This window comes from Cryptomeria japonica, chromosome 3 (genome assembly GCF_030272615.1).
Source record: "Cryptomeria japonica chromosome 3, Sugi_1.0, whole genome shotgun sequence".
Classification (NCBI taxonomy): domain Eukaryota; kingdom Viridiplantae; phylum Streptophyta; class Pinopsida; order Cupressales; family Cupressaceae; genus Cryptomeria; species Cryptomeria japonica.
Genome location: NC_081407.1, coordinates 201641673 through 201785851, shown reverse-complemented (window position 1 = coordinate 201785851; position 144179 = coordinate 201641673). Strand labels below are relative to the sequence as shown.

Sequence of the window (144179 nt, the reverse complement as noted above, 5' to 3'; positions counted from 1 at the left end):
ACCACCTTGTAATAATTATGAGGTGCCATTGTATTTTTTGAGGAAAATATATTGTGAGTTTGTCCTTAATGAGAAGCCTAATTATTTTCATAAGAGAGTTCCATGGTAGAGGTGGCAGCTCTACCCAAGATAGACCTGGAGCTTGTAGGGTATTAGACCTGTAGAGTTGTTTCCCCCTAGCACCCAAACCCAAGGTGAATGTTACTGTCCCAGTAGCCCTAAAAGAGTTGATGGAGCTACAAACTCTTCAAGTGGACACAACATTGACTGATGCGATCATCCAGCATGAGACACAGTTAGCACACCCTCTTGTACCAGATGATGATCCATTAGCTGGGGTAGCTGGTGCTGGTGAGCCCATTCAGCATGTGTGTCCCACTTGCTTGGGCATATGCACATGGATGGATGACGAGGCCATTGCAGATGGCTCCATAGCCCATTTGTGCATGATTTGCGGGAGTAGATGTCAAACCAACAGGACTGAGGATATGGAACTGATAGATGAATTGATGGACATGTTGTTTTCTAGTTAGCCACAAACACATGTATGTTGATTTGAATTCATAACATTTTATTTATTAGTCACTTAAAATTTGTAATTGTAAATGAATTTTCATTTATAGATTGATTTAAATTGATACAAATAATATGAATTTCAGGATGCAGCAATGACATCTGATATTCCTCCCGCAATTATTGTAGCTGCAACATTGATGCTTGAGGTATAAATTTTGTAACATGTTAAAATAGAATAGTACACTTTTAATTCAAAAAAATTACAATATATACTAACTCTCTTTAATGCTTGACAATTTTTTGTTTCGTAGACATTGTCAAGGGACCAAATGTCGCAGATTGACGATGTCATGATCTCGATGATTGATTTTGGCCTAGAGAGCTATGCGGTATCATATTTTGTATACCTTATTTTATGTATTCTTTTGATGAAATTTATGCAAGTCATTTAATTTTAGATCTGTTAAATTATGTTTAATATTATCTGTACTAATATCTCTTGTGTTAATTTTGGTTTTTTTCAGGTACCCCTTCCATGTCTTGGCCTGGTCCTTAGCAAAAGAAATCCTCAAGGACGCCTAAATGTAGGAAGAAGGTAATTGAAAACATTTTTAATTGTACAATTGTTTGAAAATCTTGAAATTGTCTTAGTTGGAATTTGTAGATTGATTAGTATTTTTTGTCTATTTTATATACAACGGCCATTGAGCTTTGTAGATATGTTGAATGCACCTGATATGCTCAAAGATCGAGAGAGGGCAAAAGTATGTATCTCTACTTTATTTTCTTGATTTGATGATTGTATGCACGTGTACATGTGAGCTTGTGATGAATTATAATCTTATCATTTTTCATACAGGAAATATCCATAGCTGCTTCATCAATGGTGAGCCCTCCTCCATGTACTGGAGAAGCATCTCAGGCTCCGGTACACTTTTGTTTTAAATATATTACATTAATTGTTTTTAACCTACAATACTTATCATTATGTTAATTGTATTTATTCTTGATCATTTTTAGTACATGTTATAGCGACAATTTCTCCATTGATGGCGATCCCTCCTCACTCTATTGGAGAAGCATCTCAGGCTTTGGTATAATTTTGTTCTCTATATCGTAGAATTTTAGTTTTTTTGATGTATATGTGTAGAGTCATAAAATTGTGACCCTTGCAATTTGCGAACACATTAGGGTCTTCACGTTGGCAATTCAAATCCCTAAGCCTAATCGGAGACCCGAGACTTGCTCAACCCTCATAAACTGCCTTGTTCTTCCCTCCGCACTGCCTGAACCTACTTCTTGTCCTAAGAGAAGGGCAAGACAGGGGCGTGACACCCCTATCGCCCCTATCCTCCTAGGAAAGGGGCATGGCGCCCTTATCCTTGCCCTATTTTGGGACCCCCACTATCCTATCTCTGCATTGGACTTTGCATTAAGTAGGAAAAACCTTCCCTGTGTCGGCCTGTGACGGAAAATCAATCAATGAACCCTAATTGATGAGTATAGAAGTCGCATTCGCTTTCCCATTTGATAGGTTGAAAGTTGGAAGTTTTCATCGATCACGCATTCAAGCATTCCTTTCCAGCATTGAGCATTCTCAAGTCTCCCTTCAAGGCTAGGTGTTGCATTCAGGTCAAGGATTCAACCATTGAAGAGGAGATCTCTTTTAACATTTGATTCAATACAAGAAAATCTATCTACATTCTATCTACAACCTCCCTAGAGGTGAATTACATTTCAGTCTTTCATTTACATTTACTTGCAAGTACTTTCTTTCATCATTTGCTTTATTCCAAAACTAGGGTTTGACCTGAAGGTAAACCCCCAATCCCAACCCCTTTTCCTCTCTTTGATGTATGTAGGTTGTAGGTGCAAAGCCGTGTTTGCATATTTAGACTCCATTTGCAGAGGCGAAAAAACCTTTTTCGTTTTGCAGATTTTTTGGAGGACCGTGGACACTTTCAGCACGGTCCCAACAACTTTTCCTCAAATTTGCAGGGTAGCTTTATCTCGACATATTATAGCCAGATCCAGGTGCACAACTTCATCTCACGCTTCTATTTCGAGTTATAATAAGTTCTTTGCTACTTTTACACTTAAACATAATTCAATCATTTTCCATTTTAAAAGAGGGATTAGCTTATCATTTCTATCCCATTATCAATTCATTTAGTATTCAATCTCTGTCCTAAGAGATTGGATCTACTGAATTCCCCCTCTTTTAAATGTAATGTGAATAAGGCGTTTGAAGAGAAATCCATAGTGAAACTTTCATCTCTCCTCGGAGGGAAGAAAAGCTTTCCTCTTGATCTCTCCATCATTCACCCCCTTTTCACCATTATAATATGTTAGTACAATATAGCTCCCTTCGCGGTTCGACCATAACTTGGAGCCTTTGAAGAAGGTATTCAAGAGAACTCCTAAGGCTGACAAGGAGAAGACAATAGATCCTAGATCAGAAGATGAGGTAATCTACATTTCTATTGCAAAGAAATTATAGTTAAATGCATAGTTATTTTGATGATTGTGAACTATTTTTTAGAAAAGCATTCTAACTTAGCTTTTAAATTGTGGTTTTGCAACCATCTACGAAGTCACATACTGCATCGAAGAGGCTCAATTTTGATGATCCACCACAAACTGTATAGGATAATATAGTGTTAGTTGTGGTCATTGAATGACCAATACATGTAGATATATTCTACATTTTTATTGTGATGAGAAAACATAAGTAAACGAGCTTCTATCAATTTGGACATGGCATATGCCACATTTTTGTAAAACTTGTATTGACTTGGCATACATGCCTTTTTTGATATATATAAATGAACATTATAAAGTTAAATGAATATTTTCCTATGTAATCAACAATATGAATATAAACAACAAAAATCTATGATATAAAGCATTGCAATTGTGGAATATGATTTGATAAACTTTCTAAAATATTGAATTAACCCTACAAAACTCCTTGTCTCAAAGAAAATGAAATTCAATGGTAATGGTCAAATTTGATCCATGTTAATGATCACTGGATGCTTTTGATTCCTTTCGTTTATATTTGTCAATGTGAGTGGTGCAATAGCACCCTCATGCTCGCAATGGTCAGATTTCAGTTTTTGTATTGTTCTCCATTGTTTTATCTAAATAAGGTGATTTGGGACCATTAATGGTCATTTGAAGTCATTTGTCAAAGTTTGGGGTCATTTGGATAAAATATGTAAAAGTTGTTCATTTTTGAAAGTGAGAAGCTAAACGTTACTTTATTGTCTACAAATAATGTGAGTGGTGCGATAGCACCCTCATGCTCGCAATGGTCAAATTTCGGTTTTCATATTGTTCTCCATTGTTTTATCTAAATAAGGTGATTTGGGACCATTAATGGTCATTTGGATAAAAAATGTAAAATTTGTTCATTTGTGAAAGTGAGAAGCTGAACGTTACTTTCTTGTTTGCAAATTAAAAAAAGATGGAGATGAAAATGGCGAAAGACGTTTCTTTTGTTCCCCTCAGACGTATTACCAATGTTAAATTTATCTTAGCCACTTTTGAAGAAATAGTAAGTCTCTTCTCTATTCTTCTGACCTTAATTTACGCTAAGAAAATTGAAAGAAGTCAAAGTTGTTGTCAAAGTTGCAAGGTAGGCTAGAATTGATTCTGTCCATTGTGGGCACAAACCAAAATAACAAGCACCTCTGAGTGGGAAGGTTTATTTTAGGCATGCTCCAATTGTGTCTCCCAAAGCGCCAGAATGTTGAGAGCCATACCCTATTGACGCGATCTCTCAAGTGCACTAAGTCCAAAAAATTGTCAATCTTTGACAGATTGTTTCTCTCAATCCAAGACACATATGATCGATCCATTTAAACTTGTAGGGTCACATGAGGCTCTTCTACAATGGCATATCTCAGTTTCTGAGGACTTGGAGCCATTTTCAAATGGTAGCATTTTTTTGCCTACTGCAAAAATCGTCAGTTGCATGCAATGCAAAGTTGCAAGATAGGCTAGAATTGATTTCGTCCATTGTGGGCACAAACCGACATCACGAGCGCATCTAAGTGGGAAATTTTATACTAGGAATGCTCTTGTTGTGCCTCCCAAAACGTCAGAACGTCGAGAGCCATACCCTATCGATGCGATCTGGAAGTTGCTTGACAACTTTTTTGACAATTTTTTTGACAATAATGATAATTTTTCTCAAATTGTATCAAGACTCAATCTATGACTCTCATGACCCAAATAATTCTCCATGATTATACAATTTACAACACAGATCTCCATGATTATTACTTACATCACATAAACTCAAAACCCTTAAGATATAATCAAGAATGGTTATGATTCACCTTATCACATCACATAAACTCAAAACCCTTAAGATATTCAAAACATAGACACATATATTCATATATATTCAAAAAATAATCACAAAACATAGTCACATATATTCAAAAATTTACCTCTAAATATGGACAAATAAGCTCTTGGCTATTTGAATATACAAAAAAATGTGTTACAAATAATCTCATGTGCTTTTATACAAAATTTGGCATTTAAATATGTGTGAATCAGGTTATCGTCATTTAAATATACAAAAAATGAATATAGAACAATTCGCCGATGATATATACAAAATTCTCAAAATCATTCTACCCTAAACCGTAGAATCAATCAAGTGAGCCTTCTGGATCGACTCTTCATTATATATATATATACAATGTTACTGTATTTGTTAATGAACCTATGTTTATTTAAAAGATTGTGTTTATGGTAGCTCTAAAATAGACTCTCGATTATGGAAAACTCTTCCTTTAAAATATAAATCTATTGGAATGGTTCATTTTATGATAAAATCCTTCTTCAAAAAAGTAGGCAAAAGATAGAACAATTCATTTTTTATTATCATTTAATTCAATAATTTAGGAAACTTTTGTCTGCCTTGCCAATTAGGATAATAACTAGACTTGAAGCCTTAACTTGGGGATTGGACATCCATTCTGAATAGCTATCATTCCTACGGCTGAGGTTCATTTACTTGTCAACCCAAGGAAGTATTACCTGAAATGGGCCAACATTGTTTGTGCACTAAGCTCCAGTAAAAGCCATTCTATCCTACTGCAACAAATGAAGTTATTGAAATAAACATACAAAGATGCAACAACTAAATAGCTACAGAAAATCTGAACACTGAAAGATGATTTAAATGAATAATTGTTATCTACGTTCAAAGCTAGCAAGTAGGAACTACACTGTCTTCTTTGGCTGCAAGAACGGTCATAGGATGTGGTTCCAATGGTTGTAGGAATAGTCAATTGCTAGAACAACTACTACAACAAAATAAAACTTAATTCAACAACTACACAGGATTACTCACTAAGTGGCCCCCCTTGGATGAGCGTACCCAGATTTTAAATGCTTCTATATGCTCAGAATAACATAAATTTATTCATTATCTCCAAAAGTTGTTACAATACATAAAATAGGAAAAACACTACTTAGCTTTGAAAACTCTGTCTAACCTCTGTGAAGAAATTAAGAGCTTTATTTATAAGAAGATTATAACAAAATATTAACTACCTAGACCACGCCCATGAGAATAGGTGGAAAATTTTACTACAACAAGGAAGAAGTCAACCATAAAGATCGTGGGACTTTCATCATGATTACACGACCATGAATATAGCATGATGGTTTTCACTAGATTGTCGCCTACTGAAGACAATCATAAATAAATCTAGTATTGTATTGAACTATTCTTCAGCCGCTCCACTCAAACACCTTTTCCCTTATTGTCTTTAATGCTCTCAATCACCTTGAAATACCTCTAACAACTTGCATGGCACGATCTTCCAAACTGGCATAGCTTGACCGCTTCTGCAACTACTTATTTATTTCTACATCAAGGGTTAGTGCATGCAAACACATACATATCCATTTTCCTGTCAACCATAACATTTATGCATCCATACATGAAATTATCAAAGTAATTTACATAGCTACAAGATTATTGAGCCAAAATAATACAAGGTTCAACAGGTTCAGTTAATATTCAATATACACACAATCAAAACTCCAATATACCCTACGACCTTCACATTGCCTGATTACACAACTTAAATCATGAAAAACATAACACACGTGGACACAAAAAGAAATATTATTTCAACTCATCAACTTCATTGTATTTTAGCAAATATTTTGTAAGACCCTTAAATTCATAGATTATATTTCTTGCTTATGTAGATTACACTTCTTCCCATGTTCTTATAGACCATTCCAAATGCTTTTCAATTAATATCCCTTCTTAGGACAATTTATTTCTATAAAAATAGATACCTAAAATCCTTTTGTAGATAGGCTTGGACATCACCTTGGCCAAAATGATAATTGATTAAATTGTAAGACTTGATGACAACTCATCACAACCCTTGCTTATGATTAATTATTCTTTTTTTATTGGGTTTTATCTCATTGATCAATACTCTCCACATTTTGATTGTTCTCGATTGATAGATTTTGTATTATGGGTCGTAATCACCCCCTTTCCTTATCCTATGTACATTTACATATCAAGGATCCTAATATATTTTTATTTTTTATACACGTTTCCCATTGAGTATCTTCAAGATATTATAGATTTTTTCCACATGGAGGGTGTTTCATGCTCTATGCATGCGTTGCTTTGTAGTTCACCTCATTTTTAATCTTTCGTAGATCTTTGTATAACTTTTCCACCAATTTACAGTATGTTTATTTATTTTTTCACTTAATTCATAATTATTATGCACCTTGTTGAGTTTATATAATGATGAGGTCTTAGCCCCATAGATTTATGATACATATTTGAGGATTTTAATTCATGTGATAATATTGTACCTAGTGAGTACATCCTTTCTACATCTCATGATTGCCCTCCTCTTGGATCTATGGACTTTCCTCCATGTATCTATCTTACTAGATCTTCCTTTGAGGATCTAAGTTTCAAAATTTTTCATTAGGGATTATCTATATATAATGATTATTGTAGTGTTTAGATATATGATGCTTGCATTTCTTCTAATACTAGTGATGTTCCTTTATATAATCATGCATTTTCTTGTCATGATGCAATTGATGACATGTTGATTCATTATGCATATATATTGATATTAATGGTGATAATATAGGTCATGTTTCTAACATACAAATTGTTAGAAATAGGTTAAATGTACACCTTGCAAGTCCTTGTTATATTGAATTAATGTAATGTGTTCCAAAATTGGATCTTCATGGAATGGGACATCACACTTATCTGTAGGAATTTAAATATTCCTTGGAAGACACACTGGCCACTTGGTAAACATATTATGATAGGTGTAAGATAAAATTAATGTGGGGTTTTATGGTTTGGAATAGGAAGATCATGATATATATATATATATATATATATATATATATATATATATATATATATATATATATATATATATATATATATATATATATATATATAATACTATTTATTATGGTAAATGTGTAAGAACTTAAAGATGAGTTACATCTTCCGAACAAATCATGATTAGTTTGACTAGTTGACTAGTCAAATGGTTTGAGTCACACTTATATGCATGAAAGGCGGTTCTTGGGTTAGGAAAAGTGGATGTCTCCTTTAGAAGTTTATAGTTTTGTGTAATATATTAAGTTATTTTGCTAGATAGCTCATATCTTACAAATACAAGCCTTGTTATAATGGTTTGGTATTTTATTAAATGGTATTACATGGATTGCATGTTTAGAGTGTAGTATTGGCTATTGGAATATTGTTGAAGAGTTAAAATTAGTGCTACATCATTTGTGAGGTCTTCTCATTATATTCTAAAACTTTTTCAAAGTAAATTATTATTTTTAACTTGTAGGGGTTTCCACAAGATATATGTTGAGTTAGTCTTCTTCTTGATACCTTCCATTTCTATTTTTAGTTTTTTAAATCTTTACTGTTTGCAATTTGGAGGAATTGATGATGTGTTGCATTGATGTTTTGTCATTGATGGCAACACCACCTGCTCTAGCTGCTTTGGTTGTTTACCGGTATCCAGTTGGTCCCGGTAGGATGATTGGTTTCTGGTTGGTAAGATCATGTTGATCTGGTATACTCCGGTATGCTTTGGCTTATGGAATTGGCTTAGATATGTTATTCATGCTATTCAGATATATGTTCAGTCAGTTGGTATTGATTTGGTGATCGGATTCCATCTTATATGCTGGTAAGCCTAGTTTATTAATCCGGTGAGGGTTTCACCGACAGAGCTTTGTTGAAGATATTTTGATATTATGCATAAGTGGTGTTGGTGCAGCTTCTAAATGGTTATCCGGATGATGATGGTTATCATGTTCATGTTCCACTTGTTCGTGGTGTTTCATTTTTCTTATGGTGACCTATTATAGGTCCGATGGTTATTCAGCTAGTTTATGGACCGGTTAATGTAACGTGTGGGTTGATGCTCCCGATGCATTACCGGTTGGACTCATTGATTGGATTATGTTGTTTCGATCTTAGGCTGACTTGGTTGATCATTAGATTGCGGGTTTAAGTTATGAATTTATTTTATTATCTTTTAGGTGGCCAACCAAATTGTTTAGGTCCCAGGTTGGTATAAATATGATGTAAGATCTCTTTGTAGATCGATGAGACCATGTATGGTATGGGTTATGGGATTATCTATATGCGAACAATGTTGTAATCATATGCAAAGGTTTTGGTTGATCATAGGTGATAAAATTGGGCTTGTGGAAGAGGTTTAAGGCCTTTGGTATTGAGCTTAACCAAAACTATACCTAGGCATGGGAGATGTTATACTTGCAGTTCAATCTTCATTCCAGATTGTTGTCTGATATTTTCTATAGTCAATTAGACTCCTTTTGTGATGAGTGGTGTACTCTAGGATGTTGGCCTTCCTGCATGTGTAGGCCCCTTATTGTAATATTTATTCATCTGATCGGTGGATAGATATTGTGGGTCTCCAATCCCATCGTGGTTTTTCCTCTTTGAGGTTTTCCACGTATAAATCTATGGTGTTATGGTGTTCATCTTTGTGGTTGCATTGTTGCTTATTGTTATATGCTTTTATGTTTACCGGTTGCTGAGTTGTTGTATTAATAAGGTTATATTTCTCCATTTCGGTAGAACACTGATTCACCCCCCCTCTCAGTGTTCTTAGATCCCAACAATTGGTATTAGAGCCTGGTGCCTTAGAGTAAGTCTAACAGCTTGAGGAAGATCCTATATCCGGAATCTATGGAGATGAGTTTAAGGATGGAACTTCAAGTAGCACTTGAAGAATATGATGTTGAAAGATTGAGGAACATGAAGTTGCAAGATGAGTTCAGATCTTTGAAGGAATTCATTTTTACTTTGCAGGATAGGTTGTCATCTACACAAGCTAAAAGAAAGGAACTTTTACAAAATTAGGATGATGAAGAGAAGGATGCCCTTAAGGAACAATGTCAGAAGCTGAGTTAGGAGAATATTTTCATGAAGAATGAAATGCAAGCCCTAACTATGAGGATGTCCAAGGAGATTGAAGACCAAAAGTAGAATGAAGAAAATCTTGTTACATCTCTAAAATACAGATCTGAGGAATGCATTAGTTGGTGCATGCGAATGATGTGTTGAGAACTGAATTGGTGTAATCACAAAACAATGAGCAAAAATTGGAAAGAATAGTAACAGTCCTAAGAGGAGATCTGGATGCTGCAAATGAATACAAAGATAAGTTCAAGGTTAGTTTTTCTAAGCTTGATGAATTATTGAAGGATCAAAGGGACACCAGAGACACTAGAGGTCTTGGATTTGAGCATGGAGAAATCTCTGATACTGCAAATTGGGATAACACATCCATTCAGAAGGTAAACCGAAATTAGAGGTCACCCGTAAGGCAACCCAATGCACATAAATTTAATGGTAGATGCTTTATTTGCAATAAATTTGGTCATACGGCAAGACATTGTAGAAATAGAGCAAATTAGAATAATAATGCAGTTCTTGGTCAGTGTTCAAATTGTAAGATGTATGGTCATAGGACAAAAAATTGTAGAATGAATGTGAAATGTCATGCATGTGGAAAGTTTGGACATATGGCTAATCAATATAGGTCAAGGAATGGTCAAGGTTACAGTAAGGCAATTCAGAAGAATAATGTCACTTGTTATGCATGCAACAAAGTAGGACATCTTGCTAAATTTTGCAGAAGCAAGAACCTACCGGCAGGTTGTGATAATCTAATGAGAAGGGAAAGCATAAGGTTGATGCCATTCAAAAAGAGCATGAGAAGAAGTGGGTTATGAAGTCTGAGGCTCAAACGACTGAATCAATTACCCTAGATGTTCATTTGGCTGAAGGATATACCCGGGTTACTCAACCGACAGAGAAAAATGTTCCTGCATCGGCAGGAAACTCATCTGGTAACTAAGGCATTCACCTTAGGGGGAGGCAAATTGATGAAAAATCTTGCATTTCCCCCGGTAGTGGTCTGAAAGCTTGTTTCAAATATTTGGAGAAGATAGTTTGAAGGTTAACAAACAAATATTTATTGGATCTTGGATCTAGTTTGGTTTATCGGTAATTTACTTTATGAGTTATGGTTTGGTCATACATCTATAGTTAAGTATTTCAGAATCTCTAGTAGTGAATTGGAAGTTTGATCCTAGATGTGATGAAGGGATATTTCTTGGTTATTCTAATGAAAGCAAAGCATATAGATGTTTAAAAAAAAGATTACAGAGAATTGTGGAGAGCTCAAATGTCAAGGTGGATGAGCGGTATAGAGGTAAAATCAGAGCGAGAACTGACAGTGGAGATGGTCATAACTGAACTGGTAACACCTTTATCGAAAAAAAATGCTAAACCAGTTACCCCAGTAGTATCAGAAAAATCAATAGTAACTGAAGATCAGGGAAGAGGAACAGAAAGTCAGAAGATTCCTAGGTATACAAGGTTGAATCATTCAGAAGATCAGATAATTGGACAAGAAGAAGGTTGGTAGCTGATGAGGCATGCTTAATTTCTTTAATTGTACCAGCATTAGTTATTGAAGCTTGTAAGGATGAATGTTGGATGAAAGCTATGGAAGAGGAATTGGATTAGTTAGAAAATGACAACACATGGACTTGGATGTTATTGGAACTAGGCTTGATTGGTTTGCAATGGATATTCTCAGAAGGAAGGAATTGATTATGTTGAATCCTTGCTCCAGTAGCTAGGATTTTCAGATATTTTCAAGGATTTTTTGGTATGGTTTTTGTTTTATGACGACTTTACACCTTGAGCATGTTCAGATGAGGATTGGGCTAGAGATATAGGAAACTGGATAGGCTCATCCAGTGAAGCTTTCTTTCTTGGAAAGAAAATTATTTCATGGATCAACAAGAAGCACTCATGTACTTCTTTATCTATTGTTGAAGTTGAGTATGTTGTTGCTGCTACTAACTGTACACAAGTTCTATGGATGAAGAAAATGTTGAAGGATATAAAGCTGTATTGTAATGTGCCGGTAGTTATTCATTGTAATAATTCTATTGCTATTGAAATATCAAAGAATCTGGTATTTCTATCAAGTATAATTTTCTGAAAGAGTAGGTGGAAGCAAATAGAGTCAAATTGGTTTGAGGAATCATTTGAGCATTTGAGAGACAAGTTGAGGTTTTCTGCCCCTCCGATAGAGACCTGAGTGATGTTGATTGACATCAGTCTGGTATGCATTATCATAGCTACCATTCATTCTAGATTGATGTGTTGGTGCTACTACTCAGAGGGAGTAGTCTGTCATATGGTTCAAAGGATTTATGATTTTTTTGTGATGTTTATGTCAGATTTTTGGCATTGATGTCAAAGGGGGAGAGATATTCATGTGAAAAACTTAAGGAGTTATATACATTAGGGGGAGAGATATTTATGTGAAAAACAAAGCTTAATAGAGATATCAGTCTAAGGGGAGATTATTGGCACAAGGATGAGGAATTGAATACCATATGACCCCTAAGGACACCATATGATCCCTAACAACACCATATAACCCCTAACAATACTATATTGTGTCTTGAGGGATCATACAGTGTCACAAGTGGTCATGTCATGTACTAGGATATTAAAAGGGGTCATATGGTGTCCTAGGGGGTCATAGAACACCATATGACCTCTCATGACACCATATGACCCATTAGGACACCATATGGTGTCGTTAGGGGTTATATGGTATCCTAAGGGGTCATATGGTGTTGTTAAGGGTCATATGGTGTCCTAAGGGGTCATATGGTATTCTATGACCCATTAGGATGCCATATGACCCCTAACGACACCATATGGTGTTGCTAGGGGTCATATGGTGTCCTAAGGGGTTATATGGTGTTCTATGACCCCTTAGGATACCATATGACCCCTAAGACCACCATATAGTGTCCTGAGGGGTCATATGGTGTTGTTAGGGGTCACATGGTGTCATTAGGGGTCATATTGTGTCCTAAGGGGTCATATGGTGTTCTATGACCCCTTAGGACACCATATGACCCCTACGGACACAATATGGTGTCCTAATGGATCATATGGTGTCCTTAGGGGTCATCTGGTGTCGTTAGGGGTCATATGGTGTCCTAAGGGGTCATATGGTATTCTATGACCCATTAGGATACCATATGACCCCTAACGCCACCATATGGTGTAGTTAGGGTTCATATGGTGTCCTAAGGGATCATACAGTGTCCTAAAGCATTATATGGTGTTCTATGACCCCTCAGGACACCATCTGACCCCTTAGGACACCATATGACCCCTAAGTACACTATATGGTGTCCCAAGGGATCATATCATGTTGTTAGGGGTCATATGGTGTTCTAAGGGGTCATATGTTGTTCTTTAACCCCTTAGGACACCATATGACCCCATACAACACCATATGGTGTCCTAATGGGTCATCTGATATCGTTAGGGGTCATATGGTGTCCTAAGGAGTCATATGGTGTTCTATGACCCCTTAGGACACCATATGACCCCTTAGGAGACCATATGGTATTGTGAGGGATCATATGGTGTCATATGGGGTCATATGGTGTCGTCAAGGCTCATATGGTGTCCCAAGGGGTCATAGAACACCATATGACCCCTTAGAACACCATATGTTGTCATTAGGGGTCATATGGTGTCCTAAGGGGTCATAAAACACCATATGACCCCTTAAGATACCATATGGTGTCGTTAGGGATTATATGGTGTTGTATGGGGTCATATGGTGTCCTAAGGGGTCATAGAACACAATATGACCCCTTAGGACACCATATGACCCCTTAGGAAATCATATGACCCCTTAGGACACCATATGGTGATGTTAGGGGTCATATGGTGTCCTAAGGGGTCATAAAATATCATATGACCCCTTAGGACACCATATGACATGTCCTAAGGGGTCATATGGTGTCTCAAGGGGTCATAGAACACCATATGACCCCTAAGGACACCATATGACCCCTATGGACACCATATGACCTCTTAGGACACCATATGGTGTCGTTAGGGGTCATATGGTGTCCAAAGGGGCCATAGAACACCATATGACCCCTTAGGACACAATATGACCCCTAACGACACCATATGACCCCCCAAGACACCATATGGTGGTTTTAGGGGTCATATGGTGTCCTAAGGGGTCATAAACACCATATGACCCCTTATGACACCATATGACCCCTAATGACACCATATGGTGTTGTTATGGGTCATATGGCATCCTAAGGGGTCATATGGCATCCTAATTGGTCAGAGAATACCATATGACCCCTATCGACAACATATGGTGTCCTAAGGGGTGATATGGTGTTCTTAGGGGTGATATGGTGTTCTATGTCACCCTAGGACACCATATGACCCCTTTTAACATCCTAATACATGACATGACCACTTGTGACACCATATGATCCCTCAAGATATAATATGTTGTTTTTAGGGGTCATATGATGTCCTAAGGGGTCATATGGTGTCGTTAGGGATCATATGGTGTCCTAAGGGGTCATATGGTATTCTATGATCCATTAGGGCACCATATGATTCCTTAGGACACCATATTACCCCCAACGACACCATATCACCCCTTAGGAGACCATATGACTCCTAATGACACCATATGGTGTTGTTAAGGGTCATATGGTGTCATAAGGGGTCATAGAACACCTTATGACCCCCTAGGACACTATATGGTGTCATTAGGGGTCATATGGTGTCATTAGGTGTCATATGGTGTCCTAAGGGGTCATATGATGTCCTTAGGGGTCATAAAACACCAAATGACCCCTTAGGACACCATATGGTGTTGTTAGGGCTCATATGGTGTAACTAAGAGATCATATGGTATCCTAAGGGGTCATAGAGCACCATATGACCCATTAGGAGACCATATGACCCCTTAGGACACCATATGACCCGTAACAACACCATATGACCCCTTAGGTCACCATATGACTTGTAAAGACACCATATTTTATCCTAAGAGGTGATAAGGTACCCTAAGATAGATAGTAATGGTTTTCTAAGGGGTCATATGGCCCACCATGCTCCTACACATACACAGATGGGTTATATAGAGATATAAGATACCTAGAGGGGGAGAGAATCGTGCAAGACCTAGATAGGGTGAGAGAGAGAGAGAGGGTTGAGATAGATGGAGGGGGATAGAGAGATGTTGGTAATGAGATATGGAAGGAGATGTAGAGAGGTGGAGAGAGAATGAGGGAGAAACCTAGAGAGGGGTAGAGAGGGTATGATGGAAAGCTGATGATGTAGACGGTAAAGAGAGAGTAAAAATGAGTAGGGAAGGGAGAGAGAGATGGGGATAAGGAGGGATAGGGAGATAGAGAGGGAGAGTGGAAAAAAAGAATGAAGATGCATATAAATGGGAGGGAGGGATAAGAGGAGAGATGAAAGAATAAAGAGAGAGAAGAGTATGAGGGGATTGAGGGAGAGGTAGACATGGAGGGACTACAAGACCTAGGGAAGGAGAAGATAGAGAGGTGGGGGGAAAGAGAGAAGAGGAGGAGCGATTTCAAAAATAAATAGGGGTAAAGGGGGAGGGAGATAGAGGGGAAGAGAGAGGGGATGTATAGATAGGTGAGAGAACTATATTGGGAAAGAGAGATGAGAGACCTAGATGGCAAGAGAGAGGAATGAGATAGATAGAGGGGGGGAGAGAGAGGTGAGTAATGAGACATGATGCATAAGTATATAGGTGGAGAAGAAGAAAGTGATAAACCTAGAGAGGTGAGACAGAGTTGATGACCTAGAATGTAGAGAGAGAGAATAAAAGAGGAAGAGAATAAAAAAGTGGGGGAGTGAGATATATATGGGGGTATGTATGGATGATGAGGTAGAGAGGGAGAGGGGAATAAATGAAGGGAGAGACCTAGAGAGGGGAGGGACGAAGAAGAGAAGAGATAGAAAAAAAAATAGAGGAGTAAGAGGGGATGGATGGAGAGGTAGACATGGAGGGAGTGAGAGACCTATGGAAGGAGGAGATAAAGAGGTTAGGGGAGGAAGAGAAAAAGAGGGAGTTCATAAAGGGATAAGGTTAAGGAGGAGGGAGAGAGAGGTAGAAAGGGATAGAGAGAACTAGAGATGGGGCATATAGATAGGTGAGAGACCTAGATGGCCAGAGAGGAGTGAGATAGATAGAGGGGGATAAAGAGAGGTGGGTAATGATACCTATATGTAGAGGTAGATAGGTGGAGAGGAAGGGAGGGAGAAAGGGGGGAGAGAGGATGGGATGGAGAGGTAATGACCTATACAATGAAGATAGAGAGTAAGAGAGGAAGAGAGAAGACGAGAGAGTGGGAGAGGGAGATAGAGAGGGAGAGAGGAAGAAATGAAGGTAGAGAGCTGTAGAGGGTAGGGAGGGAGAATAGAAGAGATAGAAGAACAAAGAGATGAGTAAGAGGAGATGGATAGAGAGGTAGACATGGAGGGATTGAGAGACATAGAGAATGAGGAGATATATAGGTTTGGAGAGAGAGAGAGAGAAGAGAGGGAGAGAGTTCATAAATAGATAGAGGTAAGGAGAAGGGAGAGAAAGGTGGAGAGGGAGGGAGAGAACTAGAGGGTGTACAATTAGATAAGTGAGAAACCTAGAGGGGGAGAGAAAGATGGGTAATAATATAGGGAGGGGGAGGTAGTGAGGTGAATAGGGAGGGAGGGACAACCCTAGATATGGGGAGAGAGAGGATAAAAGGGATAGGTAGTGACCAAGAGAAAGGAGTGGGAGGGGGGAGAAACAATAAGAGAGTGAGAGAGAAGAGAGAGGGAGAGAGTCAAGGATAGAGAAGTGAGAGAGACAAGAGAGGGAGAGAGATAGGTCTAGAGTTTGGGGAAGATAAAGAGAGTGAGATACATAGATAAAGAGTGCTAATAGGAGCATGCTAATTACTGAAATTTGACATGCTGATTACTGAAATTTGACTGTCTAAAATTTTATATGATCCTCTAAAAACTAGATTCTACATTATAAGTCCTATAGAGCTATACTTAAATGTTATTATTCATGTATATATTCTCCTTCAAGGGTGGATATAAATTGTGCCCAAATTGGAAAATCTTCACACTCACTAAACCGTCTCATTCGACAATGCAGAACATTTGGCGCTTGCCAAATGCAAAAAATTGACTTTTCACATTTAGCGATCGCCAAATGTGAAAATTCAAAATTTTGCATTTGACGAGCACCAAATGTGAAAATTCAAAATGCGCCATATTTGGTGCTGGCCAAATGGCTCGCTTGGGAGAATACCAACCCTTTGGGTTGGATTTGCCTTGGGCATCCAACCCGTAGGTTTGGACGACCTTTTCATGCCAATGACGTATTTTTATGAAAAGATAAAAAGTGGCACCTTTTTGGTACCACAACTTGGTGCACTTACCCATTATGTGTTGCATTGATTTGGTGATCGGATGCTACCTTATATGCTGGTAAGCCTGGTTTATTGATCCGGTGAGGGTTTCACCGGTAGAGCTTTGTTGAAGATCTTTTGATATTATGCATAAGTGGTGTTGGTGCAGCTTCTAGAAGGTTATTTGAATGATGATGGTTATCATATTCATCTTCCAGTTGTTCGTGGTGTTTCATTTGGCTTATGGAGACCTATTATAGGTTTGGTGGTTATTCTGCTGGGTTATGGATTGATTTATGTAACGCGTGGGTTGATGCTCTCGATGTGTTATTGGTTGGACTCATTGATTGGATTACGTTGTTTCGGTCTTAGGCCGACTTGGTTGATCATTAGATTGTAGGTTTAAGTTATGAATTTATTGTATTATCTTTTAGGTGGCTGACCTAATTGTTTAGGTTCGGGGTTGGTATAGATATAATGTAAGAACTCTTTTTAGATCGTTGAGATCATGTATGGTATGGGTTATGGGATTATCTGTATGTGATCAATTTTGTAATAATATGCAGAGGTTTTGGTCGATCATAAGTGATTGAAATGGGTTTGTGGAAGAGGTTTAAGGCCTCTAGTATTGAGCTTAACCAAAACTGTACCTAGGCATGGGAGATGCTATACTTGCAATTCAATCTTCATTCTGGATTGTTATCCGATGTTTTCTGTAGTCAGTGAGACTCCTTTTGTGATGAGAAGTGTGCTCTAGGCTGTTGGCCTTCCTGCATGTGCAAACCCCTTATTGTAATATTTATTCATCTGATCAGTGGATATATATTGTGGGTCTCCAATCCCATCATGGTTTTTCCTCTTTGAGGTTTTCCACATATAAATCTGTGGTGTTATGGTGTTCATCTTTGTGGTTGCATTGTTGCTTATTGTTTATGCTTTTATGTTTACCGGTTGCTAAGTTGTTGTATTAATAAGGTTAAATTTCTCCATTCCGATAGAACACTGATTCACCCCCCCTCTCAGTGTTCTTGGATCCCAAGATTTACTTGTATTTAATATCAACACATAATATTACTTTTAAGCCACGTGTATTTCTCCTAACCAAAGTTATTAACCTATATGTATTAACAAATCTTTCTTTTAATTACATGTCATTTAAATTTGATGATTTAGCTCTAACTTATATAGATGTAACCAATATTTGTAGTTCATTTGATGATATCATTCCACTTATTGATGATGTTGTCTCCTTGTCTCTTGTTGATTTACCTATTTATACTTGAATCTCCATAATGTTTGTGTGCTTAATGATGATATTTTAATTTCATTATTACACAATATAATTAATCTAGTAACAAATACCAATGCTAGTCACATTGAGAATTATTCTCTTACTCATGTTGTTTTGGATCCTTTTATTTATAGTGCATATATTATTAAATATCCTTGAATTAAACAATTTATTTGTTAGAAGAATGGTTTATATATATATATATATATATATATATATATATATATATATATATATATATATATATATATATATATATATATATATATATATATATATATATATATATATATATATATATATATATATATATATATATATATATATATATATATATGTATATAAGTTTTTCAATATCTATTATTCTCATATCAATGATGAAATGTTTCCAATACAAAAATTTAGAGAAACTTTAATTGACGAAGCTCTCTTTGTTGGTATGCTTTGATTATACTTCTTAAAATTCATTCAGGGGCCTTATACATGTTTTCATAGAGAATTTCACCTTTAGTCCTCATAAGTGTTTGTAAGATGATATTAATCTATTGACATCAAGAGAATATCAAGAAATGCTAGTTATCATACTTCATTTAACATCATCGCACTTATAAAGAAGCCCCACCATGTCCAATAATTCAAGTGATACATCTTTTAATTCCATTTAATCTAAATGTATATAATTATAATATTTATATACATTTTTATGTTCCTCTATCCTTTTAACTTTCACCTTATACTTAGGAAAAGGTTCTTGTTTATGTTTTTAGGTTATATGCATGTTCATAATTGACCTAAAAGTACAAACAAAGTTAAGTATAAATGTTTAATCTTCATTTAATTATCTCAAAATCTTTAGGCTCATTTTTCTCATGAATATACTCACTTTATTATTATAATTATATACATAATCATATTATTATGTTAATTATTTATCCAAATTTTCTCTCTCTCGATTTGTATGTACACCTTAATTATTCTCAAAGTTTATGTGCAATTTATATGTAGATTTTGGATCAATTATGTAGCTATTTACTTTTGTTTGTGTTTATTTTTCTATTCTTTCTACTTTTGTATGCTTGACTCATGTAACTACAAATGTATGTCAAAGTGAGGAAAAAAAGTAATAGTGAAAGGCATGTACCTTGCACCTTTACCATTCTTTATATACCACTTTATAATGGTTTCGTAAGTAATTATTCTTAACACATGATTTGGTACTCTCATTGATTCTATTTTCTAGTTGACCATTATAAACAAAAATAAACCTATCATTGGATAATTGTTATCTTTCAAATTACTTACATTACTATTTAAGTTCATTTCTAAACACTTGCAAATTTGGTGCAATTTGATTATGCACCCGTGCATAGAACCAATTCAATTCTACACTTACATATTTGACCCTTTAAATTTTTACCTCTCCTCCTCCCATCCACCTTGAGGACCTGGAGGCCCCTGCCCCACTACTATAGTTATAGTTCTAGTTATAGTCATAGTCATAGTAGGGGCCCCACTAGACCCCCTAGCGGGCAACTTGTTGTCCCTCTTGTCCTGAATCATTCATTCAGTTTGGGAATAGCTGACCTTGTGACTCAGGATCACCCTTAAATTCAACATGGGCCCAAATGAACCCTTTCAAATCAATCATTATGTGCCAAATCGTAAGCATTTAAAAAAAAGTAGGTTTAATTAAACTATAAATCAACATGATCACTCCTATGTCATTTTCCACAATGTATTATCACAAGTCCTTCACACAAATTCACTTCGTATCCTCCAAAATGACATGTTGCTAGTGTCATGCCTCTTATAATTTCTCTTTCCTTTGTCTTTGAAGATGTGATGGTACATTTAAATGTATTACTATTTACATGGGATTCAGAAATGAATATATCAAAGTTTCAAGTACCAAGTTACACACTTTTACAAGCAAATCCTTGTCATATTGTATTGGTGTTTGTTGTCTTCCATATTTTGTTAACAATTATTGAATTGAATGCAAGGCTTGTTATAAGGAGGAAATTCTCACTTAGAAAACTTTCAAATATTTCCTACCATTACCACCTAGTTATTCATTATAGGTTTAGATATATAGATAATTTTTTTAGGTATTTGAAATTTGCATGTCCATTAATAGATGGTTCTAGTTTGCACATGATCTAATGATGTTGTTATTATGCCGAAGGCGTATTATACTCACATATAAATACAAATCTGCCCATCAATCAAAAAAAATAGAAGAATTTAATTTGATGTGTTTGTGGCACTTAAAAGCATGAAAACAAAAAATAGTTTATTATTTTTTTAATTTAATTTAATTTACTTTCTCCTCCCATGCACTCAATTAACTAATTTTCAATTATTTAGTGCTAATTACATCTTCATTTCCACCTCTCAATTGCCACTCACTTTGAGTTTAGCTGACCAATCAATTCGTCTATCTCCACCATGCAATCAATTAACTTCGTATTATCTCAATCTAATATTATGAATTATGTGGGATTGAAATTGTTCCCACATAAAGTCCATTTTTTTTTCAATTATTTATAATAATAATAATTTGGTAATATAAAAAATAATAATATGTGAGAACAGAATAATATAATCATAACAATAATTTAATATTAATTACAATATCATAATATAATAATTTAATTTAATATTGATTTCAATATAATAATATAATAAATTTTTAATTGGAATAATTAACAAATATGATATCTTTTGGCATGCTTTACCTATATTCCTTTAAAGATAGACATGCTAGTTTTATTTAACTTATTTTTGACATTAGATCTCAGATATAGATCATCTTTCAAATTATTATTCATCTATAATTTTAAAATACATATTTATTATTATGCCAAAGGTGTATTACACTCACATAATGGATGCACAAATATATGTTAATAAAAACCAGAATCATTAAATTTGATGTGTTTGTGACACTTAAATGCATGAAAAGTAAAAAAAATAATTAATTTATTTTCTTCTCTCAAGTACCACTCACTCTGAGTATAGCTATTAATTAATTCTATTAATTAATTCTATCTCCATCACACTAATACTTAACTTCGTAATTATTTCAATCTAATATTTATAGTACTATCTTAATAGTAATTTAATATTGATTACAATATAATAATATAACAAGGCTACAACATAGCGAAGTTCTTACAAAATGTTAGCGACTATTTTGTTATAATATTATGGGATACCAAATAATTATAGAGATTTGTATAAGCAATATGCTAAATATTGGTAAAGATGTGGGCAAATTTTACAACATAAATGTCACAAAGTTTGCGTGTGTTGCTCTTCTCCATGCCTTGGTTTTTAAAATGCAAGAGCCAACATAAAGGTAGAATTTTTTTGTTGAATATTATTGTAGAACAAACTACATGTATCCAAAATAAGATTATAAAGGTCAATGATAGGCCTGAAAGAAAAGAAAGAAGACAGTGGAGTTGATTTTTGTCAAAAATTTGGAGGTTTAACACTTTTACACCAAGTTTACTTGCATATCAGTTTCAATTTCTTTATAATATTCTTCCATCAAATTTGACCATTCACTATTGTTTGACCTAGATGATATTTACATTTAACATTTAAAATATATTAAGATATGTAACTTAAACTATTTTAAAATACATCTATACCAAAACCTTTTTGTCTCTATCTCGGTCACATTAATTAATAATAAATAAAAATTAATAGGTATGATGTATAATACATACATATATGTGTGTGTCTATATATATATATAAATTATTTTCTACACATAAAATAATCCCTAAAATAATTTCCTAGACAATAGTTTAAAAATTAAATTGTTCACAATATTAATGATATCTTTAAAAACCTATTTTACCTAATAAAAAACGATATCTAAAAATCCATTAAAAAATAATTTACTATGAAATATTAAAAAAATTAAATATTTAAATATTAAAAATAAGTGGAAAAAAATCAATAATATTTTCCAAACAATTAAAACTCATTATTTTAGTATTCTTTTCAAAAAATCAATTTTCTTGATTATTCAATTTAGCCAACATTTTAAGGGAAGAAAGCATAAAACGATTTTTCTATAAATAAATTTAATAAATCTTTTAAAATTAAACATTATCATATGTAAATTTAGATGCTTGAAATGCCACATAATCCGATTTCAGACCTCATGTATTTAAGGAAATGTTTAAATGATCCTTACTTTTAAAATTCTTTATATCAATTTATAAATATATTTTTAATTTGATATTAATTCAAACTATATTTACATATAAAATATAAATAATTTTTAGTTTCTACCTTAAATCATACACCATCAACTCTAACCTAAAACATTAATCATCAAAGTAATGTTTATTTAATAACAATTTCACTTAAATAAAAGGTAGATTCCAATAAAAGATATATTTGGTGTAATTACATATATTTCTCTAAAAATAGGTAGTACTAATTATATTCTATTTTCAAATCTAATCAAATATATAATTCCAATCCCAATGCATAAAATATTCTAATTTTTAATTATTTTTTATAGAGGTCTAGACCTATTCACCAGTACAACAAAGACCCATTGACAAATATTTTAAAATTTCATTACACATCTTTAGTGAATCAACCCAAATTTTATTTAAAGAGTTATAAAATTATTTATATTCCTTTTAAGATTATAAATTAATCTTCATTTTAAAAAAAAAAAAAGTCATAGCATTGTTTATATTTCTTTAGGGTTAAGAGGACTAAATAAGAGCGAGCCATTATCGATTAAGCAATAGAAATAATAAAAATCCAATAAGACATTGCTCTAAACTACATTAAACTGTTTATCCACGCACGTGAAAGTCATCCATCGAAAACCAATGATTGAAAACAATGTACATAAGAAAAGCGATAAATATATTTCCTCATTATTTCATTGTACAAATACTATTCTATTATAATTTAACATATAAATGGAGATATTATTTGTAGCAAAAATATAATTTATAATAATTTAGCAAGAATTTTTATTTAAAATATAAAATATAAATATAATTTTTTTTTTTAAAGTTAAATATATATTTCACATAAAATTATAATTTTTTATATAAAAATATGATTAAATAAATGAAAAAAAGATTTTAATAAGAGACTAAACAGTCTATGAGAGGACAAAAACATCTTTAATTTATGTTTAAAGTCTCTTCAATGTTCCTGCTATTGATATTGACCCTGTCTGATTTGATTGTTTAAAAGACAATAGAAATTAATTAACAGGCTCCAAACTTCGATGATAATAGTTGGCTGGATAATGTCGTTTTGCTTTGTTGGTAAGACAGGTAGTATTTCGTATATCGTTATCGAAATCCCACCGTACACTTGAATAAATAATTATTTTGGACATACTAAGAAAATACCTCGAGAGAAACAAAACTCACAGGCTTTTCCACGTGGAACTACATAAGCTATAAAACGACGTGAGAGCAGCTAAAAAAATTAAGATGGTATATCATATATTAAGCGCATGGTATATCGTATATTAAGCGCGCTTAAATCGCAATATGAGCGCAGTTGCATGAATCTAGCAAACTGGTTTTCATTTTTTCTTTGTATGTAAGGGTTTAGAGCTCTATGATTAGCGGTGGGCTCCATTTATAGTGGCTTCTGCCCAAATCAGGGGCTAAATTTAGAAAGTGAAGTAGAATATGCTTATCTGAGTCGCCTGTAATCTGAAGTCATTCTCATATTTTATTGCTGGAAGGGTTCTTCTGAGATTCGTCTTGAGCGAGCTTTGAAGGAAAAGAAGAAGATTTGATTTTATCAGAGATAGTTCCATTAAAATTATTTTTGAAATGGAAAATGAGAGGAAGAATGGAGTCGAGCTTGCTCAATGGCGGATGGAGAAAATCAGGGAACATTTACGTGCGTCTTCGTCTTATTCTTCTTCCATGGAGTGCAATTTGGAGAGGCAGTCGACATCAGCGGGAGATTTTTTCATTGGTGTGTTAATTTCTGTTATATTTTTCAGGCTGGTATAAAATTAGTTAAGTTGGTTTTCAAAATATAGAATTCGATCTTGTTGTAACTAAGTGAAAGATGGTGGATGATTCCTGCTCTGCGGCCTGCAAAAAATATTCAGATCTTTATCCTTTCAAGAGAAATAAAAAATATAGAATCACTCTGTCAAAAAACAAACAAACCAATAATAACTTTAATATAAGCAATCAGGAACTGTATTATTGACAGAAGAGTATCCTATTTAAAAACATTTTACGGTAATATATCAAAATAAGTAGATCAAAATATCCTAATTAAAAACATTTTACGGTAATATATCCAGATACATAATGTCTGATCGTGAGAATTCAAAATCTTTAATATCCACTTTCGCTCAGAATGTATATTATTCTCTAGAAAAACTTACAGTGCGAAAGGTCCAGAGGGATTCCAGTATAAAAGAAAAATTATGAATGCGTCCTTGGATTCCAGTTTCAGTAATTAAAATGTCACATGCAGAGGCGGTGAACATCTCCTATTGTAAACCTGCCTTATTTTTCACCTATTTAAGCCCCTTTTTACAAGTGCTTGTTTCTTGCAATTTTTAAGCGTTTTTATAAATTTTCTCAGCGTTTTGGAACATTATTTTAATTGTTTCTCAGCGTTTTCGTTGTGGTTTATAAGTGTTTTTGTGGCTCTCAGAGCTTTTGGAAGTCATATCCAATAAACGGGGCAGAGTTTCAGCTTATTCATTACTTTAAGGAAAACGTTTGTCTAGGATGGTTTTATATGGCAATTTATACAAAATTATAGAAATTGTGACTGAACAATGCCGGTCAAATCAATTTGAAATAGGTTTCAAAATTTTGATACATTCTGGAAGAGTTTTAGAGGATGAATCTTTTAAGTACGAAAAATAATAGGAGTCCAGTGTATATGTCAGAGAGGAATGACATCTTCGATAGATATAGGGCTGAATCCTGAGAGAAATTCTCCAAACAATATATGATTTTGTCTGATGGCTGGTTTGACCGGTAAAGGCAGATTATCACGAGTTGAAAGACCTAGGTTCAAAGCCTGGCTAGCTGAGAGCTCCAAATTGCTTGATAAATATAGTTTGATTTCAGAAATAACAAACCATGAAAAAAAATACTTGGAAATGAAGATATGCATGATCAATGCATGCACTGTGCGCAGTTGTTTTCTTTAGTTTTTGTAATCCAATTAATGCATGATAAATAAATATATGCACAATTAAGCTTTGTTTCAGTTTTCAAGTTTTTTGTTTTTTTCAACAGCAGTTTGCAAGCTGCATGGATAATTATCTCTTTGTTTTTTGTTTTTTTCTTATCCTTATTTGATCGTGTAAAGCAGATCAGTTGTCTTTAAATATAGTTTGCTGCAACCATTTCGTCGTGCATAAAAATATACAGAATTATTTCAGTCTTGTTCGCTCAGCTTTGAACAAATATAATAAAATGTTTTTCTTCTATTTAATCAGTTGTGATTATTTTTCAGTATAATGTTAGTACTATAATTAGAAACTTTCAAGAAAGTACAAACACTTGTCTTGAAATTCTAGACAAGACACATGCATGTGAGAACTATAAACTCTGTTGAAAGGTGTAGGATTGAGGTACCTGTTAGGTACGCTGGGAATATACTCTCTTGAAAGGTGCAGGATTAGGGTCCCTGTTAGATATACCAGGAATAGACTCTCTTGAAGATGCAAGATTAAGCTCCCTATTAGGTATGTAGGGAATGAATTCTGTTGAAAGGTGTAGGATGAAGTTTCTGTCAGGCATAACAGGAAAAATGACATGTAATGGTGGATCAAATACAAAGGTGTGATTGTTCTATCCAAAGATGAATGCTATAAAAATTAAATTAACATGGAATTCCCTTCTGTGATGTCCCCATCTTTGACCTAATATTAAGAAGCAATAACGATTATGTGATCAAGGGTGGCAGCCTTGAAAACACTTTCAATTAACTAGTAGTTAGGAAATAAAAAATTGTACATATTTCAAGTAGGTAGTTGTATATATATAACATGAGACATTATGGGAAAATCGTCTTATTCCATAAGACTTCACGTTTTTCCTATCAAACCTCCGAGCAGAACATAGAGAATAAGATGAAGTGGTGAAGACAAGGAGTTGATATGTACCCATTCCCATAATCAAGGAATGAAGACTTAAGAACATACTGTATACTGAATCAGTGATCATTATACTAATGTCACACAGGTACTCATGAAGGTCTCGTAGGCAAATCCCTACTGGCATAACAATTGAGACAATGACTAACATATTCCACCACTATCATCAATGAAAAGCAGCCCGTAACAACACTCAAATATCAATGCCAAATCAATCATATATAAAATCCATACCGATCATGTTTGAAGACCATTTCCTATCCAACATCCATTCTCTATTATCACTATAATAAGCTAATGGAAAAGTATGATCACTATGTAACCTAAACAGAAGACCATCATATATGGCCATCAGTTATTATTGGTGGAAGGAGACAATCATATCTGAAGGTAATTGATAAGGCATATTGACCTCACGAGGAAGGAATGATTAGCTGGTTGATGAAAAGAGTCTTCATTAACAAATCCAAACGCACCAATTAATCCATTGGCCGATTAATCATCCAGTTCGATCAGCCACTAACCATTTCATTGGTTAGTCATTCAAACTAATTATTAGTTTAATCAAAACAACTTCAATTGCAAATGATCGTAAGGGTGCCATTAGAAATAAATCATCACTTATGAAGAGACACGGTTGAGAAGTATGACTGTTTTACAAATTAAAAGATGCATCCCATTGATCTTGCAAGCAATATAATGGGAATCGGTCACACTCTCATGGAATCATGGAATTTGTCTTTTATCTCTTATTTGTATCCAATATTGGATCTGCTCAAATTGAGCATCTTCCTTTGGCACTAAATTAGGTTGAATACTTCTAGTGAGAAATCAGAAATAGCACCACCATAATTGCATATTCCCAAGGACCAATCAGACACAGCAATATAGAATTCTTGCCATCAGCACATTAGAAGGAGATTCATTTCATAATTTACATTGATCCATCAGGAAGAGCAAAGATCTCTACACATCTGCAGATTGGAACATCTTACCTTGCATAATTTCAAGTTTATATCAGAGATAGCAGTGATATTCCATCAAATCTCTCAAATTATCAAATGCAGATTATATAATACTTGTACTCTCATATATTGATCATATATTTCTGAATTAATATATTGTTGACCATTCCATTAATATTCATTATCAGCATTCTTATAAGGTTTTAGAGTTTCTTATAAGAAGTAGTCTCTTACAATTGAACTTTTATAGGAAGACGTCTCTTGCAATTGATTTGCAAGACAATTGTTCCTAATTTCCTAAAGGAATAACATAAGAGGACATTACACTTTCAATGGTAATGTAGTGAATGTGTGTATCCTGTCGTTATATTGGGTTCTATTTCTATGGAATTTGTAGGATTGCACATTGGGCATATTGACATGACATTGCTCTTGTAAAAAAGATGGGTCACTTGTCTGTGGCTCATGTTTATAGGCCAACAGTATATAATCTATGAAAAATACTCATTTTTGGGGGGGCAAAAAGGACAACATATTATTAATGAGAAACTAAAACAAATTACAATAAAGGGATTTCAAGATAGCTATAGGTATCATTAAAGCCAAAAGGAGGGAAACCCAAGGAGATTTTCAACTATTCCACCAATTCCAAGAAACAAAAGAGTTTGTGACCCAAAAAACTCACAATCCATAATGGCTCCAAGAAGGAGGAGTTAATATTGATCACTATAAATAAGATGATGAAGTTGTCTAGATTTATCTAGAGGCAGAGACCCCCAATCCCAAATCAGTGATATTCTAGTTGCGATCAAATTCAGTTGCCTATTTATCCAATCAATGTACAAAAACATTCCTTTCCCTAGGACTATGGACAAAGGAAATTGAATCAAAATGCATAGTGTAATAGGGAATTTTCTTAGCAAGAGCAGCCAACCACCAGGAAGACTCGTGGAACTTTCCTTTATTGAAAAGGGAACCTAGAATCATACGATCTTTTCACAAATTACCTTCTTCCAACCTAGCTTGCAATATTTCTCAAGTGCCACAAGAATGGCACAAGCCTCTATTTGATTTTTAGCAAAACAACCCATAGTAATAGTGAAGAAGTGAGCCCTGTGCCATGCTGGTTTTAGTCTTCTTTCATGGGCTTGTGTTGCTATTACTCTGGTTCTTATCCCTCTTTCTCCTATTGAGGTGGAGATTTTGTTGGTAGGGATGGTCAGGGTTTAGTTCTCTTTCTTTCCTTCCTACCTCGCTGCTAATCCTATTGAGGTGGATGGTTTTCCTATTGAGGTGGAGAACTGCTTGGTAGGTGGTGATGGAAGGAGTTTTTTGGGGACTCTCGCTGCCCCAGATTTGGTGGGAAGTTGTGTTGATGCTATTAACATCTTTCTCTTGTTCTTTGGTCAACTTTCTCCTATGGAGGTGGAGACATGGATGGAGTTCGAGTTTTTGGTGTCTAACAAGATTGTGTTTTAGTATCAGGTGAAGGTTTTGGGAGCTTTTATAAAATCCAACTCTATAGCAAGTGTTTTATGGTATATCTTCTTGCTTCTTGATATGAAGGTTATGGAGCCTTTTCAAAACCCATTTGTAAGGTTAAGGGAGCCTGGAAAAAACCTTGATTTCATGATTATTTGAGTTAGCTTGGTAGGTTTTTTTTGGTTGTTACAGTCTATACGTTGATGCCTTGTTGCTAATGTTAGGCTATTGGTTGGCTGTTGTATGTCTTTGTTCTATTTTTTGCAGCGTTTTTTTTCAAGGTTCTGGATTCCCGCTAATTCTAGAAGGTTTCGGGTCCCCTCAAAACTTGTTTCATTCTTAATCAAAAACAGTGAAGAAGTGAGCTGAACCATCACTTTCTCGACCAAACCAATTGATCCTAGTAGCACCTAGGTTGCCTCGTGAAAATCCATCAGTATTAATTTTGAAGAAACCAAGAGGGTGAGGAGACCACTTCCCAATTTTTGAAGAAACCAAGAGGGTGAGGAGACCACTTCCCAATTTTGTTTACCTTCTTGGAAATCTTCAACCCAGAGTGAGATTGATTTTGAGAAGTAGGTGAAGGGGAAATATTTTAGGAGACTTGAAAGATGAGAATCAGGAGAGGAAAGAAGTTCTTTAAAGGAGAATTTTGCCTCAATAGTTTCCTTGATTGAATCCTTGATCTTTAGCTAGACTTGCATGATGAGATTATGATGCTCTTGGAAAATTTGACTATTTTTCTCTAACCAAACCTACCAAAGAGTAAATATAGGTCCCAAATCCTAGCAACAACTAGGAGAGAAACCAATGTAGGAGGATGACCCATGATAGGCTAAAAATTAGGTGGAGAAATGATGTGAATGATAGGTTGATTCCACTCATTCTACTATTCTTGCCAAAGGTCCATGGAGAAGGGACATTGAAAGAAAATATGAGCAATACTTTCCTCACTAATACCACACAAGATACATTTTGAAGGACCTTGAAATCCTCTCTTTTTGATATTATCCTAGGGGGTATTTGTTTTGCCACAATAACTAAATAAAGATATTACACTTGGGTGAGCTTAATTTATTCCAAAAATATTTCCACCAGGGAAACTCTCTACTCACACCTTTCTTATTCCATAAAATTTTATAGCCAAGATCAATCAGATAGGTCCCTTTAGGCTCATAACCCGATACAAGAATATTCATCCCCTCCAAGGATCAACAAAGTCAATCAACAAAAATGGAAGTAAGAATAGCTCAGGCTTTAGACATTCCTCTTCTAGGGTTACTTCCAATGATATATCTAGGAACTCCCTAGACAGAGAATTCTTAAAATCTACTACTTTTGACCACCCTATATCCTAAGAAACTCACTAAAGTTTGGAGGTAGGGGAAGGATGAGATGATCAAGGAATGTCTTATCCTAGGAATTTCTCCAAAAAAGAACTCTATCCCCTTTACTTATAACCCAAAACAAACCTTCCTTAACAATGGAAGCCCCCTTCATAGTGTTCCAAACCATAGAATCTTCCCTAACCAGTACTATTTGAGGAATATCCTCATTAGCAACTCCTATATACTTGAAATTTTGGATTATCACCCATGGTTTCTTTAGGTGCTTGCACCATCTCTAGTATAATTTGGTAGTTAAAGCTTGGCAATTAAATTCAATTTTTCTAAGCCTAAGGCCATCATAACAAAAGGATAGTAGACTTGGTTCCAACTAAGTAATTTCCATTTTTGGGACTCCAAATTCCTTGCCGTAAGAATTTCCTAGATAGAGTGTCAAAGTCTTTGAGAAAACTCTTAAGAGCTGATAAAACTAAAAATCTTTAAATAAAGAAAGCCCACAAAACTGATTTTAAAAGTGTGAACCGGTCAACAAAGATAACCATTTGGAAGTCCAATGACTGATTAATTTTAGCAATCAGATTAGCAGTATAGAACAAAAAATCAGAATGCAAAGTAAATCATACGCATAACACACATGTACCCTGGGAAAACCTCCCTCTTGGAGGTGAAAAACCCAGCAACAACTATCTCAGATTGTATTATATTAACCACAAAGCAAATTTACAATATAGCCTTCTAGGGCACAAGCACAACTTATCTGAGATATAACAATTTGAAGAATCAAATCCCTGTAGCTCGATTTGGCAGCCCAGATTTGAGTTTGCTGTCTTTGTATAAGTTTACTCAGCCTTGCAAGATGTTCGCTCAGTCTTGATAGGGTTCGCTGGGTTGTAACTCTACTTCGCTTGCTGAAGATTGCAGATCAGAACACAAGGGCAGATTGCTGACTATTAGTTTGCTCACAGCTGGAAGGATTTCACTGACCTCTAGATTATGTTCGCCGATCAGTGAAGATAAGTCGCTGATTACAGAAGGCAATTCGCTACTTGATGAAGATAGAGGATATTCACTGAAAATGTGTCTTGTGACCTTAAGTCACTTCCTTTATATACATGCCTTTAACCCTTATGCCTAGGTCAGCCTTGTTAATATTCCCGCCAAGAAGAATAGGTCTAGGTTAGATACAAGTTACACAATGAATAGGTCTTGCCCCATAACCATTATAAGTTACATAAGTTGATCGCCCAAATAGGGCCTGCCCTTAACATTCACAAGTTACATTGATATCTATTTGGGCTCAGCCCAATTACAAGCTATCCAAATTGGGGATCAGCCCTAAACATTAATCAATTATATCAATACAATTAATTTTAAGCAAGGGACCACATTAAAATTAATTATACTTGGGATTCGACCTAGCTACATTTCAACAATGACTAACCCTCAAATGAAATCTCTCCTAAATTCTCTTCTATTGATCTCTTTTTTAGATTTCCAATAGATAAGGGGATCCCCAAATAATCAAAAGGGAGAGTTCCTATTCTAAAGTGGAGAATCCTTTCCTAGATAAGCACATGAATATTAAAAAAAAAAATGTTGGATTTATTCTCATTAATCTGCTGATCTGAAATAGACAGATATATATCCAAGGTTTGGTACTCCCTGAAATTCATCACCTAAGGATTGGTACTCCCTCAAATTGTCTACAAAAATTTCACTATCTCCCTGCTGTCCTATATGTCCCCTTGGTTGTGCCTCTAAGAAATCAGGCATTAGAGGTCTAGGAGTTGTTCTACTAGCTGCGTTGGAGTTGTTGACTGTGGAATATTAATGTTACTTGCCTCCCCATGGTTACCATTATTTCTATTAGTACCATTGTTAGCTGCATTGTTTTGGTTGGCATTATTGTTTTGTATCATTGGAGTGAATAGCTGAATCAATTGTTGTTGTCCTCTAGCCAAGTCATTGAAAATTTTCATAATGCTAGGATTTTGTAGATCATGTAATGGTCAACCCGGATCAAATTTTTTCCAATTTCTTATACTTATGAACTCAAGGGAATGTCCATATGCTATTAAATGGAGGTTATTCATTGATTTGAGTTACTTTTGATTGAGGAATTGTAGTACAATGTTATTGAGTTTATACTAAGGTGTGCATCATGATTATTTTCATTGAATCTCATTTTTAACACATATAATTGACATGCATTAACATAGAATAATTGCATACACTTCACTGTCAGAAAACTGAAAAAAAATGCAAAGTACAAACTGATTGTAGGACTGAGATATATGCAGATTCAAATCAATTCTTTCACAATCTTAAAATCACTGAAATTTGTCATTGTAAAGACTTAAAAAATTTCAATATCTTCAATTGTTGAATCCAATTGCAAAATTCTGAAAAATCTCTTTTAGCACCCATGCAAACCCTGCTTGAAATCTGCCTCTGAATCTGCACCAACGAACGGGGATTTTAATCCTTGCTCAAAACCTTATGCATTATATTGGTCCCTATATGGAACCTGATGAAGGCAGAGGGTTTTTGTCCTCAACTTCAAGAAACCATTGGGATTTTCATCTTGCTGGTAAGAGTTTTTGCCATAGGCACAAATCTCCAAATCTCCACAAAGAAATAACAAGCTTCTGAATATACTGTATGCAAGCAATCATCTTCACATCAGAAACAACAACTTTCAGATCTGCATATCTAATTGATTATCTCAGACATATTCTATCGACATATTTGGAAGAGCAATCGAATCTAGTTGCAGATTGGAAGACCATAAGCAGCATATCTCACAAAGACAGATCAGAAACAGCACCTTATCCAATCAACATCCCTTATCAGTATTGGTGAAAGGGAAAGTTTATAGACATCATATTTACTTAGCATTTACATATTCCATCAATTAGGAGCAAGTGATATTGAAAGTGTGAATATATCTATATAATTGTATTTGAGCTATTGATTATACAATTCATAATCTTAATCTGATATTATAATCTACAGTTAGTACAAGGATTTGAAGTAATTGTCTCTTAATACCAAGTTATCTAAAACGGGACATTACAGATAGATGGACAATGTTGTAACAACTTGAAAGAAACCCACTTTGTGGCAATGTTGGCCAAAAATTCACTTCTTCAGTGGGAGCATGCTATGCAAGAACTGCAAGGAAAACACTTGCATGCTTATTCAATGGAGGTGTGAAACTACAGTGAGCACAGAAATTTCACGCTTATTTAGAGGAGTGAAATTACAATGAACAAGCACTTCTCACTTAATCAATAGAATGTAATTACAAACCACAAGCACCACATGCATTCAATAGAGTGCAATTACAAACCACATGAAATAAAAGTATAAGGAAGTAAAATACACTTAAATTTTTATTTCATGCCTCAAAATGCATGTTACCAGATTGATATTCTATATACAGGTCTGATAGACTTATATAACAGCATGCACAATACCCTTTTGAGTCCATTTAATCACAAAACTACTTCTCCCCTTCAAAAAACCAAAAATGAAAAATCTCAATCTCAAATATGACTGTTTATATTTTCCAGGGCTGGGTGCCTGCCAAAGAACCCAAAATTTTGAACAAAATGGTAGTGCTTCATTTCAACTCCTTCACACACCCCTTGTAGGCAAGTACAACTGGTATTAATGAGGTATGAACCTTCAATGATCTCCCTCAATATCTCTATGGACAACAAGCAACAGGACAAAAAGGTAATGAGGGACAGCAAGCAATTGGACAAAAAGGTAATAAACAATAGATTCTACTGTATCAAATCCAAACCAAACAAGAATCTCAAGTAGTATACCCTTTAGGAGAGGTGCAACCAACAAGATTATATAGTACGGTCCCTTCACAACTCCTTGAAACACTTGCCAAAGGCTAAATAACCCACACAATCAACAGTAGTAAAACTTTGCAAACCAAACACATCAAAAACATCAAATACCTCCATATTAAACAAAACTAGAATTAGAACTTCATTTGGAGACGCAGTTGTGACCTCCATTTGAAGCCACCCAAATTAACTAGGGGGGTTTTCATCCCTGAAACCAATATCTTGAAGAGGGTTTTCGTCAAGAAAATTGGACATGAACAAAGTTTCTCTCTGAAGTAGAAACAAATATCATAACATGGCTAACCTCAACAATGATTTCTCAACCTCCTTTTATAACATTTTGGAGGGAAAATAACAATAATAAAATAATAATATCCCTTTTTCCTCCACAAACTCTTTTTTCAAATTAAATAATTCTGATTCACTATATGCGAAAGACCCTTGTGTGTCTAGGCATTCCCTTATAGGCACAACTTAAAACACTTTTAAGTAAATAATTATACCTTAGTTGGCTTTTTAATATTTCCTCCTTAGGACAATTTCAGTTATAATTATTTAATGAATTAAATAAATCACCCGATTTACAAAACTGATCATACCAATATTTCACAAAGGACTTAGAATGATGAATCAAAGCAACTTGATTTTTGTTTAAAAATAGAATGTTTATCCTAGAAGTTTGGGAGGTCTCAAAAGGATGGAATTGCATTTTGAAAGTACCACGAGGCTCAACAAGATCATCTGAACTCTGCCATGAACAACACCATTGCTTAAATAATCCTATTCTCTCCAAGAACTTTGGAGTTCTCCTTTGCTCAGCAATTAGCCTACACGAAAACCTGGAAAATACACTAAACATTCACAAACCAATCATGCTTGAAAAGAGGACATTACAAATTTTGATTTCTATCTTGGCTTCTATTCATGTGAGATATTGTTTGTCCATCTCCAAGGTTCTAAAACTCAATAATTCACCACTTAATTTTTATAATTACTTTCTCTCCAGTTGCACAGATCAGTTCTGTAGTTGATATTACTATCATTGATTTCTCCATCCATGAGAGCAGTCAATAGATTTATCAGAGTTGAAACTTAACAAGAAACATTTGAACAGTCATCACTAGTATTATGACAAAAAATAATTCAATTTTATTATATATTTAAGGGAAAGATTGTTAAATGAATCTATCTTATCTGGAAGGACGATGCAATACTTTGGGCAATTATTTCATATAACTATGGCATTTATTGTTCTCCTTCTCCATGACAGAATACTATTAATAATTAATATGAGTTCATGTTTACAGGTCAACGGTACAGTGTCATTCTTCCTGAGCAATTGCACTTAGGAAAATGGAATGTTTACAGGTAACTCTCTGTTATCCCTTGAGATTGTATTCTTTACTCAAGTTTACATGATTCCAATTTAAAAAATTCTGGTTCTATGGCTATTGCAGGTCAGCAAAATCCCCTTTGAAACTCGTCGATAGATTTCCAGAGCACCCTGAAATAGGAACCCTGCATGAGAACTTTTTGTAAGTGCTGTATCTCATGTTGCAAAAGAATAAATGGCAGCAAAACATTTACTAATATATTATTCTTTACAAATATTTACAATATATAAGTTACCACTCTTTTCTTCCTTCTTAGCCATGAACATAATTGAAGTCTGCTATCCAAATCTAAGTTTCCAGTGGCTGAGATTTTGGAAAGTGTTTAGCAATTCATAGAGTTTGGAGTTTTTCTGCAAATACTTTTCTACTTTTATTCACACTGATTTTTTTGGTCCAGGCATGCTGTGGAATTCTATCAGCATTCGAAGTATCTTGGTACACGAGTACGTGTGGATGGAACAATCGGCGAGTAAGTTGTAGGTTTTCAATTGAGTTTGTATTCAATATTGATTAAAGTTTCCTTGACATGTCCATTTTTTGAAGGTACAAGTGGATGACATATGGAGAGGTGAGCACTGCACGATGTGCATTAGGTTCTGGTCTAATATATCATGGCATTCCAAAAGTAGGTCTACTCCTCCTCTAGTTGGCTTGATAGTAATTATTAAGCTTGTCAAATAGAGTAGGATCCATTTCTTAAGTTTGGTGCAATTTTATGTTTATCAAATGTCCTTTTCAAAACTGTATATATTTACATATATAAATATTTAATATACATATATACATTTATATCCATATATGTATATACGTATATATATGTATATATACATATATACATATTTACATATATGTATATATGTATACATGTATATATGTATATATGTATATATGTATGTATGTATGTATACATATACATATGACATTTATATCATTCAAGTTCCTGCTGTTGTCACATATTCCTGCTCAACATTAAGCCTGTTTTTATATTTGAAATTTTCTACATTGAGTTGTACATTATAGTACCATTTAAAAAAATTATAGGAGACTAATTTATTTCCTGGATTCAGGGAGCTTGCATTGGACTGTACTTTATCAACAGACCTGAGTGGATAGTCACAGACCATGCATGTTCTTCATATTCTTACATCTCAGTCCCTCTATATGATACTCTAGGTAAATCTTAAATTTTATATTCAGTGTATCAGGTTCATCTTCTACCAGAATTTAATTATTTTTCATTTTTTATTTATCTTGAATTTCTTGTAATTGTTTTCCACAGGTCCGGATGCTGTACAGTATATTGTGAATCATGCTGACATAGCAGCTGTCTTTTGTTTACAAGAAAACTTGAAAATGGTAAGTAATCTGATCCTAGAAGTAATTGTATGCATGATAACTGAAATATTAATGTGTCTTGGCTGTTTCCCCTCTTCTTGAGTCACATTTTTTTAATTGAGAGAACTTATATGACACATTCCTACCTTCATAGATTCTCATTGTGAACACTGAAATATAGGTCCAAAACAATAAGAAACAAAATACACAATGAATTGAAGCATATGCTAGCATGAATCTTGGATTAGAGCTAAAGGAGTGCAAACAAAATGATAAAAACAATGAAACCTTATCATTACAAAGCTCTTATGACCATACATGATTGCTGTAAGTGATGCTTGATAGTTGAAGAAGAGTGTGGTGCTCAATCCTGCAGCATAACCTTAGCATCCAATCTTCTTCCTTGGAATGGCTTGGGGATTGATTTGATTTATATATCTGTTACCGGTTTGGGTATGGATAGAAATATAGGTATGGGTATGGCAATTTTTTTTTCCTTGAGTATGGGTACAGGTATGTCCATACACACACACACACACATATATACACACATACATACATACATAGATACATATATATATATATATATATATGTATGTATGTATGTATGTATGTATGTATATATATATATATATATATATATAGACATAGACATACATATATATATATATTAAAATATAATACCTATTATATTATATTATAATAATATTGTAGTATAATATAATATATTATAATTTTATTATATATGTGGAGTTATGAAAACATTAAAATTAATAAATAAATAAACAAGATATTTTACTAAATATTATTAAAGATAAATGAGGGCAATTGAATAAACATATTGAATTAAAAAAAAAAATTTAAAAATCATTTAATAACAAAAGATAAGGATATTAAATTTTATTTAAAATTAAAACAAAAGACTTCAAATAAAAACAAAACATTATCTTATCATGACTGACATGATATTGGAGATGCAGGATTCAAAACTCCTCCTTGGGCTAGCTAGAAAACACCGAATCAACGCATCTGATTTTGCAACAATCAACACGTTGCCCAAAGAATCAAACAAGCTAGCCAAAAAACATTGAAAAATTGTCTTTATATTACCTAAGCCCTAGATGTACGAATTTTTTTGGTGAACGATGATGAATATTTTTGGCAATCTCCAATGATGTACTTGAACGAACGTGCAACAAACCCAAGTCTAGATTGGACCCGTACCCAGACCCAGCTCCAATTTTGGGCCTCTCGAGAAGAACCTAGTAACTTAGATTTATGTATTTAATGAGGATAAACATTAGCTTGATTTTGGATTGAATGTGGTTGGAGATGGGTAGCTAGGTTTTGTTTAGTTGATTTGAGAGCTTAGGATTAAATATTAGTTTGACTTTGGATTTATCTCAATTTTAAATTGTGAATGTACATGATTGTCCCCATAGTTTAACTACTCGCCAAAACCAAAAATTCACCAAGCCCCGAAAAAAACTCAGGAAAAACTCGGCCAATACTGGGGAAAAACTCAGCAAAAAACTTGGGAACTTAAAAAATTGCCCAAATTTAATTAGAAATGCATTTTTTTGCAAAATTCAATGAGAAGATGCATCCCATGAGTCAATAAATGAGAACAAAAAAGAAACAAGCTGAGTCTAGATATATTTAAATGCAAAGTGGGTACAAAATCGCATCCTCATGAGGAATGTTGATGGCTGGAAGAAAAATAGTAAATAGTTTTTGTAGAACTAAAAGTAAATAAATCAATACAATTACATCTTCCTCTTCCCAACTCTAGCAAAAACTAGGGGGGAGGTAGAACTAGAGGGTCTAGTCCTAGAAGTCTGTTGTGGGCGTGATTGTGCCTCCTCGCTTGGTATGACTAGCTTAGGTTGTGGCTCATCCTCCATCCTAGATGTAGCTCTGCCTCTAGCTGCACCTAGCATTGGCAATGACTCCTCATCCTCCTCATCCTCCTCAATGTCATCTAGTGTGAAACCAAATCCACCCCCTCCTCCTCCATAGCCTACCTCTCTAAATCATTAATGTCATCCTCTATAAACAATGGAGACTGCTCCTGCGATGTCCAATCACTGTAAGGATCTCTATCATCCAAATCAATTGGACCAGTTAGTGCTTCCTCTACCTTCCTTATGCACAACCGAAGAATATATTGTACAAAGACAAGGTCATTGAGGTGTTTTTGAGCTAACTTGCTCCTCTTCTTCATGTGAATGGCCTCAAACAAGCTCAAGTTGCTCTCACAATTGGATGAACTACAAGGTTAACATAAGATTCTAAGGGCAAATTCTTTGAGATTTGGGGAATTTCAACCCCAACTTTTGGGGTATTTCAACTCCAACTTTGCCACCAAGAATCTGCAAAATAAAATTAGGTTGAAGATAGTACCCCTCGTGGGGGTCTAAGGGTGAGAAAGAGAGGGGTAGAGAGATAGGTTTAGATCTTGGGGGGAGAGAGGAGAGAGTTAGATGGGGAGTGGTAGAGAGGGGGATAGACGAAGAGTGATACGGAGATAGATAGGTCTAAAATTCAGGTCAGATAAAGTGAGTGAGATCGAGAGAGCGTGAGAATGTTGATAGGAGCATACTGATTACTGAAATTTGATTGTCTGAAAATTTAAAAAATCTTCTAAAACCTAGAATTTGCATTATAACTCCTAGAGATCTGAAACCACTCTCAAACATCCTGCCAATATATACATGAAATATAACTTAAAGTATAAGAAAGGAATTATACTTAAATGTTATATTTCATGTATATATTTTGATGAAGAGAATGAGACTGACTTGAAAAGAAAAAGATAATTTTTTGACATGTTTGGGCCTCTTTTGTTAATGCAGCCAAATTTTTTTATAGAAACTCACCGAGTTTTTGTGAAAAACTCACCAAAAAGTTGGCGAGTTTTTCCTACGAGTAAAAGTCGTAAAAAGTCGCGAGTTTTTAACTACTCGCCGAGTAGTCCATCTATGATTGTCCCATTAGTGGGGGTTTAGACTATGATTAGGGAATTTATGCTAATTAATCAAATAATCAGATAATTTAATCAATTAAGGGGGAGTGGATGTAGGATGTTAGTTTAATTAAATAAATATGATTTATTAAATTAATGTGAATATGGACAAAATGTTAGAGGATAAATCAGTTTAATTAATTAGTGTTGAGATTAAAAGAATGTGGTCACAACTAGGATGTTAACTGTGTTAAAACTGGTGAAAGTGGTGATGTGAGATGTGTCATTAGGATGTGGTCCATTTTAGGTGTCTACATTTTGTCTCTCTTTCAAATGAAATGTGACTAGGAAAAACAATGTCATTTCAAACAAGAATAGAATATTGTAGTTTTTGAAAGGGATCAAATTGGTGGCAGAGTGCTCTGGTCATTTGGATGAATGGGAGTTAGGAAATGGGTTAAGGATTCCCTCTTGAGAGAGTAGGCAAGTTGATAGGACCTAGGTGGTCCCTTGACAAGAGATCCATGGCCAAAGGGATGAGGAAATAGATGGGAGGGAAGATGGTTAGGTGTTGAAGTTTGGAATGGAGATGAGACAAAATGATGTTGGAAAAAGGATACGATGAGGATGGGAATAATGATAGAAGGGATGAGAAGGATGGTGGATTTTAGGATGGAATGATGCAATGAAATTAGATGTGTGTTATGCTTATGATGAGCAACCAAAATTTACTATAGCATTTGATATTAAGCGCCAAGGTACAAGGGCCAACGTGATGATGTGCTAAGTGCATGGTGGACTGATATATAAGGAGGTATATGACCTGATGGATCATGATATGGATGACCATGAGGTGCCCCAAGGATCAACTCGCAATGTGAAATATCCCCCTTAATTTTTTTTAATTTTTAAACACATCAAATACTTGAAGCCCCTGTTAAGGTTAGGAAAGATAATCTCAATGCTGCTAAAAGTAACCCTTTCCACCTTTCGATCACTGAGAGCCCAATTTGGGAGGGTGAGAGCATACAGTGTTGAGGGGATCATTAGATGCTTGAAAACTGAAATTGATTACAAATTTGGGCAACAAGCCAGCCCCTTCCGATTATTTAGCAGGAGATGGAAACTCAAAAACTTTCTGGCGGCAATCTACCAGGAACAAACGAAACACTAAAAATAAAAAATCACTCTATCGCTTATGCAGTGGGAGGACTAGAAATGAAAATTATTATCAACTCCACCGCTTATTCAGTGGGAGGACAACAATACAATTGACTCAACCGCTTATTCAGCGGGAGGACAATTACAAACCAAAATTACAATCACTGAAGGCGGCTAGGCCAGCCTCTTCCACTTGTGCAATCGGAATTACATAGAGGAAAGAAAACTGAAACAACTAATGGTACTACCATTTAGCTTTACAATAAACATCACATAAGATGGAAGAGAATAAGAGACACAAGCTAATACAAATACTAAACTATGAGAGAAGTACAACACAAAATATAAGAAACCACTATACCACTCTGCTGTTACAGAAAACAGCCTACTGGAACTTCACAACAGCCACCACGAACCACAACAAACACATTGAAGAACTCTCCAACGAAGATTCAACAACACCGGAGACTTGCACAATGCCCAAAGAAGCAAGCAAACACTGAACTCACACCACCAATCGCCCACACAAACATACCAAACATGCCCAACAACATGCACACCAAGAAATACGACCAGATAGGAGGGTATGGCCAGCAAGATAGTACAACCTCCTGGAAAGAACACACACTACACCAAAAATCATGCTCTTCTGAGGAAGAAGTTGCTCCCAAATCAGCTTCCAAATAAGACAATGCCCACAAAAATCGAACCAAGCATTCAAGAGATCCAAATCACAGCTAGGAGTGATGTCTCACACTCGAAGTCTACCAAAAGAACTAGGAGGTTTTCACCCTCGAAGAAGTCTGGAGTCAATCTGACAGCATAACGATATAATTTTCTCTGAGATCCCCAAATGAAGCCCCACGCCTTGTATTTATAGAACAAATCTCCCAAATTCACTTCAAATTCATTTCCAAATGAAATGAAACTCCATCACATGAATGGGTGCCAAAAAGCAAAAGACCACTTAATTATTTTTAATAAAACATAAGTCTCTTTACAAAGTGGGTGCTAAGAAGCATAAAGGCGTCATAATATGAGTTAACTTTGTTTTTTAATTCAACCCTTTATCTCTCCATTATGGCGTCAAAAATACTCTAACCATAGGCTAAAGTCCCTGCTAAATATTTGCCAAATGTGATGCCAAAATAACACAATTATTTCAACAATAGAATATGACGCTAGAACAAAATATTAACTTAAGTAATTTAAATGATAAATGACTAAGTCCAATAAATTGCATTCTGAACTCAACTCTGCCTACCAGGAATAGAACTAAGTCACTGAGTCATCCCATAAAAATTGCATTCTGAACTCAACTCTGCCTGCCAGAAATAGAACTAAGTCGCTGAGTCATCCCATAAGATTGCCAAAAATAGCCGATGTTGCCTGACTCACCTAAAACCCTAAAAAATCACACTTACTAAAAATAGTAAGTGACTCACAGCTCCGTTAGGGCACAAACCGAGACCAACTGTTACTTACTATTAATAGTAAGCCCACTAAAGAATAGTTAGATGAAGTTGCATGTCATACTGTTGGAAAACTCTTGAAAAACCCAAAAAAATGTGCTATTCTGACCCTACTTACTAAAAATAGTAAGTTTGCAAACCTCAATTGAACTAGATGCATGTATCACCACTACGAAGCTCTCTAAAAACCCAGAAAAAATCCACAAGTAGAAGTCCCAAACTCCAATTGCTTCCCACTCAAAATCCTCCCAGAAGATGGAAACCCTAATTTTGCCAAAAATAGCCTACGGGCCACCTGAATAGGATATTCTTGACCAGGAGTGATCACTGGCTGGAAGGGGACATTACACAATGCAAGCTATTAGAGAAACACACACAAGAAAGCATGTACAACTGATAAAAGAGAGGAGCAAGAAGATTTGCACAAGTGGAAGAGGCTTGACCCCAAGTATATGGTATACATACGTAGTGGATTTACACATGATACCTACAAACAAGTTTTCATCATGGTTCTTCTTAAAGGAACAATAGGAATGATTTTCACTGATGGATTCTTTTTTCTCTTTTCTAAATATATATATATTTAATTTGGTATTTTGGATTCAAGTGTTTGCTTTCATGGCAAGCTAATGATAGCACATTTTGCATAGTTGTTTTAGGTGGATCATGTTGCATAGTGTTGTTCTTGATGAATATCATTGTGAGCATTAGTGATTGCTAGGGGCTTCTCCTAGGGTGCTACCAAGAAAAATGGAGGATGAGGTAGGTAGGATGGAGTTTATATGATTATGCAAAAGTTGGTATAAAAGGAATGTGGTGTTGAAGGTACATGAGATAATGCATTGGGATAGGTATAAGGGGTGAATAGAAGGATGGAGTCATGAAGGCATGCATGCACAAATAACATGGGATCAATGGGAATTAGAATCAACAATTTCACACACAATATTGTAGTTAAAGATTAATTCTTTGGTTGGATATGATGGTGGTTTTTGGGTTTTTGAATTTAGAGATTTGGTGGCTTGGGGATTGTTGGATTGTGTATTTGTATTGCTAGATTTTGGGACCCGAATAAATTTAGTGTTTCAACTTGTGAGATTTTTGCTCTGATATTTGGATTTCTTCTATTTTGCATTGTTAGATTTTCGGGTCTGGGTGGATTGCCAATTGTGGGACCTTTGGGAACTAGAGTCATTTCCTTCAAGCTTTAGATTCATGGATTTTTTCTTTGGGATCCATGGAATTGGAATGCTATATTTTGGAATGCATATGAACTATAGATTTTGATATTTTTGGATAGCCTTAGGCTTATGGGATTTTTTATCCATGTAGATTTGTTGGTCTTTGGCCTTTGTAATTCTTAGAATTTCAAGTCGTGGGGTGTGAGGATTTTATGCATTTGGATGAATTCCTTAAGATATGTTGACATATTCAAATCTATTTCAAAGCCCATTTTACAATCCCACATGGAAATGTTATCTTGAAATCACATGATAGTGGTGATGGCTTCATCCTTATGGAATAGGTCACATGGTGTGTGATTTTGTTGGTCCAAGGTGATGGGTTTAGGATATGGGTGGTTAAGGTTGGTGATGAGAAGGATGGTGTCAATGAAAGGATTGGTAGTGGGGGTGATAGGGTTGATGAAGGATTGGTGATAGAAAGTTCCTTGGTGGAATTATAAGAGGGACCTATTTTGGTTTTGGGAGAAGTTCTCCTAGCACTTGTGAGAATAACATCCTTATTTTTCTTGTTTAGAGATTTGTATTTGATGCCTTGGAATCCTTGGTTTGCATAAACATGAATGGCTTTAAGGATTCCTTATTCATAAGTTCTAATTCTTTGCCTTGATAGTTCATGATTCAGCAGATGCTATTGTCGATAGGATATTTATTAGTTATTACTATGGAAGAAAGATGTGGCGAATGGGATATTTATTACTATGGAAGCAAGATGTGAATCCATAGTTAGATAGCTAGGAATTATTGGGAATTCAAAATTGCTCATTTGAAAGGAAACCAAACTGAAAAAAGATGGTTGGGCCCAAAGTATAGGATATTGTTTCTTGGATGAGGTTGATGAGTGATTTTTTTTCCTGGTTAGGATTAATGGGATTTAAGAGATTTGATTTTGGAAAATTTTGACCATGTGTTGGACAAAGGATCTTAATGTTCATTTTTTCATGTAAGTGCATTTCCCTTAAGGCTAATGTGGCTTTGATCTATTAACTCGTTGATATTGCTTCTCAACTTCAAGTGTCATTAAGTAGCATGTGTTTAGATTTTTTAAGGCTTATGGATTTGAGATATTATGGGTGGCATGAAATGAGTGGATTTCATTTAGTTATTTGCATAGATTGATTTTGTAATAACTATCCCCCCCCCCAAAATTGAAATTCTTAATTGAATCAAAGCTACAATGCAATGGTTTTTAATCTAAATCTTATCTGATTGCTGAGGATGGCTCTGCGTTTGCATGGGTGTCGTGCCCTAGCCTATGTCCTGTGCTCTACTTGCTTCATTCCAGTGGGGGTGGTGGGGGGGGGGGGGTTTCTTGCTTGCTGGGGGTCGGTTTTTGCTTGCCCATGGTCGGATTTTCTGGGCTGCCATAGGGTTTTTTTTGCAACCCTTTTTTGTTTCTTCTGCTTTGGGTTGCCATTGGGGGTGTGCGGGGTTTTGGGGTTGGGTTTTCCACCCCTCTTCTTTTTCTTTTTTTGGTATTTTCTCTGGGTCCGTGGAGAATAGAGGATTATCCTCTTCTCAGATGGTCTCTGGAGATTTGAATATGGCGGATCCGTCTCATTTGATGCATGCATGTGGAAAGGAACACATTAGTAATTCCCAATCAGAGGCAGACATCTCTTCTTTGAAAGAGCCTCTTCACATGAAAAAGGTGAATGGTTGTTTGGAGAGATCCCAAGATCGTCCAATTTTGGTTACTCAAGCTAAGCAAATTTCAGAGGATGTTGAATATTGGTGTAATCATGCTCTCATATGCAAATTTATCGGTCTTCGCCTCTCTATACCTGTTTTAGAGTCTTGGGCACACCGCGTCTAGAATCTTGAAGGAGATATGGAGCTACTTATGCCAACCAATAACTATTTTTTGGTTATTTTTTCCAACCTAGCAGACAGGAACAAGGCTTTTGAGGGTGGCCCTTATTTTTTCAACCAGGTGGGACTCTTTATCAAACCTTGGCATATTGGTTTTAATTCTGTTGAGGAGCTTCCCTCTCGTGTGCCCATGTGGATTTGATTGCCGAGGCTTCCATTGGAATTCTGGAGAGAAGATATTCTTCACTCAATCTCACTACTTCTTGGTAAACCCGTGGGTTCGGCTTCACAAAATCAAGATCGAAAGGTAATTTCCTACGCTCATATATGTGTAGAAGTTGATTTAAATAATCCTTTGCCAGACTTTATGGAAATCTGTTTGGGGACATCTTCTTGGATCCAACAGCTGGACTATGAAACCCTGCCATTTAGATGCAGAATTTGTCATGAATATGGTCATTTACAGTGGAGATGTCCCAGAAATAAATCTCCTAAATTGGTCATTTCCGACCCCCCTCACTCTGTTCTGGGGGAAGATAAGGGGAAAGCCCTTATGCTTGATGGTCTTGCTGATAAAGATTGGCTTCATTCCTGTCAAACCTCGGAATAAAGGCAAAGGAAAGAAGAGAACCTGGTTGGATAGGCAAAATGATGTCACCCTAACTAGGTTTGATGTTCTAGATGATTTGGTCCAAAAGGAAGGAGTTCCAGTTGAAATGTCCTTGGGTGCCCAATTTTAGCATGAGGTGCTGGATGGGGATTCCAAGAAAGAGGGTCAGGCCCTATCTTTGGAGAATCAACATGATGTTCAAATGGTTATGGATTTGCCTTCCCATGTTCAGTACAACAGAGATCTTAGTGGGTCACAAGTCCCTGGAGGTGCAGTGGTCATGGTGTCTACTCCTCCTTACACTATAGTGGCTTCAGATTCTGTGAAGAGTAAGAAAGCCCCGCCTGTTTTAGGCTTGTAGCAGAAGACCCTCAAAAAGGGTTCTTTAGACAAACCTTTAAGGAGTGGACGAAAAACGGATCAGGAAAAGGTTAAGCTTATTGGTGATACTTTGGTTGAGTCGGGGTCTGTGAAGCCCACTGATTCCCACTTCTCTCAACCACATAAATGATTGTTCTCTCATGGAATGTAAGGGGGTTGAACAACATCCCTAGACAGAAGGTTGTTCACAGATTAATTATCTCTGAGTCTCCTGATGTTGTTTTTATTCAGGAAACCAAGCTTTCAGTGGATGGTTTGGCCAGTTGTGCTTTGAGTGTTTGGCCCCAGGGCCTTTGGCAAGGATTGAGCTCTCATGGCAATTCAAGGGGGGTTGCTTGTTTCTGGAACTTGAGGAAAGTTTCCCCTTTGTGGTGGTTTTCTAGTAGGTCTTCCATTTCTATGGTCGCTTCTAGCTTTGAAACTGGAGAAAGATGCCTCTTCTCTAATATTTATGCTCCTACTGATCTTGTGGGTAAGTCACATCTTTGGGCTCACATCAATCTTGTTCGGGCTCAAGATCCTTTTCTCCCCTAGATTTTGGCTGGAGATTTTAATGCCGTTACTAGTTTGGAGGAAAAGCGAGGTGGGTTATTTAGGCTTGATCCTTCCTCAAATTTACTCAGGGATAATATTGGTCTCTTGAATCTCATTGATGTGAAGCCAATTAATAGTGTATTTACATGGAATAATAGGAGGAGTGGTGTTGAGGCTATCTCTTAAAGGCTTGATAGATTTTTGGTTTCCTGCTATTGGGTGCATGATAGGTGGTCCACCAGTTCAGAAATTCTTGATTGAAGGGGTTTTGATCATTGGCCTATTAAGCTTTCTATTACATCTTTTAGAACCTCCAAAAATCCCTCTTTCAAATTCCAATTGATGTGGCTTCGTGATCAGTCATTGAAGGATCTTATGGTTCATTGGTGGTATGAAGGGGTGCCTACCCATGGGCGGGCTATGTACACCTTTGGGAAGAGATTACAACATGTGAAATACAAGCTGAAGAGGTGGAATAAACAATGTTTTGGGAATCTGCATAGACACAAGATGGCAGCTCAATCCAAGCTGGATGAGGTTACGCGTCAAATTAGGGATCAAGGGATGACTGTGGAGCTTAGTATGGCCGAGTCCCTTGCTCTTAAGGACTTAGAAGAGTGGGAATTGCATGAGGAGATTTTCTGGAAACAAAAGTCTTGTGTGGATTGGCTCCAAGAAGGTGATAGAAACATAGCTTTTTTTCATAATTTTGTTAAGGCTCGGAGGTATGGTAACTCGATTACCTCTCTCATATCTTCAGAAGGGGTTCATCTTTCATCTAAAGAAGAAATTGCTAGGGAAGTTGTTAGTTATTTTTCTAATTTGTTTACCAAAGAGGATCCTGAAGCTATGGTGGAAGAGAGGGCCATCTTGAACTGTATTCCCCCTCTTGTCTTTGTTGAAATGAATGATGCTCTCTTGTGCCCCATTTCGTTGTTTGAACTTGAGGGGGTTGTGGCTCAAATGAAAAAAGGCAAGGCTCTTGGGCCCTGATGGGTTTCCTATTGAGTTTTTCCAAGAATTTTGGGAGGTTATAAAGTATGATCTTCTAGATGTGGTTCAGGAATCTCATAGGAATAAACAAATGCTCAAATCTATGAATTCTACCTGTTGGTGTTGGAAATAAGCCACACCCGGACCGACGATGGACTGGTCCAAGAGGGGCCAGTAGCTCAGTGGTAGAGCACTCCAGCAGCATATGGAAGGTCCTAGGTTCGAGTCCTAGCTGGTCCATGACTCAACATGGTATCAGAGCCAAGTTGATCGAACTTGAGGCTATTCAATTTTGTGAATAATTTAAGAACAAGGTTATATACTACATCACATTTCTCCAATGGCTAGCGCTATCAGATTCGAAGACAGACTCGGAGGTGGCGATGATTTTTTTTCAGCCTGGAAGTTCAGAATCCAGATGATCTTAAAGGAGAACAAAGTGGATTCATTTGTTCAAACTAAAAATGATCAACCTGAAAATGAACCTGAAAAAACCGCATGGATTGAGGGAAATGAAAAGGCCATCAAAATAATAGTTGATGGGGTGAGAAACAACATAATGCCCATCATAAGAAAACATCAGACAACCTATAAAATGTTCAAAGCACTTGAAAGCACATTTGAGATATCAAATGCAAGTCGAAGTCTGGCATTGAAATGAGAAATAAATCATATCACCATGAACAAGGGAGAGACAATCAACGCCTACTTTATGCGGATATCAATTCTAAGAGATGAACTAGCAACTCTGGATTACAAGATCCAAAGCAAAGAGTTAACACTCATTGCTCTAGGTGGGTTGCCTAGTGGATGGAGTACATTCGTCCAAGGCATCAGTGCAAGGTCCAAGTATCCTAAGTTGGAAAGATTAAGGGACGATTGTCTCCAAGAAGAATCAAGATTGAACAAGATGGGAATAAAACAAAAGAACATAGATGAAGACCTTCAAGTCCTAAATACTAACACAAATAAAACAACCAAGAAGAAGCAATTTAGGAAGAGGAAGGGTCATCAAGGCAAGAACACTTCAAAGAGAGACCTATCACATATTCAATGCTATAGGTGCGATAAGTTCGGGCACTTTGTTGCAAAATGTCCAGAGAGAGCCAAACAAGCCACATTTGTCAGAGCAGGAAAATCTAAAAGAGAAGATGACTCCTAGAACTATGTCCTCTACTCAGCACTCACAAGCCATGCATCAAATAAGTCTAACTCCTGGGTGATCGACAGTGGTTCATCCAGACACATTACAGGGTTTAGAGAAGTGCTAGACTCCATGACAGAGGATAATGAAGAAGTAACCATCGGAGATGATTCCTCACATCCAGTTAGAGGAATTGGTTCCTGCACCATCAAATTGAAGACAGGCATATCATTGCAACTCGAAGGAGTACTATATGTTCCTGGCATCAAGAGAAATCTAGTCTCCATGTCAGCCCTAGAAGATAACGGATACAAAGTAACCTTCATGGAGAACAACGTGTTGGCTTGGCCAAGAAATTCTTCCATCAAGAAAGATAGTCATTGGTCAAAGACAAGGCTATTTGTATGAGCTGTGCACAGAGCCCAACCTAGCCCTAATTCATGAAGCAACAAATGCAAATGAGGTCTGGCATAGAAGACTAGGCCACCTGAATTATAGAGCTTTGTCATCTATGGGAAACCTTGTCACAGGTTTACCTAAGTTGCAGCAATCATTCAGAGGCATGCAAGGGATGTGCCCTAGGTAAAATATCAAGGGTGCCTTCCATAATAGTACTAGGAAAACAAGCAAAGTTTTAGAGTTAGTTCATTCTGATGTATGTGGACCCATGTCCGTTCCCTCTCTAGGAGGATGTTTGTATTATGTAATATTTGTTGATGACTACTCTAGGAAAACTTGGATCTACTTTCTGAAGTGTAAAGAATCAGAAGAGATCCTTAGTAGGTTTAAAGAGTTTAAATCACTGACAGAGAACTACTCAGGAAATAAAATTAAATCCTAAGGACTGATAATGGGGGGGAATACACATCAGAATTATTTAGAGATTTTTTTAAAAACTCAGGGATTAAGAGGGAGCTAACAATACCTTATAATCCTCAACAAAATGGGGTAGCTGAGAGGAAAAATAGGACAATTGTAGAAGTTGCCAAAGCCATGATTCTTGATCAGAATCTAAATATCAATCTTTGGGCAGAAGCAACTAACACTGCTGTGTATATACAAAACAGATGTCCTCACTCACATCTTGAAGATAAAACTCCTAAGGAAGTATTTACCAAACTAAAGCCAAATATCAGCCACCTTAGGATATTTGGGTGTCCTGTCTATATACATGTACCTAAAGAGAAAAGACTAAAACTAGAACCTTTTGGAAAAAGGGGAATACTTGTAGGATATAGTGAAACATCCAAAGCCTATAGAATATATATACATGGTCAAAGAAATATTGAACTTAGTAGGGATGTAATCTTTGAAGAAGACTTAGCCTTCAAAAGAGCCCTAAGTACAATAGAGCCTGAAATCTATATCCCCACTCCTAACATAGAAGAAGACCCTACTCCTAAGTTTCAGAGGGAGAATCTTGAGGAAACCATAGGTGAAACTCCAAACCCACCTAGAGAAAACCTCAAGAAAAGACCTCTATGGGCCACCAAGACTGTAGCAGAAGCTCAGAAGTTTGCTTCTCCTTCAGGAACCTTCAGGGAAAGCAAAAGACCTAATAAATTCACTAGCTATGTTGCTCTTATGAATGATCTCTCTAAAGTTAAACCAAACAGTGTATCGGATGCACTTAAACATCAAGTATGGAAGGATGCCATGTCTGAAGAGTATCAGTCCATTATGAAGAATGATGTTTGGGAGATCGTTCCTAGGCCTACTAAGAAATCTGTTGTTTCATCTAAATGGCTTTTTAAAATCAAACATGCTGCAGATGGCAGTATTGAAAAGCACAAGGCCAGATTTGTAGCTAGAGGGTTCTCTCAAAGGGAAAGAATAGATTATGAAGAAACCTTTGCACCTGTAGCCAGATATACCTCAGTAAGAACAGTACTAGCCATTGTAGCAGCAAAAGGGTGGAAGGTGCACCAGATGGATGTTAAGACAACATTTCTTAATGGTGAGATCTCAGAAGAAGTCTACCTAGAGCAACTTGAAGGATTTGAAATTCAAGGTGCAGAGTCTCATGTGTGCAGACTCAAGAAAGCTCTCTATGGGCTTAAACAGGCTCCTAGGGCCTGGTATGAAAGAATTGACACCTATCTCTCTAAACTAGGCTTCTCTAAAAATGATGCAAATCCAAATCTCTACTACAAACAAAATAAAGGTGATATGTTAATATTGATTCTATATGTTGATGACTTACTAATCACAGGAGAAAATCACCTCATAGATCAATGTAAGAAAGATTTATCTAAAGAATTTGATATGAGGGACTTGGGACTCCTCCATTACTTCCTAGGTTTGGAAATATGGCAAAATTCTGAAAACATTATACTAAACCAAGGGAAGTATACCTTGGACATTTTGAAGAGATTTAGAATGCATAACTGCAGACCTATGACCTCTCCCATGGAAACAAATTTACATAAACTTAAGGAAGCAGCAACAGAGTCACAATCCACTGATCCTACACTCTACAAACAGATGATTGGGTCCTTGATGTATCTGGTGAATACAAGGCTAGATATCTGTTATGCTGTCAATGCCTTAAGTCAATTTATGTGTGAGCCTAAGGAAATTCACTTGATTGCAGTGAAACACATTATGAGATACTTACAAGGTACTCTAAACTTTGGTCTCAAATATGAGAAAGTCGATCTAGACCTACACGGATTTACAGACTCAGATTGGGCTGGGAGTGTGACTAACAGGAAAAGCACTTCAGGGTGTTGCTTCAATTTAGGATCAGCCATGATATCTTGGATCAGCAAAAAACAGTCTTCTGTAGCTCAGAGTTCCACCAAGGCCGAGTACATTGCAGCTTCCATGGTTGCTCGAGAGGCAGTATGGCTTAGGAAGTTGCTTGTGGGACTATTTGGTGAACCCATGAAACCCACTGTCATCCATTGTGATAACCAGAGCTGCAAAAATATTTCTATAAATCCAGTATTTCATGACAGATCCAAGCATATTGAGATTCCATACCATTATGTGCGAGACATGGTAGACAAAAATGTGATCAAATTGGAATATGTTAGCACAGGAGATCAGACTGCAGATATTCTGACCAAACCACTTTCCAGAGTGAAGGTTGATCACTTCAAAAAAGGTTTAGGTATGATAGAAAGGTAATCTGCTTTGTAAATAAGATGTTTAATGTGTAAACTTCTTTTGTCATGTTGGGACATTCTAGGTTTCACCCCCTGTGTTCATATCTAAGAGGTGACGATCTCTCAAATTATGAACACTTGTATGCAGACATCATAAGGTGACGATCTTATGATTCTCTAACCAGTTATCATGTTGGATCTCTGGTATGTCATGGATGTGCCATGATGGTGTTGTGATAAAACTTTGTATAAAATGTTTGTGCACATATCACAACCTGGATAACATGAGAATTTAACCATCCTCATATGTTTATCCTTAGTATTGCGTGTTTAGGCAATACTGATATCACGTGTTCAGGTGATATCTTGTCATAATGAAATGATAAATCTTTTATAACACATGGTTAGGTGATACTCTATGTCACATACTTAGAGTGATGTTTTATATTTGTATCTTATGTTTTGATGGTTCTTCATATCAGATGTATAGATGATATATGCTCTTGGAGACTGACATTATGAAAAAGAAATGTGATGCAGGTTACTTTATCTATCTTCCAAAGCTAAGAGGGAGTGTTAATGCATTAGTAGCTTCTGCAAGATAAGACTCTCCTAACCTGTTATTCTCCTTTGTTCTGTTTTGGTTATTCATCTATGCTATTAGATTATCTAATTTCTGTTTTCCGAACTGAATATGTTTGTCATATTATAACATTGATCATGATTGTGATATTGATATTGGATAAAGATGGATTAGATCGACGACTTGCTTAACATAGTTAAGCGTCGATCTAATGCTATCGGGCTAGTAACCCGATAGCATATTAATGTCGATTCATTTATGGATCGACATTAATATGCTATCGGGGTATTAACCCGATAGCATATGTAATGCTATTGTTATCGAGTTTAGTTCATAAACATTTTCGAGCCATTAACAAAGCATCATAACTAAACACCGCTTCAACCGAGTGTTTAAGTATTAATGTTAGTTACCAAACGTAACATAGATCGGGATGTGCAATATGAAAAGGCACCGATCAATAGGTGCCTTGATCGGTCATGTCTAAATGACATGACCGGTCAAGACATCTATTGATCGGTCCTCTAAACATATAAAGCCCGACATGAATCATTTGGAGAAGACATAGAAAACATAAATGATCTCTCTCCTTCAGCCTGCAAACGAAACAATATGAATATTAGACAATATAATCATATAATATTCTCACATATATAATAAGTTCTTTTATTGCGATTGAATATAACTTTACATGGTATCAGAGCTAGGTCCAATCTAGGAGCCCCAAGCACACGAGAGGTGTGGCTTAAGGGGGGGTGTTGGTGTTGGAAATAAGCCACACTCGGACCGACAATGGACTGGTCCAAGAGGGGCTAGTAGCTCAGTGGTAGAGCACTCCAACAGCATAAGGAAGGTCCTAGGTTCGAGTCCTAGCTGGTCCATGTCTCAACACTACCTTCTTGGCTCTCATTCCTAAGGAGGAGGGGGCTAATAGTTTGGATCCGTATAGGCCTATTGCTTTATGTAATGTTGTCTACAAGATAATCACTAAATTGATTGTTGAACGACTCAAACCTCTCCTCTGGACTTTGGTTTCTAAGGAGAAAGGTGGTTTCATTGATGGAAGACAAATCCTTGATGGAGTTGTGACATTCAATCGCTTCCTCTAAGGAGAAGGCTATGTTTATTAAACTTGACATGGCCAAAGCTTATGATAGGGTGAGTTGGGATTTCTTACAGAAGATCCTTTTGGCTTTTGGTTTTGGAGAAGAGTGGGTGAATTGGGTTCTTAGTTGTGTGACTTCCACCTCCTCAGTTCTTAGTAATGGGGAACCCTCAAAATTGTTTAGCGCTTCGCGGGGGCTTCGGCAAGGGGACCCTTTATCTCCCTATTTATTTATTCTCATGGCTGAAGGTCTTGGCAGATTTCTCACTTCCCAAGTGAGAATCTAGGACTAGAGTTGGAGCAATGCTCTACCTCCCTACTCTCATCTTCAGTTTGTGGATGACACAAATTTGATGGGCAGGGCTAGAATCAATGAGGCAGTGAATTTCAAGAGAGCTTTGGATATTTATTGCAAAGCCTCAGGTCAGAAAATTAATGAAGATAAATCATCCATATATTTCTTTAATACTCCTCGGCTTATTCAGAATAGGATTGCCAGGATCCTTAGATTTTAGACGGGGTCCCTTCCTTTGTTGTACCTCGAGATTCCTTTAGGTTTGGGGGTTCAGCGCGGAGATTTTTGGCAAGGAATTTTGGATAAATTTTGTTGCAAGGTTAATCATTGGACTTGCAGGTGGTTATCCTCTGCTGGAAGAGTGATTCTTCTGAAGACTGTGGTGCAAGCGCTTCCCATTTATAGGTGTTTTGTGCAGGCTCCCCCCTCCAGCTTTATGAGAGAGTTCGATGCTCTTTCTCATCAATTTCTTTGGTCTAGTAGTTTTCTTTCTTCTAAGTGGAGTTTAGTTAAATGAGACTCTGTTTGTAGACCGAGACCTGCTGGGGGTCTTGGCCTCAGATCTATTGCTTTGGTTATCAAGGCATTGGTGGCTAAGCTGTATTGGAGGTGGTGTAACAGTCAGGATCAGGACTAGGCCAAGATTTTAACCCACAAGTATCTCCCTAGTGCTAATGATCATTAGGTGCCTCGTCTTTGTTTAGTGGGCAGGGGCTCTTGTATCTAGGATACTCTTAAAAAAGGTGCCCAAATTATTAAAGATGGCCTTTTCTGGATTTGTAATAGAGGCTCTAAAGCTCTTTTTTGGCAGGACTCTTGGGATGGTCACCCTCCTATTCTGTCTAGTTATCCATAGCTTCAGCATCTTTACAACATTTTCACTGATGCTGGATGGGTTAAGGTGGAGAATTTTAAAACGGTTAGGCGCATTGGACAGATTGAGGTGACTTGCTGGAAGGATCCTCTTGAATGGCCCTTGGGTGGCTCGAATGAAGATCGTGTGGTGTTGGTTAATATCTTGGAGGGTAGGCTATGTAGTTCCCTCAAGGAGAGAGATATTTTGGCTTGGGGTCCTAACCCAAAAGGCAAGTTTTCTATTACTGAAGGTTATACTCAGCTTGATAGGCAATTGCATGGCCTGATAGATGTTCCTTGGTAGAAGAAGGTTTGGAATAGCTTCTCTTGGCCGAAATGTAATTTTTTCTTATGGCTGGCTGCTCAAAGGAAATGCCTCACGTGGGAGAATCTTCATAAGAGAGGCTTCTAGGGACCATCTATCTGTTATCTTTGTATGCATAATGAGGGAGATTTGGCACAAGTGGTGGGAGGCTTGGCAAGATGCTTGTTTTCATGCTACCTCCTTAATTGACTTTTGGGATAGCTTGGGCAGACCCCCAGTGAAGACCTCTTTTCTTCAAGTGGCCTGGGCTATTGGGCCAACCCTTATTATCTGGAACCTGTGGCTGGAAAGGAATTGAAGGGTCTTTTGTGATTCACATGTAGGGAGTCCTTAGCTGTGGTAGAAGATAGTTAATAGGCTTCAGGAGAAAATCTCGGCTAAGTGCAATTGTTTGAAAATGTTGATCTGGGTGATTATGATCTTGTAAGGAATCTGCAATTGGAAAACATTAAAATGGACTGTGCTGCTGGAAATAGATCTCGATATGCAAAGCAACGGATAAGTAGAGATGGAAGGTGGATTCCCCTTCCTATGGGAATCTTAAAAATTAATACAGATGGCTCTTCCCATGGGAATCCTGGACATGCAGGTATTGGAGGTATAGGTAGAGCCGTAGAGGTGATAATGGTTGTGTAGTTTTTTTTTTTTCTATTTATATTGGGCAACACTCTAACAATCTTATGGAGACCCTAGCTATTAAGATTGTTCTTGAGCGAGGCTGTTCATTAGGATGGAGGAAGATTATTTGTGAGTCGGATTCTCAGATTGTTGTGGACATGTTGAACAAACAAATTTTGAATGATATGAGTTGGCAATTAGCTTTTGTGGTTAGACAAATTTTACAACTGTGTAATACATTGGAATTTGTCTCCTTTTGTCATAAACCCATGGAGTGGAATAGAGTGGCTGATTGTTTGGCCAAGTGGGCTTCAGAGCATGTTGATGGTTGGGATTTTAGTGGAAGGGATGGTCTACCTCTTAATTATCTTGAAACTTTAGACAGGTTAATGCTAGAAGACAAGATGATGCAAGAGCACCTAGTGGTGTAGGATCAATTTCCCTTTTATGTTTGTTTCCTTTTCATTGTCATTTTTGAGGCCCTTCGAGGCTCCGGATGAGCCTGGTTTTTGGTGTAATTCCAAAGTAGTTGGCCTTTGGCCCTACTTTGTCCCACGTCATCTTTTTGAGGGCTTTCCAAAAAGGTATTATCATTGGAAATCCGATGGTCAAATCTATTGCTATGGTCACTGGACTTTGTAGTGGTGGTGTTGGTGGTTTTTTTAGGATCCCTTTAGTTTTTGTTGCTGTCTTGGTGGGCCTAAGGCCTGATCTTTGTATTTTTGTGCTTTATGAATAAATCTTTACCCCTTTTTCCCCCAAAAAAAAAGCTACAATGCAATGACCTTTTCACTTTCTGATCACCTAGTTCGTGAAATGGGAAAGGTGAGAGCATATGGTATATAGGACCACACTCAATTATCTAAAATGCAGCAACATGGAGTGATCTAATCAACTATGCCCACAAGGTGGTAGAGCTAGCCAAGTCTACACTTCTTCATTGGAGTGTGCTTGATCCAAGAACTAAAAGGAAACACTTCTATGCTTATTCAACCAAGTTTGCAATTACAATAAGTAAAATAGGCACAACCACTTCTCGTTTATTCAGCAAAGTATGCAATTGCAACACTCACAGTCACTTCTGGCTTATTTAGCGAAGTGCAATTACAACAAGATAGACACATGAGGTGGAAAGTTGTCTTTTTCTATGCTTATTCAGTGGAGTGTGCAATTACATTAAAATGTAAAGATGAAACCACCAATGGTACTACCATCTATTGTATTACAATATATCAAATGCATTATATGATAACATTAAACTACTGCAACACTGTTGCAAATACATGGAATAGCATCAAGAACCTAGGATATCATTTCTACAATAAATAATTCATTAGTTCGACTAAGAACACCTCAAAAGATGATGTAATCATATGATTGTAGGCTTGATATCACATTGTTCTGCTGATAAGTCCTCTCAAGTGGGTCTGAAGCATACATTTCCACATACTGAAACACTGCTTGGAAGCATACCAATATCACTCAATTAAAAAAAATTGAAAACACACCCAAAAGCCTCTACACACACCCAAACACACTAGAAAGATAATTTATCAAACTGATAAATACAATCAATTATTAACAAGTCTGTAACAGCTTCTTGTGTTGTTGAAATTGCAGGGACAACATGTACATTTAACCATAAAACTCACCAAACAAACTTTTTCCACCCAACAAAGGCTTGGAAGCACCAGATAACTGCTAGATCCCTCCAATCAAGATTGAATGTGAATCATACGGGTGGGCATTTCATCATTTAGCATCGCATGCCTCATCATGTTTGGTATGACCCATGTAGCAATGATACAACTCACGTGGGAGGTAATATGACCCCCAAAGAAAACCATAAACTCTTCCCTACTTGTTATGGCTAGCAACAATAGTCTTAAGGGGTTAATACAACACTAATATATATTTATATTTGTGAAAGTTGTAGAAATACAACGTCACAAAACCCAGTGAACAGGTACCTGTATGCAAATAACCTGTCACAACAATGGAAGATTCACAAAACACAAAGATTGCTTTGAAAACCCAGAGCAAGAATATGCAATAATAATAATCAGATTGGTTAGGATTACAAAGGGATCAATCCTTATAAAAGGAGATCAAACCTAAAAACATAAACCCTAAAAGCAATTAATAATTAATAATGAATATTAATTATTAATATTCCTAAGTTTAGCTTCCTAAATTTAGCTTAAGTGAAATAGAGAAAAGGTGACTTAATTATTAAATCAATATGATTTAATTAATTAAGTAAACTAATACCTTTTACTCTAACAATATTAAATTTGTCTCATACCTACAACTTTGTGTGGTACAACTTGGTATCTTTTGTCGTTATCTTGTAGTTGTGCTAAGGATTTAATTTTACTTCGCTGCACATATATTTCTCTATCTCCATGTTAACTGCTCTTGTTTACTGTTGGACAATAATAATATTTCTAGTTTTGTTTCTACTATAGTTGACTTGCATCCACTCATTACAAATTTTTGTATTGTTGACTTCTTTCATCTTTCTTTTCTATGCACAGTTTTATGATCTAGCTGATTTTAAGAATTCTCAAACCCATATCAGACTATTGTGAAGGAAAAACTTAAAATTTTACTTATTTTCTTGTGGTTGGTGTTGCTTGATAACTAGAAAACAAAAGTGGTTGCAACATTTTTTACACACTTGATCTCGCACTTTTGAATTAATTGCATCTCAGAGTACAATTGCTGGCCATGTCTATATTTTTATGACTAGATGCCAATTTCATTGCAGAGTAGTGTTTTTAATGGTCTTAGCAAGATTGTTTTTTATGTATTTGAAAGATAGTAGACTGATACCCAAAACATGAATATATTGTAGCAAGAAAAATGCACCCAGATATTATAAAATTCTATAAATGTTAATTATTAGTTTAAAAAGGCAAAATTTTAGCCTTTAACATGTCAAGAAAAGTGCTTAAATTTCTTAAGGTTAGTGTCCTATTTACAAAGCATCATTCTACTATAATTCAAATAAATTAAATGCAGAAGGGCTTCCACAAGCCTACTTTTGTAAATGGTTTTAATAAGAAAAGGTCCAGACAAGAATCTAGGCTATTTAAGGGTGGGCTTTGGAAGTTGGGGGGATTGAATTTTGGGTACACCTAAAGGATACTCCGAAAAGTGCAATCGATTGGGATAAAGTATTCCAATTAGAGGATTGCCCCTAAATTAAAAAAAAAAAATTACACTAATCAATAAAATGCTGTTATTGATATGCTGTTAATGGGGCTAATTCGGATAGAACTAAAATTCATTTAATCCAGTCATGAGGAAGTTCCAACCAAGGGAATTTTGATGGATGGATTACAAGTAAATCCATGGATGGGTAGGTGGAGGAGATATATTTATAGGTTGGGAATGTCAGCATTGCTTTTTCTCTACCTGTTAGCTGGTCAACAAACAATATAGCATCAGATTTTGCCATTTGAAATGGACTCCATATATCATCAGATTTTTCCCTTTTAAATGGACTCAATATAGAATTGGACTTTGCCCTTTTAAATGGACTCACTATAGCATCGGATTTTGCCCTTTTTAGAAGAGAGAATGAAAATCATAAGCATTGAATTCTATTGTCCAAGGGGTCCTATTTATTATTGATGAGCTCAATTTCGTTATGGTAGAATTAGGAGTAAAGTAGAAGAACTTGCTCCCAAGTAGGGAGCAGCCTTACCTAGGAAGATATTTTTGGCAAAACTATATTACCCTTGTAGGAAAGAGATTATGAGTATTTTAATGAAGGATTGTAAGGATCAGCTTGGCTACAAGAAGCAAACATACACCTTTATACTTGGTCATATATTCTTAACTTGTGTTTAATCCTAATCTCACATTTGAATTTGGTATTATCTCTCACATAAGAAGGATCCTTCCTCTAGGGACTTTAATGATGGTTCTCGAGATAATCATAAGTAGCAGAAGGATTATGCATTTACCTTGATTTGATTTGGGTCTTGTAAGTTCACTCTTTTCTTGACTAAAGCTATGATAGAAATAATTGTAAAGGTGTAGGCATTTGTAGATGGGAATTTTGAGAAAATAATGTAAAATAAAATCATTCTCTCCTCTTTCTTGTACTCTAGATAGATTGGAAATGCAATTTGGAATTCTTAAGAGGTGGTAATAGTCTATTGTTAATTTTGTATTCTGAATTTGAATGGAAGACAAATTTCTCAGCTCTTTTCATTTTCCTAGAATGGTTTATTAGTAATTGCCAAGATATGAGCAAGGTGTAAATTCTAGTGCCTAAGAGGATACAGTTAAAATTAAGCAGGAAAGACCTTCACTCGTGCAATGATGTAATTTAATGTCAGACAAGTTCATGAATTGAATGTACATCTAATCATAAGATGTTTTATAAATAGTCTGTACTTTAGATCATCTATTTTGATGCTCAATGAGTCAAAAAGGTACGTTAAACTCAAACTCTTGTTTTCCTAACTATCTTAAGGTGAGTGGATCTAATTGTTTTTAACAGAAATGGTCATCTATTTTTTATTTGTTGATATTGGCAATGCTCTCTTGTGTTAGGTCTTTTCTTGGAAAGAATTTGATTTCTAGACTCTACATAATACATACATATTGTATGAGAATGAATTTGATTATATCTACGTTTGTGCATTGATGCATGTGAAGGTATTTTTTTTGTTCATAACGGTGCTTATTTTTGGTGTTTCAGCTGCTGAGCTTTTTGTCAGAGCTTCCCTCTTTACGCCTTATTGTGGTAACTTGCAAATATTACTTATTCCTCTTCCAAATTGATAAACAATAAATTCTTATATCAACTAATAGTGGCATATATTCTTATATCCATTACTCAGGTTATTGGTGGGACAAAAGAATTCATGCCATCCATCCCATCAAAAGAAGGAATTGAAATCATCTCCTATTCACAGTTATTGGATCAGGTATTTTTGATATCTAGAATTCTAATCTTTTTTATATGTTGGGAATATTTCCAATTAACAGTTCATTATCCATAATCAGCACGGATCTCTCATTTTACAAATCATCAATGTGAATCTTACCTTCATTACTTTGTTTCTTTGTATTTCTATGCTCAAATTGAGTAACATGGAAGGCTTGCTTGCATTAACAGAGGTAGAAATATTTACATTATCAACTTGTACAAATATAACATAAATAAACTAAATGTGAATGTCAATACAAGCAAACTATATCACAAGACATATAACCTAGGGAAACCCAATGTGGGAAATATTGGAGCAAATGAATCCACTAGCAAAATCAGTTTGCACAATCTTTCTTCCTTCAATGGCCTTCGTGGACACCACTTTCTCTAATTATATCACTTTCAAATAATTTAGTGAAATCTATTGGTTACATACAATCAGATAATATCAAGAAACATAGGACTTCTATCTATATTTGTCAATAACCCTAAGACTTTGCATGATTAAAATGCATTTTTCTCGAGTGAATTTTATCTTTGATCCTTCCTCGCTTTCTTATAAAGTAAAGATTAACTAGAACATACCACAATGGTTTTATTTATACTAAAGGATGAGTATGAGTTGAGCAAGATGAAATAGAATTGTAGAACACAGATTTATTACTGAGAGGGCGGGGGGGGGGTGGTTGAATCAGTAGTAAATAAAACTTAAATTCTTATTCTATTAGATCTTTTTACCAACTTATCAAAAGCTTTTAAATTGAATATTTAAATGAAAGAATAAAACTGAAATCTGAAAAGATGCACCACACACGAAAACCAATGCACAAGAAGATATGTGGAAATCCAAGATGGGAAAATCACAGTGCGAAATGCTGCTAGGATCGACTGTCCTAATCCAGCCTCACAATAAAACTTTGATAGAACTTTCTCCCAATAGACACACCTCTTCAAATGTCGCTTTGATTGGAAACAAACTTTAAGTAAATTTTTATTTAATATTAATTGCATTGTTACTTGTGTTGAGGGGCTGCCTTAAGTAAATTGCAGCAGTTTATTTCCAACAGCTAGCGCTAAATACTTCCATAATAATTTTATTAGGATCTATTAACACTTAACATCTGCCGTTGCACATCATTCATTAGAATTATTCAAATGTCCCTTATTTATTTTATAATCAAGCACTACTAAGACCCATGGGAATAAAGGGCATCTAATTTAATTTTTAAGGAGGGGGCATTACATCATGACTCTCTTGGTTGATTTGTTTTAATTAAATGTAAAAATTTCATGCTTTCCAGTAAATCATTTTTCTTCTTATTGTTCTTATAGGGTAATAGTAACCTCCAGCCATTTCGCCCTCCAATACCGGAAGATGTTGCAACGATTTGCTACACAAGTGGCACCACTGGAACTCCAAAGGTACTGTCTGCAATAGTTTTATTAAACGATCTTAAGCCATTATGTGTGATTATAATTCCTTCTGATAAATATTTTTATGTACTTATTCGGTAGACTATATACAAAGCATTTTTTTGAGATGATCTGATATATCTTCTTCTGGTGCAGGGAGCCGTCTTATCCCATGCAAATCTAATAGCGAGTATTGCTGGTTCTAGTCTTAGCGTCAAACTCTACCCCACAGATGTGTATGTTCTTACATGCATTAAACTTTATTGATGTTCATTTGCATTAGAGATGAACTGGCAAAGTTTCTTTCTCATTCTAGTTCATGCATATTCATTTATCAGTAACATTGCACATTTTGCAGCTATATTTCATATCTTCCCTTGGCACACATTTATGAGAGGGCAAATACTATTGGGATGACACACAATGGTGTTGCTATTGGATTTTATCAAGGGGTATTGAAACTCTTCCTACCATTTCTTATAGGCTTGAATAAAGCTATAGTTTTGAGCACCCTACAGCTAGAGGATATTATTCACCTAGTTTCTTACATTTGTAAACCCTTTGTACTATTGAGGCTGACTATGAAGAAGAAAATAGAGACTACATTTTACCACAAAAATATATTAGTGATGCCTCCAGCATGTTTTTGGACGCAAATTGATTTCGATATAATATATTTTTGAGCAGTAATATACATTTTTATACCATCTCATAAATCTACTAAGTAATATAAAGCTTGTTTTGATAATGCATTACACACTGTTGTCATGTATAATTATTTGCAGGACAACTTGAAGCTAATGGATGACATAGCAGCTTTAAGGCCCACAATCTTTGCCAGTGTGCCTCGTCTATATAATAGAATATATTCAGGGTAAATGTGCTTTCCTAATAATGTCATTGTAAGTATATCAATAAAGATTATGAATATTATTTTAATATCATGATGACACAAAATAATTTCATTTAAATATTCTACATCCTTTGGATTAGGATTCTGAATGCTGTGAAGATGTCTGGGGCACTCAAAGAGAAGCTATTCACTGTTGCATTCAATTCCAAGAAGCAAGCGATCATGACTGGTAATATATTTTCTCCATGTTGATTCTGAACCCCACTTCATTTTATTTGAGGTGTATATCATGAATTTAATTTTTTACTTATCATTTAAGAAGCTAGAAAACAAAATTGTGAGATTAGTTTCTATTTGATAGAAGTGGTCTATTGATGTCTTATTTTAGGGCTTGAGTGATCTACTTGTATTACATATCTAGTTGCCCTTTGGGGCAGCAATTACCTAACTCCAACAAATAAACTATAAAGGAGTTGTGGCCCGTAGTACTACAAAGAATAGATAGTGAGGGGCTTGAAAAGACCTTTAAGAAAGATAGGCTCAACTACTAATGGATATAATAATTCTAATGAATGAGGTTTGTAAGGCCCTAGGGCCCTAATACTTTAGCATTTCCAATATTGATAATATGGTAAACAAATAATAGTGAAACATAAACCACTAGTGTTCAAATCAAATTAAGCCAATTAAGGTACATATGATTAAAACATGAAATGGAACATAGGAAAGCATATAAAATCAAAAAAGCATGTAAAACATATTAAACACCAAATATACATGGATAAACCTTTTTAAGAAAAGACTCCACCACCAAAGAGACATGAAGCCTATATTAATCTTAACAAGAGTACATCAGCACAAACCACTCAACTCTTTAATCCATTGGTATTTCGGTAGCATAATAGTACACTTGCATATTAATATGAAGCATCTGCCTCATGCCTCTAATATATAGAACAATTGTAGACTAGAAACCACAAGTGGTATCCAAAACTAGAGAGAAGAACTATGGGTCAAAAACTAGACACCAATCCCTCCATTAGCATAAAGCAACACCCTGTGATGCATTGAATCAAGCATTCAAGATAGAAATTGACCATAACAAGCACCTTTCACCTCACTACTTCAAGTAGACATCATGATATCCTCCTAATACTCCATGATGGGCATCATAACACATGGGGGTCCCACCATAATGAGAAAGATGCTCCTCTTGCAAAAGTAACTCTCAAGGGTTCCATGAGGGATATACTCAAGTAATCTTAAGATGACGATTGGAACTCCCTATTCAATGACCACCTTCAATCAATATTCTGTCTCTATGGGAGACTAATAATAACAAAATAATATCCCCCAAACTCTTCATGGACATGAGAGTACTCAATTCAAAGAGGCTTAGAGAACACATACATTATACTTTGGATTGCAAGTTGAATATTGTTGTGCCTTGCACGCACACACCCTGTTTTTCTTTTGGTAAAGTGTGGACCCGTTTTTTGCTTTTGCTTTTTTTTTTGTTCCCTTGTTTCTCTTGTTCCTTCCTTTTGGTCATGGAGAAGGTGCATTGAAGTTAAGGATTGGTTAGATGTCATGTGTTCCAAACTTCTAGTTGTTTGTAGGTGATTTATAATAACCACCCTCGAATTTTGTTATTTATTTTTCTATCATATGCAAGCTCAACGTACTCATGCCAAAACAATGATACAACTGCTGTCAAAGTGCTGATATAGATAAATAGTGTTTATTCAAGTGCTGATACAAATTTCTCTAATAAAAATCAGTCCAAAGAGTTTCCGAAACATGAGATAGTCAGTTTATGAAATGCCCACAAGAATACACCTTGAAAATAAAGATGATAGTGAGTGTTGCAGGACTGATATAACATGAAAGAGCTATTGCATTTTTACTTTATAGTAGTTGCAAGTCATAATAGCTATGGAAAACCATCAAAATACCCTCCAAATGTTGCTAAAAAGCTTCGCACTCAACCAGCACTACCACACAGCCACAAAATGGCAAGGAAGTGACAGCTTATAGGTCTGATAAATATTTCATTCATACCCATCACTGAAAACAAGGGCGACCAGCATAAAAAACTCAAATTTCCTCATAACCTCGTTTGTTCAATGTTAAATGGATTGGATGTTAGAAATGGTCAAGGCATCAGTAAGAATGGTGAAAGAGCCCCAGTAAACTAGGCACTTTATCCTAGAACCTCATTCCATTCCTCTAGGAAGCCTATATGACAATAAATGAGATATGGTACGACCCCCAAATCTGATAACTCTACACAATATGACCTGTACAGCCAACAAAGATATTAGGAATGGCTCTGACAATAGGTAGAATAATCTGTGAACCATTATACCTGCTAAAGTTGTACGACCATGCCTGGAAATGAATAGTATGACAACCAATAGGGCTTTCCTAGTTGCCTAAGCACAAAATTCAAACAATCTCAGCAAAAACGGGAAATAACACTCCAATTATGCAAACTAAAACACATCAAAAACCTTAATGGCTAGAAATCCCCAAAACTAGAAACTTCAGTCTGCACACTGCTGATCCCTAAATGAAACCACACCTATCTAGTTAGGGACTATCTAACAAATCTGAAACTAGAAATCAAAAGAGGTTTTTTGCCCTTAAAAGAGGAAGAACTCATACGTTCAATCTGGCAACATTTCAATATTAAATCTTCAGCATATCCAAAATGAAACCCCTCAACCTCCTTTTACCTCCTTTTAGAGCTTTGGAGGGGAAAAAAGGCCAATTTTAAAATAGATAATAATTCATTTTTCCACTCAAAGGCATTTTTGAATTATGAATTGAATTTTCATGTGCAATTCCTCCTCCCTAGGCATCTAGTTTGAGGAGTAAACAAACACTATTAAAATATAATTTAAGAAAATATTTTAACATTAAACATAAGGCTCTATACTTCCTAGTACTACCCTACTTAGGGGGCTTAACCTTGGGGGAAACTCCATGGGTAAGTGTTCTTGAGTTGGAGTAGTATTGGGATGGGTGACCTCTCGAAAAGGCCCAATGCTACACCTCTATGAGCATCACCTAGATACAATGAGTGCTAAGTGTACCATTCATTTTCATACAATATGGGGTCTTTTGAACCACTATTCATGGAACATGAGTCAATGAGTTTGACTCAAAGGCTACATAGTTCAATCCTAATAGCAATATCATAATTTGACATGCTATGGAAAATATCTCCCACTCATAAATTGATGAGCTAAAGAGTCTCTATAATGAATGGTTCATAAGGCATAACACTTTTGAAGGTTTTACAAATGGGGTAGCAAGCTAAGTGATCTTAACCTTGGGGGAAACTCCATGGCTCAAGCATTGGAGTAGTACCGGGACGGGTGACCTTTCGGGATGGCCCAATTTTTCACCTCTATTAGCATCACCTAGATGCAATGAATGCTAAGTGTTTCATTCATCCTAATGATAAATTTAACTCCCATTTCTAAGTTCAATCCAAAACCCTAGTTGAGAAATTTAGGTTTAATAAGTTAAGTTTCAATAGGGGACATTTAAGACCACTGGACATTTTATCTCCTTTAGTCATGCATCCAAGTGGCCTATTTATATGTAATTCATCCATTCATTTGATGGTTTATTTGGTTTGTTCTATTTTGGAATAGCTTGCATTGTTTCATAGCACATTATTTGTTTTGTGCTTGCAGCTATTCTAACATACTTGATATACCTATACTTAGGCTTGTGTAATTGGATTCTCACCCAATCTTACACAAACCACTAATTAAGTTTGTCCAATTGGAAGTTGCATTTGTGACACTAGTGGTTTTACAATTAGTGGTCGTTAAGCTTGTGTCAATGGTGGTTTTGTTTGTGTTACTAGCAGATTTGATAAGTAAGCAAACAGTTTTACTCAAAATAACAAGAAGTTCTAGAAACAATCAAGAAGGTTTCTCTTCCAATTCCCAATGGTTTGGGGTTTGACAATGTATGAAAGGACACCCAAATATTTTTAACTAAGAGGCATAGCCCAAATGTGAAGGAAAGTGTGTAGAAAGAAAGAAGGTAGTCAATTCAATGGTTTAGAACTCAGGGATGTTTTTAAGATAACAAAGAGTAGGAGTTTTGTAGTTTTGAATTATTGTAACTCATATGGATACCCCAAATTGTTCGCTTTGTAATTTCCCAAGTTGAAGGATGGATATGTGGTAATCATCTAACACGCTTTCTAGGGTAAAATTTCTTTGGGTTTGTAAATATTTTTGTATTCTACTTTTACTGTTCTATGTTTCAACAAAAAACTCACATTAATCTCAGGGTAGTCTTCATTCAAGTACTGTCATTTGAAATAATAATTCGATTAGGAACATTTTTAAATCTGAATATAATTTCTAGCAAGAAGGAACTGAAGAGATTCCAGAGAAGCTGCTACTTTTAAAAGTGTCTCATTAGCAATAAGGGTTATGACTGGCTTATAGGATAAATGTGGCGATTAAGATCATCTAGATTAGTTGAGGATTTAAACATCACTTGAACATGATTGGGAGGTTCTAACCACAGTGGCTATCTTGTATGAAATAATATGCAGAACTAGAATATTCATGGCTGAATCGGATTGATTTAGGCTTGGATTGGATTTGTAAGAGATACCTTGGATATCAACAACAATTTATTATAACTGAGATAATAATGAAAATACTTGATGAAACATTTTGTTCTAATCTACAGTGTCATGGTTGAGCTAGAGAGTCAGTCAATGACTGTAATGAACTGTCAATGATGATCCATGCTGTATATCCTTGTGCTGGGCTTTGATCTTCTGGCATGTACTATACAAGTATTTCTTTTTCAGAATATGAAATTCTATTACCCAAACCTCAGATTACTGTTGAAATATCTTATTTTTCATACAAGATATAACTCTCAGAGACACAAACTATGCCAAATGTCTTAGGGACTTCTTCTATAGTAGTGATAAAAAGAAACTTGTGGGGTGGGTGCCATAGTTTCCATTTATGTCCATTGAAATTTATTGGATGATTTTTTTGTGCAATTGAGATTTTTTTAAAATTATTTGAGAATATTGTGCATTGTATGTGTCAACATTTATATCATTAAAGGTTTTAAGTCATATATAGTTGCAAGCTGCAATTATTAGTTCAATATACTTGAGTGTTACTAGCATGGGAAAATCTGACTTTGTACTCAACTTCTCAGGGAAGACCCCATCTCCAATTTGGGACAGGCTAGTTTTTAACAAAATAAGGGCAAGACTTGGAGGTCGTGTCCGCATTATGTTTTCAGGGGCATCACCTATATCTCCTGATGTTATGGATTTCCTCAAATTGTATGTATATAGAATATTTTTTCTCCACGTCATTTATAGTTAAATAAGATTTAGCGTACCTTTTTCATTTAATGGTTTTCTTTTATTAGATTTTCTTAAGCATGACTTTGTTTATGCCTTTGCAGTTGTTTTGGTGGTAGAGTCTCTGAGGGATATGGGATGACAGAGACGTCTTGCAGTATTTGCATTTCTGATGAGGGTGACAATTTGTCTGGTCATGTTGGATCTCCTAATCCTGCATGTGGTATTGTTCTTGCTTCTATCTAATCTTTGGCTTTATCATGAAAACTTCTCTCATTTTGGACTAATTATCCAAATCAGCTTTTAAAAGGCATTTTTCAACAAAGTGCACATTGATGTTCTTGGATGATTTTTTATTAATGTGATCAAGTGGATTGACATTTATCTTGCAGAAGTAAAACTAGTTGATGTCCCAGAAATGAATTATACCTCTGAAGACAAACCACATCCTCGTGGAGAAATATGTGTGAGGGGACCCATTATTTTCAAGGGCTATTATAAGGCTGATGTGCAAACGTAATTAACATCTGATCATTATTCTCAATATCACTCTTATTCTTCTTATCGTGGATGCCATTAAGAGAAGTTCTATATTTTTTCCAACTTGAAATGAGTTCTAGTTTCTTTTCTCTATTCTATCTATATTTTCCTCTCTTAAACTTGTAAAATATATAACATAGTTCTAGGTGCATCATTGATGAATTGGTCAGTGCTTATTCACACTGCAGACAAGAAATAATCGATGAGGATGGATGGCTCCACACTGGTGACATAGGATTATGGCTGCCTTGTGGGCAATTGAAGATTATTGATAGGTACCATTTTCAGCTGAATTGGCACCTTTTATTACCAGCAAAATTTTGAAATTTTTTATTCTATTTCTATATTTCAACATTCATGTAGGTACGGTTTTCCAGTAGAACCATCTTAAGACTTCTATGTGGATAATGGGACAGGAATATATTCAAACTTGTATTCTAAAATGCATTTTAATTTCCATGAATGGGAGAATTAAAATAGTCAATTTCACTTGCATGTCAACATTCAATGGTGTTCAATTGGTTACATTATAGTTTCAGCAATTTCAATTTTGGGTTTCAAAGGGATTTGATAGAGAATTTTAGAGCATTAAGTATTCAGCTTGGTTATCAATTAAATCATGGAAGAAAGAAGAACAGATTCTTTTCTTGCATCTCTCAGACAAAGTCAGGATGAATTGAAAATAACATTTCAAAACGTTTTTGGGGTAAGTTTAATTCAGTACAAGAGCTCTCCAACCATTATTCAATCTAAAGTGACTAAACTAAAAGAGAAAGACATATGTAAAAAGCTTTATAATGCAGGGAAAAAATTTGAACACTTGCCATAGTCAAAGGATGATCTACTTAGCATTTTGGAGAAAGTAGAGAAATGTTTATCGATGGTAGATCCTTTAAATGTTGTGGGGATACAATATGTGATGAAGCATCAATGACTTATTTAGTTAAACCAAAGCTCTTTTGAGACACCTTGATAAGGACGTGAAACTTATAGTTACTTCTTGCCTTAATGAAATCACAAGGATAACAACTCCTAAGCCTTATACAATCAAGACTTAATGAAAACTGCATTTCAGCTGATTGTGGAAAGCTTTTGAGGTTTGAATGATACTTGACATCCTTCATTTTCTAAGAGGTAACAATACAAGAAACTTTTGCAAAAGTCAGATCTTGCAACATCATGTTAGATATTGGTTGTGATGAAATTATTTTTGTAATGTTTCAAACATTTTGGTCTTTTATTAATGAGGCTCGTACAAAGGATGTCATAACTTCCATGCAATTTATTATGTCTTAGATTAAAAATGAGGGTGATGATGTACACCGGTCTCTTATCAATCCTATTGGCTAACATGTGGAAGGATGATCAAGAATCTTTACTATGCGGATACATTACCTAGCTACTTGATTTTATCTCCCAACAAGTAGAGGAATATGGCATCAAAAAACAATAAACCATGCCAAGGAAGTATATAACTCAATCAACCAACAATTTGGAGCCCCTTTGACCAAACCAACAAACTCCATCTTTCTAAGAAATTCTTACAAAATCTATCAATTTGTCTTGCCTAGCTAGACTTCACAAATTGATCTTCAATCAAACTCACAAAATCTTTTTGCTCAAACTGTAACTCAGAATAAGTCACACTCTATTAACTAAGCTGGATCTTTCACCGTTGTGGCTATTCTTCTCCAAGAGAGATTTCATCCTCCAAAAGGTTGTGATGAACCAAGTTCAATCTCATAGAAAGGGCTTCACAAGAGGAAATGAAAATAATCTACATAATGCCAAATGAGCTCTTTAAACCTCATGTTATACATTTTCCTCCCAAACTTTCTAAGACATACATTTTTAAATTCACTTTTAATAAAATAACTCCTTTTTGCTCCAATATACCCTGTTCCTGAAATAATAAATATATTTGATGTGCAAGGTCCCCTTTTTTAAGCATCCATGGTTTCAAACTTTTAATTCCCTTTTCAACGAGCTATTACACTAAGTTGCTTTTGAAATCATTTGATAAAATTAAGAAACCTCTGTGAAATAATTAATTTAAAGCTCAATAATTCACCTGAGTTGCAGGAACTGCAAAAGCAAAAATGCATTGAAAATAAAATCTAACTATAATGGAATGATACTGATGGTGAATAATGAAAATTAGGGGTGATTAGGTGACTTCCTATAAAAAGATGATGTCTCCAACTATCTTGGAGAACACATCATAAGCTAGAACTCACTTCAAAAAGTGTCATAAGAGTCTTCAAGACAAACTAAACTCATTGCCAACAACAAATATCCATTTTGACAAGGCTGACGCTCACTAAGAAAGTTGGAGCTAACTATGATGTTGGAGTGACCAAAAATGGGGACATTACCTTTCACAAAAGATTGCTTGTCCTCAAGCAATGCTAGCCAAACCAACAACTCAAATACATTGAATTTATCTAGAATGAAACCAAATGTGATCCTAGGGTCCCATGTCAATCTTTAAAAAATCCCACTATGCTATCCTTGCACCACTCCATTTAAAACTTTAAATCCATCATGCCAAGTCTGCACTCTCCTCTCCTACAACCCAATAATATAATAATCCTCAAAAGCCAAACCAAGATACTTGTTAGCACTATAATTTGTAACATAGAATATTCCATACCAAAGTGTATCAATGTAATCAACATCTGCAATCCCATTGTATAACTGTTATGTATACATAGGGAATGTGAGCATGGAAGTGATTGAGAGTACTCCAATGACCAAATCACCTCTACCATTCAACTCCAACCCAAAATTACTCTATTGTTTGGCTGGAAATATTGGCCAATCCATCTATGTGCAAGAAACTAATGTCATATGTTGGCTGCTTGGGATATGGATAGCAACTCCAATTCCACAATCATGTCCACAGCCCCAATCCCTAGTCATTTCCTCACAGTTGAACATTTCATGTGGATCCCATATCATGTGATTGTAATCACTTGTGTTATTAGAATCATGTAGTGCCCCATCAACCAAGTCAAAAAGTGGATTATCAAAGGATGACTCGGCAACTGTCTCAAACAATGGGTTATCAACAAATTGAATACTATCATTATCCTCATGCTCAACCCAACCTTCCTATTGATTTAAACTTTCACTTTCTAATTTCTTGGAAAAATGTACTAGATCAAAATCCTCCTCGATGCTATCTGGCTCTTCAATCACTTGCCAAATTTCCTTATTCTCTTGCTCCCTGAATTGTTCTGTAGCAACAAGCTGATTTTCTTCTTTTTGGCGTTTCTTTTGGACACTTTCTAATTCAAGTTACATGGAATTAAGATCAACGGTGAGTTCACTAACATTTACCTTTGTTTTCTTGGTTAAAGATAAAGCCTCACCTGCAAGATTAGTAGCCACATCTCTATCACTGATCATGTACAAGTATTCTGATTTCATTTCCTCCATTGTGCTCTTTATTATTTGGAAATCAGAATAGGAAACAATTTGTTCACGCTGATCTCTTTGTGCCTTTTGAATTAAATTTCAAAAAGTCTTTCCATGCTATCCAATATAGATAAAATTTGCACTTCCTTTCATCTATCAACATTAATTGTTTCTTCCAACTATCCTCATGAATGTCAAGATCATGCAAAGCTAATGAACTATTGTTATAATATATTTTAAAATCAGAATTAACTCCATACCTTTCAATAATGTCACCATGGCTGCGACAAGTATCTTTTGCCTCTCCTTCAAAGTTTTTCCTATCTTCATAGTTTTTTGGGGTTGTCTCTTCTTTTTTTATGATTGATAGTTGATTCTTTAAAATATGTAACTCATTAGGCCTTTGATCAAAATCAGCTCCATACAATAAATTTTTTGATTTGTCTTCAAGATCATGCCTCTCAAAATGAGCTACCTCCATGACATCCCTTTTGCATAATTTATGCTCTAAGGTTGGGACAGCATTTTGTTCAAAAGGAAATTCATCCCAAACTAGTCCTTCATCATATTTTGGTGCCAAAATAACTTTGATTAAAAAATGCTCATTGTGTTCCTTATGAGTGTGGCTTCCTCCGTAAATAAATCACTCTCCAAATCCAAAAGGCTGAAGCTATCAGGAACCCTCCTTTCATAGGTTCTATTTGGAAATCAAAACAATACTCATCTAAACTATCATCACCAAAGTGAGATAAAAAAATCATCATTATAAGCTGATTTCGAGATTTATGCCCTTTTTTTTTTTTTTCAAAAAACGCATTAGTGATCTCAACAAATTCATTCATTCCACTATTGTCATCAATGAAGCTAAGCCTTAGAAACTTCATTGGGTTGATCTAAATTGGAAAGAAAATTTAGTATTTTGAATTTTCCACTATGTTACCCCGAGTTTCCAAGACGGGGACGGTAGGGGATGGCGGGATGCGTTTTTGGGACAAAATTTTTTTTTGCCGAATTTGGGGATGGTGGGGGATGGCAAAGGGGAGGGTTATATAAAATATAGGGGAAATTTAAAATATATAGGAAAATTCTAAATGTTCATATGAAAACATGGATAAAGCATGCATATATACATTATATTCATATGAAAACATGGATATAGTGTTGGTTGAAAATTTTGTACACTTGGGGAAATATACAAAATTGTGGTTTCAACCATAGTGTGTGAGTAAAACTCTCCTAATTAAGGGAAGGCTCCCCCTAACTAAATCTAATACTAAAACTAAAGTTGGATGAAACAATAGCCTTTCTTCTCTTTTCAAGAAAGCTAATATCCTTTTCTCTTCATAGAAAAGCGATAGCAATTTATGGTAAAACAGTGAAAACAACTTTAAAATAAATGAGAGAAAGGAAATGAAGTTTCCTGAAAGTTCAAAGACTTCCGTCACTTCCTTTGGGACGGGACAACAATATCAAGCTCAAAGTCTTGAATATATGAGGTCCTATCTACCCTTCTCTATACTAATGATATTTCAGAACAAATTATATCAGCACAAAGACTGAAATACCTTATTCTTTTTACGCAATACAGTAAGAACTAGTGTGAGCTCAAAGACTCACCACTACTTCTTTTCACAAAAAACTATTTCTAAACTCTCTTGAAAACAAGTGTAAGCACAAAGTCTTACAGATCTTATCAAAAGAATGTTTACTCTAATAGATATTAACCTCCAATACTTGCAGCACAAAGACTGCAAATCAAATTCGATTAAGCTCTCAAAGAAACACTTGCAAGAAAGATAATATGGAACACAAACTCAAGAATGTAGCACAAAAACTCAAAGCTTGAGCAATTTTCTTCTATTTCTTTCAATTCTTAAATTCACACATAAAAGCTCAAAGACTTCTTTGCTGCAAATTTGGCAGAGTTTTTGCTTGCTTCCAAAAGATATCCATTACAATAGACCCCCTCAAGTATTTATAGGAGAGGAGCCTTGAGAAAAAGGTGGGAGGATCCTAACTAACTTGAGAAATTATCTCAACCACCAAGACTTATTCAACAACTAACTATGACTTATTCCAACTACAGTCCTAATTGAACTCAACTTGTAGTTGCTTTACATGTAATCGCAAAAGTGCAAGTGATGAGTTAACTTGCAATTACAAAGTTATTTTTTTACATGTACCTTGTCAAAAAAAAATTACAAATGCATAACTAAAACTATTCCATGTGTCTAAAGACACGACTCTAACTGCATCATTCTTTGTCTGTGATGATCTTCATGTCGCTTCAGGCTGCTAGAACTTGAAGTATTTTGGATCAGTGAAGGCATCTTAAACCGGAACGAGAAATTGCATCGTTAATGATGTTTGTGTCCTTGGCAAACAAACTTCAACCTTATCTTCTTGCTTGGGGTAGTACTGGCTTTTCAGGAGGGAAAGGGCCGCCTTCCTCTTTTCATGTCATGACCATCTCTGTGTTGAAATTATTCTATGCTTTCAACCATGAATTGTTGTTGTATCTCTTCTTTGTATCATCCTCCAATCTTGAAATCTGCTTGCAAAATAAGGCCCATGCCTTAATCCATTGATTTGGTAGGTCGTGTGTGCAAACCGAACTGACAAGGGAAGGGATAAATTGATGCAAAAATGGGCTCACAAGTGAATTTCGGGTTCTGGAAGCTGCATTACATGTGTGGGAAAAACAAGAGCATTAACTTGCAATTGTGGAGAACAAACATGCAACTTCATATGTGTAATGGGTAAACACAAGTTTGCACTTGTAATTGGACCTTTAAAACTCATTTTCAAGTTTTTTTTGAGTGCATTTTGGACCAATTTTGGGTTCTGGATGGCTGACTGCAAGTGAAGACTTTAAATGGGAAAAATGAATGAAGGTGTGAAATGAGTGGATGAAATGGTGGGAATGGTATGTACGGATGATGGCAATGAATATGAGTGAAAATGAAAAGATTTTGGGAAGCTCATCTTTATGAAAATGGGAAGAACTTTCAACTTGTAATCAAATTTTAAAAACCTGATTTTGAAAGGATGAGCATTTTTCCAACTTTGAAACTTGGAATTTCAACAAAAGATGGTTAACATTTTTCAACGAAAGGGGTAGATAAACTATTTTCATCTCACTTGCAATTGGGTTTTTAAATCCCGGATGCAAGTAAAGAGGGAAAATGGGGAAGGACAATGGAATTCACAAATTGCTTTGCAAACTTGGAACAAAGGGGAAAATCTCTCACAAAACCGATTTTAGGCAAGAACTAACAAAACTAACATATATACAAATTGACCAAGGAAACCAAAACAAACTAAAAGAAGAAAAGAAAACAAGAAGAAGGAAAGAAAGCATACCTTGATTAACAAAACTATTAGAATAATATCTTTTTCTTTGTGTTATTAATGGTCATTTAAGTTGTTTCTAATTTCGCTTCTAGTTAACGATTGTTTTTTTTAGAAACATCGTCTTTGTAACTCTATTTAAAGGAGTATTGTCTCCTTGATTAATTGAACAACATCGATTCTTTGAAATCCATATGCTTTTGCATCTGTATTATGGTATCAGAGCCTTGGTTATTTTCGAAATAATTTTTCAATTTAAAATTCGTTTAATAGTTTAACACTTGGAAGCAGCGCATGTGCATTGAACCTCGTACCTTAGGTTTTGTGCACTTGGCATCTTCTCAGTACCTCGTTTTTCGTGCCTTGAAAAGTGTGAAGATGGCTTATGGGAATCGATGTTTGTTTCGGTTTTTAATATTTTTTTACCTGAAAAAAAATTCTGGTGGGTTTTAATATTTTTTTTCCTTAAAAAAGTCTTTGGGTTTTTAAATATTTTGTGTCCCTGTAAAAAAAAAATCATGGGAGGGTTTATGATTTTTTCCTCAAAAACTGTACTTTGCTGCAGTCTGTTTTTTGTCGCACCTGGAGTTGTTGTGCGAACATCTGCACTAGTCTCTTATTTGCAGTCTATTTTCGGGCATCTTGTTCATCTGCAATAGTTTGGAGGCTTTGCCGATTTTTTCTTCAAAATTGTGACAGTTGTTCTTGGTGTGTCTCTAGTTACAGAGAGGAACAATTCTCAACATCAGGTTTGACGGTTGGTGTTGTTTTGGGTATCTCCAGAAGTTCTGCAATTTCTGGGAGGGTTGGTGGCAGACTCATCTCAAGTGGCAGAGTTAGTGGCAGGCTCTTGTCTTCTGTTGCAGCGTGTTTTGAGAAGAAGGGGGCAACCTTCTCTGTTATTTCTCTTGGTAGTTAGAACGATGACCATTAAGGGAGGGTATTAGAATAATATCTTTTTCTTTGTGTTATTAATGGTCATTTAAGTTGTTTCTAATTTCGCTTCTAGTTAACGATTGTTTTTTTTAGAAACATCGTCTTTGTAACTCTATTTAAAGGAGTTTGTCTCCTTGATTAATTGAACAACATCGATTCTTTGAAATCCATATGCTTTTGCATTTGTATTAAAAACGACCTCCCTAGAACAAGAAGCAATCCTTGAAAGAAGAGAAATAATCTCTTAAAAAGACAATTTAACTCCAAACCCTAGCCACGTTTTTGAAATAAAAATGCCATATGTAGCAAAATGCCTATCAAATGCATGAAGAATTGGTCAAATAATGCATTCAATCTCCACGCCTAGGTTCTAGAAGACAAAACGACTTAGGAGAATCAAGATTCGTGGCACTTCAAGAAGAAAATCGTGGCATTTCATGAAACACGTGTTTGCTGTTAGAAAGCTTTTGAACCAGCAAAATGTCTTCCAAATGGCATGAAAAGAGTTTGAAGATGCATAAAAATAGGTATGAAACCAAAACGCCTTCCTCCTAAGATTTCTCCACAAAAACTGTTTGAAATCTTCAACAAAATCAACTTCTATAGCTGGTTGGGTTCTTGAGGAAGAACAACAAGTTTAAAATTGCAAAAGCATACCTTGATTAACAGAACGACCTCCCTAGAACAAGAAGCAATCCTTGAAAGAAGAGAAATAATCTCTTAAAAAGACAACATACTAAACTCCAAACCCTAGCCACGTTTTTGAAAAAAAATGCCATATGTAGCAAAATGCCTATCAAATGCATGAAGAATCGGTCAAATAATGCATTCAATCTCCACGCCTAGGTTCTAGAAGCCAAAACGACTTAGGAGAATCAAGATTCGCAGCACTTCAAGAAGAAAATCGTGGCATTTCATGAAACACGTGTTTGCTGTTAGAAAGCTTTTGAACCAGCAAAATGTCTTCCAAATGGCATGAAAAGAGTTTGACGATGCATAAAAATAGGTATGAAACCAAAACGCCTTCCTCCTAAGATTTCTCCACAAAAACCGTTTGAAATCTTCAACAAAATCAACTTCTATAGCTGGTTGGGTTCTTGAGGAAGAACAAGTTTAAAATTGCAAAGAACACATGAAATCGGGTTTCTAAAACCCATTTGCAAGTTTAAAAATGTTTACTTTTCATGCATTAAGGCAAAATCGGGTTTGTGAGAGCAAACTACAAGTTTAAAATACATGTAAAAGGGAAATAAAACTCCCTCTACAAGTTTTAAACAACTCAACAAAAGACTAGTAAAGGGAAAATAAAATTCCTTTTACAAGTCACAAAAATAACTTGTAATAGGGAAATAAAATCCCTATTACAACATAAAGTAACTTTATAAAACTTGTAATGGAGGAGAAAAACCCCTACCATAACTTAAAATCACTTAAGTGGAATTTTTTAAATAAATTACAAGTTTATTTTAACTTTATAATTTAAAGTTCACTTGTAATATGTCTAAAAAGTTCCTACAATGACTTAAAAAGCCAAAAAGCAACAAGGGGGAAATAAAAAGTAAGTTACAAGTTCTATTTTTCATAAAGTGCACTTGTAATTAACTTAAAATTTCCCTACAAACACTAAAACAAAGGAAAACATAAAACTTGCAACTTAAGGAAAATTTCCCACCTATAGTAAGGGAGAAAAAACCCGAAATTGAAAGAAAAACATAGAAAACGAATCTAGAATGCGATGAAATTTAAAACGTGTTTTGAGGGTGGACTGAGGATTAGTCCAGTCCAGGGGTAAGGCTAAATTCTGCTTCAGAAAGCGTGCCATAGAGTAAAATTTTCATTTTTTAACAATTTTTTTAATGTAATGGTCCATTTTTTGAAAATAAAAATGAGGACAACATATAGCATGTGTATGATACTATGAAAAGTTGAAAACATTTTAGAATGTAAATTCTGAACATACAACATTGTTAATACTCAATAGACAATATGCAATTATGCATTCATAAATCAGCATATCAATTCATTCACATTGTCAATATGCATAAGGCTACACTGCTGCCATATAGTTTCATTGTCAATTACGATATGAAAATCAAAATAGTACTAAGTAAAACTAAATACAAAAAAGAAAAGTATAATGCTGCCCCTAAACTGCATGTCCTAACATTCCATCAAAATTAGGGTCCTCCAAGTCTCTCCCACTGTCATGGTCTACGTCCACCTCATCCAATGGAATCCCAACCAATCCCTGTGGTGTCTCCTCCTCATCAACTTGGGCCACATCTTCGGGATCAACATCCCATCGCACAGCTGGAGTCTGACGATCTTGAAGTCGAAGAGCACTATGCACAACCACTAGCTTCTCCGCTCGTTTAGAGGTAAGTCTATTCCTCTTATTAGAGTGGATAAAGCCATATGTGGACCAATTCCTCTCTGTAGCAGAAGAACTAGCAACCGGTGAAAGTAGGCGAGTGGCAAGCAATTTCAATTGTGGTGTATTCCTCCCATGCCATGTCCACCATCCAATAGGGTCTTTTTGGGCTAATATGGCTATGTCCAACCTCGCCTGTGGTTTACTCAATGTAGGACCACAAAGATTTGTGAAGTCAAGGAATTGTGCATGAAGTATGGAAGCCTGCTCCTCTGTATATATCTTATCAATTGCTCATGTGAACCCATCTAAAACCTCATCATCATCACATGGAAGCACCCTTCCATCCCTTGGTGCATACCATTTGGGATTCAATGCATAGGCTGCCAAATGAAGCGGGGTGTTCATTATGTTTCACTTTCGTGTCATAATGGGCCTAATATGTTGCTCATAGAACTCCAAAGTAGGATCCTTATCCAAAATTGTTTGCTTAATCTTCCCAAGCATACTGTCAAATGTCTCATATATCTCTCCAAGACTAGGAGAGTCTGTATCAGCATATTTGATGACATCTACAATAGGAGAGATGATAGAGCAAAGATATCTGCAAGTGCAAAGTTCAAAATATTAAAACCAGAATATGAAAATCAGCAATCTAATTTTTATTTTTTAAAACAATCAGCAATTTAATAATAAAATCAGCGAATGTCTTACCTCACAGTGGACCACCAATTGTCATCAAGGATCTTTTGTTTGGTAGATTTTCCTTCAGTAGAGTTTGATTCCTGCCATCTAGTCCACTCAGGATTCACCTCCATCAACTGTAGAGGATCATGCACCTCAAGCATCCTCTCCAACAAGATGAAGTAATTAGCATACCTACATTGATTAAAATTAAAATAATAAAAAAATAAGTGGCATGTCTATATTTTATTCAATGAGAATTAAAATAAAAAATTGGAAGTTTGATACAATATTAAGAGGTATTAGCACACCTTGTTTCAATGGGTTTGAGGAACTCCTCCTTTGAAAATGATCTAAAGAGAGCAAGTGAGGTGTGGTGGTTGCAAATGAACATTTGAATGTCTCTAGCTTCTGCCACCACATGCTTCACCCAATCTATTTTTCCTATCTTTCAATGCTTGAACACAACATGGGGTCCAAAACATGTGCTTGTAAGCACCCTCCACCATCAAACCTGTTGATTTGCACACACGTGCTAAATCAGTGATCACCTATACAACATTAGCTGCCCCAACCTCCTCTATGGCATCTTTCAAAATGCTAAACTAGAACTCTGCATCCTTACGCTTCCCTAAACAATCCACAGCTTTTAGAAAATAAGAACCAGCAGGGCATGTGACAATGATATTGATGAGTGGACGATGTCTAACATCAGTCCACCCATCCATCACAATAGAGAAACCGGTCCTCATCCAAGTTCGTTTCATATCCTCCATTAACACATTAATCTTGGAATACTCTTTGTCTAAGATAGTAGTCCGTAGCTTATGATCTCCAATGGGTGTGGCTGTGGGACCGAAATTGGCTATATCCATGAACATTTCTTTGAAGTAAGAGGAGCATGCCACATGAAATGGGATGGCATTAGCAAAAAAGAATCTACCTATAGATGACTCTAAAGCTTCGTGTCCTTTTACATTAAACAAAGATTTTACTGACCCTCCCTTCCCACTACCCATCTTCCTCTTTCATCTTGTCCCAATTTGACTACTACCAATAGTGGATGTCGTAGGCCCAGATGTTTGTGAAGATGCAAAAGAAGGTGTTAGTATTTCACCACCTTGTTTCCCCATTTCTACCTCCATATGCAATCTATGACACTCTATCCTCTCCTCATCTTTTAACTTTGGACAAGTTGTGACCCCATAGCATGGAAGACCCAAAAAGTGAGATTTTACCCTTGTGTAGCTGCCCCTAAAATCTTTAAAACAAACATGGCAATCCCACACCCTACTCTCTCCAGAAGATTGTTTCCCTTCACCCCTAGGCCTAGGTGTAACATATTGGAGAAGAGGTTTTTTTTTATTAAAAGGGCCCTTTGCATATGTTTCCATAATTTTTGAAGGGCATTTAAATATGCTAGGTTGCTGCCCACTACTTCTAGTTCTCTCAGCACTTTCATTTGTATTTCCACCAACCACTTCCACTTCATTGTCACCACTACTGTCACCCCCACTGATGCTCATTGTTTTGTATTTTGATTCTTTGAATGAACTGATAAAATACCAAAAAAATAAAAAAAAATCAGACATTTCTCTCATAATATATGAGATGTTGCTGCTCATTGTTTTGTATTTTGATTCTTTAAATGAACTGATAAAATACCAAAAAAATAAAAAAAAATCAGACATTTCTCTCATAATATATCAGATGCTAATTGCTAAAAGATTCATTGAGTATAAAAATTAACAATATATGCCCTAAAGACTAGAAATTTAAAAACTAGATTCTCAGAAATTGGCAATTACTGATTACATAATGAATCATGATAAAATTAAAAATCTGAGAATCTAGTTTTTAAAATTTTAATTTGTTAATAATTAATAAATAATTAAAATTTTAAGTCTTTATCCACTATGAGAATGACAATGGAGAATGGACACAAAATCCTTAAAAAAATCACATACCTTTCAATGTTGCAACAGCCTGAAGACCAAACAAATTTGAAATTTTTTTAACCCTAGGTGATGCAAAGTGAAAAAAAAGTATTTCAAATCTGACCTGTAGCTACCAGTCAATCTCTCCCTCCCTAAACCGGTTGTCAAAACCCTACAAATGCCCCAAAACCTCTGTCGTATTTTGGTTTCTTCTTCTCCCATCGGTGCTGCGAAAACACGAGTTTGACCGTTTTTATTTTTTGTTGTTTAGTCTTTAACGATATCGTTATATGATACGATATATATCATATACGATAAAATCATATATGATATATATCATATACGATATATATCATATATGATTATATCGTATATGATATAATCATATAAATAATACTATTAATAAGTTTTAATTTTAACTTATAAGACGCAAGTTAAACTTACGTCTTCGTTTTAATTTTTAAGTTTTTAATTTTATTTTTTAAAACTTGTGCATTAAATTATTAATATTTTATTATTTTCAATTTTGATTTCCTATGTATAACTATTAATTTTACAATTTATAAATTATTATTTATTAATTTTAAATTTTTCAATGTTTAACAATTTGTCAATTTAATATTTTCTATTTATAATATGAATTAATTTTAAACGTTTGATATAAAATTATGAATTAAATTAATAAATTTTAATAAATGTAAAATTTAATTAATGTTATCTAAGATCTTGTAATGTTCCGGTCCTGTACGGTGTAGATCAACCGTATGGTGGAAGGGGACACTCGTGTGGTGACTAGGTGGACGTACGGTGGGAGAGGAAGACCGTACGATAGGGGATGGAGAGCATGGCGTACGGTGTAAATGTCCTATGGTGGAGTGAGGGGAGGCGTATGGTATGATAGCCGTACAGTGATGTCAAGCGGCCGTACGGTGGAGCGCAAAGGGTTGTACGGTGGTGAGGAGGGTGTACGGTGTGGCCACCGGAGGCCGTACGATGGTGAGGGAGGTGTATGGTGGGGCCAAAGAAGGCTGTACGGTGGTGAGAAGGGGAGGGGTGGTAGTACGGTGTGTGGTTGTGAAGATGCAGAGATACGGTGAGCTTCAGCGGTTGTGTGGTGACCTTCCGCAGTAATGGATTTTGAATATTAGGAGTCCTCCTTATGCATGTAAACCAGATTAACAGAGATGCAGAGAAAGTAAACAATGATAAAATTCAAGATTTGCCAGATCCGGAACGAGTACAATGACAGAATAGGGTGAGAGGTGAACCTCACCGAAACTGTAAATACCAAATAGGGAGGGTCTTTCACCTCTGAAATGGCGGATAACAAAACTCCAATAGGAATTCACACAATAGATAAAAGATACCAAAAATTCGCATACCTACAACAATGACTAACACGGCCATACATATGGGCTCCGGGAAACTTCCTGAAGGGTTACAAACGGGCCAACACGACTAACCAAAACTTGTCTAATCTAATTAAATAAAAGGGCCCGAAAGATTTGTTATTAAATTTGGGGCCTTACAACAAAATAACTAGATTTATTATTTAATTATATCGGGGACATCATAGTCCTCCCGGGCCAAAAATTGCTTGCCCTCAAGCAATTGCAGACTTGGATATTCAAGAATTTGCTCGCCTTCCCAGGTGGCATCCTCGATGGTTAGATTCTTCCAGCATATAAGGAACTCTTTGACTATGCGTGTTCTCAACCTCTTTTCTCTGACATCGACGATCTCTGCCGGCTCCAGAATTAGTTTCCCTTCTTCGTCGATGGGTGGCAGATCCCTGGACACTGGCACTGCCCGACGGCCTTCTTCAAACATGATACGTGAAAAACATTGTGAATCCAACTCCCCTCTGGAAGCTCCAATTCGTAGGCAACTTCACCCACTCTCCGAACCACCCTATAGGGTCCATAGAAACGCGGCTTCAACTTCTCCTTACCACTTGTCTTCAAGGAGGATTGTCTGTATGGTTGAAGTCGGAGGTAAACCAGATCACCAACCTCAAAATTCCACTCAATCCGGTGTCGGTCCGCATACATCTTTTGCTGGTTCTAAGCTCTCTGTAGGTTGTCTTTGAGAGATGTCAGGATGTCTAAACTCTCTTGAAGCCAATCTTTGGCCATCGGTGCACGTCTGTCTCCCAATGTCAGGTCAACAAATGAAGACGGTTCATAATCGTACAGTGCTTTGAAAGGTGGCATGCCTATCGACATGTGATAAGTAATGTTGTAACAGTGTTCACCCAAATGTAACCAGCAAACCCAAGCCTTATGTTGTGCTGAGACGTAGTTCCTAAGATAACCCTCCAGCCATTTGTTCACAATCTCGGTCTGTCCGTCTATCTGCGGATGGTACTCGTGCTGGGCGACAACTCGGTTCTGGCCAACCGAAATAACTCCATCCAGAAGGTACTCAAAAAACGGCTATCCCTGTCACTGACTATGTTTCGTGGTAAACCATGTAGGCGGAACACCTCACGGAAGAACAACTCGGCTACTTGGACTGCTCGATATCCTGTGGGGATGGCAAAAAAATGTGCATACTTGGTCAATCGGTCAACTATAACAAAAATGCAATCCTTTCCTTGCACTCTGGGGAGTCCCGTAATGAAATTCATCGAGATGCTATCCCATTTCTGGTCGAGAATTGGCAATGGTTGCAGCAGTCCAGCGGGTAGGTTATGCTCAGATTTGTTCTGCTGACAGGTGGAGCATTCCCGTACATACTGCAGGACGTCGTCCTTAAGCCCCTTCCAGGAAAACCTTTCACGGATCTGTCTGTAGGTTTTCAAGTATCCCGGGTGTCCAGCCAAGGGAGAGTTGTGCAATTCCTTCAGAACCTTTTCCTTCATCTTGGATTCGGGTACCAGATAAATTTTGTCCTTGTAATAAATGATGTCGTCAACCACCTTGTATCGGTCATCCTACACTTGACCATCCATCAACTCGCAAGCCAAAGTGTTCTTAGAGTATTCAACTGACAAGTATTCCTTCCAGTCCGCCGAAATCTGAGATAAAGAACATATGGCAGGCCTTCTTGACAGGGCATCAGCGACCACGTTATTCTTTCCCTTCACATATTCAATGTCGAAATCAAATGCCTGGAGTTTGCTAACCCATTTCTGTTGTCGTTCATTCAGATCCCTCTGCTCCAAGAAGTATCGCAAGCTATTGTGGTCCGTTCGCACAACAAACTTTGCTCCGACGAGGTATTGCTGAAACTTCATCAGTGTGTGTATGATGGTGAGCATCTCCTTGTCGTAGATGGAATATAACCGCTCAACTCCCGAGAGCTTTCGGCTCTCAAACGCAATGGGGTGATAGTCTTGCATCAACACCACTCCAATGCCTTCACCCGAGGCATCGCACTCGAGGATGAAAGGGCGAGTGAAGTCTGGTAGTGCCAGAACCGGACACGTACTCATAACTTCTTTTAATTTGTCGAAGGTCTGTTGCGCCTGCGCATTCCAATGGAAGGATCCTTTCTTTGTCAGATCTGTCAGTGGTCCCCCAAGCTGTGAAAATCCTTTCACAAACCTTCTATAATAACTACACAAACCAAAAAATCTGCGCAGCTCCGAGAGAGTCTTGGGTGGAGGCCAATCCAAAATGGCTTGAATCTTCTCCTAGTGAACTTGTACCCCTTGAGCGCTGATGACGTGACCCAAGTACAGGACCTTGGTCATTCAAAATTCACATTTGGACCTTTTGGCATACAGTGATTGTGATTCCATAATCCCCAATACTTCATCCAAATGCCCCATATGTTTCTTCCAGGTCTTGTTGTAGATGAGTATGTCATCGAAGAATACCAATAGGAACTTACGCAGTTGCTTATTGAAGATGTGGTTCATGCAGGACTGAAAAGTGGCCAGAGCATTGGTTAATCCAAATGGCATGACCAAGAACTCATAGTGTCCGTAATGGCAACGAAAAGCCGTATTTTCCACATCTTTCTCCCTCATTCGGATCTGATGGTAGCCGGAACGGAGATCAATCTTGGAGAAATAGATTGCGCCATGTAGTTCGTCCAATAGCTCATTGATCCTAGGAATGGGGTACCTATTTTTGATAGTCTTCTTGTTTAGTGCACGATAATTGTAATATCCCTTGGCTAATCTGACCCTGTTTTGCTTATTTGAACACCAAGGAATATTGTCAAACACTTGGCATACAATGTTTGAAGCCGCTATAGTGAATTCTTTATTTGTCTTCTTTGGGTTTGTAGGTTGCAAATGAAGTTATGGAAAGCTTCTAACAATGCAAAGTTGTTATAGAAATGATATACTAGCTGTTTTAGACCTTTCCACACATATGTAATGACTGAAATTAACTAGTACAGCTAGTTGACATTAAGACAAACACTTGTCATGCATCCCAATGTATACCTACAACCATTAGGCATTTAAGCAAACAATTGGCATGAAAGCTAAGTGGCTGATCAATGTTGAATGTTACCATGAATGTGGAATATGCAAATTATATCTCCATTAAACATATGCAACCTCCAAATATTTCATGATATAATCATAATAGAAAATGATGCAATGAAGTAATGATTTTCTAATACAATGACCATAGATAGAAAACCTGGTATTTCAATGGCTGCCTTGATATATTGGTTTGATTCTCCTCATATGCAAATCCCTTGTCAAATATATATAGCTGTTCAACCTTTCTAAATCCCCTTCTATAGAACTCAAACTACTGTAGCGCACTGTTCATGTGTACTGTTCACGGCACTGTAACACACTGTTCACGGCACTGTTCATGCGTACTGTTCACGGCACTATAGCGCACTGTTCACGGCACTGTAGCAGTGGATAAAAAACTTGCAATCTGCTCTTAAAACCTTGAATTATTTGTTGATAATCTCTCCCAACAAGAATGATATAACTCCATGTGCCAAAGAAGGATGATTCACAACCAACTATAAATGTTCTTCAACAATAAACTTCAAACCCTTGTAGAAAACTTCACCAATTTGCACAAATGAAAGAACTGAAGTATTCTTTCCCACAACTGCAATAATTCAGGTGTTATTTCACACCTTCAAAATTGCTATCAATAGGAAGTTTTCGTTTCCTATGATCAAAGAAGAAAATTGCGAAAGCCCTAGGCTCCACAATAAAAATCAATCAAAAATACTATTCATCAACTAGATGCCGAGAATGAACTCTTGCCTTTCCTTTTATTCTTTCCTTAAGAGAGCTCAAACACCTTCCTAGCCAATGTGGGATAAAAGATTTATTCCCACATTAAATTATTCACTTAACGCACTTTATTATATTAAAGTGACTTTATTATTATAAAGTTACTTTAGAACTTTATAATAATATTAAAATATTAAATAAATCACTTAAGTCACTTAAACTTTAATATCTCTTGATGTACTTGTCTGATTGCTAAGCCGTCTGAGCCAGGAGTCGACTCTCCCTGTTCTCCATGTGATTGGATGCCTGTCTAAAAATAGAAACCCTGAATAGTGACTTACTATAAATAGTAAGTATGTGGAACTGAGTCTAGAAATAGCTGCAAAGGCCCAATCAAGGTCAACACTGCCAATAAGCTCTGCTCAAGTGTCTTTCTATTAATAGGAACCCTGACTCTCCCAAAATAGTAACTTACTATAAATAGTAAGTGTGCCAATTTGAGTCAAAAAAAACCTGTGCAAAGGCCAAAACCTGAATCCAGCTGAAGAGTAATGTCTCTAATCACCAAGTAACTGCCACACGAGGCCCTCTATCAATAATTGTTAGCCTACGAGGGTCAAATGATAGGCTAATTCTTACAAACTCTGATGCTCGCAAAATGGGGACATTACAATAATCGACACACATTCTGAGAGTCCCGTCCTCCTTCTTCACCAGTACCACCGAGGACGCAAAGGGGCTAGAACTGGGCCAGATCCATCCCTTATCGAGGAGTTCCTGGATCATTTTCTCTATCTCATCTTTGAACTTCTTCGGGTGGCGATAGGGTGTGGTGATAACGGGTTTTTCTTCCTCCTCCAACTTAATGGTGTGCTCAAACCCTCGATGTGGGGGTATACCTGGTGGAATATCAACGAAGACCAAACTATGCTCATCCAGAACTGACTGAAGTTCCCCATCCTGATAGTACATTGGTTGCCCTTTCACAGGTTTTGTTGAGATCAAGCAATGTGTTGCCCAAACTACTTCATCATGTTTGAAGATGGCTTCCATCCTTTTGGCGGAAATCTCCCTCGGGCCGCCATTCAACATTCCCCTGAGAACTACCTTCCTGCCATCCTTTTGAAGCTCTGTGTGTACTAGTCGAGGGTCTCCATCCATTGAATGCCCAATATGACATCCGTGTCATCCAGATCCACAACAAAGAAATCATCGGTCACCGTGTAATTTCCCATGGTGATACTCAGTTGCGGAACCAGGTGAGTGCATGATAGGAGATTGCCTCCTGCCACCTTGACATCGAACCCTTCATGTTCCTTCGTACACAAGCCCCTATGGTTGACGAGTGACGAGTTTATGAAGTTGAGCGAGGCCCCACTGTCGAGCATAACAAGAACTCGTTGCCCTTGGAGTGTACCTCGTACTCTAAATACACTGCACCTTGGGGTACCCGCTAGTGTGGCAACGAAGCCCCCCCTCCGTACCAATGTGGAGATTCTCTCCGCTAGGCTGGTTTCTTTGGCCGATTCTTCCCTTGGGTTTTCGCTTCTTCATGCTCCTCTTCTCCATCGGACATCACTTCAATATAGTGAATCTTTCCTTTGCCCAAACATCGATGTCCTAGTTCCCATGGTTCCTTGCAGGTGAAACACAACTTCTTCCTTCTGAGTTCCTATCTTGTGGCTTCATCTAGCGATGACCCCTTTGGATAGGGTTTATTATCCTTTTCCCTCGGAACGAAAGGTGGTTTGGTATGTGCAAAACTTCTGGAAAAGGAAGATGTTGCCATGTTACGGGCCTTTTTTATTGCTTCCGTGAGCGTGCTGGGGTTGAACCCTTTCAGCCAACCTTTCAGTGGTTCCATCAATCCGTCTATGAACAAGACCACCAATCTTCGCTCTGAGATGTCAGTCACCAACACAGATAGTCTCTGGAATTCTGTGATGTAATTGTCCATAGATCATGACTACTTTAGTTGCGCCAACTCCTTGAAATTGAGTTCTGGATCCTTCCCATCAAATCGATCTATGAGCTTCTGTGTGAATTCGACATAGGAAGTTATCTAGTCATGGCCAAGAGTGATCATTCCATGATGCCACCATTCATGCGCGACCCCTTCTAGGTGGAGTGCTGCAAACTTGATAGCTTCATCTTCAGGCATCGAGCTAAGTTGGAAGTAAGTATCTTCTTTTTGAACCCAGGCACGTGCCGAGGTCGCTCCGACCCCATCAAAGGATGACAGGTTGATCTTACCGACCTTCCGCTTGATGTCATTATTATAGTGTCCATAATGGCCCTGACTTCTGCCGCCCAAGTATTTCATCCGGAGCTCCACATAATCCTTGAAGGATATGTCCCCCTCGAGATTTGCATCCCTCCAATCTTGACTCAGCTATGCTTGCATCTCCTGAAAGGTGGGTTCTTGCTCCCCCCGTGGTGCTTCTGATTTTTGAGGAAAAGTCGGCATCAGCGGCTGTGAATGTGAGCGTTGGATGTTTGACCTTCCCGTGACTGAATCATCGCCCTGTCCATTCTGCTCTCCATTTGTTTTTCCCAAGGCCAATTGTCGTAAGGTTTCCTCCATGATTTGTTGTCGCTGCTCTCCTCTGGTTAGGGTGTCGTTGAGCTGAGCTTGGCTTTTGGTTAGCTCCCTTAATAGTGCCATGACTTCTCTTGTAGGATCCTGTGGTTCCCCCATTCGATCGGCTAAAAGGTACCTCCTTCTGGTGTACGCTTGCATCCATGACACGATAGGCTGGCAAGATCACAAGCTCTGATACCACTGTAATGTTCCAAACCTGTACGGTGCAGATCAACCGTACGGTGGAAGGGGACACCCGTGCGGTGACTGGGTGGACGTACGGTGGGAGAGGAAGACCGTACGGTAGGGGATGGAGAGCACGGAGTACGGTGTAAATGTCCTACGGTGGAGTGAGGGGAGGTGTATGGTATGATAGTCGTACGGTGATGTCAAGCAGCCGTACGGTGGAGCCCAAAGGGTCGTACGGTGGTGAGGAGGGTGTACGGTGTGGCCACAGAAGGTCGTATGGTGGTGAGGGAGGTGTACGATGGGGCCAAAGAAGGCTGTACGGTGGTGAGAAGGGGAGGGGTGGTAGTACAGTGTGTGGCTATGAAGATGCAGAGATACGGTGAGCTTCAACGGTTGTGTGGTGACCTTCCAGAGTAATGGATTCTGAATATTAGGAGTCCTCCTTATGCATGTAAACCAGATTAACAGAGACGCAGAGAAAGTAAACAATGATAAAATTCAAGATTTGCTAGATCCGGAACGAGTACAATGACAAAATAGGGTGAGAGGTGAACCTCACTGAAACTGTAAATACCAAATAGGGAAGGTTTTTCACCTCTGAAATGGCGGATAACAGAACTCCAACAGGAATTCGCACAATAGATAAAAGATACCAAAAATTCGCATACCTACAACAATGACTAACACGGCCATATATATGGGCTCAAGGAAACTTCCCGAAGGGTTACGAATGGGCCGACACAACCAACCAAAAGTTGTCTAATCTAATTAAATAAAAGGGCCCGAAAGATTTGTTATTAAATTTGAGGCCTTACAACAAAATAACTAGATTTATTATTTAATTATATCGGGGATATCACTGATCTTTTAATTTTTTTAATAACAATTTGAATTAATAAGGGGCCTACATTAGAAAAAAAATTTAAAAAATTGAAAATACAACTTTTTTTATTTTTTTTAATATTTTTTAATGGCCTTAGATATGGGGGATGTCTGGACGGATTGGGAACGTCCCAGTCATCCCCGGGACGTATGGACGTCTTCCAGAGCTAGGGCAGGCGTCCCCCCATTTCAGGGACGTCCCCTCAAAATGCATGACAATTTGGGGATGGGGGAAACATCCCTGGCCATCCCTAAGTCCCCGAAACGTCCCCGGGACTGGGACAGGGGTTTTCAGGTCGTGGACACGTCCCCGAGTAACTCTGATTTTCCAACATGTACAATCTCATCATTTGTAGTTGCATGCACTTCTAAGAAGTCATTTTTGAGCTCTATCATACATACCTCATGAGATAATGCATTCTTGTAATGTCCCCATCAAAGACCCAAAGGCAACTAGATTTGATAAATGATTAAATAAGTTTTAATTAAAGCTTTAAAGTTATTATTAAGAAAGCAATTAATTGATGTCCCCATCCTTAGCATAACATCACTCAGCAGATCTAAGGTCAAGCAAAATGGAATTAGTGATCCTATAATGGAAAATTGTCTTGTTCCTAAAACTTCACGATTTTCCTAACAAGCATCCAACTAAGCATAGGGAATAAGATAGAATAGTGAAAACAAGAAGTTTGATATATCCTAATCAAGGAATGAAGGCTTTAAGAGAATGCTGAAGATAAGATTATAATAGATGAAGATCTCCTATGCACCAACCTGTAAAATCTGTCATATAGAGGGAAGACAAGGAAGATGCTAAGTAACATATCCCATCAAGACAACTATGATGTCAAAGATAGTATGAAGTATATGGTGAGGCAAATACGATAACAAGAATCCTTCATTAGAAGGAGCGATTGGCAAATAGACTCAGCATGGAAAGATATAGAGACTACTGCGTGAAGAATAAGCGGTGGTTCATAAAGTATGAGAAGCTGCAACTATAAAGGAAGAGAGAGATTGAATAAAGAAAGGAAACACGTAAGACATAAGACATAAGACATGGGTAAAATGTATGATGGAATAATTGATGATTAATGGAAATGTTGGCCTTATTATAAGAAGTATTATTTAAAACAGAGACTATCATAATATATCATGAGATGGTACGAATAATATTAATGAATAATGATATCAGTGATTGGTTAAGTTGGACAAGCATCATTTTATGCAAAATAGCGACTTAAAGAGTTTACATGATCAGCAATGGTTAAGGATATCGATTCAGAAAAGATTTGACTAATCTATGATTAGTCATAACCATCTTTAACAAGCAGTATGGAATACATCAATTATAATAATCAATAATCCATTACATGATATGCTTTAAGATAACAACGATTGGAAATAAATTATGCAGCGAACATGATAGGAAGTATTTTCGGTATTCTTTGGAGACAAACTAATGGTTATGAAGAGATCGTTCAAAAAGAGACATGACTCATCGAACTCAAGAGATGCCAACTTCTCAGGTTTGATGATATAAGAGCAAGTTCCATCTCACTTCAGTAAGCATCGAATTAGTATATCTTTTATTTATTTATCCAGTTTGGATTGTTCTTCTAAGAGCAGTTGCCTTTGGCAATTTTGGTTGCATAAGGAACACAGTCACAAATCAGAGACAACACCACTTAAAGTTGCAAGCACATAAATCTACATCAGGAGCAGCAACGTATCATCATAGAGTGATACTAACTTCTACAAACTGCATATTATTATAATTGGATCAGACATAGCAGAAAATTCAAGGAGGATTATTGCATAAGCCACATAGACATATCAGGAAGAGCAGATATATCTACACCTCTTTGCAGATTTGAATATCATCAATTGGCATAGTTCACAAGATCATTTCAGGCATAGCGCTATCTTATCATTCTATCTGTACCCCTCATCAATATTGGTGAAAGGGAAAGCTTATTGACTTATTGTTCACTTAGCATATATCAATTGTATAAATCAGAGATAGCAAGTGGCATTGATAAGTGTCGTTTAAATTTATTTGTCTTTAGTATTTACATTATCAATTTTATAAATTACATAGCAAATTTGGATATTGTAATTCATAATAATACTAGGAATTCAAAAAATTGTCCCATTGTACCAAGTTATTAAATAAGGGAACATTACAATTCTCCTCATAAAAAAAAAAATTCTATGACCTCTTCTTCCTCATACTTTTCATTTACCAGATATGGTTTCAGCTTCTCACATTGTGCAATCACCATTTCAGTTAATAACCAAAGTCATAATGGATTGCATGGCTGTAATGACATTATCAACATGATGTTAAATGACAGTAGCAAAGAAATGGTGATACATTTTGCGAATTAAATCATCCAAACCCAAATGATGTTACCAAATCTGACTGTTTCAAGTATGGTAACCTTCCTAGAAAAGTGAGGACTTGTGATATTATCTAAATCTTTGAAACTATCCGAAAACACTGTAATATTTCTTTCATTTTTGGAATTTTGGTATGGAGGTTTAGGAGCTTTAATTCTCAGGATTCACTTAAACAAGAACTAGTAACCAATCTCACATCATTATCTTTGTTTCTCAACAGCTTCTACTTCCAAAGAAATCATTTTAGGTATCATTGTTGCTTGTATTACCTGAGAAGGTGACTGATCCACCTTGTGCAAACAATCCTCCACTTCTACAGTGCTGAGAAGTACATCCTTTGGCTGATATAAATGTTCAAGTTTACCTTTTGCATCAATATTCTTATTGAACAACTTTTCTTCACCATTTGGAGCCATGATCCACAAACTTAAATGTCAAAATTGAAATTCCTAATCATGCAACAATCATCCACTACCCAACAGGTTGGTAGAATGTTCTAATCTGATACCACTGTAAGAACCCCTATCACTTTATACCAATTTTTCTTTTGCACCTTTTTCCTAATGAGTGTTTGACGAATAGTTTTGCATGCATGTGGGTGTGATAGGTTTTCTTGTCAAATAGTTTGAGTGCAATAAAATTTGTGTAACATGAGGATACTACTGCTATAGATATTGATATTGATATTGATGAGCAACAAGTATGTGAAGTCTTGCATAATATTTCATTTCAGAGAGTACTATATTTTGTTGTTATTAACAGTGCCCAGAAATACAGTTTCAGCTGTCATTTAATAAGTTATAGGAGTACAATCAACAGATTTTCTAATCTTATGATGTTGCCAACCATATACAAAGTCACTGGCTACTCAATACCCATGAGTTGATGTTTCTAGCATATCGGCACACTGCCCAATCAATATTATTAAAGTTGCCTAGGAGCTCTCATTTTTCCCCTAACCAACAATATCTCAAACACCTCTTTTTTGGTCTGCAAATCCCTCGTACTGCCTTTACTTTTCTCATGCCACCATGTGGTTATTAGTTTACAAATAATAACAAACCCCAATGCCCACAATGAGACTAATTCTGGTGCATCAATTACCTATGATCAATTCCGTTTTTCCCACATTCAAAACGGGGAGTTAGGGAACCCTCGACTTGTAAAGTATAGAATATGCCCATCCTTGTCTAGTTAATAATAATAGGTGATCTGACCTCCTTTCATCTATCTAATTGTCTTTAAATCTGTCTATTTTCAGTTGCCTAAAATAAAATAAAATATGCCGAAGCAAGGTTGAATATCTACAACCTACAATAAATCCCACATCCGAATACAAACTTGGTCGCCAATTGGAATGTATCACTGTGCCCAATAGAAGTAATGATAGCACCAGCAATCAATAATAAAATGACTCATGCCAAACTTGGGGTAGTAAGATAGCTTGTAGACGATTCCTTAATCGCCCAAATTTAGACATAAACTTTATCATAAAAAATCAATGAGTATTTACTACCTAGAATGAAGGAATTGACCGATCACATTGTCCAAAACTCGTGCCCAAAAATATTATCTTCTAGAAAATAATTAAAATGCAATCAATCGCCCTCCAATTAAACAAAAAACCCACGCCTTTGAACTACAATGTTATCACCCAACAAGTAGAGGAATATGGCATCCAAAGATAATAAGCCATGCCAAGGAAGTAGATAACCCAATTGCCCAACAATCTAGAGCTCTTTTGACCAAACTAAAAAAAAATTCCTTTCTGAGAAATTCTTGCAAAATCTATAAATCTGTCTTGCCTGGAAAGACTTCACAAATTGATCTTCAACGGAATCTACAAAATCTTTTCGCTCAAACAGTAACTCTAAATAATACTCTTCTCCACGAGGGATTTTGTCCTCCAAAAGTGAGCTCTCTAAATATCCTTTTGTACTTTTTCTTGCTGAACTTTCCAAAAGATATAGTTTCAAATTCACTTTTAATAAAATAACTTCTTTTTTGCTCCAAAAAGACTATTTATGAAATAATAAAGATTTTATGTGTACGGTCCCCTTTTTAAGAATCCATTATTCAAAACTTTTAACTCCCTTTCCAATGAGCTATTACACTAAGTTTCTTTTTAAATTAAGCAACTTTAGTGAAATAATAATTCAAAACTCAATAATGTTTTTTTTTAAATTAAGCAACTTCAATAAAATAATAATTCAAAGCTCAATAATTCACCCAAGTTGTGGAAACTGTTGAAAAGTGTCAAAACTGAAATTTGACTATACTAGAATGATATTGATGATGAATAATGAAAATCAGGGGCAAGCGAGTGACTTCCTATAAATAGATGCCCTCTCCAAGAATCTTGGAGAATCCACCCAAAGCCAAAATTCACTTCGGAAAGTGTCATAAGAGTCCAACCAACTAAGTTCATTGTCAACAACAAATATCCATTTTGATATGGTTGGTGCTCAAGATGAAAGTTGGAGCTAACTATGATGTTGGGGTGACAAAAAATGGGGACATAACAAGAGTGCTAAATTTGTTAGTCATTGAATAAATGGAAGAGTAATTGCACTCCACTAAATAAGCATGAATTGTTCCTTCCTTTCAGATAGATGCAAGGGAGATGAGATCCAACTATTTTCATCCACCTCGATCACATGTGTGGGGCCTGGGGGGTTAAAGGCCTCTCATCGACCCTAGTGAGAGAGATTCTATACATAACATTGCCTCCCACCCACCTAACTCATTTGTCGTGGGCCAAAACTATCAACTAGAATTGGAGAATTTGATTATTTTGGATCCAAAGAAGTGAAAATAAAAATGGATTAGAAAAGAATCGACAATACAATGCATAGTAGATAAGATTTCAAAACATGTCAAAGGGCATATAAATGAAAAATTGACACAATATGAATTTTTCATATGGGTACAACATGGTGCATAAGTATTCCATTGATTCTTTGGATTTTTAACCATAGGATAGGATATTCTTGGCTACCAAGCTTCAATAGGAGCATCCAATTGATTTCTAGGATCTATCAATGAATTTTGAGCACTTAGTTCTACTTGATTAGGTTTTGATTGTTGTAAGAATTGCCTAGCAACCCAAATACCTAGAAGCCAATTGAATAGCATGAAAGAAAGAGGGAACAAAATTGACAAGAACAAACTGTATTCTCATCAAGATACAAAAATTGAGCAACATACAATGTACATGAGCCTGCTTATAAAGGCAAGGCAAAAGGGAATGAGAGAAAACATTAATGTCATGTGGCCTAATGATATGCAAGGGTAGGTAGGAGTTAATTAAAACTCAACCACCTTACAAAAGTAACAATGCATCATAGGAAAGGACAATTCCACCTAAAGTGAAAATGCTCCAACTAATCCTATGCAATTCCCTAAGTAAGCTTAAGTAAAGTGTAAGTATATCCTAGAGATAAAAGAATTAATTACACCAACACCCCCCATTAAGTGCAACTTAGGGAAATGTAGTCTCAAGCTAACTATGCAAGATGGGTCCCGGCTACTAGGCCATTATACGTATTATTGGTTGACGTTTTATCATCTACCGAACATTAGAATAAAATACCACAAGGATACTCTATCCTCTCCTGAACAAAATCTCTACTTGTGCCAAGATTGCGAGAAGACCACAAGGCGACTCCAAGGTTATATGTGCGAACAAGCAACTTTAGTGGGATAGCTTCTTGGGTAGTGTATGCTGAAAATATCAAGGGGGACTTACGCTTATCAACTGGTATCATTCACAAGTCAGACTTAGGCGAATTTATCAATGACTTCTCTTTGTTTTTGGATTTTCTGATTTATGATTTCAAAAAAAGGATAAAAAGGATAAGGGTTTGGGAATTCTATGCTACTTCTAAGCTATTCCTATGACCTCAAGAGATGGTAAAGATTGGATGAAATTGGTAACATCACTTTGTTTCGCCACATTTGGACAACTACGCAAAGCGGGTGCAATCTTATAGGGATGCGCTTAAGATTTTCACACTTATGAATAATACCAACAATTGAACAATATTACTCAAAGTAGAAGTTAAGAATCCACATCAAAAGCTCAAGCTAACTTTACACATTGAATGCAAATCATCCATCCATCAAAAGTATGAGCAAAATTTCACCAATCGAAACTATCAATCCTTCATTCATCTCACAATTTCAAAGCAAATTAATTAAAGTAAATCTATTCTAAGTGTTGAAGGGAAATATGCAACCATGCAACCATGCAACCATTTAGCAATAAAAAGATTTCAAGTCAATACTGATAATGAACTTTTATTACTCAAATAGCTCTACGCAACAATTTCATAAATCTCTCCAAACTGAAAACAAATGAATGGTCGAGATCAATCTAAGATCGACAGTCAAGATCAAGACAACCTAACCCTAATTAGAGTTTCCCAAAATAAGATCCAAGATTAACTACAAATGAAACAGTGGCACAAGATGCTATCTTTTAGGATTGCACCCCCTTCTTCTAATATTCAATGAACGTGGTCACAATCTGGTCAACTTCCTCCATTGTGATATGTGGCAACATGTTGATCCTGAATTCTAATCTTTCCAAGTCATCCGTACATAGAGCAAAAGTGATTTCCCAGTCTAGTTCTTTATTCCAAAAAGAATCTCTGATGGATAGGACGTTCGATGCCTTAGCCAAATTGCTTTTTAAGACTCGTCCTGTGATGGCAAAGAAAATGTCTTGTGTTTTGACCTTCAAATTCTCCAACTACATATCCCTTTCTCAGATAGTTTCTTTCCCAATTATCTCTACAACTATAAGGAAAATCTTGTCTAGAATTGCCTTTATTTGTCCTTCTATTCTATTAGCATCAACCTTTACTTTTTCTAAGACTTCATTCGACACAACCAACATCCAATGCCAACTATTGAAGTCATAGCCAGCCCCTGCTTCAATTATCTTTCCATTCACCAATTCTTGTGGTGAGACTCCTTTCAACTCTCTAAGGCATGAGATAATTCTATCTTGGATATCCTGGAAGTTATCCCACACTTCTGCCATGTTCTCAGTCCTGGAAAGTAAAGAAGAGGTTTGTTCATACACCGATGATATTCCTTCCATAAACGTGGCTGCTTCTTTCCTTATACTTTCCACCCAATCTTTAGTCTCTTTGGTTGTTATCTTTTCTTCCTCGGTATTTTCAGCGACTTCTTGCGAATTCAAGAGCGGAAGAGCTTCTAGATTTGCTTGATCAAGTGGCTTAGTAGTCAATTGTTGAATGTAATCTTTCAGGTGCTCAACTTCCCTCTTATATTCTTTCTTCTTTTCTGTTTCTTTGTCCATCTTTGCCTTCATGGAAGCAATTGAATTGTCTAAGTCCTCTTTTACTTGGGTCTTTGTGCTTGGGCCCAAGTCAAAGGTGGTAATCTCATACTCATGGGGACCAATATCTCCCTTTACCTTGTTTACCTTTGGCACTGCAATCTATACTATTATGAATCATGTTTCATCTCTCTAGATGGTGGAAAACCTTCTAGCTAGCTTCTTTACTGCAGTTTGTTGTAACTTGGCTAAGAAATCAGCCATTTCATCTTCTTCTTGTTCTTCTACTACTTGTGTGTTTATTTTCAACCTTTCCTTTAGCCAATCAGGAACAGTGGGTTGTTCAATGCCTTCCACTTCCTGGTTGCCTTCTGTTTCTTGGTTGTTTTCTTTACATGCAATACCCCGGAGAGCGGAAATCATTCCCTCTTGAAACTCTCCTTCTTCAACATCCATTTCATTTTCTGATTCTAGAATTTTTGTGTCACTGAGAGACGGGGGTTTCTCATCTTCTTGATGGATGTTTTCTTCATGAACTAGGAAAGGAATTTCCATCTCTTCCAGTGACTGATCAATGGCCAATATATAGTTTCCATTCTTAGAAGTGGCAGAACGAGATGGTTCCATCCTCTACTTCTTCGGAGCAGTTCCTTCATTCACAATTGCCTTCCCCTTCTTTTTAGCACCTTCATTTGATTTGGCACTTTGAGTTGCTTCCTCATTTGAAGAATATCCTTCTGCTTCACCCATTAGGTCATAAGTTAAGATTATATTTCCTCGTCTTAATTTATGACATTGTTGATCAACCCACCACCTGGAATATTTTATAACTAGCCGCATCAAAGTGGTCAAGTCTACATGCTCTAGCTCTGACCATTTGATAGGAGGAAGAGGTGCATGCTCATCAAATCCAAGCTGAATATACTTTACATTGTTGATCAAGCTTACTGGTAGTCTGGAACATAGTCTTTTCCTAATGTCAAACTCATTTGCAGCATTTGCCCAAAAACCTTCTATGTTTGCTCTAAGTCTGAATCTTTCTCCATTCACTGATCCAATATTGGGAAGAGGATCAAAATTAGCTCTGGATTGGTAGAAGGTAAAGGGATACCACTACATTTCTAGCTTGGCACTTTCTGCTGCTCGTGTTGTCGGATGAGATTCCTCCATATTTCCAATAAAGAATGGAAAGGTCATTTTTGCCTTTTGCCTTATCCTTTTGAAGCTCTGATATGTTTCAAGCTACCTGAGAACTTCAAGTAAAACCATCTTGTTGGTTGGGTAGATTGGAAGTCAATAAGGACGACCGTCAAAACCTTGGACTCTTATGTAGGTGAATTTTGGAAACTGGATGAACCAGGATTCGTACTTGTTGATCAAACTTTTGGCTTCAGGAGATAACCTTTGGTGGGTTCCTCCTTGTAATATTCTTGTGATGTACATTAGGAATGCATCATGTACTCGATAGCTCTTCTCCTTAAGCTGCAACTGTGGGTAACAATCATAAGATTTAAATTCACCTTCACTATTACCAACCATGCCTTTATAGATCAGTTCGGAATATCTGTTAGTACTAGCCAATAGGTAGATAGTATAGGATCTCATGTAGAATGACTTTGTCCTCTCCAAATTTATCAACTATTCATGAAGGTTGTTGCTAATTATGTGGGACCAATTGAACATCCGGACTCCTAAGGTAATTTCATGTATGAAGTAATACATCCATGTCTCAAATGGCTCACCCTTAGGGATTCCCATTACTCTCTTAAGAAATAAGATAATGTCACCATATTCTTCCTTGAAGTATGGACGCAACAGGACCTTTGATACTTTCCCTTGGGGTCTTTTCTTTTCCAACCATGATTTGTTAACATTTGCCGCACAGAGTTCAGACTGGGCATCATAAATCTTTTGGGTATCTTCTTTGGTCTTGTAGGAGGTTTTATTGTAGTTTGGAATTCCAAACGTTTCTTGAATGGACAGCTCTGAAAGATTAGCTAAAACCCTCCCATTAGGTGCAATGATCTCTCTTGACTGTGCATTGTAGTGTCTGACACACTCATCCATCAACTCAACACATTGTTTAGCTAGAGGAAATCCAGCTGCTTGGACGATGCCATTTCTCATCATCCAGCAAGCAATGGGTGTCAACAGGTGTCCATCATGCCCGTACATTCTCTTTTTGAATTCTTCTAAATCCACATGTCCAAGGTCAATGTCTGTGATATTCTTCCATTTAGATTTGATCTTGGATTCTTAATGAACTCCTTTACTAGCAAATTTCATTGGTGCTTTTCTGAAAGGTGCTCCTACCTGCATAACACAAAAATTCAATATTATTTTCCAGATTCTAAGTCTGATTTATGATCTTTTATCTGAAAATTTCACTTTCAGCCTGTAAAAAGGTTAAATTTCTCCAAAAAAGCAGACTGAAAGTGAAGGGTTTGGCCAAGAAATTGATAAAACTGAGAGAAATAAAACATAATAATAGAGGTATTCGGTCAACTTCAAATTTTATGTCTCAAAAATTGATCTTTGTGACTAAAATTCACCTTTAATTCTGAAAATTTGTCTTTAAATTAGAAAAAAGCACTTAATTTTTTGACTTCAACATTTAGAAAAATTCACTTCTTAAGAATTCCTCTTCAAAAATTAACTTCCTCAAAATCTAAGAGAGAGAAATTCTTCTCAATTGCTATCCAAATTCTCAATTTGAATAATGAATTTGAAAGTGACTGGTTGAGAATATATAAAGTTTAAGGTTTTAAAACTTAGAAGCTTCTTCTTTGTGTTTTTTTGTTTTATTTTTTAACTTTTTTTTTTTTTTTTGTGTTTTAATGTTTTAAATCTTTCCAAAATGGAAATTTTTATTTCTCTCTCAAATTCATCCTTATCAAGGAATCTTCTAGAACTTTCTTTTAATTTCCAAAATCCTTGAATTTTTGAAAATATTTCTAAGTGTTGGAATTATTTTCCCTTTGAAAATAATTCTAAGTGTTGAAAAATAATTAAAAATACTCATGTGTCAAATTTTATTTTCCAACCTGTTCGTCATTGGACCCTTGATTTCATGTGCAATTTTTGTGTCGAAATTATTTTCTCTAGCCATTTTTCATCTTTCACCATGGCAAGTTGATTTTTAAGTCTAATCTCCAAGTCTTGGGCAAATTATTACATCTAGCCTAGGTATCTTCACATATTCCATTTATGCCTAGCTAACTTGGAAGTTCTGTTGTCTTATTCATCTTGGCCGATTTTGTAAAATGTTTGGACAATTTATTCTGGCCAAATTTGATTTTCTTCTCAATGTGTTTTCATGTCTTCTTGATTTTTGCTTTGGCGAACCTTTCTTTTCTTCTCCTTAGCTTAGGCGGACTTCATGTTTTAGCCAATTTGTTCTTGTTTTATTCCACCATGCTTAGGCAAACTTGGTCTCATCTTTGACAAGGCGGACTTTGAAGTGTGTTAGACATTCTCTTTTACTTGGCGAATTTTACATGCCTTTGGATATTACTTTGCTTTGTGTTTGCTTGACTTGCTCAATGTAGGGAAGACTTTGAATAGGCTTGGACATCTTTTGTTTTATTTCATTCTCCTCCTAGGCAGACTTTGGAGAACTATTGACATCTCCATGGGGCGAACTTTGGAAGACATGATGCCAAGTCTTTCTTTTCAAATTTTGTTTTCTTGCCAAAAATCTTTTTCTTTCCTACCTTGACGGACTTGGAAGCATGTTAGACAACTTTGTTTCAATCTTTATTCTCCATGCCTTGGAGAACTTGAAGGATAGCTTGCTAGGGCAGATTTGGCATGTCCTTGGACATCTCTTCATGCTGTTTGGACGGAGTTTGAATAAGCTTGGACATCTTGGATAATGGAGGACTCTGGGGAGGGCTTGGCATCTTCCATAGGGTGGACTTTGTGCTTTAGCTGCTAAGGCAGACTTGGACAATCCTTTGCCACCTTCTTCCCTTCCTAGGTAGACTTTGAACATTCCTTGCCTTAGACTTATTTCTTCCCTTCAACTTTGTCTTAATTTTCCATGTCTAAGCGAACTTTAGATTGCTTGTACCACACACTTGGTTAGGAGAACTTTGGAATGTTTTAATTGTGCTTTCATGCTTTCTTCTCCCTAGGCGGACTTTGAAGTCCTTTGGACAAGTTCCTCTTGGCGGACTTGGAAGAGCTTCTTCCAAACTTGTTTTGCTTTTCCAAGGGCGGACTTGGAAAGTTATGTGCTATGCTTGTATTACTCAACCTAGGCAGACTTTATTAACCCCTCGCCTTAGGTGGATTTTGGAGGTCTCAAGTCAAGGGTAGACTTTGCATTGCCTTGGACATTCTTGTTTATGCCTTGGCAGACTTGGAATAGTCTTTGCCATCTTTACCTCATGCCAAGGCAAGGCAAACTTTGAAGGAGTCTTGCCAAGGCAGACTTGGTATAGACATGGCCGTGTCTTTCATGTCTAGCTTATGCTTAACCATATGTAGGAGTTTGCTTGACCTTTGCCACGAGTTAGTTAACTGATGGTAGGAGTCTGCCGCTGCTTGGATATGTTGTCTTGGCTTGAGTTCATCTTTCCTTGCCATGCCAACTTGGAAGCCATTGTACCAAGGCGAACTTTGAAGCTTGTTGGACATGTTCAAGATGGGATTGGGAGGTCTCATGCCAAGGCAGACTTGGACAACTTCACGCCATGTCTTACTTCCATGCTTGGTTTGAGGATGTCTTGCCATATGCCTCGGGCGAATTTTCTTCTGGACAGTCATCAATTTCTAATGTTATCTTTAAATTTGATCAGCCATGTTGCCATCTGGACCTGCCATGTTCATTTTTTATCTTCTAGAACAAAACCCTAGGTTCTTGCTTTTTACACTTAAAGACGTGATTTTTCAATTCTGAAGACATGGGTGTTGATCATATGGTTGATCTTCTAGAACAAAACCCTAATTAGGGTTTCCACTTGCTTTTTACCCTTAGAGACCAAATTTTCAAATGTTGACAACATGGGCAATGACCAAATGACCCGAGGAACAAAACCCAGATTCCACTTTCAAAAAAGCAGAAAAAAAACGAAAAAGTAAACGAAAGCAGAAATTCCTAAAACTAGAAAGTTGTCAGAAATGACCCAAAGCAATTGTGATCCTCGTCCTTCAGACCTTCTAAGCACTTTGACAACATTCATACATGATTCTAAGCATGATTTCTCAATTCGGCTCGAGATGCCTTCAAAACTTTTAACTCAAAAACTCTCTCAGAAAATGGACTTATGAAACTATAGAGCTAGGACAAAACCCTAAAAAACGAAAAACAGGGGTCCCCATCGCAAAACCCTAAAAAATGAAAAACAGGGGGTCCCCATCTGCGATGGGACAATGTGTGAATTAGGTCACAACAGGTACCCACGTACAAGTGTAATGCAATCTCACAAATGAACAAAAGAAGAAAACTCAATGGGAAAAAACTCCCCCCAAAGAGAGATGAACACACAAAAGAACTCTCAAAGAAGAATGAGAAGGACAAAACCTCGAGTGAGGAAAAAGTCCCCCCCATAGGAGAGAATGGAGAAACCAACTGAACCCCCCCGATGAAATATCCTATACCCCCAAGAGAGCTCACAACTGATGAAACTTACTCTCAATGAAGGGTTTGGTGAAGACGTCTACAACCTGCTCTATTGATATTTTGTTTATGGATTTCGATGTGTTTGGTCCTCTGATGGCAAACTAGGTTCTTCGAGATCTCAATGGAACTCTGATTGTCACAGATTGTAGGTCGTGGAGTGGTGAAGCCAAACTTAGATAGAATATTCTGAAGCCAAATAGCCTCATTAGCCCCTCAATACTCAGCCTTAGTCGAAGAAAGAGCTATAGCATGCTGCTTCTTACTCTGCCAACAAATGGGGCCAGAACCAAGATGAAAGTTGTAGCCTAATGTGGATTTACAATCATCAAGATTGCCAGCCCAATCGGAGTCTGTGTAACTAACCAAGGTAAATCTTGTGCCTCCTGCACAATGGACCCCAAAGTGATGTGTACCCTTTATGTAGTGCAAGATGCATTTGGCAACTTTCCAATGAAGCTCATGTGGTTTTGTAATGTCCCCTTCTTAGTGAGGAGAAGTTCAGTGAGTCATTAGCCTATTTCAGAGACCCATAGGCTAACTGGAAGCAGAAATTAGGGTTTCTTATTTTCTAGGAGGATTCCTCGCAGTTTTCAGGGATGTTTTGGTTGGAGTTTAGCAGAATGAATCAAGGTTTCCTTCTGGGTTTTCTGTAAGCTTCGCAGTGACATGACATGCAAATAGTTCAGAGGAGTTTGCAGAACTTACTATTTTAGTAAGTTGATGTCAGTTATCATGATTATTGGGTTTTTTCTGGGTTTTCCATGCTAAGCTACAAGGTTCAAAGAACAGTCTTTTTGGAGTTGTTTTCAGGACTATTTTTAGTAAGTGTCTTTTAGGTGGTTCTATTTTTAGCAGTACAATGTAGAATTCCAACCCAGTCAGTTTGACGGTTTTCAGCACTTCAAATTCATAGTTCAATTTGGTACAGATCAGTATTTGATTTGCAAGTGATTTTCTAAGGTTTAATATTTAATTATTATTGTTGGACGACTTAGGAAAGGGAAAATACTTTTTATTTTTTAAAAAAAATTATTAAGTCTCCTAAGTCAAGCAATGTGGATGAAAAATTGCCTAAGTTATAATGTTTTTTATGTTGCAAAGTGTGGACCAAGGGAAAAGTTCGAACTTGGTGCCTAGGTAAAGGACTTTCATCTTGGGTGCCATATACTTGAAAGAAATGAAATGAAATATATCACTAAATGTGAGTGGGATGAAATGACATGTGATTTGCGCGAATTTGGTGAGCATTTGCATTTGAATTTGGCTGGGTAAAAGTTATAAATAAGTGACTTGGGCTCTCATTTTGCCATCTATGAAATTTGTATAACGAAGTGTTGCCAGAATTGTGCCAGACTTGTGCTTCGAAGTTGCAAGCTTCCTAGCCTATGTCAGTTTCGTACTTGAGATACAACACCTAGCTGTGGAGAGACTATTTCTCACTCAGAGGAATAGATAGAGCATATTGAGAATGGATTGTATTGATTAGTTTTCTGTTTTGGTGTGAGTTTGTGTGTTTCCTGGTTGTTGGTTGGCGTCATGGCTGAAGCGTATTTTCACTCCTAGGTTTCTGTGCAGGCTCCTACTAATTCTGGGTATTGGCTCTAAAGATTTCTATGCATCCAGCGATGAGATTTGTAAGTTTTCAGCCCCTAGTGTTGATTTTTCAAATTTTAAATGCAAGTCGTACTTTCCAGCCTAGACGTACTTGTTAGGGAGGTGCATTGGGATGTGTGTTGTGTGTTTGGGTGTGTTGTGGGGTGATTTGGGTGAGTTTTGAGTGAGTTAGGAGCATTTTGGTGTGGATTGGTGTTGTTGGTTATGCATTTCCAACCTGCAGTCATATATATCCGATTTTCGAAAGTTGGATTTTGGGTGAGATTTTGAGAGTGTGAATAGATTGGGTTGTTAATTGATGTTTGGAGGTCTTGTTGCAGCTGTCAGTTCTTAATCAGCACTTGGCTGTTAAAATTCTATATTCATTGTAATGCTGGTTAGTAGTACTAACATCAACATTTTGGCTTTCTGTTGTCCCACTATATAAGTGGAAGAGGCTGGCTTGGCCGCCTACCTTAGATTAGCAATATTTGTTAAATTCTGAAATCTCTGTAATGAATTGTAAAGATGGTTAGTAGTACTAACAACTATCCTCTCAGATTTCTGATTTTGTTCCCACTACATAAGTGGAAGAGGCTGGCTTAGCCGCCTATCTTGAGTTTGTAATATTGTCCTCTCATTGCATAAGTAGTTGAGTTGATTGTAATATTGTCCTCCCGCTGAATAAGCGGTGGAGTTGATATTAATTTCCATTTCTAGTCCTCCCGCTGCACAAGTGGTTGAGTGATTGCATACTCTAGTTTTTTGGCTTGTCCTTGGTTGGTTTACCGCCAAGTGATTGCATTCTTTTCAATATCCCGTTGTATAAGCAGAAGGGGCTGGCTTGCCACCCGAGAATTGTAATCATTTTCAGTTATTGGTATCTAACGATCCCCTCGACACTGTATTCTCTCACCCTCCCAGATTGGGCTCTCGGTGATCAGAAAGTGGAAGGGTTACTTTCAACAGCATTTGGTTTTCATTTCCTAACCTTAACAAGTGTTGTGTTGAATGTAATTTTGGGAAAAAATCAACAAAAATTAAGGGGGATCTTTACAGGTTTCTGCATAAAGCATGAAACCATACATGAAAAAATTGCCAAAAAATCAGTTAAATCACAATTTCTCCCGAGTCAAATGTCACCTTGATTAAATCATGGTATATCTCGTGTCTGATTTTTTTGCAAAAACTCGGTAAGGTTTTACAAAAAATCAGAAAAAATGGCGTTTTAAGCATTTAAAAATTGTCATTAAAAAAGTCAAAATCGTTTTTAAGTGAAAAGTGAAAACCCTAAATTTTATTTCCGCTTTACATTGTTTTGACCCACAAAAATGGCATAGAAATTTTCACATGGGAGAGACAACACACGAATGTGACAAGAATCAGCGTTATCATCTTCATGTTTTTCATCTTTGCATTTTTCTAGTAGTACTAACTATGTTTGTTTTTCTTTGTGTGTTTTAGTTTGACTTTGGATATTTAAAAAGAATGTTTCCAAATCTGTATTATCATTGCTTGGAACTACATAGTCTATGTTATAGGTCCTCTTCCATCTCATGAAAGCCAATCACATCATCTATTGATCCAAGCAAATTATTAGAGTTGATATAAAATTTAAATATTGAAAGTCTACCTAGCATGTTCATTTGTGGATGAGCATTTTCTACTTCCATTTTTTTCCATCTTGCATTAAATGAATGTAGATGATCTACGTTTGGCTATATTTTCATCAATAAGTAGATCAGATTAATACCATTTTGACTCACAAGGAAAGTAGTTTGTCTTTGATTATCTCAATTAGCAAGTTGTAGTTTCAACTTGGCTAGGCCAACTATAGAAAGATTGAAACCTAGAGAGGTGCCAAATCTACAAATTTGGTTGAATAAAGTCACACATATCTTTGTCATGATTTGCCTTTTTTTGCATGTGTCATAACCCCTCTTTGGACATTGGATTAAATAAATATGATAATTAAAACATTTATTAATTAACATTTAATAATATTGGAAAAAATCGTCTCATTTATGAGACTTCACGATTTTCCTCTAATATATGATTATTAATGTTTATTATTTGTTATGATTATTATTGTTTTATTTTAATGTAACGTTCATATTTCAATTATTAATATTATATTAACTATTAAAGAAGTTTTACCATAAAATACTATTAAAACATAAAATAGATATATTGAATATATTACACTTACCATATAACGTGCTATTTAATAAATATAAAATATAACATAAATTGTCAAAATACATTATAATTATTATTTGGAATAATATCGTATTAATACGATACCATAAATAGAACCAATATTAAAATACAATACAAATTTTGATCAGATTATGGATAGCTGTTCAATTTCTACCAATGAATCTTAATTCAAAAGCTAATGTGTATTTAGTCTCTGATTTATGTGAGCTATTATTATTGTTAATGTAATGACAAATATTAATAATAATATTAATTATTAATTCAATGACAAATAATAATATTGATGACAGATATTAATTATTCTATTACAATTATTAATGAATTATTCCTAAATCTACTAGTGTGTAATTCCTATAATAATCGCACTAAGTGTGGCGGCTTCTTTTGTTGAGTCGCAACCCTTCCCGGCGAAGTTGCATGGTGGACAGATGTGACTCAAGTCAGCCATGTCTCGCGTAAGAATCATGACTCAAGAATAAGACTTGTTGGGGAGTATTAATGGGGCGCTTAGGTATTCCACGTAGGGGGATACGTTTTTGGGAAGAGAAAAAGGAAGGAGCTGGCAGGAGAAAAGATTCACGGAAGAGGAGTCATCGCCAACCAAGGTCATCAAAATTTAATTAAAGGAAGGCGCGCTTCAGGTACGTCTTCACCACTCAAAGGGAAAAAAAAGGGGAGATGGACAGGGAAAAGAGTTTAGAAGGAAGTCTGGGAAAGGAGCAGACTACGAACAGCAAGGGTAGAAATAGAAACCACTGCTGCAGTTACGAACAGGTAAGTAATGAATATTGTAATTTATATGTTAATGAATAAATATTTAATATACATGTTAATAAATGAATATTTTAATGCATATGTTAATGATAATAATTAAATGCATATTTAATATATATGTTTCTGAATATAAGTAATGAATATTTTAACATATATGATAATGAATGGTTTTTTATATGTTAATGAATATGTGTAAATATGTTAATGAATAGGTGTAAGCATATGTTAATGAATAGGTGTAGATATATATAATAAATACATATTAATGAATGGTTAGGAATAGTTATTATAATTGTGAATATATGATAATGGATATTCACGAATATATGTTAATGGATAGTTTTCGGAATATATGTTATGGAATACTAGGAATATGTAAATGTAGATTAAGGAATGGAAAATAGTAATAAGTTGTGAAAGGTAATATAAATATGACTACATGATGGAGGCTATAGGGAGGAAACTCTCGTAGTCTAATGGAAGGGTTATGATAATCAACCCAATCATTACTCCATTTCCAAAACATTAATCTGCAATAAAAAAATATTTATAATGAAAAACAACTATAAGAATTCAAATTCAATATGCCAAATGAATATAATAATCTGAATGGTTTTCTGCAGGGTATTTTATAGGGAATTTTTAGAGGTATTAAGTAAGAAGGTAATTTGTCTTGTCTTAGTTCACCAACTATTTGTATTCTTTCCAAGGTACTAAGTAGGGACATTACAGCATGTTCTACTATCTCCTATACTAAAAAGTTTGTTTTTCTTGCAACATAGCTAGGGATACATCTGCAATCAATTTTGAGTCTAAAACCTAGCATTAGTGTGGTTTCAACTATTATGATGCAAAACCCTAAAATGAGAATAAGCAACTGATCCATAAGTTTTTACTCCTAGTCTTCAAAAGAAACATATCACCATTTGTATGTTCACGGTCAAAAACCACCAAAACAAGTGCGAAAATTCAACTTACTTGGGTTTAAACATAATTTTTTAATGCTCAAAAACTATAAATATAGAAAAAAGAAAAGAAAGGAAAAATGGGAACATTTACAGCTGAAGTGCCCATTATCTTGTTCAACTACGTGTGGTGTGATGCTAATGCTCGTAACAGAAACACCTAGCTTAAAACACCCTTACTGCAATTAGACAGCCTATCACTCTAACAAACAAGCAACGATCATATAGTACCCCTACAAATTATTTATTACATGGAAGGATGACCTAGATCTACAATACTTAAGCATACAGTAAAGTCCAAGCTCACTGAAATCAAATTGAAGGTGGCTTCCAACTTCCCCAATACTGGAAAACTACACATATAGTTTTATTAAAATCAATTAGAAAAAAAAATGTCATATTAAACTAGCCAACTTAGTCTAGCAAGAATATAAAAGTGAAGGCTAGTATTATTAACCATGGCATGCTCCAGAATATTTTGACACACAATATTCATGTTTTCTTTTTATATAATTATAAAGTTATAAACTATGGATGCAATGGACTTATTAATTTTTTGTGTTGACTCTCTCTTTTGCTAGGTTTTTTTTCCAATTTTTATAAAAGACAATGGCTTCTGCAACTAGAGGTGGTGGAAGTAAAGTTGGTGGTAGAAAGAGGGATCACCAGGTGAATTGCAAGGAGAGGTTATTTGTAACCATTGCATGAAATCTATGATCGGTGGCATAAATTGACTCAAATATCACCTTACACGGATCACTGGTCAGAATATTATGCCATGTGAAAATTGTCCTGATGAGGTTGAGAGGGAGGCAAAAACAAGGCTTTCAAAATATGAGCAAAAGAAGGCAGAATAAAAGAGGACAGCAGAGGCAATGGCAGCCCCAATGACAGATCTCAATTCTATAGGATTGGGAACTATGGGGGTGGGCAACAATATATCTAGTTTTTTCAATCCCTGTAACACTCCTAATGTGCAACCTGGATTGCAAGATACTTCATGGAATAAGGAAGTGCATTAGTATGCAAAGGTGGCATGTACTAAATTTTGGTCTTACAATAGTATTTCGTTTAGTATTGCTTCTAGTCCATATTGGGAGAAATTGGTCACTACATTGACTGTGGCAGGTAAGGGATTCAAGGCCCCAAGTTGTTATGAATTGAGTAGACCATTATTGTGGGATGAGGTCCAAAACACACCACAACTAGTGGAACAACAGAAGAGGATTTGGGAAAAGAATGGCTGCACCATTTTACCTAATGGGTGGATAGATGCTAGGAATAGGACACTCATCAACTTTCTAGTTGCTTCAAGGGGACAGGTGGTATTTTTAAAATTGGTTGATGCCTCAAATGAAGTGAAAAATGCATAAACCTTGTGCAACATGTTGGATGAGGTGGTGACAGAAGTGGGAGTCCAAAATGTTGTTCAAATTGTGACCGATAATGCAATTGCATATGTGGCAACTGACAAACTTCTACAGGCTATACAGGCTAGTCACCCGACATTATATATGGAGCCCTTGTGTTGCTCATTGCCTTAACTTGCTCCTTGAGGACATAGGGAAACAAAGTTGGGTGAATAATGTGGTTGACGATGGAAGGGAAATCACAAAGTATATCTACAACCACACATGGATCCTAGAGCTTATGAGACAACACATTGATGGTAAGAATCTTGTGCGTTCAGGAGTCACACATTTTCCCACTAATTTCCTCACCTTATAGAGCATATTAGGTGCATTGCCCAACCTGAAGCGAATGTTTGTGAGTGAAAGATGGTTGGAGATTCCTTATTCTAGGAAGTCTGTAGCAGAGAAGGTCATGAAGACCATTTTTGGTGATAGATTTTTCAAACTCATGGAGGAGATCATTAATGTAAGTTTTCAAATTTCGATTGATGATTTATTTTTTAATTTTTTAATATTACACTTTGCTGATTTTTGTTAAATTTTTCATATCTAGTTGTTAGAACTATTGGTGAGGGTTCTACGGATGGGGATAAAAACCCCATAGGGTATCTATATGAGGCCATGGATAAGGCCAAAGAGGTAATCAGACAGGACCATATATGAACCCATATGGGGCATAATTGATCGAAGGTGGAATCGATAACTCTACGAACATATTCATGTTGATGCCTACTATTTGAACCCTATTGACATGTGAAAACTACTACTTTCGGTCAACAAAGAATAGAATGTTGAGTGTATCCTATCCTCTCTTGAATAAGGAAATCCCTAATGTTGTTCGGGCTGATCATAGGGGATAACCTCAAGGTTCCAATTGTCAAGTCTTGACTTGCTCAAGATAACTCAATGGTTGATGTGTTTCTGTTGGTAAACACGAGGGGACCTACGAATGCAACAAGCTGGTCTACATTTGATGATGCTTTGATTCTCAAACTAGGGAAATAGATAAAAAAAGGGATGGGGTTTAGGAATCCTAAGGACAATGATAGTAATAGTTGGTGTTGTGGGTAGACAAACTTCAAATAAAGGAGTTCCTACTTAGCCAGAGATATACTCACGAATCCACAGGAATAGTGCAAGCTCTAAGGGATGGAGGATTTTTTAGACTATGAATATTCATCAGACACCCAAATTTTGGTGCAACCTAAGACAAACACTCATAGTTAAACTAGGAACAATAACAAGTTTAGAGTAACCATGCACGGAGACCTACAATCAACATACCTCCAATGGTATGAACTTGAAGTCAAATCAAATACCCTCACACTTCACCATTACAACCACTAAACATTAGCTAATCTAATGAAAAGAAACCATGTTAATAGAAGAAAACAAATGGAAAAATACCTTGCTTCAATGTTTATTCCCTTGCTTCAACTGCAATTACAACAATTTTTGTCCAACAATCCTACGTTATCCTAATTGCATCTACTTCTAATCTTCTAACCTCTAGAAATACAACCCTTTACAATGAGAGAGGCACTGGCCTTTTATAGATTTTACATTCTGGATCAATGGCTAGGATTGAATCCATCAAACGGCTCTAATATGCCCTCTAGAAGCTCTATCAGTTTTCTAGTGAATGACTTCAACCACCTCCAACTACCTTTTCAGCTACCTGCAACATTTTTCCATTAATCTTACTTAGAAGACAAAATTTCACTAGGCTCAAGGCACAAAAAGGTGAATCTAGTAGCTGGGAAATAACTAACTTGTGTCCCCCTTTTGAATTACATTGGCCCACTAGTAGTCATTTTACAGTGAAGAAAATTGCCTTTATAAATGAATTCACTTTTTGTTAATTCCAGCTCTTTATTTTTATTCTACATACTCCTATAGCATTCTATGCAAGCACATGCCTTCAATCTCATGCCCTGGTCTTCAACTTGTTGCCAGTGGTTGTGGTGAGGGTCCTTGCTCATTCAATCCTTTCATTTTGTCCTTCGTAGGTACCTTCAAGATGCTAGCAATCCTTTCATTTTGTCCTTCGTAGGTACCTTCAGGATGCTAGCTGTAGAATTCTTCAAAATTTGATCTTCTACTTCCTCCTTTTGTCTAGGCAACCTCCTAGCACATTTGGGAAACGCTGCCTGAGAATATCCGAGTTATTGGCTCCCTTGGTGATTAGTCATCCTGCAAAAGAACTAATTTTCATTATCACCATATATTAGGGATTTATCAATATTACCATGTGCAAATGAAAGATTGTCATGATAATAATCTTCAAAATAACATGACATTGATACTCGAAAATCCCAAATGACCAAAACAGATGGGCAACATCATAATTGGGATCCTCATGCTTTACTCACAAAACCTCTTTGCTTTCAAAGCATTAGTGTCGAGTTTGAAAGGGGGGAGCTCTACTTTAAAGGATATGGTAAATAAAAGCCTAATGTTTGAGGCTTCTTTTCTTGGCTAAATTAGGGTGTCCAAACAAACATCTTCTCCCTTGCAATCTTACTAATGCCAAACTTTTATTTTATTTAGGATTTTTATTTTAAAAAACGCAACACCACCTTTGATGTTTTTGTCGGCATTAGAGAGAATGATGATGTGGATGTTACTTTTATAGCTCTAAACTTTGACTTCATGCTTGCAAAATGCTTTACATTTTTTTTAGTCCCCTTTTCGGTGCTTCTCTTCTCAACACAAAATTTGGGATTTTATCAGCTAAATCAAGAGTCAAGGGGAAGAAACAAAATTTCACTTTGCCATTTAAAAAAAGAAAATGTCGAACTTATTCGCCTAATCATTTTGATATTAAGATGCCTTGAAACAAAACCTTGGCATTATTTTCAGTGATATCAACAAGGGGGGAGGCATACGAATGGAAAAAACAATTATTTATCAAAAGTCAATGAGTGTCGTATTCCACTATCTTTGTCAAGACACCAAACTTTAGAGTTTTTTTTTTTTTTTGACTTCGACACCGTGGGCTCCTTTTGGCATAACTATCGGTGAAGGAAAGTCAAAACAAATGCTTTGAGATGAATTTCAGCTTTGGTTTTGGCATTAGAAGAAAAGAATAGTAATTGCCTTAGTATGCCAACACCAAATTTAAAGCTTTATTCTAAAATTTGACCTCTTTGAATGCTTAGACAGTGAAGTTCGGGCTAAACTAAAGCTTTAGCATGGGCGTATGCAAGAATGTCGAACTTTTAGGAAATTCGACCTTTCATCACTTTGAAGCAGAGAAACGAGAATCGCCCAAACTTGGCGAGTCCGGGTCTGAGTCATGCCTCCCGAATCTGCAAAGCTCAGACTTGAACTCGGCCGAGTCCAGGAGGCAAAATCGCCAAGACTTGCGTAGTTAGCGATTTTGGCCTAAAATCGCCAAACTTGCTGAGTTGGCGATTTTGGCCTAAAATCGCCAAACTCGGCGAGTCCCGTGCCTAAAACTTGGCTACAATTTGCGTTTATGCTTATGTGATTGATGTATACTTGTGTATGTAATCAAATGAGCTGAGTTTGATGATGTTATTGTGTCTTTAAGGTGTATTCAATAAAGGGTGCATGAAACAAGTTTTAAATCTTTAAAAATCTCTAAATTTCTCGAGTTTTTCACTTTTCCGAGTCCAGCCAAATCTGAAGCCGATTCTGACTCCGAGTCCCAAGTCCAAGTCCAAGTCGACCTTGTCGAGTCTGAGCCGAGTCCAAGTCCTGTTTGTTTGCTTTGAAGTGAGACTTTGGCCCTTTAATTGGGTTGAACAAAGATGAAAACAAATGCCTCAGGGATGTTCGCATGTCTTAAAAAAATGCAACTCAAGACTCAATTCGAGATTATATCGGTAGTTGAAAGGAGAAACGAAATAAGCAATTTCATTGTTCATATCGAAGTTGACATTTGGCACTCAACCTTGCTGAACTTCGATCAAGACAAAGTTCGGCCCCTTTGTCGACTTTGGAAAACGGAAGGGGGAAAGGCCTTCTATGCCCCTTAAACAAAATACCGAACCTTGTAAGAGATTTAAATTATGACTTCTTTCAGCGCTTGAGACAAAACTTGGTACTAATTTCGGTATTTGCCAAGACATTGGGAAGTATTGGGACTTTATTTCGACTTTGGTTCTCAAATCCAAAAAAGTTTGGTAAAAGCTTGGCATTGAGAAGGTCAATAGACATAAGCATTTCATCCTTCCATATGACAAACACCGAAATTAAGATGGGATATAAAAGATCGGGGTTTAAAACTCTCAAACACATTGCACCCTAAAACAGTGCGAGACACGCAATGGATTTGAAAGAATTGATTGATTAATCAGAATGAGCAAAACGCTCATAAATAATACAAGCTATTTACAAGAATAGCAAGTTTCTAATAAGAAACTACTGAGAAGATAGAAGATGATCTGTCTAAAATAGAATATACACTGAATGAGCATTAATACTAAAATTAACATATTTTAATATTCTATTACCCTCCCTTAATGCTCAATCTATTAACTACACCCATAGACCCCCTGAATTTTACAAATTTATCAGGACCAAGGGGCTTGGTGAAGATGTCTGCTGGCTGCTCCGAGGTAGGAACATACAGCAACTGGATGGATCCGTCTTCAACCAGCTGTCGAATATAGTGACAATGCGTTTCCACATGCTTGGTTCTTTCATGGAAGACTGGATTCTTGGCGAGTTTGAGCACTCCCTAATTATCACAGAACAAGGGAGTAGGACCTGCCTGGGAGACATGCATATCCGCAAGCATTCGTCGAAGCCAAACCGCCTCACAAGATGCCTTAACTGCTCCCCGATACTCTGCTTCTGTCGAGGAGAGAGCCACAGCCTGCTGCTTCTTACTAGTCCATGTGACAGCACCAGATCCCAAACTAAACACATACCCTGCTGTAGACTTACGGTCATCAACCGAACCTGCCGAGTCAGAATCTGTGTAACCACTGAGTATAGGATCAGAACTCCGAGTGTACAGAAGTCCATAATCAGGAGTGCCACTCACATAACGCAGCACACGCTTCGCTGCTAACCAATGATCAGCCTTGGGAGCTGTCATGAAGCGTGAAATGTAGCTCACTGCAAAACTAATGTCAGGTCTAGTGGCAGTAAGATAGATGAGGCTGCCCACTAGTTGCCTGAACAGAGATTCATCCACAACTCGTGAGGATGACTGAGCTGAAAGTTTGAGCCCGGGTTCCATAGGAGTAGAGGCAGGTTTGCAGTCCTGCATTCTGAACCTGTCCACAAGACTTCTGGCATACTTGGACTGAGAGAGAAAGATACTGGTCTCAGTCTGCCAGACTTCAACTCCTAAGCAGTAATGTAGAAGTCCCAAATCTGTCATATCAAAGGTGCGGCACAAATCCTGTTTGATCCCAGTGATCAAATGTGCTGAACTGCCAGTAATGATTAAGTCATCCACATAGACAACCACAAACAGAATATCATTACTAGTATGCTTGATATACAGGTTTGCATCAGATGGACTCCGTTGAAAACCATGATCTGTCAGGTACTTATCAATTTTCATGTACCAAGCCCGAGGAGCTTGTTTCAGACCATAGAGTGCTTTGACTAATCTACAGACCTTCTGTTCTTGACCAGCAACCTTGAATCCTGGGGGTTGCGTCATGTAGACTTCTTCCTGTAAGTCACCATTCAAAAAAGCACTCTTGACGTCCATCTGATGGACTTTCCAACTGAACTGGGCTGCCAAGGCAAGAACGAGCCGTATGGTACTCATTTTGGCTGTAGGAGCAAAAGTCTCCTCGTAGTCAATGCCTTCTTTCTGTGAGAACCCACGAGCAACAAGACGAGCCTTATACTTGGCTAAGGTTCCATCAGCTTTGTATTTTACTTTGTACACCCATTTGCAGCTAATGGGCTTCTTCCCTGAAGGAAGATCAGAAAGGGCCCAAGTGTGATTCTTCTGAAGACTCTGGAACTCAGCTTCCATAGCCTGTTCCCACTCAGGTATACCTTTAGCCTCTGAGTATGTCTGAGGCTCAAAAACACTGTGTATGTTAGCCATGAGAGCAAAATTGACTGTATGCTGCTGTTTGCTCTTATTACGGGAGGTTCTACCCTCAATGAGCTCAGTATCCCTGAGATCACCAATGGTCTTGGCCCACCATTTAGGCCGGAGAGTAGAAGTGCGAACATCTGGAGGAGCTGGAAGAGGCTCAGGATCAGGAACAGGAGCAGCAAGAGGAGGATTATTCTCCGGAGGGAACTCAGGTAGTGCATCATCGAAAATAGATTCTGCATCATCCCTCCCATCAGGCGAACCTAATGGAATAAGAACATTGTGAGGCTGATCCTCAGAACTCTGCTCAGAAGAAGGGGACTGAAAGAATCCTCTGTCTTCATCAACTACAACATCACGACTGAAGATAAGACGTTCAGTGTCTATATCTATCAGTCTGTAGGCCTTATGGTGATCACTGTATCCTGTCATCATGAGTTTCTGACTTTTGGAATCCAACTTGGAGCGCTTAGCATCTGGAATCCAAACATAGGCAACAGAGCCAAAAACCTTCAGGTGGCTGATCTGAGGCTTCCGACCAGACCAAACCTCTTCTGGAGTCTTCCCCTTAACAGCCTGAGTAGGAGAGCGGTTAAGAAGGTAGACAGCAGTAAATACTGCTTCAGCCCAATACTTATTCGGAACACTCCTGTGTTGTAACATAGAGCGAGCCATCTCAACAACTGTACGATTGCGACGCTCGACAACACTGTTTTGCTGAGGAGTGTAGGGTGTAGTCAACTGGCGTTTGATGCCATGGGTATCACAGAAGTTGGAGAATGCAGAAGAACAAAATTCCCCCCCGTTATCTGTCCTAAGAGTAATGATACTATGTCCAGACTCTTTTTCAACAAAGGACTTAAACTTCTGAAAGATACTAAATACATCTGATTTATGTTTAAGAAAGTACACCCACATCTTTCTACTAAAATCATCTACAATAAGCAAAAAGTATTTGCAACCAGTAACAGAAGATGTATTCATAGGACCACAAATATCAGCATGAAGTAATTGAAGTACCTTAGATGCGCGCCAAGACTTTCCATGTGTGAATGAAGTCCGATGCTGTTTGCCAGCTTGACAGGCGCCACATACTCCAAGATGCTGAGTCTGAATATCAGGTAATCCTGAAACAAGTCCCTCCCGAGATAGCTGAGAGAGATACTGAATGTTGAGATGTCCATATCTCTGATGCCACAAAGTGCTAAGAGGAGAAACACGAGTTGCCAGAGCCACTTCAGGAGAATCACCAGTGTCAAGGAGCCTATATAGGCCATGATCCTCTAGACCAACAGCAACAGTAAGACGAGTCTCCCGATCAATGATGGAGCACTTGTGAGCACTGAACACCACATCTAGTTGAGGAGAATTCCTCATAATCTGGCTGACAGAGAGCAGATTAAGTTCCATTCCAGGAACATAGTACACATTCAAATAAATGAGAGTCCTGCCACCAGACTGTATCTGAACCGTGCCTCTGCCAACAACTGTATACTCCTCACCTCCGCCAAATACAACGGAATCACTGAAAGGTGAGAAGTCTGTAAACCAGTCACGCCGATGAGAAAAGTGACGTGATGCACCAGAGTCGATGTACCAAGCAGAAGACCTAGCATGATCTGAAGACCTCGTAGCCATAAAGGCATAAAAGGCAGACTCTTTCTGCTCGGAATGTTCAGCAACATGCGCCTTCTGGTGTGACCCTCCCTGCTTCTTTTGTTCAGAAGCGAGCCTCTGACGGCAATCTTTCTTCATATGGCCGTACTTGTGACAGTAATTGCACTGCACATTCTTCTTCTTAGCTCCATCTTGTGTTTGAGAAGAGCCTTTCTGCTGAGAAGACTGAGAGGACTGAAATTTGCCTTTATCCTTCTGAAAGGATTGAGCTGTGAAGGCATTTTCTGAGGAGGCTGATGTAGTACCACTACCAAATTGCTGTTTCCAGCGATCCTGCTGTAGAAGTTTGGTGCACAATTCTGAAAACTTCAGATCAACATTAGTGGAAGTAATATTGAGGGTTTCAATGAAGTGTTCATACGATTTCGGAAGACTTTTTAAAGTGATTACAATCATGTCTTCTTCCTCCATAGTCCAACCAATAGCTTCGAGTTGATCTCGAATGTCCTTAATCCTCATGAGGTGCTCCTGTAAGGACATACGTTCGTCCATCATAATGGAGAACAACTGATTCTTCAGAAAGAATGCTCGGCTCTTGTCGGATGTCTCATGCAATTCCTTCAGATGCTTCCAGATGTCAGAGGCTGTCTTGCCGGAAGGAATCTGCGGTAACTGATCATCAGTTACTGAGAGTTTGAGAAGCATGACTGCCTCCCGATTGCGTTCATCAAACTTATCTTGATCTGCACCAGGTGTACCAGTACTGAGCTCTTTGCCCAAAACAAGCTGGTCAAGACGCCTATATTCAAAAATGGTCAACATACACTGTTTCCAGATGTTGTAGTTGTGACCATTAAAGCGTTGACTGCCTTCTAACATCAGATTGGTGAGAGAAGCCATTTGCACGTTTCCCAAGAAAAAATTCCTGGCTGACCCAAAAAAATCCAAAGACAGCCCAGAAATGCGTGCAAAAAACCCAGAAGGATTCTCCTGTCAGAATGTGGATCTGCGGGCTCAAAAATCGAGGCACCCAGAAAAAATGGACAACAACCCAGATTAGGGTTTGAAAAACCCACCACGAATCTGCAAGAAAAAACTGAACTTCGATAAAAACTGGAGGTAAACACCTCAATCGAAGATTGCAGAGGTCGGCGCCATTGTTTGCAGAGAGAAAGACATCGTCGTTGCAGAGAATGACGAGTTGCAGGTGGCGCCGCTGGAGGTGACGACGCCTGCAGACATGCACAGAGCCGAACAGGTTGCAAGTGAACGACGCGAACAGGTCGCAGATCGCGCGGGTTGCAGGTCGCCGAACAGCGCCGGGAACAAGTCGCAGGTGAACGACGCCGGAAACAGGGCTGTTGCAGGTCACGGGGGCGATGGAGGCGGCGCCGGAGTGTGTCCGCGACGTCGCACACAGGTCGCATCAACGCGACAACCTTTGCAGGTCCCGAACACAGGTCATGGGGGCGGTAAAACGCGACGCCGAAGAAGAAAAAAAACGACGACCCTCCCTGCGCGAACACAGGTCGCGACGATGCACGATGACCCTGCAGACAGAGGTTGCCGAAAAACGACGAACCTGCAGGTCGAAAAACGACGATTCCGCCCTAGAATCCAAAAAAACTTTGATAAATTTTTCCAAAAAATAATTTCGAAAATTTCCACTAATTGGAAATTAGGATTAAAAAATTTTCGAAAAAATTCCTCCTGTAGCTCTAATACCATAAAACAGTGCGAGACACGCAATGGATTTCAAAGAATTGAATGATTAATCAGAATGAGCAAAACGCTCATAAATAATACAAGCTATTTACAAGAATAGCAAGTTTCTAATAAGAAACTGCTGAGAAGATCGAAGATGATCTGTCTAAAATAGAATATACACTGAATGAGCATTAATACTAAAATTAACATATTTTAATATTCTATTACACCCTTTTGAAATCTCTCTCTCTCATGCTAGCAAGGAAAGCAAAAAAAAGGGGGTTCCCTGTCAAAGATGGGGATGGTGTGTGAAGCACAACAAACCCCCAGTTTTTTTTCTCCCCTACTTTCAAAGCAGATGCAAAGGTTCAAGTTGGCCTGAACCAATGTATTCAGAGGTTATTTGTTGATGAAAGAATTCAAGACCTCATACTTGATGAATTATTGAGTTATAAGAAGGAAGAAAGGCCATTGTTTTCTTCACCTATTTGTGTTCGTAAGAGAGACACCCTGTTGCCAAGTAAAAAAATTGTTCTCTTAAATTTATTTTACCATTTATTTCAATCTTTAAGTTTATAAAAATCTTTACCAAGTTATAAATGGTAATTTTTATCCTTGCAGATCTGTGGTGGGAAGATTATGGTGCCACTACACCTAATATTCAAAGGCTTGCAATTCGCATATTATCTCATCCTTGTAATGCTTCTGGTTGCGAGTGCAATTGGAATGTCTCTGAGGCCATTCACACAAAAAAGAACAATAGGTTGACTCAAAAGCACTTGAATGACCTTGTATGTGTGCGGTACAACTTTCGATTGTATGAAAAGAGGGTGCAAGGATAGGGTTCACATGAAGCACTTGACCTAGATGAGATTGATCCATATTTAGCAGATTGGATTGTTGAATTTGATGGTCTTATTGTTGATGTTGATGTGGAACCATTTTTCATTGATGATCACTTAGCTGAGGTGGAGAGGGAGGCAACTGAATGGGTGGCAGAAGTGGTAGGACGTGAGGAGGCAGAAGATGAGTTTGCTGATCCAACAAAAGTAGTTCCCTCACCTATTGAGGATATTGCAGCAGCAGCAACACCGTCAACTTCAGCACCCACTCAGCGACAACAAAGTTTCTTGAGCTTTAGTCGTAGATGAAATATATGATTTCTAATTTTCATTGATACAAAAGTTTGAACTTAATATGTATTCAGAGATTGTATTTGTTTTGTGGTCTAGACTCTACGATATGTATTCGACTCAAACTTATTTAGAAGTTGCACTTGTTTTTTGGTATATGACATGTATTTAACTCAAACTATGATTTATATATGATGGAAACCAGTAATATGTTATTATGCTCTATAAATTCAGCATATATGTGTGTGTTTATAAGAATATTTTAAGAAATTATATATTTTCAAATGTTCAATAAATTTGCCGATTTATTGCTGATTTTTTCTTGATTTTTTGTCGAGTCCCGATTTTTAAAAAAATTGGGCCAAAATATTTATTGCCAAGTAAAAGTTTTTCATCTTTGTGTGAAACCATGCCAACCGCAAAAGAAATATCAAGGCATGTGAGTCAAGTAGATGAGACTCCCAACAAGCTGACGATACAATGTGGCATCAACAAGTGGAGTGGAACACTTAGCCTCAAGCTTGACTCTTGTAAAAAGGGGAGTTGGCACAGGCTTACAACTAGCCATGTGGAACCATACTAGAAAATCAAGAGCTTACTTGGGCTGAGCAAGAATAATCTCGGAAGAAGACTGTGATATCTCAATCCCAAGAGAGCAATGCAAAAGGCCCAAGTTAGTCATAGCAAATCTCTCATGTAAGGCGGATTTGACACTACCAATGATGGATGAGGTACTCCTTGTAATGATCAAATCATCAACATAGAGCACAAGTAGTAAATGAGAGTCATCCTATTGCAAAATGTAAACATTCGAATCTGAATGACACCTGGTTAATCTTGCAGAGAGAAGAAAGGAATTCATTTTGGCATACCAAGGCCTAGGGGCTTGCTTGAGGCCATAGATAGACTTCCTCAATCTTCAAAATCTTAAATGAATCCCTACAGCTACTCCATGTAAATTTCCTCTTCTATATCCTCGTGAAGAAATGCACTCTTCACAACCATCTAATGTACAGCCCAACCATGAGCTGCAACAATAGCAAGTGTCAAGCAAATGGAGTTCATCTTAGCTATGAGAGCAAAGGTCTTTGTATAATCAACACTGATAACCTGTGAGAAACCTTTTGCTACAAGTTGAGCTTTGTACTTATCCACACTACCATCTGTTGCAAACTTAGTCCGATAGATCCACTTACATCAAACCATCTTCCTCCCCTTAGGGAGAGGGACTAATTCCCATGCGTTGTTCCTCATCAAGGAACTATACTCTTCCTCTATTGTTGAGTCCCACTCAGGAACTCCTAATGCTTCCTTAAAGGATTGTGGATCGGAAGCTAAAGCAATGTAAGCATGTGAAAGATGTTGACGTTGTGACCCGGTCCTTCGAGTGTCTGAAGGGTCCCCAACAAGAGTATCCACTGACTCAAGAATCTGTCGAGCCCAACAAGGTCTTGTAGGAGATGAAGGATGAATTTCCTCAACTTCAAGTGGACCCTGTAAAGGTGTGAACCTGCGAGTCGGAGTTGAGGTGGAATCATCATCTGAGTCACTACCATCACTTTCCACTATGGGGAAAGGATGAGGAGGATGAGAGGCCAAGCTAGGAGAGCTTTCCTCAAAGTGAACACTCCTCTCAATGAATAGCTCATGTGTTTCTGGATCCAAAAGTCTATATGCCTTAACATCCTTGGGATATCCAACAAATATGCAAGGCCTACTTTGAGGTTGCAATGCCTTGTGCTTTTGTGGAGCTATGCGTGCCCATGCTAGACAACCAAAGACTTTGAAGTATCTCACAATCAGTTTTCTACCACATCAAGCCTCAAAAGGAGTCATACCCTCCAAAGCCTTGTGGGAAACCCGATTTCGGATGTCTGTGGCACAACTGATATCTTTTACCCAAAAATCTAGACCAAGAGAACGACCATGAATCATGCAACTATCCATCTCCTTAAGGGTTCTATTCTTCCTTTCTGCAACACCATTTTGCTATGGAGTGTAGGCAATTGAGTGTTGAAGATCAATCCCCTCAAGAGTGCAAAATTCTTCAATTCTATTGTTCACATATTCCCTTCCATTGTCCATGCGAAGAATCTTGACTTGTTTCCCTGATTGCTTCTCAACATGAGCCTTGTGTTGGTTGAAAATTTTGTACACCTGGGGGATATACAAAATTGTGGTTTCAGCCACAGTGTGTGAATATGATACTCTCCTAATTTAGTGAAGGCTCCCCCTATCTACAAACTAAACTACTCTAATACTAAAACTAAAGTTGGATGAAACAATAGCCTTTCTTCTCTTTTCAAGAAAGCTAATATCCTTTTCTCTTCACAGAAAAGCGATAGCAATTTATGGTAAAACAGTGAAAACAACTTTAAAATAAATGAGAGAAAGGAAATGAAGTTTCCTGAAAGTTCAAAGACTTTAGTCACTTCCTTCGGGACGAGACAACAATATCAAGCTCAAAGTCTTGAATATATGAGGTCCTATCTACCCTTTTCTATACTAATGATATTTCAGAACAAATATCAGCACAAAGACTAAAATACCTTATTCTTTTTACACAATATAGTAAGAACTATTGTGAGCTCAAAGAGTCACCACTAATTTTCAGAAAAACTATTTCTTAACTCTCTTGAAAACAAGTGTAAGCACAAAGTCTTACAGCTCTTATCAAAAGAATTTTTATTCTAATAGATATTAACCTCCAATACTTGCAGTACAAAGACTGCAAATCAAATTCGATTAAGCTCTCAAAGAAACACTTGCAAGAAAGATAATATGGAACACAAACTCAAGAATGTAGCGCAAAGACTCAAAGCTTGAGCAATTTTCTTCTATTTCTTTCAATTCTTAAATTCACACATTAAAGCTCAAAAAACTTCTTTGCTGCAAATTTGGTAGAGTTTTTGCTTGTTTTCCAAAAGATATCCATTACAATAGACCCCCTCAAGTATTTATAGGAGAGGAGCCTTGAGAAAAAGGTGGGAGGATCCTAACTAACTTGAGAAATTCTCTCAACCACCAAGACTTATTCAACAACTAACTATGACTTATTCCAACTACAGTCCTAATTGAACTCAACTTGTAGTTGCTTTACATGTAATTAAAAAAGTGCAAGTGATGAGTTAACTTGCAATTACAAAGTTATTTTTTTACATGTAACTTGTCAAAACAAAATTACAAATGCATAACTAAAACTATTCCATGTGTCTAAAGACACGACTCTAACTGCATCATCCTTTGTCTATGCTAATCTTCATGTCGCTTTAGGATGCTGGAACTTGAAGTATTCTGGATTAGTGAAGGCATCTTGAACCGGAACGAGAACTTGCATCCTTAATGATCTTTGTGTCCTTGGCCAACGAACTTCAACCTTATCTTCTTGCTTGGGGTAGTATTGGCTTTTCAGGAGGGAAAGGGCTACCTTCCTCTTTTCATGTCATGACCATCTCTGTCTTTAAAGTATTCTATTCTTTCAACCATGAATTGTTGTTGTATCTCTTATTTGTATCATCCTCCAATCTTGAAATCTGCTTGCAAAATAAGGCCCATGCCTTAATCCATTGATTTGGTAGTGTTACCAGATTTTCACCTACAGGCTCAATCAGGTAGAGCCACTAGGTTCTTTTTGAGCAAGTGTTATATTTCATACCCTCTCTATGTTGCATTCAAGTACAAATGAAATAACCTCAAAAGAATGCAGAAAGCAAAGATTGCAAAGTAAAAGCATTTCATTGATATAAATGTACGAAGCATAGAAAGATTAGGCAAGTCTTTCGGAAAGAATGTAATCTTTATTAAAATGATAAAATGCATGTCTCACACAATAAACCGTGAAACTGACCATGTTCATTCAATATGCATGATGCACATGAAAGCTAAATTATACATGAATGAGTAAATACTAAAAATGCATGTCTAGAGGGTGACTAGTCATTGCCTGAATGACTGGCGCTTGTTGGCTGATCCATAAATCTGTTGGTGTTGTCCTACTCCTCCTTGCTTCCCAGGTCTTCAGTGCTCCTGTTTCCTGCATGATTCAATAAGCAATAAGTTAGAACTGTGTTCTAAGGAATGAAAGGTCATACACTATACATGAGCATTCACTTATATATGTATAAATCAGTCTTGATGTGCACTGTCAAAAGAGATGCATATTTTAGGTGTCCAAGAGAATCAAGAGAAATCATCATACATGGGCATATTATTTCTAACATGTTTGCTTTATGTGCAGCTACAGATATGATCATGTTCTTTTTCAGCATGTGGGGTAAAATGGGCTCCCACAAGGGTTGAGCCCAGTGTGTCGCACAAAATCTAATGTAAGGGGGGGTTAATATGAGTACATCCAACAAAGAGCATACGTAATCAAAGATCCAATAGCAGCTTCAAGTAATTGACTGTCCTAGGACAATGATCAGACATTTTCAGAACTCAGAGCAGCCAATGGGAAAGGGTACTGTAAATTTATTCACTGTCAAAAGTCTCAAACACAGTAAGTTGTTATGACAGCCAAAAGACAATGAATGGTGAGCAGCTTTTAGTTGTCCTCGGTAATAAAAAGGAACAAGTTTAACTTAATAGTAGTCTTTATAGCATCTTATCATGCAGATAGTCCAATTTCCTTGGTTTGCTGCAATTTAAAGATGATTACAGCAGGTGACAATGATAAGAATCAGTTCTTTGTGGAAGAAAGGTACATAGTCAAAACGCTTTCATGACAACTCCAGGTCACAAAGCAATATTTATATCGGACATTAAGTAATATGAATGATTTTTTAAACTTCCAATACAGTCACAGCAGTTTCAAAGATAGTATGAGCAACATTAAGGAGGATAGAGGGGTTAAAATCAGTCATATACAGACATGAATCATAATAGCTAAGGTCTCACACATTCGTATATGCCATTAGAGAGACTTTTATGGTTTTTTTTCAAACTCATAAGTGCAGTCCCAACATGAAAGAGGGAAGAATTCAGGTATGATGTGAGCTACGGCTGCCCAGTCAATGCATAAGACAAGGAAAATCTAAAGCATAGAGCAGTATGGGAAAAATAAAGATTTCTAGTTTGCAAATCACTATCAGACTCAAAAATATGGTGATTAAAGTCTTCAAAAATCAACCAAATTATAGTCATAAGCCCAGATCTAATACATAGCAGTGAGCCACAAGTAACTTCCCTCATGGCAGCCCTTCTTTTGTCTGCAAAGAGATTAAAAGATAGCAGCAATATTATTCAGAAATTTTCCAAGTGAATTCTTATTAAAAAAAAAACGAATTGCTATGTAAGAAGCAGAAAATTGCCTGAAGCAGCCATTAATGGCGGAAATACCTGCAATATCTTCGAAAAACCCATGGCAACCAGCTGAAAATCACGCAACAGCAGAGAAATGAAGATATCGTGCCAAAAGGAACACGAAGAAGTTTGTATGTTTCAGTTTCCAGCTCGATAAAAATCACGCCCGACGACAAAAAAGTGCGCAGAACATTACAAATGTGCCCTTCTTTTCTGCGATTTTTTCCAGGAAGTCTTCAAACCCTCCCATGGCAGCGCCCCACAAGCTTCTCTTTGAAGTTTTCAAAGGATGCGATGAGTGAATGAAGCGTTTAGGGTTTTCATATCCATTTTGCATCTATTTTTGCCTTTGATTGTTATCTTTCATCTTTTCTAGCTAATGCGCCATGGAGATCAAGAGGTTGATTTTTATCCCTCAAAGATATTATGCAAGGCTATATTTATTAAGTGATTATATCTTATCACTTAATAAGTAATGTTAATATTTATTAAGTGATACTATATAATCACTTAATAAATATAGAAAGATGGTAAAACAATTTATATAAATTAAATAATAAAATTATTTATTAAAATGTCATTTTATTAAAGCATTTTAATAAATATTTTTCTTATTTATTTTTATAATTGTTTTTAAATGTTAAGGAAATATAAGAAGAATGTCCAATAAAGTGATTTATAGCTTATCACTTTATCAAATATATTTCTTATCAAGAGTCTGACTTAAAGTGTAAAAATGAAATAATATGAAATATTTAATAAAGTGATAAGTTAGAAATCACTTTATGAGATATTTCCTATTATTTCATTTATTAGGAGGTCAAAAGGATATTTTTTGCATTAATGAAGGCTTGCAAGCCTGTCGGGAGATATTTTGGGGCCATTTATGATGCATTTAAGAGCTTTTATGGTGGCAGCATGGGTTGGCTTGACTTTTGCTCAAGTATGTTCCCTTTCAGACTTGATATAGGTCTTTTTAAGTGGTTTTTTTGGTTCTGCTCGCCCAAGAGGAGGTGGATTGTTTTATTCATTATCTTCTTTTTGGAAAGCATATATACTGCAGGACTTCATTATTTCAAGGGTTCTTACCTTTTGCTTCTGGCAGACTATAATTTTTTGAGTTCTCTCTGCAGAAAGGAAGGAGTTTGTAACCATTTTTCAGAACAATTTTGATAAGCTTTGTAAAACCTTTTGACAGTAATACATATTTTGCCTTCTCAGATTTCTTGTTCTTGTGTGCTTAGTCCTAATGCAATTTCAAGTGATATTTTTCATCCTTGTGATTGTGTTGTTGTTAGCACCTTTATGCAAGAGTTTTTCTAATTATTTGCAGGTCATAGTTTGTGCCAGTTGTAAGAGTAACCTCAGTTTGTGAGAAAACATCTTTTCTCCTACTGAGATTATTAATTTTACATCCTTCTTATGAAGTGTTGATGCAGAGGTTATGAATTTTCTGATTTGTGCAAGGTTTCCTTTTATTATTGGTTATTTCGTGTGATAATCAGTTTGTCCAAGTTTTTTGGTATCCATTTTGGTGTATCACCTGTTAGATAGTAGTTTCATTTTATGTTCTCCCTCTTCTCTTTTCTCTAAGAAATCGTTAGGTTTAGGTGATGCCAGTTAGAAAGAACCAGCTTGCTCTAGAGGTCCACTTCAGTTTTAGGTTACCCGCAGCCTTGAAGTGTTCCCATGTTTCAATAGGCAGCTGAAGTTCACAACTTTAGCAAGGGTGTAGGCTTCATTGATAACAAGTAGATTGTGTGTGCGAACCGAACTGACAAGGGAAGGTGTAAACTGATGCAAAAATGGGCTCATAGGTGAATTTCGAGTTCTGGAAGCTGCATTACATGTGTGGGGAAAACAAGAACATTAACTTGCAATTGTGGAGAACAAACATGCAACTCCATATGTGTAATGGGTAACTACAAGTTTGCACTTGTAATTGGACCTTTAAAACTCATTTTCAATTGTTTTTTAAGTGCATTTTGGACCAATTTCGGGTTTTGGATGGCTAACTACAAGTGAGGACTTTAAATGGGAAAAATTAATGAAGGTGTGAAATGAGTGGATGAAATGGTGGGAATGGTATGCACGGATGATGGCAATGAATATGAATGAAAATGGAAAGATTTAGGGAAGATCATATTTATGAAAATGTGGAGAAATTTCAACTTGTAATCAGATTTTTAAAAACCCGATTTTGAAAGGACGATTTTTTTCCAACTTAGAGACTTGGAATTTCACCAAAAAATGGTTAAGGTTTTTCAACCAAAGGGGAAGATCAACTATTTTCATCTTACTTGCAATCGGGTTTTAAAATCCCGAATGCAAGTAAAGAGGGAAAATGGGGAAAGACAATGCAATTCACAAATTGCTTTGCAAACTTGGAACAAAGGGGAAAATCTCTCACAAAAACCGATTCTAGGCAAGAACAAAACAAAACTAACATATATACAAATTGATCAAGGAAACCAAAACAAACTAAAACAAAAAAAGAAAACAAGAAAAAGAGAAGAGAACATACCTTGATCAATCAAAACGACCTCCCAAGAATAAGAAACAATCCTTTAAAGAAGAGAGAAAATCTCTTAAATGGACAACAAACCACACTCCAAACCCTAGCCACGTTTTTGGAAATATGCCATATGGATCAAAACGCCCATCCAAAGCATGAAAAATCAGTCAAATAAATCATCCAACCTCCACGCCTAGGCAAGACAAGCCAAAACGATTTAGGAGAGGTAAGATTCGTGGCATTCCAAGAAGAAAATCATGGCATTCAAGAAACACGTGTTTTGTTGTTTGAAGGCCATAAAACGAGCAATAACGTCTTCCAAATTGCATGAAAGAAGTTGAAAGATGCATGAAAATAGAAAGGAAACCAAAACAACTTCTCCCTCCTTGAATCTCTCCACAAAAATCGATGGAAATCTTCAAGAAAATCCTCCAATATTGCTGGTCGGGTTCTTGAGGAGGAATGACAAGTTTAAAATGCAAAGAACAAAAGAAATCGGGTTTCTTTCACTTATTTGCAAGTTTAAAAATGTTCACTTTTTCATGCATATGGCAAAATCGGGTTTGTGAGAGCAAGCAACAAGTTTAAAATGCATGTAAAAGGGAAATAAAACTCCCTTTACAAGTTTTAAACAACTCAACTAAAGACTAGTAAAGGGAAAATAAAATTCCTTTTACAAGTCACAAAAATAACTTAAAAATAAAACTTGTAATAGGGAAATAAAATCCCTATTACAACTTAAAGTGACTTTATAAAACTTGTAATGGAAGAGAAAAACCCCTACCATAACTTAAAATCACTTAAGTGGAACTTTTTAAATGAATTACAAGTTTTATAATTTAAAGTTCACTTGTAGTATGTCCAAAAAGTTCCTACAATGACTTAAAAAGCCAAAAAGCAACAAGGGTTTCTATTTTTTATAAAGTGCACTTCTAATTAACTAAAAATTTCCCTACAACACTAAAATAAAGGGAACAAAGGGAAAACATAAAACTTGCAACTTAAGGAAAATTTCCCACCTGCAGTCAGGGAGAAAAAACCCGAAATTAAAGGAAAAACTTAGCAAACGAACTCAAAATGCGATGAAATTTGAAACGTGGTTTGAGGATGGACTGAAGATTAAGAAAATCCAAGGGAAAAGAAAAATTATGCCTCGGTAAGCGTGCCTAGAGTAAAATTTCTATGTTATGGTCCATCATTTTTTAAAACAAAAATAAGGACAACACCTTGAAGGCTAGAAATCTGTCAAACACTTCACTCTTGTGAACAAGAAAGTAGACCCAAGTGAAGCAAGAGTAGTCATCAATGAAAGTGAGGACATAGCGAGCCTTGCTAAATGATGGCACTATAAATGGGTTGGCTACATCACTGTGAACCAATTGAAGAACTTCCAAAGATCTGCAAGACTTCCCTTTGTCAAACTTCTCTTCGGGATGCTTGCCCATAGAGCAACCTAAACATACACCATCTGAAAAGCTGATTTGAGGGAGACTTGTGACCATATCCTTGGAGCTTAACTATATCTCATTTATCAATGTAAAAGATAAGTTCATCCGCCATTACTATGAACAAAACATTCAAATTAATATTTGAAATTAGATTATAAACTATTAAGCCTCCAAATGGCATGCTAACTCTCCGACAACATTTTTAAACTATTTTTAATTTGAATGTTTTGTGCATTCAAATTAATAAAGATCGGTTACAGTTTTCTAGATTACAAAATTTCAACTGAGCAAAAATAGTTTATAAACTATTATTAATTTGAATGTTTTGTGCATTCAAATTAATAAAGATCGGTTACAGTTTTCTAGATTGCCAATCTCATTTCTAATTGTTATTTCCAGATTTGAATATTATTATTTGATATTTTCTTCTTCATATAACACATTTAAATTCTTTTAATTTTGTGTGTTTATCACCTAGATATTTTTGGGGACCCAAATCACCTGAAAAGAATGATAACTATAATTCATTGATTGATTGTAGAAGTGATCCTATATAGAATGGTAGTATTGCTTCTGCTATATGTTGAGAGAGAGATCCTGCTTTGCATTTTACGATTTACCTTTGTTCTTGTGCAGGAAAAAGAATATCTTTAAGCTGGCACAAGGAGAGTACATTGCGCCAGAAAAGATAGAAAATGTCTATACAAGAAGCAAATTTGTTAGCCAGTGTTTCATATATGGTAAAGAAATATTAAATTGCAGTTCAGTTAAATGTGTATCTATTATCAATACTCATAAAGCTTTTCAAGTCCAGCAGTGTGCAGTAACTGCCATTTATGATCAATTGCAGGTGACAGCCTAAATTCATGTCTAGTCGCAATTGTTGCTGTGGAGGCAGATATTCTAAAATTATGGGCCACATCCCACGGGATCAAGGTAGTCCATAGTGGCTTTTGACTCTTTGAGTTGAATATTCTGGAAAATTGAATTATCGTGGTTTACTGGGATCTGATATATATATCTTTGTTTATATTTGTGTGTATTTATATATCATGTAACAAAGTATCAAGATCTGAGTGAATTATGTAATGATCCGAGAGCAAGGGCAGCAGTTTTAGTAGACATGGATGCTATTGGACGTGAGGCTCAGGTATGCTTTTTGGTTATTTCCTATCATTTCAATTTCAATTTTTATGATTGCATACATTGTAATTCTTAATGGGTGTTTTTCTCCAGTTAAGGGGTTTTGAATATGCAAAAGCTGTTACATTGGTTGCTGAACCATTCAGTTTGGAGAATGGTCTTCTTACTCCAACATTTAAGGTGAATATAAAAGTCTTAGTAGTTTTGATCATTTGTGATGGAGAGGTCATGAACAATATACTTAGCATTATATTTCCTTCCATTTCGCAGATAAAAAGGCCACAAGCAAAGGCCCACTTCGCAAAAGCTATATCAGACATGTATTCTGAACTTGAGCACACTCTTCCTCAAAGGAACTTATAAGATGCAAACAAGATATCATCTTCATATTATTATGTTTCTGCCTATAACGAAGTAACAACTTTTTCTAGAGAGGATATTGCCTTCTTAGGCAGATTGATCAATGTAAAATAGCTGTATGCTTCATCATTCTTCTGGCATTTGCCTTGAAACAAAATAAGTTAAATCAATAAAAAATTTGGTGGTCTTCTTTGCTTTATTCTTGTTGAAATGAGCAATGTCTTTAGAAAAACAAAAATTCTCCTCTTTTAGAAGATGGTGGCATTCTTACAAATTTTCCTGACCCTTTTGGTTTTACTTTTCTAATGATCTAGATTCTAAATGTCTAGTTTAAAGGATTTTCTTTAAATCACATTTTCATATTGAAATTCTAAATTTGAAGAAAACTACTTTTTTGAAAAAACTATATACAATTTTTGAAATTGTGAAAGGAAGCAAGGTACATAGAAACACTTCCTACAACAATCTACAATCTAATGAGAAGAGTAACGTGCAAATTTTAACCTTTACAACTACAAAAGGTAGAAATACATTTGAACATAAAATAAACAATATAACATAACACAAGGTGTACGTGGTGAAAACCCTTTCGAGAGAAAAAAATGTCAAATTCCAACCCAATGTATTACTAAGTAAATAAATGGATTACAATACATTCAAAGCAAGCCTTCACATTAAGTATTACCAACATACAAATATAGAGAGATTCTAGTAGCATAGCTGTACTTAAATAAATAGGCAAGAGTTCAAACTGGAAACTAGATGATTTGGAAAACCATTAGCAATACCATAGAAGGTATGGCATGGTAAAATATCCTCGCAGCATTTCTTTAGTAATATTCCTTACAACATAGTAGTGTCATAAATTATCATATTTGATGACCCAAAGTTGGTTGTCTTTATTCAACCTACTCAAAGATGCTCCCCATACCTGTCATAATTCTAGTCAAGATTCCAATGTAGCCTCCCTCTTACATTCTCTTACATATCATATTATTTGTTATATGGAACACCCCTCATGATGACCTTTGGCACACCACATGATGTTGACACATGGCCAAAACATGTCACTTTGAAGTGGGATGTCTACTCCTCATGTAAGGACAAAACTCGCTAAAAAGAAGTTTAGTAAGCCTCCAAATGGCATGCTAACTCTCCGACAAGAAGACAAAATCACTAGAAGATGAAATAATGAATACATACAAAATACATTAAAACAAACATTAGGAATTCAAGGTTGAGATGTCTTTTTCTCATCACTAGAAGATTATTTAGCTGAAATAATGAAGACATACAAAATACATTAATACAAACATTAGGAATTCAAAGTTGATACGTCTTTTCCATATTATTTAGATCACACCACATTGTTGGGTTGTGAACTAGAGCTCCTTCTATAGGTAGTGTAGTTGATTATGATCCATACTGATTCATTTTGGAAGAGAATAGACTAGTCATTGAAATTTTTAATTATTTGCAACCCATTAGTAATAAAATGTTAAATGAGGACCTCAAGTGTGGTCACTTTTTCATTTACGTGGAATGGACCTCCAAAAGATTGGCTTAACTTAAGCAATCCATTCTAAATTTTGTTTGCATTTATCATCTGAGAATCAAATCATTTTTTATTAATGGGCATGATATCCTGTATTGAGTAATGTGCCCTACTAGATATAGGCCTTTTTAACGACAATTACCTAATTTCAATACACTTATGACTTAATTAATTTGCTTGATTAGGAGACAATTTCCATTCTTAACTTGCTAATAGTATTACTGAAACAGATTCTTATCATAGTACTCAATGTAATTATCCTCGAATCTAATATCCTACTGCAATCAAGAATTCATAAATTTATAAATCAGAAATAGGGCTTGAGACTTACCTTGTATTAGAGGAGTGGAGACTTATAAAGATAACCTGCACCCACAAGGAAAGGCAAACACCTACAAGCATATTCATTCTTAATCAATCATAATCTATTCTAAGGTAACAACAGAGAGAGTTGGTATATGAGACATGAAAGGGTTGCTTGGGTCCATTGTCTACCAAGTCAAGGAATGGTTGCTTCTAACCTCCTTGCTAGATTTGGTGGTCCATGTTGTTGTCCCTTCCAAGCCCATTACCTATACACCGAGACATGAAAGGGTTGCTCGAGTCTATTGTTTACCAAGTCGAAGGAATGGTTGCTTTTAACCTCCTTGCTAGACTTGGCGGCCCATGTTGCTGCCCCTTCCAAGCCCATTACCTATACACGTCACCATCTTTGTGAGTTTGGCATAGAGGGAGTAACTAGTTCCTTGATTCCATGGGTCCTTATGACCACTTGTGAGCCCCTCGTCACCACTAGGTTACTCCTCCATCCCTCTCCCACAAAATGGACTATCCAACACAATTTCTAATGTATCTCTTAGTAATGTAATGTTTGCAGTAAGCGTAATGAATCTCCAATAACAGTAGTGATTCTACTATAAACTAGTAATGCAGATTATTAACATTCCTTAATAATATCTATGCTAATTATTCAGGAGAAACCCTGTGTTAATTAAACATATATATCATAATAGACTGACAAAAGTTCCATTATAACTATAATTTAAATAATATTATGGACAAGATTGGATATGACATAATAGTCGGTGATGATATCTACAATCCTTCTCGATGTTAGCAGATTGCCTTTTCCACTGAAAGATAATCCACTCAGATCTGCAAGTCCGTCTTATTTTTATTTTCTTTCCATATGCTTCTTCTATCGTGTCTCTTTCCTTTGAACCTTCATATGAGTTTCAGAAATATCTAATGGCTAAATTCGATCAATGCTTCTCTTCCAAGGTTGTTACATGGTCTGATCTGGGCACTGGAATGATCCCTTATATCCTTCACTAGACAATGGAGAGTCGTGACCCTTACCATGGGTTGCAATGATTGTGAGGGATGCGCCTTTTCATGGTTTGACTGCTGCCCCTTTGTTAATCCATGTGGACTAATCAATTGTTAGGAATGTAATTACACCTCTATTAACAAATCAAATTATGATGAATATGGTCGCTGCATTATAGAAGAGATCCGATCCTTTATTGTTTGAGGACTCGGTGGACTCACCTCAGACTCACCAAGATTCGCGAGTCTGTTGGCGGGTCGAGTCGACTTGCCATAGATTCGTGAGCTAAGTTTGGGAGAGCCCGAGCCAAAGAGACTCAAATCTGAGCTAAGGACTCCAGTGAGTCTGGCGTCGGGACTCGCAAGTCCTAATGAAGGACCCTTGAAGCTAGCTGAGAACGCCCAATCAAGGATAAAACTTTGTTTTTTTTTAACTTTTTCTCACTTTTGACATTTGTTATTGCTCAAAACAGGTCTGTCGTTTGTTGTTTTTCACATTTGGACATATCATCATATGTAATTTTGTAAACATTTATAAACTATTTTTGCTCAGTATAAACATTTATAAACTTATGTTGTTGTTATACATTTTAAAGTTTGAAACTATGAGTATGAATGATGAAATTTCAAATATTGAGTGTTTGGATATCATATCACGTGTAATGTTTCAATTGTGGCTCTTACATTGTCTAAATGCATTAATTTTTTTATTTTTTTTTGTAAAACTGCAGTCCCGAGTTTTTGTCGAATTTGAGTCCAAGTCCAATTTTTGGGCTGCCAAGTTCGAGTTTTCCAACTTTGCTTTAGGCTAATGCTGTGATGTTGTGTATTGTCTAATAAGCCTGACTTTATGGGATAAGCGATTGTGTTTGATTATGAAATTGTGAAGTCTTACTTTGTAAGACAATTTCAACAATTGGTTTGTTGTTCACCGCATATTAGGTCGGGAGCATGACAAATTAAGGAATGGGCTAGAAGTGTACTAACTTCAATGTATTATGAATGTAGATGGAATTAAGTATTACTGCCATTCATATTGCAGTCTATATTAATAGTACTATTAAATTATGCATAAGAATCCCCATGCATACACCAAGTACCAAGATGTTAATGCATGTAACTTAATAACAGTACTAATCTGGTCTGATCGTTGGTGATCTCCCTAGAGGCTTTTGATTCCTTTCGTTTATATCTCTCAAAGTGGGGGAGAGGTCACACCCCTTTATTATGTATGCTTTTTCGCAAAGATACACCCGTTCACTATTAGCACCCTTTCAAAGAGTGCAACTCTTCATTATTGCTGCCTTTTGAAAGGGACACAACCTTTCACAATTAGATCATCACTTCTTATTTAAATCAAATCTGCACTTCTAATTCCCAAAACTATCCCCCTCCAAATGAGTTATCTTCTCCCTTTAATACCTCATATTTGGGGAAGTCACAACTTATCATTTCATGCCTTTTGGCCATTCATTAACTTAGTTAAATTTTAATCATATTTAATTATATTATTTTAGATTTCAATTTAATTTTTATTTTTATTTTTTCTATTTTTATTTTTTTATTATTATTCATTATTAAATCTTATTTCAAAATGGGGACATTACATACTGAGTACAAATATTATAAGGAATCCATTCTGTCAGTTATTAATGATTTAAAAAATTATTTCTCTGAAATATTTATCTCGTTGTGAAACCCTAATTAAAATAAATCTCTTATAAACCCATGATTCTGAATCATTACATTAATTCTAGAAATTCTTTAATTAGATGATGAAAATACATCAAACTAGGCCTAGTTGCATGCATTATATCAGGCCTAGTTGTTATCAAATACATCAAGCTTCCAACCAAACTCTTGTACCTAGTCGGACCAACGTTGCTGCTACAATCTTCCTTGCTCAACTTAAAACCTACGGCTGTTAGTGTTGGTGCAAGCTTGCTACCATACATTCTAAATCTCTTCAAGATCTCATTAGCATATCTTTCTTGAGAGAAAAAAATACCATCATGCATTTGTTTTACTTTTATGCCTAGAAAATACCTTAAGAGACCTAAATCTGTCATTTCAAACTCACTTTTCATGGCCTCTTTAAAATCAACAATAAGGAAATGATTATCTCCAGTGAAAACTAAATCATCAACATACAAGACAACAATGAGAATCTTACCATTAATTGTCTTGATGTAAAGAGTGGGCTCACCATCGCTTTTGCCAAAGCCATTGCTCATCAAATATTAGTCAATCTTGGTGTACCATGCCCATGGAGCTTGCTTCAGCCCATAGAGAGCCTTCTTCAGCCTATATACCTTGCCTTCATGACCCATAACTTCATAACCAAGTGGCTGCTCCACATAAACCTCTTCTTTCAACACTCCATTAAGGAAGGCGAACTTCACATCCATTTGAAATACCTTTCATTTGTGTTGGGCTGCAATAGCTATGACTGCCCGCATGGTCTCCATTCTTGCAACAGGGGCATATGTCTCATCTTAGTCTCTACCATACTGTTGTTTGTACCCCTTGACCACTAATCTTGCCTCATGCCGCTCTATTCTTCCTTCGGCATTGCTTTTGGTCTTGTAGACCCATTTAACCCCAATGACTTGCTTGTTGGGAGGCAAAACAGTTATCTCCCAAGTGTCATTCCTCTCTATTGCATCTATTTCCTCATCCATGGCCTCACACCATTTCTCCTCTTTAATAGCATCCTCAAAATAAATCAAATCACTATTAGAAAATAATGCAAATTTCACATTTTCATCAAAATCTTTTTCATACCTTTCACCTTGGTAGATCTCCCTTAGACTCTTGGTCTTCTTTGGCATTAGGGAGGCGAGAGTGGGGTCTGAACTCTCATTAATGCTGCTACTCTACTGTGCAAACTCTGATATGTACCGTCGGGAGCATTCAGGGGTCGATTCTCTGACTGTCTCTGGCTGCTTGTCTTTCTGCTTGTTTTTGTCAGGAGCCATCTGAAGCTATCTGGAGCTTTCAGGAGCTGTTCGGATCTGACGAGTGCTCACTGAACTCTGAGAATTTTGTGACAGTCTGCTTGACTGCCTGTCTGCATCTGGAGTTGTCATGATCTGTCGAGAGCTGTCAGGAGCATCTTCGTAATCGTCATACTCATCATCATCATTGATGGGCACATTTTGTGAGGTGGATGAAGAGGTATCCACTGAGCCATCCCATGACTCGTTCTCCAAGAACTCAACATCTCTACTTATGATTGTCTTCTTGGTGACGGGGTTGTATAATCCATATGCCTTGGACTCAACACTATAGCCCATGAAGATGCACTTCTCACCCTTGTCATCCAGCTTTTGCCTATTCTCTTTTGGCACATGAGCATATGCCACACACCCAAACACTCTAAGGTGCTCAACTGTCCACTTGCGCCTAAACCACGCCTCTTGTGGAATCTTGTCATGAACCACCTTGGTTGGACTTCTATTTATCAAATATATTGTTGTTGCTACAGCCTCACCCCAATACTCATTTGGCAATCTCTTTGCTTTAAGCATGCTCCTTACCATCTCAACAATGGTTCTATTATTTCTCTCAGCCACGCCATTTTGCTGTGGAGTATAAGCGGTTGTTAGCTCCTTCTTGATACCATTTTTCTTGCAAAAATTCACAAAAGCATTTGAGGTATACTCTCCTCCACGATCTGACCTTAGGACCTTTATACAATGCCCACTTTCTTTTTCAGCTTGGGCTTTAAACAACAAAAACTTATCAAAAGCTTCTGATTTATGCTTCAAAAAATAAACCCATGTTCTACAGTTGAAATCATCAATAAAGATCATAAAATATTAGCTGCTGCCAATAGATAAGGTTTGCATAGGGCCAACAAAATCAGTATGCACCAGCTCTAATGGTGCTCTTGCCCTTCTAGAGTTGCCTTTTTGAAAGGGAAGCCTATGTTGCTTACCCAAAATGCAAGCCTCACACTTGCTACTAGGCTCTTCTATGCTTGGCAAACCATCTACCATTCTTTTCTTGGACAATAAACTTAAACCAGCATAACCCAAGTGTCCATACCTGAGGTGTCATAGCTTGGAAAGGTCTGCAATGCTACTCTTGAGGGCCTTCAATTGCTACACTATTGTATACGCTTGCTTGGGAGGTGCAGTGATAGACTGAGAAGAGAAAAATGTTTCTATTCTCAAAGGAAACATCTTATTCTTTGTCATTTGAACTACTGCAACAACTTTCTAACTCCCATCTTTGTAAAAAATGACACCCTCACCCTTCTCCATCAACAACTTGTATTCATTTTGGATCAACTGTCCAACACTCATGAGATTATGTTTAATGCCTGGAGCAAAATAAACATTCTCAATCTCCTTCTTTTCACCTTCCTTGGTGCAGATCATAATAGATCCCTTGCCCACAACTGGAACTATTCCATTGTTCCCTATTTTGATCTCATATTTGACATTCTTGTCAATAAAAGAGAACAAATTCTCATTACCACTCATGTGGCTATTGCAACCGTTGTCCAAATACCATACTTCAGGGCTGCCTTCTTCACCAATGTTGTACATGATGAAGGTTGTGGACTGATTGCTTTCACCCACATTCACATCAGCCACATTAGCACTTTGCTTTGGCTGGTTACCTTGCTTTTTCCAGCAATCTCTTGCATAATGGCCAAATTTATGGGAGTTAATGCACTCCACATTGCTCTCGTCATACCTCTTATTTGAAATGTTGTTCTTCTTGCCTTGTTTGGAGTTATTTTGAGAGTTGCTCGCTCTCTCTTGGTTGTAAGCTCGTTCTAAGTTGTCTTCATTGCCACAGCCTCTACCTCTTGAGCTTCTACCACTTCTTCCTCTCCCTCTGCCTCTTGCATTGGCTTGAGCTTTGAAAGCTTGCTCTTGGGAAGAAGTAGCAAACCTATTTAGGCATTGCTCACGGGTTTCAAGAGAACCCATCAACTCATCAACTGTCAACACTGACAAATCCTTTGCCTTTTCAATGGCAATCACTATTGCATCAAATTTTGATGGCAAACTTCGAAGGATTTTCTCAACAATCCTCTACTCCATGGTTTCTCCATTTGTCCTTAGCTAGTTCAACAAATCAAAGACTCTTGTATGAAATTTTGAAATGGACTCACTGTCATTCATTTGAAGAGTCTCAAAATCTCTTCTAAGCATTTGGAGCTTCACCAATCTGACTTTATCAACCCACTTGTAGCTAGTTTGGAGGATTTCCCACGCTTTCTTAACATAGTTAGTTGTTTCTATTCTGGGAAATATCACCTCTGTTAAAGCTGTTTCAATCAAACTCAATGCCTTAGCATCTTTCCTCCTTGTCTCCCTCGACTGGTTCTTCTGATTATTTGTGAGGGCAGCATACTGAGCTGGATTAGTAGTATCCACAAACCCAATTGCACAAAGTTCCCACAAACTGTTTACAACCATGATGGTCTTCATCTTCTTGGCCCAATCATCATAATTTTGTCCATTAAAGGACGGTGGCTGCTACCAGCTCTTTCCTTCATCTCCAACCATGTCTCTTACACAAAAAACTCAAATATCTAGAAAATGCAAATGCCCAAACACAAAAATTTAGGGCTCTATAGCTCTATAGCTCTAATACTAGGATGAGAGAGATGCAAAATCTTTCAAAGCTGGTGGACCCAAAAACACACGCAGAGACTGCTCTCTCAATTCCCAATCAGCTAGGAACACACCCACAGGAATAAAGTCAATAACATGCAAGGAGACATGCAAGCTTTCTTGCTTTCTATTAAATGAACTGGAGATTACAAAATACATAATACAAACTGAAAACTAACTACTGATTACAAATCTCTAAGCTCACTACAAACACATGCTCTCTTGGAGCTGCACTCAGTCAAGAGTGATCACTTCACTTCTCTACTGACAGACTACATAGTCAGGAGCTATCTTTCTCTATTGACAAATAACACGCACTCACACACAGACTGTTGTTGTTCACTTCTATTCTCTGCACTCGCATAGAATCCGAAGCTGCTTCTCTCTGGAGATTTTCTGGCAACTACACTGACTGGAGAATGTTCCCCCTTTTTATCTCTTTGCTGTCCACTCAGAATTCCCTCTCAGAATTCCAAATTTAAAAATTACCTACCAAATTATTTCTACTATCAATCTGCAGTTCATGTCAGGGGCTGTTTGAAGTTGATCCCAAAATCTGCTCAAATCTATCTCCAGCCTGTATCTGCTGTAGCTGCTCTCCTGAGAGGTAGGTGGGGAGATATCCCTTGGAGGTTGACTTGGTGGTCAGGTTAATAAATTCCAACAAATTTTATGGTGTTAATTTTAAAAACAAGAGCTGTGAGGCAGCATGAGTCCCTGCCTAGTGCCAAAAATAGGTAAAATTGATTTGTACAAATGCAGATGTTTGTGTAAAACATGGGGGAGGATGTTATTTTATTTTATAATATTATACAAGAATATTAAATATTGATATTAAAAACAATAATAACATTAATTGAAAAATAAATTCAATATTAACAAAAAAAATATTATATAAATTGAACATAAATACAATTAAATTCTGAAATAAATTAAATTTAAAAAATTAATACTATATAATTCAAGTAAAAAGTTCAAAATAAATTAAACTATATTAAAATTGATACAATTTACATTTTAACTTTTACATTAAAAAATACAAATAAAATCATAATAAAAAAGCTCAGGTAAAACCGGGAATAAATTGTAGGTAATTAAAAAAAACATTTTATACACATTTAATGCAAAACAACACGAGTTTTTTCAGTCAGCCCATGGGTTTTCCGTTTTTGCCTATAAAGCTCATTAAACCAGGGATGTTGCCTCCTCATCACCACACAGTAAGCCTGCTGAGACTCACCAAGACATGGTGAATCTGATTAGACTACTTAGAAATCCTATTCAAAGCTTACAGAGCTCACAGAACAGACTCGCCAGAAGGAAAATACATAGGTGTAAGAAACAAATATGCCAATTTTCTCTCGGATATTGACAAGAACTTTTGCAAAGAGGAATTTTACAATTATCTACCACAGTACACATATAGAAGCCAAAAAAAGGCCTATTTATCGCAATCCAGCTGTTTACTGTGTCTACTGGTGTACAATGTCCCTAATTTAGAAGAATAAATGGCTGAAGTTCACGGAAAACTTTTAATTCAATTTGAGCTCATCTATTTAGTGTGTAATTCAACTTATTTGTATTAGATGTGCTAGAAATGAAAACATCTAAATTTTTTAATATCAAACAGTTTTTTGTATGTTTTGTGTAGGTGGGGTTGTCTAGGCTAAGTTTAGTCCCAAGCTTGGTCATAAGAACGTAACCATAGAGTACAAAATTTGAAGAATATATACAGTATGGCAAAGCATAAGAGTCCATCTGTTTCAACGAAGAGATCAGTTTACTGTTGATATACACATACTGTGATGAATCTGGTAAATTTGGAAATTTTTCAAATGAAAAATCATCATTTTTTTCAGAAATGTAGTAAGTTTAGGTAAAAATTATATCAAGAAAAATACATAATTTGGACAAAACTAATAATTTTATATATATTTCAAATCACAAACATACATATTCAAGCGAATCTCGGCAGGAACTAATAAAATAAAACAAATAATCCAGAAAACAAACTGATCCTGAAAAAACTAACCAGTGACTTTCGAGTCGCAGAAGCAGAACCAGAATATCAGACTAATAGTTTCAGTATTTACCTCGAGGAAGGCTCTTCCGAGTCAAGAACCAGAAAGCATCCCTTTCATTGCAAGGAGCGAAGCCCCCCTTAATCCGTCTCCCCAGATCTGGACTGTCGTTGGCTCAACATGGTGGCCCTACGGAAAACTCCCTAACCCTAGAAACGTAGAGCGTCCAGCCATTTTTGGGGATCCAAACCCTAGCCACTTTGCCACCGTCGCATCCTATAATAACCTGAAATTTGACATCATTAACAAAACCCCTGCTAAAAATTCCTCTCCAATTACCCCAAACCCTCGTTAAAAATTCTACACCAAAAAAAAGAAGCTACCTTTGGCAAAATTTGGCTTCCATCATCGAGTGTTGCAATGCTTGAGTTGTCTTGCCTTTGGTGAATTGCAGAAATCTTTGAGCCGAATCGAATAGTATTTGTCGACAGTCCTTGAGCCAGGTTTGGAGAAGCTCTTTACGTACGCACATCATGGTCTTGCAGATCGATAGTCTTGGTGAGGCCGCTGGTTGTAGATAGCGTGTAAATTCTTTTCAGAAACACAGGTAAAAAAATTTAGAATTGTGAAATTAATCATAGTTTCAAAAAAAAAAATTAACGGCAACAACCAATGATAAAAGCAAAAACTAATTTCATTTTAATTATTAATTCTATTAAATAGCAAAACATTAGAAAATGTGAGAAAAGCCAAAAAATAATTAAATGTGATTGGTTGTCATGGATTTCAAAGCAAATTAATAGGCAGAAATGAAAACATTAGTTTCCGCCTATAGATAGACGGGACTAATAAACAATTCGTTCATTTTCTGCCCTACATGGAGATTGGACGGCCCAGATAAACTCTTCCGAAATCGATATCTGATCTGTTGCATAAATCGATATCTGATCTGTTGCGTACCGAAGATTGGAGGAGACACCTGTTGAAAGGCC

At 36.5% G+C, this 144179-nt stretch overlaps 1 protein-coding gene across 1 annotated transcript; it reads left to right on the top strand.

Moving 5' to 3' along the window:
• Positions 1–24192: 24192 nt before the first annotated feature.
• On the top strand, positions 24193–132845 carry LOC131034246 (long chain acyl-CoA synthetase 6, peroxisomal). Its single transcript, XM_057965667.2, has 23 exons — positions 24193–24691; positions 35816–35876; positions 35966–36043; positions 36300–36371; positions 36446–36527; positions 36970–37075; positions 37182–37258; positions 61159–61203; positions 61301–61387; positions 62725–62814; positions 62962–63041; positions 63164–63257; positions 63591–63679; positions 63799–63887; positions 68876–69005; positions 69131–69249; positions 69419–69542; positions 69755–69841; positions 131780–131883; positions 131994–132079; positions 132207–132293; positions 132380–132466; positions 132557–132845. Exons 1-23 carry the CDS (start codon positions 24544–24546, stop codon positions 132647–132649), a joined length of 2115 nt encoding a protein of 704 aa, XP_057821650.1. The 5' UTR covers positions 24193–24543; the 3' UTR covers positions 132650–132845.
• The last annotated feature ends 11334 nt before the right edge of the window (positions 132846–144179 follow it).

What these genes read in the sequence shown, in the direction of transcription:
- LOC131034246 (XM_057965667.2), top strand. Translation starts at nt 24,544, where the DNA reads ATGGAAAATGAGAGGAAGAATGGAGTCGAGCTTGCTCAATGGCGGATG. An exon ending in ACCCTGCATGAGAACTTTTT is followed by an intron (nt 36,044 to 36,299) that starts GTAAGTGCTGTA and finishes TTTTTGGTCCAG; the next exon opens with GCATGCTGTGGAATTCTATC. An exon ending in ATTCACAGTTATTGGATCAG is followed by an intron (nt 61,388 to 62,724) that starts GTATTTTTGATA and finishes TTGTTCTTATAG; the next exon opens with GGTAATAGTAACCTCCAGCC.